Below are 144,179 nucleotides of genomic sequence, written 5' to 3'. Positions count from 1 at the left end.
GTAAACAAAAATGTATACTTTTTTTAAATTGCCATGGTAAAAAAAACACCCACTCAATTTTCTTGAGAGTCCTTTCTGCATCTTTCTGCGTTATTATGTGTATAACACAATTTATTTAAATTCGATACATCTTTCTAAAGACCTTGAAACGTCAAGAAATGTCAAAACTTTCAAATTGACAAATCGGACCGATTACAATAACTTAATATGGGAAGTTAAAAGCCTAAAAATGTTATCGATGCCGGTATCCACCGGGTGATACTGGCACAGGATACTTGTCAGGTGCTGTGAAGTATAGCCAAGTGAAATAGGGCAAACTTTCAATAATAATCCTTATATCACTATTGTGTCGTGTAATATAGAGCCAATTTTGAGAAGTTGGTCTTATTAAACTTATATCTACAAGGTGAACTTTGCACCTACCCGAATTCTATATTGGGCATATACTTTATTTTGCACCTAACCCGAATTCTTTAGTGTACAAAGCGATTTGATGCAGGGGGCAACATGCCTACCTTAAATACCTTACCGTAAAAATAAGTTTGTCATATTTCTCAAAACATTATTGCTTAATTTCACTTTGTCAAAGTGCAGTATGGCCATCTGCTGAAAATTGGTCTTATTCTTATTTTTAAAATATAGCTCCACTACTTTTTATGCTCAAATAAACTTCTTCGTTTTTGTTTATTTATATTATTTGGTTCTAAGAGTAAAAATTCTAGTTACCTTTCCATCAATTTCTTCAAAATAAATTTAAAAAAATATAAAAGCCTATTAGCAAGAACATAACAACCCCATTACCATCAAATAAAAGGAGTGTACATAATCTGCAAGCTGTATCTACTTATCAGCTACGAGAGATTCAGACTTTTAGGGTTGTTTATTTACAGTTATCTTTACCAAATAAGGGCAAAGGAAACCATATAGATAACATGAAAATGAGTAAACAAAGTTCTCAATGTGCAAAAAAAAGATAATACTGCTTAAACGATATGTATTCGAATTTTCGAAATATGGATGTGTTGTGTCTTAAGTGTTGCATGAATCGGAATCTTCCAGGCTCACCCATTGTCTAACAGAACACGAAACTATTTGTAAACGGTCCTCCCCTTTCTCCAGAGTCGTCGAGTGGTTTTGCGGGTCATTGCTATGTATAATGTATGTATATGCACTCGAAAGTATGATTCAGTGGCAATCAAAGTTGGTGTGAAAATTTGCCATACGTTGGAGCAATTCTCTTTATGTGGGCTCACATAATTATAAAAAAAAAAACATCAAGCAAACAAACGTAAGGAATAAGGAACCCCTCCGTCCTTGTAAAGACTACACGTAACACGGACTAAAAGGAACAAATGAATGAAATAAAGTTTTCCTATCTACAGAGAAGGGATGACGTCGTCCATAATTTCATAGCAGTGCCAAGCACCCGTGAATTGTACATCTGCTGGGGTGTAACGAATTTCCCACGGGGTGATTATTTTTGCCTACAGATATTCTTGTATGTTGTAGATTGATGAACAAGAGCACGCGGATGCATAAAATAACAACACAACATTTTGATATAGACAAGGAATTGTGCCGAATAGCCATTACATTTAGATTTTCTGTAAAATAACGTCAAATGTTATAAAATAAAATTGTATTTGCAATAATATTATTGGCTTGAATTTATGCCCATATAAATATGTTATAAGTTAGTTGTTCAATTAATATCTATTTGCTACGTTATTAGTATAATTTAATAGATTAGACATAAAATCTAAGTCGAATTCATGTCTTTATTTTACACTAACTCGACTTCTTGTAAACTGAAAGAAACTACATATTTTTTTATTGATTTTTACAGACATGGTAGTGGTTGGTGTATATGACTTCTTCTGAAATTAGCCATTCAGATTCGGCAAAAAAAAAACAGTAGGCCTTCGCCATGTTGCACATTACTCGAACACGGTTAAAAGTTGCGTGTTGTAGGTCACTAGGCTTTGGTTCTCTGCAAGCTGTATTTTTATTACATATCTAGAACGAATAAGGACATTAATTGACGAATTGCACTTTTCAGATCCTTTATTTTTGTAGATCAATACAATTAACGTAACATCGCAATTTACCTTCATCCCTTAATCCTTTAACATAATGAGAAAATTCAATTACTCATTGCAACAAAATGCCGAAAGCCAACAGTATCAATCCCTTTTCCTTAAAATTGTTTTTAGATGAGAAAACCGTAACTAAATTGCTTTTTATAGCATTTATATTCACTAGAAACTTATCCTCAATGTTCAGTCTATATTTTTGTGGTTAAGATCCTTTCAACTCAAATCAATAGATAACGGTTCTAAGACTTTCAAAGAAAGTGTGAAAATCTCAATTTGTTCCAGACAGCCGGGTGAATTTAATAGCTACTCGTATGTATTTTATTAGGGGAAAAATATGCGTGTTCAATGAACTTTTTCGTGTTTTCGAATTTGTTTTTAATAGAAGTAAACTAAACGGCAACTGACCCAATTTATTACAAGAAAGGGAATGAGGGTGACTATACGGACAATCATGCAAAAATTGATAAATTTGGATATGAAATATTATTCTTGATGAGGAATGAATGTTGAATAGTGGGTTTACTCTTTGTTTATCGCATGTAATTGATTGATTATTTTTGTCAGTTAAAATTGTTCTGCAATGAAACATTTAAACTGTACTGTCTTAAATTTGAACATGGAACAAAAGCATTTGAAACCATTTGTCTCTTCGTCTACTTTCGAACAATAGACTATACCACTGTGTTCTAAAATTCCCTTTGCAATTTATTTAACACATTTCAAGTGGCACTATAATTTTGTATACTCACTTCGATCTCTTAGAATAATTTTCTTCGGTATTTCCTTCTGGTAGTTCCTTTGGAGGCCACTCAATCCTGTCTCATTTCCATTTTTATCTTTTCGTACCATTTCCCCCAAGAAAGTTATATAGCTAATGGCCAACTTCAGTGTGTCCACTTTACTTAATCTTTTTTCATAAGGAAGTGTTGGAATATGTGACCTCAAACCTTCAAATGCTTCGTTAATGCTTTGCATTCGGCGTCGCTCTCGAAGGTTAGCAGCTTGCCTTTGCTGAGCTTGTTGAGATGCACATTTCAAGCGACGTGTTTTCATGTGACGACTTTGAAAAAAAGAAAAATAAACTGTCAAGTATTTTACAATCGATCTCATTTATAACTATACCTCTTTTCTTCATTGTTCTCTTGGTCACTATTAAATCCACTGTATACGTCGCTATCATCGGAACTGTTGTCATCGCCGAAGAAGAAATCCGAGCTAGAAGTCGAGCCATTAGTTGCATGCGATCCTTCGAAGAAATGTCGAGCCATGGTCGATTCCAAATCGAAGTTATCCATTGAAAACATATTACTGAAGTCTTAAATTTCGTTGGTTTAAAAATGGAGTGCTAAATTGTAGTTTCCGCTGTAATATTGTTTATTTTGTCATGTAAACATGTTATGTTTTTTTTCTTTCTTAATTTATTACTATTGCCCCCTTGTTTCTATTTGTTGACGGTTATTTACAAATCTTGGAAAATAACACGTTACACGATGACGTGTGTTCTGCACGTGTCAGGATCATAATTGTTGATAAGTCACCACAAATCCACTTGTTGAATTTATCTGCAAGCAATGTTATAATGTAAGTATTACATTTGCAAGGGTGGAATGTTATCTAAAAACGAAATTCAATAGATAAAGATAGTTAAACAAATATGTTGTCAAAATATTAACATATTTTTTTTGTGTTTTTGGTATGATACGGACATTTCAAAATGCAGTTATGTGTAATATATGAGTATAGTTGTTAATGGATAAAACCAAATGTAGACCATGGGTGGTTGTGTGTTAAGCCAACAGGTGTATTGTACGAAACTGAAGATTTTTACAATCCGTTAAACACAAAATTGCAATATCAATTAGCTTTATTTCCTTATGTTCAAAAGTTAAAATTAAGGTATTTGTATGACCGCTAATCACAAAAAATATATTAATTTACTTCCAATTCTGTGATGGAAGTTTCAGGTGTGAAATGAGGAACTTTTGTTCCAAGCTTTGGTTCTATGAGTCTACTGAAATATTTTAAATCAAAATAAAATATCCGCTACAATTTCAAAATCAACTTGTATGTATTCAACCGAAGGCGGAGATCACAAGTTTGAGCCTTTTGGAAATGAGAAATTTTATTCAGCAACAGACCTGAAGAAAACACGTGATGTGATTTGAGTTATGCAAAGAGATACATAATTAATGTTTCATTGTATGTTTTCGTTGTTATAAAGCCAACAAAACTGAGGAAAACGGAAAAAAGTTTAAACAATCTACAAAGGCAATATTCGATGGACATCATTTATTATTATGCCCGTCAAAATTAATTTATTCGTCCTCTTTCTCGATCATTGTTTATAACAATGCAATCGTTTGCCTTCTAGACAAATCTAATATCTTTTCTCTTTAATTATCAGCTCAAGAAATATCTCGAAGACTGAAGGCTTTTTGATTATCGGATTTATGGCTTTAACCAATATGTCCAGTGGTAATCACAACGAATTAGTGGAGGAAATCTTTACATCGCTTTGCAAAAAGTAAGATGGGCCCTCGATTAAGATTTATCCATACTTCTATATTATAAATTATAAATTACCTTTCGGACCGTTCAATACAAGTTGTATTTAATTAGAGGAAGTCTGAAAACCACAAAATGAAAGACACTCTTTCTCATTCTTATCAATGCTCACATGTCTGAAGTTATGTGAGTAAAAATCAATGCTGAGAAGTGTTAATTGATACTATTCACTAGTAACATTTCAATCAGAAAAATTGACATCTTTCCTTAAAACAATTCAACCGCAATACTCGCTTCTCATTATACCCTCGAGACCAGTGTTACCGCTATGCGACTTTAGTTGCATTTTGACCCTTTTTTGTGCCTCATGCGACCATGATACGACTTTTTAAAAAATTGTCTATTTTGACCCTTTAAAAAAAAAATGCGACTTTTTTGGCCCCATCTCTAGAAAAATACATTCAAAAGATAAGTTATTTTCTTAATTCATACAAAATTTCCAAACTCCCATTAAAATAAGAACATAACTAACACTGTCACACATAATTTCAATCTATAAAATGGAATCAAGTTGAAATTCTTTGGGTCGACTCAATCACGTTCGCTCAGAATCGAAATCTTGCTATTCTAGCATACAAATTAATTTCAACCTTTCGATTCTGCATATAAATGTAGTTAATAGTTAACAATTTTAAGTTTGTATGATTAAATTTGGTTATTTCACCACTCCGTTCCTCTTTAACAAAGTTTCCCAATTATTTCCATGTGTTTTCAATTTCAATGATAGGAAGTTTTCGGTTTTGAGGCACTTGGATCCTCAAGTAATCAAACTAGGCGAAGATCTCAAACTATAATGTATCAGATTATCAGATTATCAACACCTTATAATTCAACCTGAAAAAGTAATTGAAGAATACAAGCTTTTAGAATTCAAAATTCATGAAAAGAATTATGAAAGTTTTTTGGAACTGTCTAATTTGAAGTAGTTTGGCATAAGATCGGGGCAGTTAAAAACCGTCTCGGAGAATTTGTTTATGACTGGTATTTTAAAAATAATATAAATGTAAAAGTCAAATATTTATAAATAATATGAATTCCTAAAATGTACCTTAATTTTTGTTTTTCAAAAGAACTGAATAGAATATGAATGTATTTATTTTTTAGTTTAACTTTTAAACTTGAGTTAATATAACTTAAATCGACTGAATTGAATTGACTGTTATTGTTATTTACCTAATGTTATATACATATACACTTTAACGTATTTTTTAAGAAAAGGAACGTGTGTGATATATATATTATTATTTATAAGAATTTATAATAAAAAACTAAAAACAACTAATTTGTTGTTTTTTTTTTGCAAATTATACAGACTTCGTTTGATTTAGGTATGTATTAAAAAAAAATCTTAATGCGCCAATTTATTTTTTCATTTGACCCTTTTTTTTGCGACCTTCTCAAAAATCCCAGCGGTAACACTGCTCGAGACCATCTTCAGACGTATATTACAGATATTCGTTCTAATCCCGAACTAAGCAAATGTGAAATATCCTATTACACTCTGTCTTTCCCAGCCACTTCAAAATTAGAGTATTCAAAACCAATATGCACTGACACCTCCTTTTTGAACCTGAATTACAAAAATCCTTTCAGTGTGGGCTTATGATAGTTCAATGTTACAAAACGAATAAAGAGGCCTTGTAGAGAAATTAAAAATATGTTTGCTGAGATGTATGCAGTATAGGATACTTAGGGACCTTATGATTTATACGTTTCTTCTCTTTATTAATGTCTCAGAAGTAAACATTTATGCTTTCCGAAACAAACGAGATCTTTTGATTGATGAAAAACAATTTAATAGAAATATGTACTTTTTTTGTTATAAAGCTTGATCATATGTTTGACGTTTATTCATTACAACATTATTTTATTGAAATTCATTCAAAACTTGTATCATGCATTCCATTGCAAAATATTCAGACCAGTGTGATTTCAGTAGCAGCCAAGCTAATGAAAAGGAATATACCTGTTTTGTTTTTAAGGTCTATTGACTTCGTGCACTAAGGGAAAATTCTGTTCCTGGCTCACAAAGCTAGATTCATACATATAACAGTATTTTAAAAGACAGTTCATTTTAATATAGTCAAAATCATATATGTTTAAGTTAATAATTTTTGAACTTAGTATAATTGAAAGAACTCCTGTAAAACAAACTTACAATTTACCTGTCATTTCTAAAATTAAAAATTCAAATATTTTACCCAAAGTTTTAACGATTTTTCAAATAATTAAGACAAATCAAATACAAATATGTGCGGGAATTACAATTTTAACAGTTATTAACTTCCCATCGCAAGTTATTGTAATTGGTCCGATTTGTCGAATTGAAAATTTTTACATTTCTCGACGTTTCAAGGCATCTAGAGTCGAAATAAAAGATTTTTAGAGAGAAGTCTGTGCGTAAGTCTGTACGTTTTTTCTTCCTACATTATGACGTGATACCAAACTAGTATATTCTTGGAAAAAATTCCAACTAACGGTTTTTTTTACAAATCAAAAAAAAAAAACTTTAAAAAAATACTTGTCACCTATAAAAATTTTACGACCAAAAAATACAATACAATTTTTTGCAACGAAGAATAACGTTTTTAACATCTGGTAACATTTTTAGAAAAATCAGATATACAGTTTTTTTACAAAAAATTAAAAAACATAAAAAAAAATTAACAAAAGTTGGCAAACATTGATTTTTGACTCAAATATCTTTTTAAAACTTTGAGGTATTTGCTTTAAACTAATTTTATCTTTTAAAAAGTATTGTTGTCAAAATTCAGTGAAATTTTGAGAAAAATCTAATTGACATTTGTTTTGCAAAAAATTTAAAACCTAAAAAAAAAATGAACAAAAGTTGGTAAAAATTAATTTTGACTCAAATATCTCCAACTAATTTTAACTTAAGGAATCATATTGACAATATTTTTACAAAAAAAAAATAACAAAAGTTGGTAAAAATTGATTTTCGACTTGGCTTCAAACTAATTTTATCTTATAAGATATATTGTTTTCAACATTCAGTAAAGTTTTGAGAAAAATTGAATTGAAAGTTTTTTTTTTACAAAAAATAAAAACATAAAAAAAACAGTACTAAAGCTCAAATATCTTTTCAAATTGAATATATATTCTAACTTATCTTATCTCACAGAAAATAATGTTTTCGACATTCAGTAATCCAACAATCCGTTTTTTTTTTATAAAAAAAAAACTAAATCTACAAAAAATAGTACACAAATTTAGTAAAAATTTATTTATCTCTTGAATAATAGAAGATATTGATATTAAATTATTGTTCATCAAATTTGTATTTTTATATAATAAATAAAAAAATTTAAGAAATGCTATTAAAATTGGTAAAAATTAGTTTTTGACTAAAAATCTTGTTAGCAAAAATAGATTTCGAAATCAAACTATTTCATTACATGCAAAATATTGTTGGTTATTTTTTAATCTCTTGGAATAATTCAACTGACACCTTTTTTAACAAAACACGAAAACCTACAAACTTTTGAGCAAGACAAATCCAAAGACGGGATTGGAAGTTATCAGTGTGAGTCGCATCCCAGCCTCTTTTTTTATACTATGATTGTGGTCTGAATGGTCGGCGTAACACGTAAATTTGGTTTAGAAAAAAATAATGAATGTGAACCAAAAGAGTTCTAAATAATAAAATATTGATTGGAAGTAACTTAATTGTTGTTGTTAATTGTTTTTGAGTTTTTCTCCTTAAAAATAACGGGTTATCCACTTAGTAGTTTTAAAAGTATAGGGCCGCTGCAATTCGTTGGAAAGTTTGTAAACCCATATTTGTTTCTAACTATCGCACAACGGATACAAATCGTTAAAACCTACTACAAAAATGGTGATTCTGACACATCCACATATCGTACTTTAAAAAGATATTATGCTTTACATAATCGTCCAACTACGCAAGTAATTGGCAAAATTGTGAAGAAATTTGAAGAAATTGCATTGGTTATAGCTAATGTAAGGCCTATGCATCATCGTTTCGCTCGTACCACTGAAAACATCGCTGCTGTAAGTGAAAGTTTTACCCAAGACCCGAATGTGTCGATCGCTCGTCGTTCTCAGGAATTAGGACTGTCTTTTGACACCGGCGGCAGCTCGGCGGTTCCATGATTTTTCGAACAAAATTTTCTTCAGCGATGAAGAACATTTCTTATTTGGTGGTTATGTCAATAAACAAAATTGAAGAGGCCATTACATCCACAAAAAGTGGTCCGGAGGTTTGATTGGACCTTACTTTTTCGTCAAATCAGAGTGTTATTGTAATATGATAACCGACTTCTTTTCCCTGCTGTGGTTTCAACAAGACGCTGCCACATAACTCGAGCGAATAGAATATGGCTTTATTGCAAGAGAAATTTCCTTACGGCCTAATTTCTTGTGTTGTTGATCATGCGATTTGCCACAGCTGGACCTTTTTTTTGTGGAGCTATACGCGAAAGACCGTTTTGAGATAAACCTCTAACTCTTGAGCACTTAAAACTCATCATTTGTCAAGTTATGGCTGAGATATGTGTCAAAAAAAGGTCGACAATTACCTCAAAAGAATCGATGCTTGCAACAATTTGCGTGATGGTCATTATCCTACACACATTGAATGATTTAAATAGAAGTGACGCCAAGTTATTTATGTATTGAAGTCGTTAAACAAACTAAATTTAGAACTAAAGACTAATATTTCATATATTCTTCGATTTATAGATTTACAATTCTTTGAGCAATTTGCAAAAAAAACGCTAAACTGAGGTATTCAAAAAATTTACTTTAAATGTTTTATTTTTAAAATCATCGCTTACGGAATATACCAAAAAGTAATACTTGCTGTAAACTGAAATCAATTGGTTGAGGGGACTGTTTTTACCATAGTTCGATCTGCTTGATGTAGGACGTAAAGGAACTTGTCTTCTAATACTTGAAAGGCTACAAATAAAGTTTTATTTTTCCAAAATTGATGGTGATATGACTGACCCATTGATTAATTTTATAATAAAGCATAGCTGAATGTACTCTCTGTGTTTAGAAAGCGATGGAAGATTTGTGAGCGTGAACCTATGATTGTACGGTGGAAGTTCAAGCCGGAGGCAAAAGCGCACGAATCTTCTTTGTACTCCTTCTATTCTGTTTATATATGGTCTAAAAAGAAGGGAGCCCATATTATGCAGCCATACTCCAAAATTGGTCTTACAAATGATATATAAAGAATTTTAAGAACTTAAGAGTCCCGAAAATCATGTGAAAATCGTTTTATAAATCCGAGTGTCTTATTTTTTATTTTTTTTTAATAATATCGTCATAATGATTTGTAAAAGATAAAGTAGAGAGTTTAGTCAAATAAGAAGAGTCTAATTGATAATTGAAAGTCAAAACATTTTGTTTGCGTGTAAAACACATTGATTTACATTTGCCTATGTTTAGTAAGTGCTTATTTATAACACACCAGTCGCGAAAACTATTTAGATCATCTTGTCAAGTTGTCAAGTGAGTCAATACGTTTAAAAATTTTAATGTCATAAGCGTAAATAAAAACAGATAAGTGTTTTATAAAGAAGGTAAGTCGTTAACGTACATAATAAACAGTAAAGGTCCTAAGTGGCTACCTTGTGGTACGCCAGAGTTGGTATAAAAATATGATGATCGCTCATTCCTAAAAACTACGCTGTATGATCTATTATATAAGAACGACGAAACCCAACTAACAAATTTGTCGTTAAAGCCTTGAGATTTGAGTTTGGAAGTTAGTGTTTTATGGCAAAATTTTTCAAAGGCCTGACTGAAGTCTGTGAAGACACAGTCAACTTGTTTCCGTTTTTTAAACGAATCTAAACAAAAAGAACTGAAATAAAAGAGCTTAGTAACTGTTGACTTATTTTGAACAGAGCCATGTTGATTGTCACAAATTATGGACTTACATTTAAACGATATGACTTAACAAATAATGGACTCAAATAACTTATGGATAACGGATAGTTTTGCAATGGGACAATAATTTTTGTTATCAAACAACGTGTTGTACCTATGTACATATGTGCCTAGATCTATTGGGCAATTGGGAAATTAGAAAATATAAATTGGGATTATCGTGTGGAAAAACACTTTAGGAAAAAGCCAAATACTGAATATTCAATTAACACATGCCTTTAATACTCGTATAATATCTCTGTTATTAAAAAACTTATAATTACTTAACTTGACTTTTGATGGTGAGAATATATCACAAGTAAGATAAAAATGTTGAACTTTTGTATATAATTTTTGTTTGCACACAATCATTATTTTTTTAACTTTGAATGCAAATCTGTCTTTATGTTCAAAAAATCTCGTAATTATGGTATTACTTCAAGTTAAAAACAGTTCTTCAGTTGCGTTTACACAAAAATATATCTCATCTGTGCACTGCTATAGAATAAACATCCATGAATATACAATGTATTAAATATGCACCTACTATTAAGCGTGCACCAAATTAAATGTGAAACGTTGTTTTGGTGTTACAAAAAGATAGTAACTGTACAGGGTATCCCACAGTATTTCGCCATAGAATACATTATTTCAAATCTACTAAAAACACAACATTGATACTCCATACAAAAGCATATAACTTTTCTTAGAATTTTTCTATCTTATTGATTTTAATTTCATTAGATGTAAAAAGTGTCAAATGTTTCCAGGTACTGTATAAAAATAAATATTTCAGTATGATCTCACTTGAACCCTCTATAAATATGTGTGTGGACAAAAATGCAAAACGGACACTCAGAATTAAGTGATTGTGGATTCCAATTAAAAAATTTCATGAATTTATTATTTATCTGGTCCTTCCGATGGTGTTTTAGCTGTTAATCGGAACCTATTTGCACCTATGCATTAAGTGATTAGTCAGACACATTTTTAGTGTGTACATTTGTACAAGGTAAGTAAGGACTTAAAGAACCCACATATGCAGATACACTAAAGAAGTCTTTCATAAGGACTTATATCTATGTATGAAAAAACTCTATACAATTCAAACAAAAGCACATTTAAATAGTTATTTTAAATCACAATTTAGTCACGTGTCACCACACTATTCGATCCATCAACAAAATGCATTTCACACTATGTGTAAATTCACAACCAATTTCTGATTTTTAATCTATATATGTATGTATGTACCTATCTAGATAACTTTCATTCAGAGAAGTTTTGTGAAATTTATTAAATCGCGTCGGTACCTTGTTATTTGAGCAATCTAATTCGAAAAACGTGCGCTCAATTAAAACCACGCGTTTGTATTGTTCCGGTTATACTAATCACTCTATTCGTCCAGGAAGAATAGTGAACCTCATTTCAAGTAGTGAAAATCAACCCCCAAGGATGTCTAGTCTATCACAAGGGGGTAGCGTACCAATATAAGAGTTTGAGACTTTACCAACTGTTGTTTTAGAGGGTTGTTTTGTACATTTTGTGTTTTTTTTTTATTTCTTTCACAGCTTACCCTACCTTATATTGTGCTTTAAGAGGATGCATGTAGTCAGTTGTTAGGCGTGGTTTGGTCGAAAAAACCAACCAATGATGTACGGCTCCACTTATCCTGGGGATATGGGCTGCAAAAACAAAATTGGGGAGAGCTTTATTGAAGGAAGCCATTTTAGAAGAATAAAAGCTTTTGTATTTGCTTGTATCGAAATTTAAAAAATAAAATGCAACTTATTTCAAATGTTCTATATTTGATTGACAGCTCTTTGCATTTTGTTCTTTCTATTTCTAATTTTGTGATGCAGCTAGTCGAATTGTAAAAATGAGCTAGGTTCGATATTCAATTTCGATCGCCAACAGTGTTCGTAAGGAACCTTAAAATAAGTGTTTGTATTCCTCAGCCTTTTATTTTAGCCGCCATTTTTAATTTTACATCGCTTTGTTTTTATAAGATAAGTTTTTGTATTTATAGGCCTTTTCCTTCTACCGCCGTTTTTACTTTTACGTCGCTTTGTTTTTATTAGATAAGTTTTCGTATTCCTAGGCCTTTTCCTTTTGATTTTCAACTATTCTTGTGTGCGAGTAATATAAGGTTTGGCTTCTAGACTTATTGCAAAAAAGAGAATTTGGTTATTATTATTATAAAGTAAGCACAAGAATTCATCTAACCCAATTAAAATTGTATCGAAAAATTACGATGACCTGACTCGAAATTAACATCAGCTGTCAGGGAAAGCGTTTTTGTATATGTAAAACTATGGCATAGAATTATGTTATTGTTCTATTGTTAATATTCATGAAGCAGTATTGTACACGCAGGCGTATAAGCACTATTTTGTGTTATATTTGTGAATAATACCAGCTTCGCTGGTCGTTATTTCAATTCGCCTTTCAATGAAAAATTACACATTAAGTAAGTTGCAAAAGCACCACACTAGATATAGGAGTTAATTTCAAGCTTTGGACGTATATATAAGTCTTGTAGATAAGAGCCAGATCAGTGGGGAAGAAAAACTCCTTGCTTCGTTTAAGGAAGCCTAAACATCATGCATCATGCCATCCATGGATAATGTCAAGGGGTATATCTCTTATCTTACGATATAAGACAGCATTGGTTTTTTTTTTTATCATCATTGCACTTGCGAAATGTTAAGGTCGGATTTTAATGAGCGTATCATATTTTGTCGTTGTAGTACCACATCCGAAGAAAAAGGATGTGACATGTGAGTCTGAGGACAAAAATGTATAGCTCAGAGTACTATTGTCAGCGAAACCATGCATTGGATTAAAAATTGAAGAGTGGAGATTAATAAAAATGAGAAAGAGAGAAAAAACGGAGCCCTGAGGTCAGCTTTAAGACTTTAATCCATCCAATACTACTTCTGTTGAACGGTCCCAAAAGATAATTACTAATCCAATGAATTAGAGATTCATAAAAACCGGATGTAAGTATTTCCGATAAGAATGCCTGGCCCAAAACCCTGTTAAATGATTTTTAAATATGAACTGCAATAATCTTACTTTCTCCAAAACAAAACAATGGTTCATCTCACAATCCACTGTTCGGTGAGATAAACTATGACATCTCCAGCGGACCTATTGCTGCGAAAGCCTTACTGCCGGTCATTAAACACCTTCCGATTTTAGAGTTTTTTTTGAGCTGATAATAATTAACCAAAGTTTATGTGACCTTGAAAATTAGGACGTAAGTGCAATGGGTCGATAATTAGAGGGTGAGGAGGATTTGTCGTTTTTGATTTATAGAAAATTATAAAGAAAATTGCATGTTATTATAGACCGATAAAATCACTTAAAATACGGATGAAAATACCTTAAAATCAAAGGTTATACGAATACATCCTAGGGTTTGGAATCATTTAAGTAGAACACAGAATATGATGGAATTCGGTAGAACATTTTAATTTTTAATGCAAGAAAATGTCACCACGTAACGTAAACATATATGACTATTATGAAGATGGCGTCGTAAAATTACTCTAGACTAAATGTGGAGAAAATCAATTTTCGAGAATTGCTCGTGAATTTTCTTGGACAATTTCCGAAATGCTGCGAATCATCTTAATCAATTCAGCCTTTCTTGAGTTATAAGTATAGTAACCAGCATTCTCTCTTTTCAAATATAAGATAAAACGTATATAACTATCAACAAAGTTTATAAATGCGGAACGAACGTGTCAATGCAATAAATAGACGAATTCATTAAAATTGACATGTTGTACCTTATTCTAGGTCAAAGAAAAAGGAAAGTTTCTTTTGTAGGTACATACACTGCGTGTCACATTAATAGGGGCGAGTTATAAATGTACCTGTAAGCCCCTTTTAAGTAAAGAAAATAACAACAAATCTTATGGTTCAGGTCAATACATACTGGTTTTATTGAATGGATTTATGTAATTTTTATTGAATGTGCTGCCTCCTAATTTCTGAATTACTTCAAGACCCCTGTGGTGTATGGATAACTAGAGTGCTGTCAGATAATTAAGCGAAATTGGGGCCCAGGACCGTTCTATAGCTTCAATAATCTCTACTGTTTTTTGGTATTGCCATCCTCCTTCTTAGATAGGTTTTCCATGATGTTCAGGTCATGGTAATAGGTTCACATTTTGTCCTTGAATCCAGGCTTTTGTTATCCGTGCGTATATATAATTATTTTGTTTAATCGAAAAAGACGACGGTATGCCATCCTGGATTCCACCTGATGTAATTTGGTGCAAAATTAAGACTCTTGCGTGCAGGACGCAATGCTGTTTTTTTCTTAATTTTTTAGTGCCGCATATGGTCTGCTTCTTTATCACTGGCAACAGTTGATCCACTAGCATTTACCCCAGCTTCTGCCTGATGGAAAGCTTTAAAAACTCTCACTTGCCTGCCTTTTGTGAAATTATGTGTTTCATGACTATATTCTTTTGTGTTTTTTTTTTTCATACATCTTAGGGTCCTTGATGTAGTTCTATAAAACATTTGAACTTCTTCTAATTTGTCTGACAATAAAATGGATGGTTTTGCCGAGATCCCAGTAAGCTGGAATTTGGATCATTTCCTGTTTGGTTAGACCTTTTATCTGAATTAAAATACGCTTATAGGTAAGTTTAGATCTTGTCCCTGATATTTTTATTTTCCAACTTAAAACAAACATTTTTTTTTAAATATAAACCTAATGCCTCATTCATTCTATTTTTGAGTTCTTGCTAAAAACCTAAAAGTTTGAAAAATAAGGTCAAATAAAATACGAAAAAAGCGTGTCTCTTTTCATGTGACACAAAGTGTACACATATTTTTTAAAATGTCATCATCAATAATATAGAAATTCTTCTAAAGTTTTGAGTTTTTTGTTTAAATTAAATTGAATGGCTTCATAACTAAAGCCTCATGTTAAGAGCTTAAATGTAGTAACTGTAGAGTTTCGAGATATAAAGGTACAAATTATAATTTTGAAATACTTGAAAGTTTCATTTAACCAGAATAAATATTAGGTTTTAAAGCGGTTTTTTCAAATAAAAAATCGTATTAACTAAATGACTTTTCCTTAAATACAAATACACATAAAAACTATAATTTGCTAAAAAGTTGCCTATGAAGAGTTGAAATTATTAATTTTGCAAAATGTATCATATTCGTAAGTAAAAAACTTATACAATAAAGCCTTAGTTTAATGTTTAAAATAAACAATATTAAGTTTGTAATTTGCAACACAGATTACATAAATACAAAGAATAGAAACAAAATAAACATCATTACCCGTGTTTTGTTGGAAAATCTGTCATAAGTATAGTAGGATTTGACACGAATAACAAAAACAATATCCGCAGTATGAATACTACCGATGAAAGTTAAAGTAGAATCTTACTACGGATCGGTTTTTGACATTTATACGAGTCTCGAATAGTTCTTATGTGATTTTGTTTTCAAATGTTGGTACGATTGATATTGCATTTGTATCTCGAAGGCTGTGTTCGTGGAGTAGTTGTACATTTGGAATAATGTGTTTTCCATTGCTTAAAAAAATCAATATGTTACCGTTGATATCATTTAGTTTTGTTAATGGAAATGGACTAACTGGGCTTATTTTGCAAGAGAAAACAATAGAAAAGATAATTAAGTTTTGCTATGTTTCCACCAAAGGTTTATCTCAGTTTAGATTAAATTCATCTGTTTGGTGTTTGCACCACGCAAAAAGATTTAAAAATGTTTTTAATTTAAGTTTGACAGCACTTCCTAAAATGCAAATGAAGTTTCGATGTTTCTTATGAAGTGCAAGTGAAATCGATTGATTCGTGCTAAACAATAAAGAACTGAATAGTTCAGCACCATATAAGAATATCCTACCTGCTCCATGTGCATTTTTTTTTGTTAAAACAAAACTATTCTTTTTGTACACAAACATGCAACCAACTCCTCCACACATGTTTTTCTTGACAAAATTTTGACTCGATTCTAGTAGGGGAATCAAGCTCATTTCAACTCGATTCAACACCACATGTTAATGTAGTAGTCTACGAACAAACCCCCTTCTTGAAGTTTTTATTTTATATCAAATTGTTTGGTTAAAACTCTGAAATGTACTATCACCTTACACAGACGTATTTTCTTGATTTTGATAGTTAACTATCAAAAATCACCTTTCTGAATTTCTCTATTGTTTATGGAATTTTTTGATAAATTATTCTTGCAAATATTCAATTGTATCAACTTTCAAATATAAAAATTGGACTACTGCGGATCGTTTTTTGTCAATTTTTCACTGTACTATACACTCCGCTCCACTTGAATAGAAACAATCCTTTTTCTTACAATCAGAACGTGGAGAACTTTGGTAAATTTATAAATTCAACTCTTTGTTTTAGTTCCAATAAGAGAAATCTATTGCAAATTAAACTACATAGACATAAAATTTCAGGAAAATACCATTAGCTTATTTTAACCACTTTTCTAATTACTTCATTAAAAACACTGTTTTTTTTGCGCTACTTGAATAGAACCATTCGCATAAATAAGGAAACAAATTGAAAAAATGCAGTAAAGAGGTTATTTTTTTAATTTAAAATGATATTTTAATAATGTGTGCTACCACCTTTATTTAAAATAACTTCAAAAACTCCGTTGGGAAGTGAATCATACAGTTGTTTTAAGTAATTTAGTGAAATTGCACTTCATGCCTCTTTGATAGCATCAGTAAGTGATTCTTTGTCATCATACTGTCGTCCAGAGTCGTACACTCTACGAACCATCCATCCCCATACGTTTTCTATAATATTTAGGTCCGGGGAGTATTGTGGCTGTTGAAGTAAGGTAACAATTTTCTCGGCTATCCAACTTTTAATAATCCTTGCGTTGTGGATTGGCGCGTTGTCTTGTTGAAAAGTCCATGGTATTGGTCCAAATACATTGGTAACCTTAGGGAAAGCTTCTTGCAATATTCGCTTGTACGAGTAGGAGTTGGCCGTCATTTTCAACGTGGGAGACTCCAGATCAACTGTTCCAAACCAGGAAATTGCCCCTACACCATTAACCCGCCTTCTCATCTATGGTGACGCTCCAAAAACCTTGGTTCCTTTCTCCTGTCATGAAAATTTAAATTATACCCGTCCGGGCCATCTACATTATTTTTTTTTTTCGTCTGAAAATACCACTTTTGTCCACTCTTCCTTCCACGTCATATTCCTTCTGCAAAAATCTATTCTATTTTGTCGTCGTATTGGATTTTATGGTGGTTTTTTCTTCAATTTAGGGCGTTTCAAATGTTGTGACCTATACGAATGATACGTCAAATAGTGTTAAGACTAGCTGCAATACCATTTGGGGGCCAGCCTAATAATCTTTCTTCAGTCTGCTTCTGTTGTGGCTCTTGTTTGCCTGCCCTCATATTTGTTCCATAGCTGTCTTTATTTCTAAGGTACGACCAAACAGTTTTCACACTTCTTTCTATTTTGTTGGCAATTGTGCGTAGGGGAAGCTTGTTTTACGCGTATACTTCTGTTTTGGCCTTTACTGCAAGGTTTAATGGTTTTCAGCGGCCTATTTTTTCTTTAATCGAATAATTAATGCTTTAAATCTAAATTTCTATTACTACAATAAGAATTTTTGTCGTAACCGTAACCAATAGAAACAACACGCACACTGTTTCTATTCAAGTGGCGCAAAAAACAGTGTTTTTTAATGAAGCAATTAGAAACGTTTTAAAAAATAACCAAATGGTATTTTCCTGAAATATTCTGACCATGCAGTTCAATTTGCAATAGATTCCTCTAGGAACTAAAACAAAGAGGTCAACTTATTAATTTACCAAAGTGCTACACGTTCTGATAGTAAGAAAAAAGTTTGTTTCTATTCAAGTGGAGCGGAGTGTATATGGAATACCAAAAAAACACGGCTTGTGAACTGCCAAGACTGTAAACCAATGACTTAAGTAAAATAAGAATCTGGAACGCCAGATAATAGGAATGAAGAACTATTTGAATATATTATAGCAACAGTTAATATTTTGATATTTCAAAAAATTAGGAGTTATAGTAACAGCATACCTTTCACATAAATATGCTCTACATGCATATGCACATACAAAACCTCACATACATACAAGGCCTCTTCTTGATCATTAATTATAAACCTTTTCAGGATAATTGTACCTATACGACTACCGTAACCACGTGTAATTTTTGTAAAAGAAGGAGTAGAAAATAAAGTTCAATATGTAATATTTTTTACATTAATAACATTTCATCTACAATACATTTCTTTATTAGCTGGACACGCGATTTCTGTTTCATATTTTCTTTTCCAATGTCCTATCTATCTACTTATATACCACCATTCATCAAAATTGTTTTAGTTTTGAAGGCGTAACACACAGAAAAAATTGCTTTTTGAGACACCCTATTGTGTAATGTATGTAAATTAAAAGTAACCATTTTTGAAGATGATAATACATAGGTATTATAAATTTTATTGTTTATGAAGATACATGTACATTTGCATGTTATCGTGCCTGAAAGTTGTGTAACAAATATAAATTACCATGCAATAAAACTAACGGGTGTTTTTTAGACGTGTGGTTTTTATTCTGGCAATAATTTTATCGGAGTTATTGTTTTTGATAGCTGTCACTTGACTAATGCTGAGTTTCGGTTGTCATTTCATAATAAATAGACTTACACCTGCACAAAACATCAACTTATTTAAGAAAACTGGTGAGCACTTTATTTCGCGTTGTGCGCCTGTTGCGTGGCCCTTTAAATTGTAAGATTTAACACCCCTGTGTTATTTCTTGTCTATATCTATGCAGATAAGCCAAAAACAATTCACGCCTTGGAAGAGAACATTCGTTGCGTTACCGACCCAATTGCTGCAAAAAGTGGTCGAAAATTGGCTGTCGCGACTGGAATTTGTTCAAGCCAGCTGCGGCAACCACTTGTCCTCAATAATTTTTAAAACATAACATTTAGTAACATGCGTTCTATTACTTCTTGAAAACCACACGCCTATAAAACACCCTTGAAACAATATGTTATGTTTATTAATTAATTTATTTAGTCATAATCTTACTAATTACAATTTAATTTCACTCAAAATGACCTCCCTCATTGCGGTACGCAAATAATGTTATCTTAATATATAAAAAAAAACATTTTTGAAAGACAAAGACATAATTGTCAATAAATTCAAATACATAGTTGAATAAATTATGCTATACTTGGAATGGAAGAGGCTGTGTAAGTACATTTAATAATGTGAACATAATTTAATTTCTGAGAATCTCTTATGAGGCTAGACGATTGAAAAATGCATTCGATAACTTGGTGTCATCATAATACCTTTACCTGTATGAACTTCCTTTGTTAATTCACTGCAGTTAACTCTATTTTAAGTATATTTAAAAATTCTTTCACGCATGATCTTTATTTCTGACCACAAAGCAAGTGGTTTGGAAACAAGACAATTTCGCCGGAACTCAATACTTATTTATACAAGGCAAATTATAGCCCATATCTATCCTAATTAAAAGCTTTATTATTGCAATGTTTAATTTAATTTCATTAAATATGAAGTGGATGTAAGAGTAACAAATATCCATATTGCAATTCTGACAAACTTTGGCGTTTATGAGATTAAAAGATGTGATATAAACCAACATTTCGCAACATCATAATGTTATTAGGAATCTTAATATTCGATCAAACAACAAATGAGTACACGAAGTGATTATATCAGTATATTAGCATAATTTTTTAGTGTTTAAAACAAACGACATATTGAGCCTAGGTTTCGAAAAAATGTGATTCAAATAATCAAATATTGACAAACGGCTCCCTTTTCGTGCACGACCTCAAATGCATTTCAGATATTCCTCAAATAGTCTCTCTAAATCATGGACCACTATATTAGGCAGTCTTAATTGAACAAGGGTGTCAAAATATACATTTTTGAATGTTGAAGGGTAGAAGATTTACCCTCCTTTGTGTATTTTGTTTTGTTTTTGTTTTCATTGCTCATTTTTTTTTTGTATTGTATAGACCCAACGAAAGAAATAGAAACATGAGAGTGCATTAACGATGTTAACTTCACCCAAACATAAAGCTGCTGCTATACAGCTGTATAAACAAGAATTTAAAAATCTGCTGTACCAAAATGAAGATGTAATTTCTTTTAGATTAAAACGAATATTTAAAAAAATCCTTTATGCACAAAAATATAAGTGTTAACCCAATAAAATTTTACAAATAACGGCCAAATATTTTTAATATTTATGTTGTTAGTGAAATTTAGGGTAATCTAAGCTTTGCAACTGTCAAATACTTAGTACAAACCGCATTCGCAATTTATTCGAGGATATCAGTAATGTCTCTGAGTATATTTTACTTTATATAGATTTGTTAAGCTATTTAAAATGCAAGCATTTTTAAATGTGAGAATAATCAAAATAATATTTTGATCATATAGAAATCATATAATAATTAAGTTCAACAAAAGTTTTAGAAGTTTTAAATTAAACCAAAACCACCGCAAAACTATGAGTTGCAAAAGTCATTTTGCTTGCCAGTAAGTAAGCCTAAATTTTTTTTTAGAAATGAGTCGAACAAAATTTTCCAACAATTTTAGAAACATTTTTACCATTCAATTTTAAACGAACAAATTTTAGTTTACTTCGTTTCAGTAGATACAAATCACATGATAAGCATTTTGTATTTAGCTTAGGTATGTTTCATAATCATCGTTATTTCTTCATCCAAAGCGTGATACTTTTGTTCTGAACAAAGAGGGCCAAAGTAACTAAGGTAGTGTCTGAATAATAGGTTATTATTTTGTGAAATTTGTCAATATATGTTAAATTGTTTTCACAGAGAGTTATGACTTCTTCGGCGTCCAACATTTATTCACCATTGAAAATATTCTTTCCGTTGGGCATTAGTGCCTGGTAAACAAATGTTCTTTAGCAGGAAGAAATCCAGAATTGTTCTGTTGAAGAACTGGAAAAATCTAGCGATCGTTGGAGTAAATCGACAGCCACTGGCGAATAAAAGTGTAGTAAAGTACCAAGGCTTTTGCATTTGCATTTCGACAGACATATGAGTGCTGCTCTGGGCAGAGCTAGTGGAGCTTTTGCCCTGACAAAACGGTTGTTTTTTAGCAGCCGTCTTGACAGCATGGTGAAGGTGATTTCCAACATGGGCCTCATCTGGCTGATGATTGCCCATGGATGTCCGCTATGGTTCAACGTTGCCCCCTCTCAAATGGCAAAGATTCGGGCGTTTAAGAGGCAACGTCTTTGACGTTGCATTTTATTACACAGAACAACGGAGTCGAAGTACAAACATTATTATTATAATCAGGTTCTATACAACAGAGCAAATATAAACAGAATAGATAATTTTTGCTGAAGCTTGATCGAGGGCACGTTGCGTTGCAAGAACAATGTCGTCGACCAACAGCTTAATTTTTGCGCTTTTTTACCCCAATAACGAATAATACGAAAATGTGCGTTTAAGCGTTTAATCAAGGTCTGATACAGGATGGAGAGGCGGTTGCGCTAATCTTCCAAGTCAGCCGTAAAACTGTAAACTCCCTTACAGTCAAGACGTCCTCGCACCAGACCGAGTTGAACAACTTCTGTTAAGTATTAGTATCCAAAAGGAACCGGAGAAAGCAGGAGAGCTTGTTTTGGTGGCTGCAAACGGAAAACGTTATTTAAAGTGTGAGACAGAGAGAAAAATACTAAACGAGAGAACCAACTTCGACGGTTGCTCTCTTTTTGCCTACAAGCTGCGATTTGCACATAAACTTGCATATGTATTAACTCCATATAAAAAAAATGTGGGGAAGGAATACTTATGCAAGAAGATGTGCATACTCCCCACGTTAAAAAAAAATGGCGTCCACCTTCGAAAAATGGCGGATGCCATGCTGTTCAGAGGTGTTCAAAGAAAATTCAAAATTGTGGATGAACAATTTTTTGGTATTCTCATTGTGTTACTTTGGGAGTAATATCATTCGAATATGAAGTGAAATTAATTACTCTTGTTAGGTGCCAGAACAATGAAGATTTAACAACAATTGTAAATTACGCATTTAGAGACATTTTAGTTAGTTTTTGAAGCCAGTTTTAATTATTAAGTAAGTAAAATAAATAAGGTGGTGCAACGGTGCAATGAGATTAGTTTTTTCTCTCTGGTGTGAGAGGCGTAGTATCTTGGCCGACTTACATAGGTTTGAGCTTTAAGTTAGGGGCAGTAAGTGTGGCACCAACAAAAAAGGAGACAAAAATCGTACTGTGGCTGTTCTAGTTTTAAGTAATGTTAAGTAGCATAATTGATTTGGGTTAGTTTTGAGCAATATAATTGTTTTGGGTAGTTTTATTTAGTTTCAAATAAAATAAATAAAAATCAAGTCAAAGACTTACTTTACTTAAGGTGGCGCTACAGTCCGGGCGGACCTGGGCCTCAACCAACAAGCGTCTCCAGCCAGCTCGGTCCCTAGCTAGCTGTCTCCAGTTTCGCACGCCAAGTTGGTTGAGGTCCTCTCCCACCTGGGTGCGCCACCTGAGTCGCGGTCTTCCTCTACTGCGCCGTCCCTCGGGATTGGATTCGAAGACCTTCCGGGCTGGAGCGTTGATGTCCATCCGCTCTACATGACCTAGCCATCTAAGCCGTTGGACTTTGATTCTGCTAACTAGGTCAGTGTCGCTGTACAGCCCGTACAGCTCGTCGTTATATCTTCTCCTCCATTCTCCATCTATGCGTACGGGACCAAAAATCGCCCGAAGAATTTTTCTCTCGAAGCATCCTAAGACGCTCTCATCTTTCTTTGACAGAGTCCAGGCCTCAGCGCCATAAATGAGAACCGGGATGATGAGTGTCTTATAGATGGTGATTTTACATGCTCGATAGAGGACTTTACTTCTCAATTGCCTTCTAAGTCCAAAGAAGCAGCGATTTGCAAGAGTTATTCTTCGTTTGATTTCAGCACTGGTGTCGTTGTCTGCATTAATAGCGGTGCCTAGGTAGACAAAGTCCTTAACTACCTCAAAGTTATAGCTGTCCATGGTGACGTTTTGTCCAAGACGTCGTCGTTCAGTGTCCTTTTTTGATGACAGCATATACTTGGTCTTGCCCTCATTGACCACTAAACCCATCTTCTTCGCTTCCGTCGCAATGCTCAAAAACGCTCCACTGACATCACGCTTTGATCTTCCAATTATGTCAATATCATCTGCGTATCCGAGTAATTGGATGGATCTTTGGAAGATTGTGCCTCTAGTGTTGACGGTTGAGTTTTGCACAATTCTTTCCAGAACGATGTTGAAGAAGTCGCATGACAGTGCATCGCCTTGTCTAAAACCTTTTTTGACATCAAATGCATCGGTAAGATCTTTTCCGACCTTGATAGAGCAGCGTGCATTCTCCATCGTCATTCTGCACAAACGGATAAGTTTGACAGGGATGCCAAAACTAGACATTGCTCGGTAGAGCTCTTCCCTATAGATGCTGTCATACGTGGCTTTGAAATCGATAAAGAGATGGTGGGTATCGATTTGAAGCTCCTGAGTTTTTTCCAAGATCTGCCGTAGTGTGAATATTTGGTCGATAGTGGACTTTCCTGGTCTGAAGCCACACTGATAAGGACCAATCAGGTTGTTGACGAATGGCTTCAGACGTTCACATAATACGGCAGAGAAGATCTTATACGCAATGTTAAGGAGACTGATGCCTCTGTAGTTGGCGCAGTTTAGAGGGTCTCCTTTCTTATGTATCGGGCACACTATGCTGAGATTCCACTCATCGGGCATGCTTTCTTCCGACCAAATTTTGCAGATGAGTTGGTGCATGCTCCCTACCAAGTCATCGCCTGCTGCTTTGAATAGTTCGGCGGTGATGCCGTCAGCTCCAGCAGCTTTGTTTGACTTAAGTTTAGATATAGCTATCTTCACTTCGTCAAGGTCGGGTGGGCGGAATTGTTGATCTGCGTCGCCGAGGTTGAGTGGTTCTATCTCCCTTACAGCGGAATTCGGTTCGTCATCGCCGTTAAATAATTTGGAGAAGTGGTCTTTCCATATTCTCAGCATCGACTGTGGTTCTACTACGATGTTCCCTTGATCGTCTTTACAGGCTTCGGTTCGTGGCTGGTACCCTTGGGAGGTTTTTTTTACCTTTTGGTAAAATTTACGAACCTCATTCCTGTTGTGACATCCCTCTATCTCCTCGATCGCGCGCTTCTCATGCTCTCTTTTTTTCCGTCTAAGAAGCCGGTGTTCCTCTCTCCTCTTCTGCTCGTAGAGCTCGCGAGCAGCTCTCGTCCTTTTGTGCAGCGCCGTTTTGTATGCCTCTTGTTTCGCTGCGTGAGCTTGCCGGCATTCGTCGTCAAACCAGGGGTTTCGCTGTGGTGGCCGTGTGAAACCTAGCACTTCAGAGGCGGCATCTCTGATGGCTGCAAGGTAATGTTGCCACTGGTTTTCAATGCTTAATGCAGGAAGCATAGGACTCCTTAGGAGGTTATTAGAGACTCGATCGGAAAAGGACATGGCAGTCTCTTGCGATTGTAGCCGTCTAACGTCGAATCTTCTCACAGTACTTCCTTGTTTTGGCTTGGATCGGGATATCCGTAGCCGTACCTTGGCTACAACGAGGTTGTGGTCCGAGTCAATGTTGGCCTCTCGGAATGTTCGGATATCCTGGATACTGGAGAAGTGTCGTGCGTCGATCGCAATGTGGTCAATCTGGTTGACGGTTGATTGATCAGGAGATTTCCATGTCCCCTTGTGGATATTAAGATGCGTGAACTGCGTACTAGCTACCAGAACGTCTCGCCCCGCAGAGAAATCGACCAGCCTGAATCCGTTGTCGGAGGTAGTGTCGTGCAGGCTGTATCTCCCGATTATGCCACCAAAGATGTCTTCTCTTCCTAGCTTGGCATTAAAATCTCCTAAGACAATTTTAATGTCATAGCCAGGGCACTGCTCATATGTCTTGTCCAAGAGCTCGAAGAACATATCTTTGGTGTCTTCATCTTTCTCCTCTGTTGGGGCATGCGCGCATATTAGGCTTATGTTGGCGAATTTAGCCTTGATGCGGATTGTCGTGATGCGCTCTCTTACACTGTTGAAACTCAAGACTTTTTGCCTGAGCCTAGTTCCAACAACAAATCCACACCCAAATAGACGCTGTCTTTGTTCTCGGTAGCAGTCGCCGTAGTAGATATCGCAGTCTTTTAGTTTGCGTTTACCCGGTCCATCCCATCGCACTTCTTGGATGGCTGTAATATCTGCATTGCAGCAGTTTAGGGCTTCCGCTAATTGTTCGGCTGCACGTGGTCTGTTAAGGGACCTAACATTCCACGTACATATCCGAAGTTCGTTGTCCTTATTTCGTTTGCGTGGGTTGTCAACAGTGAATCCGTCCGTATCCGAGGCTTGTTGTTGCTTCGAAACTATTATGTTTTTACGTGGCCAGGAAGTCACCCCGACGGCACAACCCCCAACCTGGAGGGCCAGATCCTTAGTATAACTCCAAGGAAGGGGAGCCGGATGAACCGCTCCTTATAGGCCTGGGCTCCGAATATGTCCAAGAAGCCCTATAAGGTGTTCACTAAGTAGTTCGACCTTACTGGAACTGTAGACGCCACCGTTGATTCTATCTCGAGAATTCGTCCGCTGCCGCCTGGATAAGGAGAGGTGCCTTAGTGGAAACACCTCTCCCCCCCTCTCTCGTTTGCTGCCCCCAACAACTTTCCACTGGGGTTGGAACCCAATCTCCAGTTGAGGTACTAGGCACCCGATGTTCACCGCGGGAAGGTGAGAGTAGGAGTTGATAGACAGAGGTGGGTTTTGAGAAAAACCTGTGGACGCTTGTGTCCTCTTGAATGCACATGTCTACCATTTGAACATCAGTCAAAGTCAAAGTTTTTATTTAAAGACGCCAAGTTTTTATTTAAATTGTCTTGCTTTTAGAATTAGTTATTTTTAGTAAGTATTAAGATTGTTGTTAAGCTTAAAGGCATTAGTTATAAGATAATGGATAAACATAAGGCCAGTATTTTTTTTTGATAATATCCTAGTTTAAGAATTTTTGTCTAGCTTTAATATAGATACAAGAACAAAGAATTCAAAAAGGGTATACTTTTTGCATTTTAATCAGCTGATATTTATTTATCTTTCCATCATCATTCGTAAATAAATTTTTTGGGACAGTATGGGACATCTCTTCGGATCGTTGGACATTTGTGGGACAATTTCCAGTGTGGGACAGTTCATGTAGATGTGGCAAGTAGTTTGGGACTTATAGACACTTTAATTTTAATATAGTAATAGAAGTACGAACAGAGCGCTTTGCTTACTGTCTTAACTGACTTTTAAATTTGGGATCAATCCAAAGCTATACAGATAAGTTTGAGTTATTGTAAACTCAAAAATGTTCGGGATACTCGGCCCTTTAATTTGAGAAACAATTTCAGTATGTATATGTTCTGTTCATATTTAAAGTAAAATTTATAAAACTGAAGATTCGAAAAGACATGTGTAGTAGATAATCTATTCGGCGACTTTTTGTGTTTTTACCGTTTTGTTTCTTAACCGGTTCTGATTGGTCACAAACATATTTGGTACTAAAGTATCTCAGATAACCTAGTGGATATCCAAACGAATACCAATTTTCAATACATTTTCAGGGGAGTTTTCTGAAGCTTCGTTTTTCTCTCGAATTAAAATGTTCATGAAAATACAGGTCGCAAGACCTTGATTTTAGTGTTCGAATTTGTCCGCTATAGTGACCCTCGCACGATAAAAATATTGATTTAAGCAAGCAGGCACGTAGCCAAAAAGAGAGGGGCTTGGAGGCTAACTTATAAATATTATCTCAGAATAATAAAACCGCAGCACTTTTGACACCTCCAGCGGTTAAAAACAGTGTTATCCTAGTAAGCATCATTGTATGCAAAAAGCTGTTCAACAGTGCCCGTATTGGTTTTCTTACAGAGCAAATCTATACTTTTCGAGCCTAAATTAATTGAAGAATTGAAATTAATTGAAGAAAGTTAAAGTTAATTAACAATTCCAAGAATTTTATTGAAAAAAAAAACGCATTCCAATCCAGAAAAGTTTTTTTACTGAATACACAATCTTTCGGACAGATTCAACGAAGGCGTTAACTATGGTTTCAAATCTTCTCAGAACTCTTACTGCTGTTGAGAGAGAAAAGTTAGCTATCAACTATGAAAAGTATTAAAACAGTGTCCCGAACCGTAATGGGGAACGCACCATTACGCTCACTTGATGTGATATCATTCGGACATTAATTTTGATCCAGATAATGAGATTTATCTCATGTCAAAAAGAAAAGTAAGATGTCTTCTGATTGGAAAAAATGTGAGTATAAAAAATAATTTTCGTACACCTTTGTTTGAGTATGTATACACATATGTTAAAATAATACAAATAAAAAATCCGCAAAACTTAATCCTGACTACGGCACAAATTCTAAAGCATCAATCCTCTCGCGTTTATCTGCGTAGACAAATGACTTCACCAAAAATAGTTTAGCGGTGTTAAATCGCACGATCTTGGAGGCCACAACCAGACCCACGAAGTGAGATAATGCGCTCACCAAAATGTTTCTTCTATAAATATAACGTCGTCTTGTTGGAACTAACATTGAATTAACTTATTATAAAATGGCAAACCAAACTAAGCGTAAATCAAGCGACAGCTGTCAAAAAGGCGGACTCCAAAAAAATATTGCTATTGTCAGACGTCTAAAAAAGACATATGAGACATAGTTATACAGGGTCCGGCAAAAAGATCTCCCATATTTAAAAAGTGAACAGCCGTGAAGTGTGTGCTGTGGCTTCATCTTGTTAGAACCAGATTTCTTTGTGGTTCCTAGTTAACTGCTTTAAGTTTGGTTGGAGGAAGGTCTCAATCATCTGACACTAAAGATCCGCATTAACTGTAACATTTGCCCATTTTCTTCGAAAAAATACGGAAATGCGGATATATTCCTCTACGACAAATGTGGGATGCTCACCGTGCCACGCCATTATGATTACTAAAAACGGCAGGTAGACCTCTTTCTATATATACCCGGAATAAATAAAATAAAATTTAAATAACTTTAAATATAAACGTCTAAAAATACGGGAGGTTTTTTTGCCGAACCCTGTATAAACTCTCACTTGGGCAATTGGAACCCAGTACACAATTTCTTTGATAAAATCTCTTAACAGCCCATAAACAAATTAAATAAAATGGCGCAAAAGCTTGAAGAGAAACAGGACCTACTGACGTACAAGTCAAAACCATTACTGTGTGCGAGCAATTTCAAAGATGTAGGCGACTTACAATTTGTGTACCAAATCCGAACATCTTATAAAGGGATAAAGGGTTTTTCAATAAGGACTCGACAACTTTACTACTATTTCGTAAAGGCAGTACCAGGTTTGCTAAGGAATCGTCTTTAAAAGCTAATCAGTGATTTAAAAACCTATGTAAAGAAAAAAAGCAAATGGTACTAAATATATTATTGACATCAGCTTAAGCCCGAAAGTTTTGCAGAACTATTTTCAGCAACTTTTAAACCCAACATCAAACGAGATATCCAAATACCACTACGCCCCACATAACTTTCAAGAGCCTATTTTATATTCACCTATTAATATGCAAGAGGTTTCTTCTATCGTCAATGGACTCAAGGATGGCAAAGCAGCTGGATCGGATAGGATACTTGTAGAATTTTACAAGTACTGATCGAATAATCTCATTCATACGCTAACCGGCCTAATGAACAGCGTTATGGAATATGGTGTAATACGTAAACAGTTTAAGGAAGCTTTAGTGTTTCCTATTTACAAATCTCTTAAGTGAATTTCAGGCCGGCTTCAGATCGGGCTACTTTATTATTGATCACATTTTCGTGTTCAAAAGTATTGCTGACTCATACCTTGCTAGAAGTAAAAAGTTGTATGTCATCTTTGTGGATTTTAGAGCAGCGTTCAACATGGTCGACCGGGATGCCCTAATGTACAAGCTTTACGGGCTTGGAATGTCCTTAAAATTTGGTCAACTCATTGAAAATATATATCGAGATACGAAATCGTCATTTTGGAATGGTGCTAATAGATCAGAGTGGTTTGCAACCAAAACAGGAGTCAGACAAGGCTGTCCTCTTATCCCTGATCTATTTGCACTTTTTATAAACGACTTGATCTATTGTCTACCTGGTGGCATACAATTTGCGGGACTGCAAATTAAATCCCTTCTTTTTGCAGATGATGTAGTGGTGATGGCAAACTTACCTGAAACTCTACAGTCAATGTTAAATAAGCTCCAAAAATTCTGTAAGTTGTGGAATCTTATGGTTAATCCGGATAAGTCCAAAGTTATGTTAATTCGAAAGGGAGGAGACAGAACTAGCGCAAACGAGAAATGGTTTTACGAAGGGAATGATGTTGAGGTTGTAAAAGAATTCAAATATCTTGGTGTACTATTGAAAATGGATAAGCATTTAAAGGATAAATTATCTAAGGCGAAAACTGCAATAAACGCTACTTGGAAAAATTGCTTCAACAACAAATTCATAAGGCACAGTAGTAAATATCGGGTCTTTGAAACTGTAGCTGAATCAATCATCTTTTATGCTGCACAGGTATGGGGAGGTTCAGAATATGAATCGGTTGATTGAGACTGGATTGCCTCCGTTACTAATTAAAACACTCAAACTACAAGTTGACTATGTTCTCGGTGTCATGCAATTACCTGATCACCGCCATTCAAGTGGTGCGAAGCAAAAGAGGATTTTTTAACGAATGGGTATGTTTAGCTGAAGAATGTGGATTTGTACTTGATATAAATATAGATGATCCAAGTACTGCGAGACCCTTATTGTACGATATTATAAAAAAAGTAGACCTTAGATATAGGGAAAAACACGAGGAAGACACAGCAGGATCTCTTCACCGAACTATATATAATCGCCTGGATTACACTTTCAACGAAAACAACTACTTCAAAGATGTAAATAATACAAGCACAATTTCAATGATGTTCCGATTACGAGGCGAATTGCTGCAACTCAATTACATACCACATAGAAGTGAATTACCGATTTTATGCGATTTCCGCAACCGACGCGACGAGAACGTGAAGACATCATTCATTTCTTGGGAATGTGTCCAGTTTTGCGTGAAATAAGAAGAAACTTATTTGGAAATGATACCTTAACCGAAGAACATTGTATTTTCTTATTAAATCAAATGAATGTTGATTTATTGTATGATTTCCTAAAAACTGCTCTTAAATATAGGAACAGAATTAAAAACGGTGATTTTTGAAATTAGAACTTACCTACAGTTAAAAAAAAAAAAAAAATATGCAAATCTTAATCCTTAATTAAAATAAAGACTGAACTATTAAATTAAAAATGTAATTTTATTAAACACATATACATATGGAGTTTATATTGTATTGTCAATCTGGCAGACGGCAAATGCCATGCTCAAACGATTTTATGTATCTTAAATATTGTATTCAATCTCTAAAATGAAAAAATATATACCAATAAAAATATAATCTAATCTAGATAATCTAAATCTAATCTAAATCCTCTTTCTTTAGTGGAGGATCTATAACGCGGAAAAAGAACTTATCTAATTCATCACCTTAGGTTTTGAAATTTAATTGAAAAAGTATACAACGAATATTGTTGCTTTTCAGTGATTTTTATTTAATGAGTGAGATATTTTTTTCATACGCATTCAGCTTTTGCTTAAAATCCTCATGTTTTCTAAAGTTGTAAAATAAAATTAAGGTTACTGGCCCTTACAACAACCAAAAGTCGAAACTACTTCACGTGTTGCTATAAACCAAAGTTAAGGCAAATCTTGATTGTTGGCATGAAAATTAGTTGTTGAGAAAAAAAATACAAACGTATCTTTCATCATTTCAAGCCAAACAGACAAAACTAATTAATTTCGGTTTACCCTCATCCCTCGTAATCAATATTTCGAGTTTATTAATTTAATTTATTTATTACTTTTAGTAGTAAAACATCAAACTATAACATTATTCAATTATTTTCTTACAATTTTAAAATGAAGACAGACAACAAACCCATTCTGATTGACATATGTCTATGGGGAAAAATAAAAAGAATACGCGTATATAACTTCTCAAATCATACGCGTATTTATATTATAATATGTCAATCAAAATAGGTTTCTTTTTAATTCTCGCTTCATTTTTAAATTGAAAAAAAAATTAAAGAGGATCAAGCCCGAATTGTGTCCTTTCCTAATAACAAAAGGAATTAACTCAATACTCTTTGCGCAGTTGCTCTTGATGTCCTTGTTATTTTTTCACAGTATGGATTTATACGCTCAAAAAGACAACTTTAAACCAACTATGGTTCAATTTTGGTCAGAGATTAAAAATTTTGCAGTTTTTGTAAACCAGAAATTCACCCTCTTAGCCTCGTGCATAGTAATAGATCATTGCATCGTCATTCAAATTGTTAAGTGCCTTTATGATCAGTAAGGGATATCTTATATCTATTGCTATTCTTATCTGCGTATGCGGATCTATGGGGTGTTATAAGTCTCCTGTGTTGTAATTGCAAGCCGTGTATTGAGATTGAATTTGGTTTATTAATCAGCTTGCAATGAAAATTCACGTTGTTGTTTATTGTTAATTTCTTATAGGTATAGCGTTAAGACCTTGAGGGTTGTTTTTTGTTAGGCTTTGTTTGATTATTTTTTTAATAGATATATAAATGCTCTCTGTACCGAATAAATGAAGGGGCAGTTCATTTATAATAGACTTTTTAATGGTAAATTGTCAGAACCATGATGATTGTGATTTAAAACTATGCAGCCGCAATCGTACGAGTAGCATTGAGTGTTTTGATGAGACCAAGATAAAAATGCATAATATTTATTTCTTTTTCAATTTGGGGCCAGAAAAAAAAAGAAAAACAAGTGAGTTTACTCTGTGTTTCATTTATTATTAATTAGTTGCTAAAATTAAAATAAACAGCGTATAAACACTCAAAAGCAATATTTTAAATATATTATATCTTAAAACAAATTTATTATGATGAATATTAGTGTTGTACGTTTCGAAACAAAAATAAAAAAATACTAAGCATCAGCTTCCGTCAAAATTATATGTGTTGCAATCATTGTTAATATCATTTATTCACTTAAAGTCTCTTTATAGCAAATGTTGTGCAGTTATGTATGGGATCCAATTTGTCGGAAAATTTGTAGCCATTATATTCTATATCTGTATATGGACGTGTAACAACTGTCTCGAAACCAAGTTTCTTACCAATGATCTGAGTAAATTTAGTTGAAAAAATCGAACAAACAGCTTTCGGTCTTTTTCCCTGGATGTGCTCTGGGAAATCTTCGTCGGAGAAAAGGCCATTTCCGAAATCTTTAAAAAACTCTATGGAATATTGGGTTAATGCACTAGCAATTCCTTTTCTTTCAAATTCTGGTCTTGTTGAAAGAAATACTACTTCCACGCTACAATCAATATTAAGTTCTTTGTAAATATCAAAAGAATTTTCCATTTCTTCCAAACAATTTCCAATAAAAATCATTTCGGGTGTTGTAAAAGTCAAAAAGATGTCATCTAAGCTCAAATTAGATTTTGGTGCCTGTAAATAAAAATTAATAAGTTTTATCAGATAAACGTAATTTTCTCACGCACCAAAAGTTTATTAGCACAAATAGCTGCTAGAGTACCGTTTTTAATATGTTTGGCCCCAAAAGATATGCCGTCCCTTAGAACTTCACGGAAGAGAATTTCGATTTCTCTAATGGCGTTTGGATTGGCTGGAAGATTTGTAGCTATGCTAAAATTTTCGTTCTTAGGAAAATTTTCCATGAACAGCTGAGAAAAAAAATTAAAATATTATAAACATATTATATGATAAACATCTCGAATAACGAAAATTTCGAACAAAATGTTAGCTTCGAGATTTTGTTCCTACAAATTGTTAATACTGAAGAGATCCATATATTCAGGTAGTTAAATAATTTATATTCTCAGTTATTGAAAGCAAGACTACATGACGCTTATGTTCTGATTTTGCAAAATACTTCACCGATCCTTAGAAAAAATATTAATTAATTTGTAGGGAGACATTGTGTGATCTTTTTACTAACCTAAAGCCACGAATTAACTTTGATTTTTGTTCTAGGCAAATCCTTTTCAATTTGATCAACCCAAAACCAAAACGACGGAAAACCTAGATTTTATGGACCAATGTGTATTTGTCAATCAATTTTACAATGGACCGGTGTGTAGGGTTAGTTATGCCATACCCTGAAAAAAATAATTCTCAAAATTGATACAAAAATTCAAGACTTAACACAGATTTTAAAAGGTGAGGGGAACTAAAATAAACAAAACATATTCTTCACTTCGCAATAACAAAAATATAAAAATAAAAAATATTAGCAGCACATGTTTTTTTTATAATTAACGGGCACTCAAGGGGATATTAATACCCTTTACATGCTTTCGTGGTGATCGTGGTTTGAAGCTTGCTATAAGCTAACTACTTTCTGAAATTCTGAAGTGTTAAAAAAAAAAAGTTTAAATACAGTGCGAGCTTCAGGAAAATAGGTAACTATTTAAGAAGAGATACCGATGCACTTTGGTCAATATCAAAATGATAGGGAAAAACAGAGTTGGGTAAAGCACATTATCGATGTGCTGTTACAAAAATCTTCATACTTGACAGTACTGCCGAAGTTGAGTTCAAAGTTAAACTGATAGTTATTTCTAGAAGTACTAGTATTACAGCTGAATTGTTTGAGGGGGAATGTAACTTGCTAATTTGACAGAATACTGTTCATAAAAATATCGGTAGAACAACGAAAGCCATGCAACATTTCGGCGATGTTCTAGTGACATAATTGTTTAGATTATAGTTCTATCGCCTATCATTTCCAAAGCTCTTTCTTGGATCCTGTCCAAAATACTTACATTTTGACAACATTGAGTTTTTGAAAATAAATTCTACACTGTTCTTAATTTCCCGTTGTATAATGCTTTCGAAATCAGAATTTAATGAGCTTATCATATGATGCCGTCTTTTTTTTAAATTTACATGTACCCAAGGTACTCTTTATATGTTTATATTTAAACACAGTGTGAGCATAAGGAAATATTGAAGGATTTAAGAGGTGATACCGGTGCACATTGGTCTCAAAATTATAAACATCGAAATTGCAGGGTAAAACAGAGTTGGCCAAAGCATTCCACTTTCTCGATGTTTGTAAAAATATCGATAAAACAACAAAAGACATGAAAAGTACTATTCACATGAGCACGACCTACGACCAACGAATGAACGAATATTCGTCGATTTTGACGTTTCTTTCACATGAGAGTTTTTAATTCGTCGCGAATAAAGCCACAGCCGAACACCATTCACCACAGAAACCAAAACAAGAATGATTTTTTAGGTTAAGTACTCGTGATTATTTTATTCGTTGCGAGTGTGGATAATGTGGAACGCGAATAAAGTTTGACAGTTCGTATCAACCATAATTTTTTTCGCGACGAATAAATTTGTTTTCTTAAATTTATTAATATATTATAATGAAAAGTAAAAGTATGTATCATAAATCAAATGGAAACTATATTGCTATCGTTTTGTTAAAAATTTGTGTGGAAATATGTCTTCAAACGTATATAAACTCACATTTTGTAATTCATTCGTCGTTCGTTGGTCGCGCTCATGTGAATACTACTAAACATTGCTGCGGTGTTCTAGCGATGTAAGTGTTTCGACTATAGTCATATCGCCTATCATTTTTAAAGCCCTTTTTTAAATTGGGCTTTTTGGGGGCACCTGCTTGAATTATATTCAAGCTTTAGACTAATAAGGGCTTTGTAAATTACAGCCGGATCACAAGAGGTGCACAGTCGGAGAAAGCTTAAGCACCTGGCAGCATTTTTGGCAATATCAAATATCATTCCATAAAAGGTGATCTGTAATACACATACCGAGTAATCACAGCAGATTCATTTTCTGGATGCAAGTGCCACTCATAGATAGTGGCATGGGGAGTGTGTTACTCTTTAACAACAGGAGCATTAAGTTTTCGAAGCATTGAGAATAGTTTCTGACTATACGCTGCCGTTGAAGTTCCACATCCGAAGGACAAGGATGTGAATCTAGAAACAAATATGAAAAGCTGGGGGTACTATCGTTAGCGAAACAGTTTGATGGATTAGAAGTGACAGACATAAGATCATTTATGAATATAGGAAGAGAGTCGAAGACAAAACGGTTCCCTGGGGGATACCAGCATTTATTTTATGAATTTCAGACTTTCTCCAAAACGATGTTAAGATTCGTTAAACTGTTCGGTGAGATGAACCATGAGATCACCAGTGGACCTATTACTATGAAAGCCGTATTGTCGGTCATTAAGAAGCTTTCGTTCTTTAAAATATTTCTTAATCTGAAAATATGACGTTGGAAAGAAGGGATAAGATCATTTGCGTTAATACAACGAAGTGAAACCCTGCCTTATGCTTTTATTTGTGTTCCAAATATAAGTTTTACTATTTCAAAAAAAATATTTGACAAAATACATACATGTATGTATGTATGCAGGTATCAATTTTCCCTGAAAAAGAATAAACAAATTATTGTTGAACAACTATTTTAACTCCGCTTTAAATATAAAAGAAAAATATCTATCAATAATTGGATCATTGTGATAATTTAACACGCTATTATTGCAAATAGTTCAAATACCAAAAAATTACAAAATTTTACTTTTGAAAAGACAAAAACTCTCGGACACTAAAGTCATATATCAAAAACGTCAACCAATTGAAAGCTCGGATCTGGAGTCTAGCGAAGTAAATAAGATTTTTAGGAGGAGAAATGATCAAACCGATCTACCATTTCTTGAACGTTTGAGAGAATAGAGAGAATAGGAAAATAGTGCCCTATGATATAAATGTTCAATAGTAAAAAGTTTATATCAAAAATGGGAATGTAACTTCTACTACGCTTTTTTAAATTAAAATTTGGTCTTTAATAAAAAGCGATCATGTTTCCAATCTGTGCTTGTATTTCGACAGACATATGTATATACCTAAGTGATGTTCTGATAAGTTAAAGGGAATCTTTTGCTTTGCGGGACAATTATTTGATCGTAGCCTGCTGGCCTGCTGCCGATCTGCCATCTACAGATCGATGATTACTTATACTAATGGGTGCCCGCCTGATATGGTTAAACGCTGTCCTATGTATATGAAACAGAAAAATTTTGTTACTTAAGAGATCATGCCTTAGATACTTCTTTGGATTGCACAAATCCGAGCAGAACATAAACAGCACATCCAACGTAAGCAGAATAGGTAATAGAACATGAATTTTGACGATTGTTGCCACAAACGCTTAGCAACTTACTTCAGATTTATCTATAGAAATTTCAAATGCTTTTTGTCTTGGAAACTGTAATTTATTAAAGTCGAATAGTTTGAAATCATAGGATTCCGTTTAATTAAAACGCTTTAATAACGTAACATGCCTTTAGAAAGACTTTAGGTTTTCATATTTTCATTATAGTTACTGCATACCCGTTTCCAATTAAAGAATGCAAAGTAGGAGTTCGCATTCTAGAAAATCTCAGCAATTTTTAGAATTCAGTTGGATAGTTGACAATATCATCTTAGTTAATGACAGAATCAATTTATATTAGGATGTCATCTTTGGTTCGCTCAACCAACCATGATGACTATTTCTTCGTCCCAAAACTATTAAGTTGCTTTGTTTGTACAAGGCTGACAGTTTTTTCAATGCCAACTAAAAAATATTTTGAGGTGGATGAACCTTATAACTTTGGTGAATAAAAAACCAACCTTATATCTATGGTGAATACAAAAATATCATATTCAGACCATTGTGTATGAAAACCGTAGTACTCCCATGTGCAGACACTTTTAGAGCCACTACATTCCGCATTATTGGCGTTGGTGTCGCGAAGTGAAGAGATTCACGGAAGCCAAAGGAAAATATCAATTTTATTTGTATAAGCAGCCCGCAGAGTAAGAGAGATAATTAATTTACTAGCCAAAATGACACCAACAATTTTCTATCGTCTATTTGATTCCGTTTTTCTTTATGTTTTCATATACAGATCTTATGGGCCGGTTATAGATATCGGTTAAATTCATCAGGAACATTTGAAACAAGAGGAATCTGAAATTTTTAGTGATGAGCTTTTATAGCAACCAGTAAATTTACGTCATTAAATTAAATGTCACTTTGAAGTTTCTATTTGAAGAGTTTGTTTTTTACTGTTGATTTCATCAGTAAAATTTTTAATGATGTGATCGGAACAGTAAAAAATTGGAACACCAACAGTAAAACCCAATGGATTTTTCTTTTACTTTTGGCAGTCAGCTGTTCAGTAAAATGAAATTTCACCATTAAAAAAAATAAAACTGATTTGTAAATTAAATAAAACGTTAAATGCATTATTTCCTTTTGGAAAAAGTACTTGAATATAGGATTTATCTTATTACATCAACCTTTTGCTAGAAATAAATCTGTAACATGTTCAAAAACTGAAAACAATAATTTTACTGATGGATTTTACTGATAGCTATAACCGGCCCTTTACGGTCGATGAATTTTGTTTTTGTTTTTTATATAAATCCACTTTTATATGAAAAAACTAATATTAATACACTAAAGAAGTTTTAATTTTCTTTTATTAAAAATTAACTAAAACATGCATAATCAAACAAAATATTATTTATTACATTTCAGGTGAGTTTTTATAGAACGAAAGGCATAAGATTTTAGTTGTATAGTTAGTTAATGTTTGACAATGAATAGTTCCCTTCCTACTCATAAATATAAATTGTTATTATTGTTTGTAAATAATTTTGTCAATGTTTTTGCTTATTTAAATTTGGCAATTTTTACAAAGTAATCATGTACTACGATACCAATCTTAACAAATAATTCATTACCTCAGCAACGAAAATATTTATTTTTATTTTAGTTGATATTAGGTATCAGGTTTGTTTTTAATAATAAGTTAGCGCTCATACCTGCCTATAGATTATTGTTTTTAAATCCAAACAAAATTTGTTTTAATAGTGGTTTAGGTAAATGGTTTCCTGTGAATTTGAATTTGAAAGGAAATATACAGTGATAAAAAATATAAATATAAATATGTACTATATACAATGGTATTCACGTACGTACTACATTGTAGATAAGATACATTAGATAACAAATCAAAGAATTTTTCTAATCAAGTGCCCAATAGTTGCTATTAATAAATTTCTATTAATAAACACCTGCAGACTATGACAGTAGTGTGTTGCATTAAACTTACCATTCCTACTAAAATTAAATTAATTAGGTGGCGCAACAGTCCTTTGAAAACTAGAGCCTATAGTGACTTACAACTCTCAACCATTCCTGTGTGTGAATAATGTTGTCAGGGGTGGAAGGGACCTACAGTTTTAAGACGAATCTGAACGGCTAATTTTAAAAAGCACTTCTTATGACAAGAATTACTCTTGGAGAATTTGTCAATTCCTCGCATGAGGTAGTACCCGTGAAAAAAAAACCTTCGACGTCACAGGCAGAGATTGAACCCAAGACCTCTGGCAAGACAGTCCAACGCACCAACAATCACTCCAAGGGTACTATCAGACGGATAGATGTGTTAATTATCAAAAACTAACTTGTGTAATGTGAACTAATTGTAATTAGCCAGTAGCGTCCCGAGATGACGCAATGACACCATTGAGACAAATGAAGCTTATTAAAAGTCACATAACATTTACAGAAGGTACTATTGTAAAACATTTTGCAAAACAATTAAGCATGAAGAATATTCATGCATACAAATAGTGTAGTAGGGCTACGTTCTTTTTTTAGTTTTGTTCGTTTTTGCTTGAAGTTATATTTTATATAAACAGTATCCATCACTCGATGTTTCTGTTGATGAATACATTTTAATTTAGTCCAAAATTAAAACTTCTCACGAATGCTGTAAGGTATGCACTCCCTGTTGAAATTATCCAGTCTTTTCAAACAATGTTTGAAATTGATTGATTTTCAAATAAGAAGTATGTCGAAGACTTTTACCCTAAAGTTGCTAAATAACTGACCCAATTTTATATAAAAAATGAATTAGGTAGCGCAACAGTAAATGAAGAACCAGGGCCTAGTGACTTACAATTCTCAACCATTCCTGTGTACGAGTTGTCAGAGATGGAAGGGACCTACAATTTATATGCCGAATCCGAACGGCTAATTTGAGAAAGCACTAGGTGGCATATGCAGGGATTGAACCCAAGACCCCTTGCATGACAGTTCAACGCACTAACCATAACGCAACGGGTACTACACAATTTTAAGCTTGACTAAACAATTTTAACTAGAAGAGTGATCCTTAAAATTTAAAATTTTCTGCATTTGGTCTAGTCTAATCAAAATGCACTGTTTTTATTGAACTTGCAACTGAATTTTAATTAATTATTGATTAAAAAATTGTATTTCGAATAACAAACCTTCACAGCATCTTCTTGATATTCCTTAGTTAACTTCACAATTTCAATTTCTCCTGCAAAATTAAGAATTTTAGAAATTAACTATCTACTATTTATTGAAAAAAAAACATGCACCATTATTACCATCACAAATATATTTTGGAGACGCTTTGTTTAAAGTGTTCATTTTAAAAATATATTTTTAATCTATTATATTTAATTAATTATAATCAAATAGGTATAACTCCTTATGAAACACTCTTTCGAACGTCAGTTCAGAGAGTATGATTGGTTTTCTCCAACGACAAATTCGGTACTGTCTGCTCTGATCAATTTATTCACAATTCACACTATCGTCACTGTGTCACAATTAAGTACACGAACACAATGTTGATATTTTATTTAAGTTGGTTAACAAATATATATTATTATGATTCTAGGTTGTGCTTGTTTGTGAATTTAATTCAATTGAAAAAATTTGATATGATACTTTGTTTTATTGAAGCTATCTATCATCAAATGGTATATATGTATGTACATACATATGTAAATAGAATATTATGAAATGAATTATTTTAGGATAGTTCACCAATTGATATATTTCAATTTATTGTACTTCAGTTTCAACTTTAAATCAATATTTAATCTGTTTGCATTAAAATATTTTTACTTGTGACAAATATTAACTATATGAAAGGTTTTGCATTCGTAAGAAATTTCAAACTAGAGATTTAAATCAAGCATGACATTAAGGTTAGAGAAGTTGAAAATCGGGTCAATTGGTTCGATTGACTATGGGGTACTATCGGTTATTTTTATTTTTTAAAAAGCTAATCAACCGATTTCAAAAATTTATTTTCTGAACAAGCTCTTAGGTTAAGTTAGGTTAGGTTATAGTGGCTGTCCAAGATGGAAACGGACACACTTAGGCCAGTTTAAAGGCACATTGTGATACCACATGAATCTTGAGGCTTCCTCCTAAGCTCAATGGAACCAGCTTGAGTCCCTTACAAAACGTGAGAGGCTGATTATACAGATATGATTTAGATCGTTTAGATCGTTAAAGAAGAATTCTCCTAGGTAATTCTTGGGTTTTCGAGCTAGAGCAGGGCATGTGCAGAGAAGATGAAGAACCGGGGTCATGACGAAATCTAGAATGCCAAAAATCTCGAATGCCGAAAATCTCGAAAATAAAAAAAAATTATCTAGAACGCAAAAATCTCGAATCCACAAAAATCCAGAATTAACAAAAATCTCGAAAGACTCTATCTAGAAAAAAATCTCGAAAAAAAAAATTAAAATTCGAGATTTCTTTTTTTCTTATTTTTAACAGCCAAAACTCAATAAAACATAAATACATCAGTTTACCCAATATTTTATTTTCTGAGCAAGAAAAATAGTGGCATGAGTAGCAATGTGCAATTGTATGATTGATAACTTTACTTGTCAGCTTTAAGATTGTTAAGGAGAAGTAAGTTATCCAGAATGTATGTTTGAATTTTTGAGACAATTTTTAAAATTCGCGCGAATTTTAAACATTGTCTCAAAAATTCAAACATACATTCTGGATTTTTGCATTCGAGATTTTTTTTTTTCTAGATTTTGGCATTTCGAGATTTTATTTTCTATATTTTTGTTTTCGAGATTTTCATATTCGAGATTTTTACTTTCTAGATAATTTAATTCTAGATATCGTGGTAGACCCAGATCAACCTCCACCACGGTTTTGTTCTGATCCTCTCAGTCTGAGGATGAACCCAAGAGTTCGTCCTCGCTCAGAAGGTTCATGTTAAGGTCGTCCTCAGTCTCCATTAAGTTCACCAACCGCTAGTTCACCTTCAGTAGTTTTTGGAGGCCCGCTTTCTGCGTTAACCTCATCTTTTTTATATATTCGAATTTTAATGGTTTCGAAACCATAGTTTATGGAGCCCTCGTTTAGGGCTAGAGGAGCCAAGGATTCTTTATTGAGTACCACAATGGCGCTCCTATAAAGACCCTTCACTTCATCTAGCTTGGCTATTTTCCAGTTATGGAAGGGACGGGATGCACACTTTGACCATTTCGAGAATGTCCTCGATACCAGCAGGTTCGATCGGTATCCAGATGCGAGCTCTAGGTCTGCTAGGAATGTCTTCGCACATGGCCAAACTTCGCCAACCCCCATCGCTTATGGAAGGAAATGGTCCTGGAAGCTCTCTCAAAATGCTCAAAAAGCCACCCGAGAACTTAACCTTGACCAACTGCCAACGATCAGCCGATATTGTGCCATCATCATCGCTCCTGTCAATGACCGCAACCACGACTTTGCCCTTCGCGACGTCACTGAAACTGGATTGTTTCTGACAATGTTTATTGGATCTTGTTGTAGCAAGTATACTTTTGGCCCATTCGACGCTAGCGGTTTGCTGCGGCGCGGCGTCTTTTCAGCCCCCGATGATGCACCAGAGGCCTTCAAGATTTTCGCCGCTTGCTGCCTTTGTCTATAAAGGTCTTTTGAGAGTTTTCCATTTCTGGAAGTATTCTCACTAGTAGTGGTAGGGCCATTTTTCACAACCCTGCCACTACTGAAATTAGGTATCGCTACCTTTTTATTCTCGTTGCTACCAACAGCAGAGGAGGGTCCATGGTTAGCCACTACTCCCTTCTCTGTGTTGGCCGCAAGAGATACGACACCAATCTGCCGCCCGGTCCTGAAGAGATACCGGTCTCACATGTGTTATTGTTTTTGTTTTTGTTGTTTGTTTTGTTCATATTTGGTCCCACGAGATGCGAAGAAAAAAGGTCCATCTGCACAGAGATTCGCATGTACAGATAATCCGGATAATCCGGAGGTCGCCAGGTATCCGGATACTCCGTTAGAGACTGGGCTATTTTTGAATTGGGCCCCCAGCCAGGCTGATCATCGGCACGGGTCGTTTAACACCTTAGATCCAGCCCAATAATGATGAGAGGTGGTTGGGGAGGAAGAGAAAGGGTGAGGAGTCAGTTGACGTTAATTCATCATTCTGACTTGTAAGGAAAAGATTGGGATTCGGTAACAGCAATTCAGCAAGGTTACCTAAAATGAAAAGGAGTATAGGAGGTAGGACCGTTGCTATCTTTTTCTCCATTACAAACGTGGGAGGTGGGAAGGGAGTTGGTGACATAAATGTAGGCTGGTATGCCTTGTTTATGTGGGAGTGGATGATGATTTTGGGAAGGTAGAGGGACAAGAACGTCCTTTAGTTTCAGGACTCATCTGGAGAAAATTCTCGAGAATCATTGACCTTACTCAGCTTCTACAACTCGACAAGTTCGACGTTCAGAGTAGAAGCGGGACCTCCACCAACTATTATTAGTACAGGATCAGATTAGTAAAAAAAAATAATCATCTGGAATTTATGCTAAAAAGTGTATATTCCACTAATCTGACATTTTTTGACTGACGATAAGAAGTAATTGGGTTACAAACTTGTACATTACATTACATTACTTGTAAAAAAAACGTCATCTTGACTTTCTCGAGCGTAGCTACATTTTTTTTTATTTTGAAGTCAATAATTCAACATTCACGAATAATATATAATCTGACGATTTCCGTAAGCCGAAGAAAGGAGAAATAAAAATAACGGCTGAAATTATTTTGCGATTTTGATGTTTATTATGTGAATTAAAATTTAAAAAAAAAGTTACTATAAGTGACATTGATGTAAAGTAATGTGTTTTGTGCTAATTTACGAAAAACTATCAAATTTACGTTAAATACATTACAAAAATGTATTAATGTAAATGAATGAAATCGATCCAGAAGAGGAAGATGCTGCTACCGACAAGGATGATGATTGAATAAATAATTCTCGACAAAATTTATATTTTCTATACTTATTTTCTCATAAATAAAAGTTTTGTACTTCAGAGAATATAGGTATAATGTTTTCTCTACATGTTTTTTGTTTCTCCAATTTGTTAAGTTAAAAGATTTTCCATTGTCAGATTAGGCGAATCCCTTCAGATAATCGTCAGATTACGAGACAGCACGTTTAGGGTATATAAACGAACCATATATATCTTAATCTGACGCGCTTGCAAATTCTAATAATGTCCGCGAGTTTTTGTCAAATCCAAATCGTCAGATTATTACATAAGAGCCTTCTTTTAGGTTCACTTAACATCCCCTTTGAAAATCTGACGTGTTCGATACAATTTTTTTTTCTTCCGTTTTCAACCCTTACGTACGACCACCCCCATCATGGAAACAATCAGATTAACATACGTATATTTTCAAAAATACGTAGGACATGGGTGCTATTATTATCTGACGAGCTCGAGTATGTCCGCATACAACTGCTTTTTTTACATTTTTGAAAATGTCGTTAACCAATTTTTACCAATTTTCATAGCATTTCTTAAAAGTTTTTATTTCTTATATAAACAAATACAAATTGGATGACTTAAATTAATTTAAGTCAATACCTTGTACACGTGATATCAAGAACCGAACATCATTTTTACCAAATATCCGTACTGTTTTTTGTAGATTTTATTACTACATATATATGAAAAAACATGCTGCTGGATTTTTGTCATAAATTCACTGAATGTCGAAAATATATGTATGTGTATCTATATTTTCAATTTTTAAGACATTTGAGTCGAAGATCAATTTTTACAAACTTTTAGAAATGCTTGTTTTAGGTTTTTATTTTTTTTTTAACTTTCAATTCGATTTTTTTTTAAATTTGTATGGAGTGCTTAAAACATATTTTTCGTAAGATTAAATTAGATTTAAGCCTAAATCTCAAAGTTTTGAAAAGATATTTAAGTCAAAAATCAACCTACTTTTGTTAATTATTTTTTAGGTTTTTAATTTTTTTTGTAAAAAAACTGTCTATTCGATTTTTCTCAAAATCTAACCAAATGTTAAGAAAGCTACTTTTCGTTCCACACACATTTTTTGGAGATAAAATCATTTTATATTCGTAAGATTTTCGACGTGACGAATTTTGTTTTCATTTTCTTTTATTTAAAAAACCCGTTAATTGTTTCTTTTTTTTTTTAAATATATTTGTTTTGTATCACGTTACAATATATTACACAAAATTTAATTCAAGTCTCTAGCGTTTTTGGTTCGTGAGATATTTAGGGTTAACCAACATTTTCACCTTTTTTTTAAACTGCTGGCAAAAAAACAGATCACCCAATATTTTTGAGAGCCTTTTTCGCATCTTTCTGTATTATAATCTGTTTAACAAAATTTATTTAAAGTCGATTTCTCTTCTGGTTCTTGAGATATGGACCACGAAAAAAACGTCGCGAAGGTACGAACGTTCTTTTATTTCAACTCTAGGGACCTTGAAACGTCGAGAAATGTCAAAATTTTCAATTTGACAATCGGACCCATTACAATAACTTGCTTTAGAAACTCAAAAACACAACAATGTAAGTAAATGGTTGATGTAGAGGGATACTTACGAAAGATTCCAGGCGTCATATGGAATTACTTTGGTTGGGAATAGGTCGAAGCATAGTTCTATTGACATTTAGATGAAAATGTTTTATCATTTGGTTTCATTCTAAAAATTTGAAGTTCCAAAGCATTACATCTATACTCGAATGCTTCTAGTTGTGTGTGGAGTTGAATATTATTTTTCTGGAGCGTGTGAAGTTTTGCATTTAACCGCTCTAAATCTTTCTTATAGTAGGAAGATATTTTAGTTTGTTATCAAGTACTGGTGACATTGCACTTTGAATGATCATTTCAAGATCAGCAACACTCATATTTCCTATTTTTATCCTTTGAGTTTTTATTATTGTTTTACTTTTTAACTTTTAGGTACAATTTCTAAGAGCTTGTATTTATTTCGTGTTCTGTAGGTGTTCTTAAAGTTTTTTTTTCCTTAATTTATTTATTTGTGTAGTTGCATAAAGAATTTAAGTACTTTTAGTAGTTTTTGATTTTTATCCCTTTATTTTCATATTCACAAATAAATAAGTTAGCATACAAATAGATGAAATACAAAAAATAAGTAAATGTATCAACAAATCATTAAAAATAATTTTATAAATAAAAATAAATAAATATCAAACAAATAAATGTATAAATTACAACTCCTCAAACAGCTTAGTTTTTCGAACTTCCTTCTGAAACTTTTTCGAAGTTTGTTATACTATGTAAAGTTTTTTTTTTATTAAGTATGATTTCATATCAAAAAGTAATTATAAAATTATCATTCCGTAATTTTAGTTTTTTTCTTTTTTTACGTCAGTTAAATTCCTTAATGGGAAATGTGCGGAACATTGAAATTTACAAGGAACAAATTTACTCGTCAACAAAAATTCAGTGCATCGTTGGTTTCTTTTCTCTCTGTCATTATAGATCTTGTTACTTCACTTGACTTTTCACTATTTTTATAATTTCTTCCGATTTTATTCATCATCATTAATTTATTTATAGTTCTATCTCATTACTGTTTTTATGACAGTTGGTTTTTTCATTATTATTTTTTTTTATTTTTGTTCAAGCAAAATTATAAATTGTTCACGATTTAAATATAAATTATAATTTATATTATGAAATTGTGCTATAAATAAACTGAATTATATTGCATTGGTAAATTAGATAACATCAAACAATCATATAAGAACTTAAATAACATTTAATATTATAATAACTATAAATGTGTATGTTAACAAAAATACTTATTAAAAAATTTATAAAGTCAACATTTTTGCTAATTTTTTACGACCTACAAAACGGTATAATCATTTTAAGAAAAAACACATGAAATGAATAAGCTTTTTAGCATTACAAATAAAGACAAAAGCTTCATTTAGAAACTGATAAAACAAATTGTTTTGTAAAGAATCATAAAATATAATAATATAGTATCATTTATGAAAACAATGTAAAATATATGCTTTAAAATTGTGTAAATACAGAATTGTATAGAATTTTGACTTATAGTATTTTGTAATGTTAACATTTTTAAAAATCAATATGAATGTGTACATTGGAGATCAGTGTATATACAAATTTGAATTAGTTGTGCGAAGCCTTAAACATATTTTGAATAAAAAGGTAGTTTAACAAATGGGACACAAAAAAAACTATACCTTCAACTTCAAGGAATATGTTTCATTAATAAAATTTCACTTAATATTTGAACATACACAAATTAGGGTAAACGGAAATATTTGTTCACACTTCAGAATTTTCAGAAAGTGATTTGCTTAATAAATTCGGAAGGTTCGAATCCCAAAATATCAATACTTTACAATATTTAATGTTTTTAGGTATTTGTTATTGCTTTTAAGATTGTTAAATTTTTAATGCCAAATACTCATTTTTTATGCAAACAAACACCCATAACTGGTATCAAGTTAGTTAGTGATTTTATTAAAAAATTAAAAAATAAGAATACTTACTGAATTTCTTTGAATGACAATTTATCTTTCAAAACAAAATATAATTTGCATAAGGACACTGAAGAAAAGTGTGGGTCCCAGCCCAGCCAAGGAATCGGGGACTTACAATTCTTATGCCAAATCCAAATATGGCTAATTTAAGAAATACCTTTTCATTCGATTCTGTATTAGTACAACTCAGTAGTTTTGAAAGTTACTCAGTTAATTTAAAAAAAAATTAAAAGTTGAATAGCCCAATTACCACTCAAAATGAAAATCAGTATTGCGGAAAGAAAGTTTAAATTTTACAGTTTTTCTACTCCGGAACACTCTTAATATATGTAAGTCAGTGTCCAATAAGAGGAACTTAATATGTGAAAAAGAACTGTTAAACAGAATTTCTACACATATTAGGTAACAAAATACATTTCAAAGTAAAAAAGCTCTTCTGAAAATCTCTTGAACTAATAAAAGTCTATAAAATAATTTCTTGCATTTAGAATATTATAATAATTAATTATCCAAAATTAATATTATTGAAATAATTAAAAATAAACATTATTTTTAAAGACACTATACCCAAACTTAAATATATCTAAATACGCACAAAATATTATAATTTTAAATATAATATGGTTTTAAGGAAAAGTTTAAAGTTGTATTGCTACTTGTGCACTATCAGGATGCATTGGTCCAATTCGTTCACTAAATGGTTTTCCTTTATAAATAAATCTTTTATGTGGAACACGATTGAGAACTTTGAAGTTATTGACTTTGCCACATTTTTGTGAAAAATTTGACGTAAATAAAGCTGTTACAGCCTTTGGCCTCTTGTCTTGCAGATGTTTAGGTATTTTCTCCACACCAATCCCTTGACTTAGCTCTCGACCTAGCTCTATAGAGTATTTCACAAGGGCATTTCCTAACCCCTTTTTTCCATACTCTGGCAGAACAGCCAGAAACATCAGCTCCAAAAGACAATCGATTTTAAACAGTTGAAATGGGTCAATTTCTTCATCCATTTCAATCATGTATGACATAAGAGCCTTGGCATTTTCTGAAGTGCATCTTTTGTCACGAAATTCAACAAAGAATGGTACTTCCTTTGTCTCGTCAATGTACTAAAAAATAAACAAATGAAAACTATGTATATTAAATAACTAATTTAAGATCTTAATATTTTTAACTTGTAGTTTGTTAAAGGAGACCCCTACAATTGCTTTTGTAGGCACGTATCGGACGGCCAATGATACATGATCTTCATTTACGATTTTGCATAGCTCTGTAAGTTCTTTTCGTGCTTGAGAGCTCTCTGGTAGGTTTATTTCCGTGCCAATGCAAATGCATTCGTAGGAGAAGAAAGCTCCAAGAACCTAAAACAAATAAGTGGCAAAAAAAACGTCAAAACTCCAAATTTCTAACTAATAGCTATAAGTAATTATATATCAACAAAGGGATTACATACATACATACATATAGTTCCTAATTACCTTCTTAACCGGGGGTTGAATCGGATAAGGTGACAATTGTCATTTTGTTGATAGTCAAATATCATTTTCATTTCGTCTGTGTATTCAAATCAATTCAATTCGATTGAACAATTTCAGATTCAAATTGTCAAAATTCATTATTGCCTTGGTGAAATTTTAAATTGATTCTTATAAAATATCTAAATAAAAGTATCAAATTGTTTAAATAAAATAATAAAAATATAGGAATATGTTTTTTTTTTACGAAAAAAAGCTAACTACGAAAATTTTACAGTCGTTTGTGTAAGCGACTGGTAGCTCTAGTCGGAATAATCTTATTTGGTTGAAAATGACTATCACAGTTTTGTTGTGACAGCTTTTAAGGTATTAATATGACTATCACCTTACGTAGATCGAATTCGATCATTTTGATTGCCAGCTTTTTAGGTATCAACTTGACTTTCACCTTACGTAGATCAAATTCGATAATTTGTATTGTCATTTATCAACTATCACCTTCGCCGATTTCAGCCCTGGTTAACATCTCTAAGAACAGAGCACTAAAAGAAATAAATGATACAAATGAAATAGTTTCTTAAATACCGCATTACAAAATGCATGGCAAATATTTTAAAGTAAGTCGAGAGTTAATTATTAAAAAAAATAAACATAGGAAAAATAATAACTTTTTTAGAGTCACAAATTCATTCTTATATTATTTTGTAAAATAAGTGTGCTTATGTGTCCATTCTCCATTATTTGATTAAAATTGTGTTATTCAAAAGAAAAAATATATATGTATATACTTTTCTATCAAATCTAATCATATTTTCTATTGTTTGGGAAAATTGAAAACAACGATATCTATGTATATATTTTGAGCGTCAAAAAGTTGTGTACTTTAAAAGGCCGAGTTAATAAATTAAAATTTTGAATTTTTTACTACTACTTGAAATCATTAAATACATCTCTTCAAAGGTGTTAATCAATTCTGACTTAAGGTAAACAGTATTTTTATATGCCCGGAGTTAACTTTAATGGCTGAAACACAAACACGCTTTAGCTTCGGCTTCGTCTCACGTTTACGTGTTCAGCCATATTAATTTAATGCATGCTATTACAATGAAGCTTTGACCTCACGTTTCATTTGACAATCGTAAGGAAAAGAACGTAATGTTACGTAATGGGACTCCAAATTAAAGCTCTAGTTAAAATTTGCCGAACATTTGCTTTGTCTGACAGCTAAACAGATGTAAAAAAATTAACAAACAAAATACATTTGCTTTTGGAAGAATTCCCATTGGTTATTATAGGCTGTGTAAGCTACTTCCGCGATAAATTATTTTTTTTTTTTCGATTTCAAAACTCATGTTTTTCTTATTTTGAGATAAAATAACAGTTTCTAATGACAGAAGTGCCATTTTTAAAATGTCATATTGAAATTGTCATTCAAAGCAACCTCGAAGCAGGCCCAACGTAACGCAGACGAAGCAAGCTGAAGCGTGTTTGTGTTTCGGCCATTAATTAAATACAATTTCTTGTCGATTACGATAATTTGGCGGTAAAAATCACTTTATATTGTTATGACGGATACTAAAAATGATTCTGCAGTTACGATAGAAGTTTTATGAAGGAGATTTAATTTGATTTATTAAATTTTTGTATAACTTTCACACTTTGATGGCCGGCGCGATGGTTACATGATGAAACAAGGTACACAAAACATTTTGTCTTGTGTCCCAGCAATGAGAAATTTATATTATAAAATATTAATTAATTTATACCATAAATATTAAATAATTCGGGTAAGAAAAGGTCTTAGTAGTTGTACACATTTATGCTTTATGTTTGTATTTATCCTTTCGCCAAACAAATTTATCCTTTGACCAAATGTTAAAATTCTTTTATATTTCCCAACACAGATATGTAAATACATATTTGAAGGCATGTAATAAATTGTTTGATCAAACGTAAATTATAAGATTAAATCTCAATATCAACTTTGTTTTAGGTATACATGTTCTACAAAGATAAAAAACAGTGTTTCGATACATTTTTTGGCAACACAATTAGGTTTATTAAACTTAAACTGTACTTACTTGCAATGCCTCTTCTAAAACATCATCCTCTAAGGTTATAATCTCAAATTCACCTAAGATTTCTCGAAATAAATATAAATTAAATGTTCAAAAATAAAACAATTGCTAAAAAAGCATCTCACCGTTGTTCAAAGTTCCCCAAACCCTTGTTTTACTTGCCATGTTAAAATCCTCTTTTAAATAAAGAATTTAAATCAGCTTATCTGGATTCAACAGTATTTTTCGCGTGCTGGTTATTCGTTATCGGGCGAAATGTTAACAACTGATATTAATTTCAGTATTGAACTAAACCACAATGTGGTGAATAGTAACGTATATTTATACAAATACAAAATATCTATGTATGTCATGCAACAACTCACAAGCGACCAGGCTTGCCAGGTTATCGGAAATTTGGCTATCTTTGTCCATAAATGTCATAACAACAATTTTCATATGGCAGTACACAAATTAGCCAAAATCACAAATCATATAAGCAAAACACACAGTAAGTTACTGTCAGTAACGTCTTTTGTTAAACAGCTTTTAATTTTTCCTTCCAGCAACGCTATGGTAGTCAAAGCATTTTTTAATTATTTTTGAAACCTATTACATCTGTTAATTCTTTGTACCTGTACCAATTAATGTACCAATTGCATTCCAGTGACAACGAGGATGACGATTACGAAAATTCTATTCTAAATGTTACATCATTATTTTTGTATACAATAAATGCATTTAAGTTTTATTTTTGTTTTAAAGAAAATCAAAAACTCTTATTCAAGTGATACTAATTAAATAATTGGTAGGTATTGTGCTATTTACTTTTTCGTTTTCCATTATTTTTAAATTCTGTTATCAAATCAGTTCAAGCGATGGTAACCCTGTAGACGACTTACAAGATCAAAAGTAATCAAGTTTATTAGTCTCGCGTGTCTACTTTTAAAATGAAAACAATCAGTAAAGATAATGTGATTTGTGATTGTGTGTGATTATGAAAATACTAGCTAGAAACGTTTGTTTCATTTACATTTCATGCACATTTGACCAATTTAAATTATCTAAACAATATGAGCTGCATTATTAAGACCTACCTTATTTTGCGCACATTTTTATTGTCACCCATAAATAAGGCTAATTAAAGACAGAGTATACCTATATACATATATGCAAGTGAGATCTTTTGAAATATTGACGTTTTTGAATTCTCGCTTATCAATTTATTTTTATATCGAAATAAATCCAAGTGATATCGGATTCGTAAAAAATTTCGAATTCGAGATTTTAATCAAACATGATATTACGATGGTAGAGAATTCGAAAAAGTGGGTCCCGCAATTCCGTCCTGTCTGTCAACGCGTCTACAGCCTAAACCATTGGGTCGATTGAGTTCAAACTTGGAAGTTAAGGTTTTGAGCAGATTCGCGTTAGGCATTTTTTTAATTTGTTTTAAGATCAAAACTAACAGTGCCCCCATACAATTGTTTTGGTTTAAAAACGATAACTCGAATTTTCTCAAAAACAAACAGATACAATTTTTTTTTAATTTTCTCTAAAATTTTATTTTTTACCGCTCAAAGAACCGTTATTTTGTTTTTTTTTTTTTATTTTCTCAGCAACTTATCAACTGATTTCAATATTTCTTTGAATATGATCTTATATTGCTTAACAATATTTAATTATCAAAAATTCATTTGTTTCTTGTTTGGATTTAAAAAAAAAATATTGAATTTTTTTTGAAAATTCTATATCTCAAAACAGGTCAACAGTTTTTTACGAAATTCAAATGTAGAGCGTTTTTTTTTAAACTTTAACGAATAAAATAAACTGAACTTAATAATTACATGTTTGCACTGAAAACTTGTAGGAAAGAAGGAATGTAATTGGATTAGTAAGTAACTTCTACCTAACAATAACATTCCTTCATTATCATCATAAACATGTCATTATCTATCTATCTGCAGAAAGCTGAGCACGCCAAGTGAACTATTCTATGTTTGTTTTAGACACCTACCTAACTACACAACCAATAGGCGATCGTTTACTGGAGACAGAGTTTTGAGATACGTTTTCCATGCATTATTTCTTTTGTTACGCAGTAAACGCAATTCTTTCGTGTACCAAGGATGATTTAAGTTTGTATTTCTTGATTTCTTCATCAGTACTTTTTTTTCAAAACAATAATTAAGGATCCTATAAAAAGTTGAAACTGCTTCGTCAATGTTAGAAAACGCTAGTGCATCAGCAATTCCAGAAATGGTAAATCTTTAGACAACTGCTGGAAATTGGTTCTTCGAAATCAAAATTATATAAGCAATCAAAGGAATTACTGTGATTAGTAAGGTGATTACTTAAGTCAAAAAAAATGTGCAAAGGGGAGTGATATTTGTCAATATAAGTTATTCCTGATCTAGATTCTAGAACAATAGTACTAATAGCGGCACAAGAAAAGACTAAATCGAGAATTCGATTCTTTGAGTAATACAGCTTGTTTGCTGTAAGTCAGTAAGAAGGACTTTATCGAGAAGAGATAGTTCCATTTGTGAAGAAGAAGGAGAGGTTTCAAGGTAAGGTGTAGTAAATTAAAATCACCTAGAAGTCAAATATTGGTGTCAGAGCTGGACAAATTTATAAGATAGTCTAATCCTAAGGAGCGATCGTTATAAACAGACTCCAAACTTTTTGGAATGTAAACGTTTAAAATGAAAAAAGTCTTAGTCTGTACCATTATCTTTACACATACAAGTCCAATTGATAATACAAATGGAAAAGATACAGATGAAGATGAGAACACCTCCACCTAAATCTTTTGCATTACCAACATGACGATCGTTTTTGTAAACTTCGAATTCCTGACTGAAAAGTTCTGTGTCGGAAAAGTTTGAATTAAGCCACGTTTCTGTCAAAACGAAAGCGTCGTGTGAAATTAATTGGGAGTTAAGAAAAATGTCAGCAGTCTTGCTACGAAGTCCCCTTACGTTTTGGTAGAAGAGCGCAAGCCTGTTAAGTTTGTTGATTTGTTTTTCAAAGAAACACACTGTTTTTGACTTTGAGTAAATTCTTTGACTAAAGTCTCTGCGGGCCATATATTGCAAATAGAATCAAATTAAGTTGGATTCGTTATTAATTTAAAAGAGGAAACAAAGCTTTTAGGTTTACTGATCTTAGTACACCTGATGAATGAGCTGGAAGGTAATTGGTAGATACTAATTGGGAAGTTATATCTTCTGGCGTAGTAACTGGGTCCAGACGAGATATAAAAATTATTTTTTGTTTCGAGACAGCTTTGATAGGGATGACGTTGTTTATTACAGTTCCTGTAACGGTGTCACTATTGGAAGCTAAAGTTCCGGTGGGATCTGTAGGTATTGGGGTGATGTTGACATTTGTTCAGTTTCTGAAGCACCACCAGCCCAGAGATGGGAGTCATGCTCAAGTTTAAGACGAAATTCTTGCATCGGAATCCGCGTGATTATAAAAGCCTAACAAAATATCAGTATTAGAATACACGTGAGTTTATTCTCTTATTTCCCGAGTACACGGATAATTAATAGATACACAAGTTCTATGTAAGTTGATGTATTTTGAAAACGATATTTCGAGATCCAACTCAAACAAAAAAATTGGTATAAAAAATAAAACTTAATTGGAGAAGCATTTCATAGACCAATAAAAACTGTATCTCCTGCACTATAATTGATCTGATTTAAAGCATTTAAAACAATTTTTAATATCATTGATCAATTTATATGTGTACGATAAAAGATATATACACTTAAAATCCATTATATTATTAAGTCATTAATAAGTTATGACGAGCAATTTATTTTTAAACGAATAAGTGGACATGTAAATAGTCTTAAAAATTACTTTTCATGATTCGTGACAACACAATTGATAAATATCGGATTGGATTCTGAAATTATACTAACTACAAATCATACAAGGGCAAATCTAAAATATTCAAATAAACTTATCATTTTGTATAACTATAAGAGTTACATAAGAAAAAATTAATAATATTAAGCATAAAATTGCAAAACATAAATATTTAAAAACAATAACAAAAGGTTTTGTGCTTGGACGAAAACCCCCTGAAACAAATATGCAATAGAATCTTATTCTATAAAACGTTCGTGTGAAAATTCTGAATCTGGTTATTATTAGATGTTATTTATTGAAAACACATCAGCTCGTGTACTCTTTACTGTCACGTTTAACTTTATTTTTATTTATTTATTAGATGAGCTTAGCAAACTAACTTAGATAGAAAGATATACATATCCAAAAAAGTATTTTCAAAAAGATTTTACAAAACTTATTAGGTAACTGCATCACATTGATATATACATATGTATTTATGAATTTTCAGTATCATCAAGGTTACAGGTTTCTCATCCGGAAGATCAGATTCGAGGTCATTCAAAAAATAAATAATTAAAAACATTAGAGCTACACTGTTAGTTATAACATCATTAGCAGGACATGTAGGAATCCCTGATTTCCGCAAAGCAGGCACTCATGCACGCTAAGCAATCATGATTACTGTCATAGAGGAAATATATTAACGCTATAATAATATAATAATAATAGAATTCCTCTATGATTACTGTTAAATACATAATTCCACCATTTTCGCATAGATTCAGCTTATTAGACTTATTCAGGAAGAAATAGATAGATAAATTTGTTGCATTTCAGAAAAAACTACAAATTTGTTATACTACAGACAAGTTCAATTGCGTAGAATTAATTTAAGGAAGAAATCAAATGCTTTCGAACTTCCTAACCCAATGTAGGTACCTACAAGACTTGGATATTTAATTTATTGTATATTTTCGACAAAACTAAAATTCGTTTATTAACGAATTTAATTACAGATTTGGGTGTTATATTTGATTCGAAATTGAAGTTCAATTGACATCCAAAGCAAATTCCTTACTTGGATTCATCAAAGCAAAATCATTAATCTAATCTAAGAACTTCGATTACAACTCAGCTTTCTATTTTTGAATATGACTGTGCTGTTTGGAGCTTTACAACTGATTTTAATAAAAAGAGGATTGAAAATCTTCAAAACAAATTTCTCAGATATTCCCTGATTTTGAAAAAGAATGCTGATTGATATCATCACTCTGTTATTATAGGTTTATTCATTATATATTGATGTACTTGTTGAAAGTGAAAGCTTGCTTAACTACTTGCATCTGTATGCTCCATCAATTTCTTTAAGAGCTTCACCACTATTTGCTTTTGATCCCCCTCATACGCTATATGGATAGCGTGAAAAGATTCCTGCAAGTTGTGATTTATTAAATATGTTTTATTCTAATTTGGATATATATAAATGTCCAGAAACTTATTTAAAATTAATAACTTTAATAAATAAATATTTTTAATGTTGGAATTTTATAAATAGTTAATTTGTATTTATAAATTCAATTTTATTAAAAACTTACTTTACAATTCGAAGTAATTTTTGTATAGCAGTTCTATAAATAAATTAATTTTATATATAATTAATTTGTATTTATAAATTCATTATTATTAGATACTTACTTTAAATTCTGTTGAATGTAAGTTTTTAGATTGATTTCTCAAATAAACAAATTAATTTAGTTTAAAGTAATGTTTGTATCTGAGTTCTATTAATAAATTAATTGTTTTAAATTCCAGGGTACATTTAACTAAATAAATTTACTTTTTAGTGAAATTAACAAAAAAAAATATTTTGAATTATTTATGCGTTTTACTAATTGGTTGAACATATTTAATAACACATTACAACATAACAAAAGAGTAATTTAAGCAACTTGTGTCTTCAAAAATTAAAGGAAATTCATAAAATATACTCAAAAGACAACAGCTGAAATATATGCAAACTCCGTTCTTTAATATTTTAAATGATGTTATATAAATTATAAGAAATATTGTGTTACACTGTTGTCCATTTAAAATGATAATAAAACAGTTTCATCGAACATGGTTTTCGCTAATAATGTAAATAAACAAAAAAGGCACTCAAAAGCCATTTAATTTGTATTTGTTCAACTTTACTTCATTCAATTTACAATTAAAAAGTTTTATTTTGATTGAAAATGAAAAGCTTTACAAAATCTTTCAATTTATGCCATGTCAGGACTTGAAATTATGTTCGTAAGGATTGCTTTGTTTTTGAACGGCGCCCATAAAACTTTAAAAATGAAGCGATTTGATACGTCTGACGACTAAATGCAAAATTAGGTTTGGTTTTTGCATCGTTTTGCACACGCTTTAACCAAAGCTGCACGCAAACTGAATTATCAGTCTAAGTTTCCCATCTTGGTAAAAACTTCGTTCGGAACTAAAACAAGCACACCTATAAACATAAGTATGAACATGCCCAATCCTCCATACCGCGAACACACCAAAACATCAAATTAGATGACAATTCAAACGTCACTTCAATTTCAAAGTTTGTTTACATATTTACATGTACTTAAACTAAAAACTGGATTCATACAATTTAAGTTTAATCAAAAGTTAGAATACTAATTCACATAGATACAAGGAAAAATTATTAACATACATATTCCTACAGGAAGAATCTATAAGTAATTTTGTAAACAATCATGGAAGAACCACAATTAACACATTAACATAACACCTTGGACTGCGACTGCTGGCGTGCTGTTTCCATGGCACTGAAAAAAATATACAATATAATTTGTTTTGTTTTTTTAAATTATATTCATTCAACTCGAGAAGCCTTTTGTTCAGCTATGTTCTTGTTAAATAAAATACTGCCGATCCTACATTTAATTCTGCGGCCCTGTATCAAATGGTTCTTGCACACATTTACACGGCTTTGTGAACTTCAGCGAATTTGCTATGGTGCTAGAGCTGGCGCCAATCGCTCTAAACAAGTTGAGCGATCGTTGACGATGTCGCGCAACGTAAGAATACAAGAACTCATCAAGGAACTTAATGAGCAAGTTGACCATTGTAACGATTATGAATTTAACGAATTCTCAAGTCGAGCAGTTCCGATTGTGATGCGTGAAAAAAGCATCAAGCCACATTGTCATCCAGACTTTCCAGCACTCTTCGGACAATGTGTAACTCAGATATGGGGTTATAAGAGATTAATGATTGCTGTGGAAAGATTGCGTTCCGAGCAGTATGATGCAGAAAATCCTGACCACGAGGCAAAGCTTCTAAATCTATGGGACGAATTAATGCCTGATACACCTCTGGAGGCAAGAATAACCAAGCAGTGGCAGGAAATTGGATTTCAGGTTTGTTTCTTTGGATATAATCTCGGTAAAATATTCTTCATGGGCTAAAAACAATTATTTAAATATCCATTTTTTGTTTTGAATGTTGTAAAGTTGTTTTTTTTTTTAGGGTGACGACCCGAAAACTGATTTTCGTGGCATGGGTATGCTTGGCCTTGAGAATCTGTTATATTTCGTTAAAGAATATAAAGACGCGGCACGACATGTACTTTCACACTCTATGCATCCTAGATTCGGTTACACATTCGCAATTGTTGGCATCAATATCACCTCGATGGCTTTTCGAATGCTCAAGGAAGGCAGTGCGAAGACACAGTTCTTCAATGTTTGCAAAACAGCTCCCAACATAAATCACTTCCACATGTTTTACTGCTACTTGTTCTTTCAGTTTGATAGTTTTTGGATGGAGTCCGAGCCAAGAAACATAATGGACTTTTCGACGATTTATCAAAATTTTGAAGGATGGGTCTTGCATGCTCTAAAAAATGATGATACGGTTTTTAACTCAAATTCGCTCATTGAAATTATTTAATGGTACTTAAAGCATAAAAAAGAAACATTAACACTTTTGTGTTTGCTAATAATAAAATTCATTGCATAGATAAGTTTTTTTTTGTCACATCAACAATTGATTAGCGGAAATTGTGCTCGAGGTGTTAATGTTATATATTATGAAAAATATACACAGACCCAAAACATAAACCTGTGTTTTCTATTTCCAAAACATTAACTTTATTACGTTTTTATTTATAACATGTCGAATAAATTATTCAACCATTAGATAAGATTTTATAAATAATCTATCAAACCTATATAGGCATTTCCACAGAATCTTTCATTTTCAACAATTGAAATATTTTTTTTTTATTTTGAGGCACATATATAAACAAACATTTTCTTGGTTGTTTATCATCTAAATAACAAGAAAATACTTGCGTGATTCATTTTGAAACATCGTTAATAAATATCTTCAGTTCTGTGCAGTGCAGTTGAGTTGTGTGCATTCAATGAAAAACCCTCATTTCATACAAAAATATGATTTTGTACTGTCGTACAAACTTTGAAACTTAAAAATTTCGATCAACGGCTTTTTCTTACTATTGATTATTCGCAAAATTATCATTCACAATCATTTATTTTTCTGTAAGATCTTATCGATAGGTGTGCCGCTAAATAAATCACATATTCTATACGAATCACGTTTTCGATTTTAAAATTTAAAATGACATTATTTATTTTTAAATAGAGGCACATGATCCAATTAAATTTTAATTGATTTATTGATTGATAGAGAATAATTTAAGCCTATAAAATACTTCCAGAATCGATCGTTGAGAAAGTTATATAGAGAAAAAGATCAGATTTTAATATTTGTAAAAACGGAGGTACTCTAATTTAATTGCTTTGTACTATTTTTTAAATGGTAGCACACCTTTCTTTCGAGGTTTTTCTATCAGTGTATATTATACATAATTATAAATTAATGATGTTAAGTTGGGTCAAAGGTCGTTGAAATGTTTTTTATTTATAAAACTTAATAAATTTGCATCTGGTACGCTTGAAATTTGCAATATTTAAGCCTATTTTTTATTAATTTTAATTAAAAATTTTAATCCAATCAAGTCAAAAGTAGGTTATATAATTGAAATAAGTCATGATACGAAAATTTATCCACTTAGAAAGTGCCAATTTCATTTCTAAGGCTTAATATACTGTGGTAACATGAAAGTTAAAAATACTGTGGAAATGCCCATATATCGTCGGCTAAAGATGCAAACCTCGTATGTCCATTTTTGTTTTTTGTTTTTTATACCGTTTTATTATTTTGTTCTGTTCTTTAGACTGATTGTAGTAAAGTTTTGAGAATTTGACTACTTACTATTCTTTAGGTACTTACGAGGATCTCGTCCTCAAAAACCGAAAGATATGAAGGATTTAAGAGGTTTTCTTTTAAGTAAATGTTACACAATATTCTTTATTGGTTTTAATTTAGATGTTAAGGTAAGTAAAAGAAGAAGTAAAATACGTTAATTAAAAGGAATTTTCCGACATAAGTTAATAAGTTATAAACAAATTACACATTGTAGTAGGTATTTAGGTATGAAAATATTAGTCGAAAAAAAATGTTTATAATTGTTTTTATTCTTGCTTTTCTTGAGAAGGAAATTGTTATTTTTATTATAGGTACTAACAAAATATAAGTTTTTAAACCTTTAATGTGGCAGAGAGTCATAAAAAGTATGATAATCTTGCTTGAGAGATTTCTTCAGCTCTTGAAGATGTTTGTATTTGTCTTCGGATATTTTAGGTTGAGTCTCATATAACTTTGGAATATTGTCAATTTAAATTGGAATGTCAGAAAAATTCAATTTTTATTTAATGGAGCCTTCATCGTTGTACTTTAAAGCGTGGATCTGGTTCACTGTTGGATCTCCACTTTTTTTCCCTGGTCTTATTGAAGATATAAATTTAAGTGAAGAATACTTTTTAAAATATTCAAAATTCAAATAGTTCACATTGTAAGGAAAGGGGTGGACACGAGCTTTTTCACAGATACCAAGATAGCCAAGCTAGAGGAAGTGAAGAGTCTTTATAGGAGCGCCATTGTGGTACTAAATAAAGAATCCTTGGCTCCTCTAGCCCTAAACGAGGGCTCCATAAACTATGGTTTCGAAACCATTAAAATTCGAATATGTAAAAAAGATGAGGTTAACGCGGAAAGCGGGCCTCCAAAAACTACCGAAGGTGAACTAGCGGTTGGTGAACCTGGGACGTCGTCTTCTCTCCTAACAGAGGGTGACGATGCACCCTTGTCCTCTCCAATCGCGAATGCACCCTCTACAAAAGTCGTGGACAGTCCATCCTTAATGGAAACTGAGGACGACCTTAACATGATCCTTCTGAGCGAGGACGAACTCTTGGGTTCATCCTCAGACACAGAGGATCAAAACAAAACCGTGGTGCCTAATTGTAGCCAAAATGCTGCAGTTAGTACAGATTAATCTCCAACACTCCATAAAGGCCTCGGACTCACTTCTTCTCCGTCTGGCGACTAACGGGGAAGATATTGTCCTGATCCAAGAGGATTGCAGGATCCGTTGTTCGAGGACTCAGGACTCCTGGATACTACACACTTTGTGTGACAGATAATGGTGAACCTAGATCTTGCATACTAGTGAAACGTAGCATTAATGTATTTTTACTCCATCGTTTCAGTGACAAAGATACCACCGTAGCTAGGCTGGAAACAACCAAAGGAAGTTTCTGGCTGGTATCGGCGTATCTTGGGCATGACCACCTTGGCACTCTCCCTGGAAAAACCCTGGAGAAAGTCGTCGCTGAAGCGGAAAGGCAAAGGATCCGCCTAATTATTGGGAGCGATGCTAACGCTCATCATACTGTATGGGGCAGTACGAATATCAACGACAGAGGTGAGTCTCTTTTTGATTATATTCTTGGTACTAACCTCTTAGTAAGTAATGTTGGTAATGAACCAACCTTCATAACTAAAACTCGACAAGAAGTCTTAGACATAACTCTTGTCTCAGATAGTATACACCATATGATCTTGGACTGGAAAGTATCCAAAGAACACTCGTTCTCTAATCATAGATATATCCAGTTCAATATAAATGTGGATGATAACCCGAGTCCAATGACTTTTCGAAACTATCGGAAAACTGACTGGGCTTTATACAGGAACTCATTACAGAGTTTACTAGAACCTGGACTATCTAGTCCTTCCTCTAACGCTAACGAACTTGACAACAAAGTCGATGACCTTACCTCAGCTATGAACAGATCGCTAGAAATTGCTTGTCCACTTATACACATAAGAGGAAAGAGGAAACCACAATGGTGGGCCTCAGAGCTTGACTCGCTCAGGAAGGAATGCAGGAAACTTTTCAACCGGCCCAAAGCTGCAAGACTAGCCTCTCATTGGGACTCCTACAAAGAATCCCTAAGAATCTACAAGAAGGCACTAAAGAAATCCAAGCGATCTTCTTGGCGATCCTTCTGTGGCATGATAGAAGAAACTTCTGAAGCCTCTAGGTTACGGAAAATTCTTTCAACTAATCCTTGAAAAATGCAGACGGCTCCTGGACTAATTCAAGTAATGAATCGCTGAACCTACTATTGGACACTCACTTTCCTGGTAGTTCTCTTACCGAAACTTGCAACAGCTTTACACGTTCAAGTGCAAATACAACATATCCACAAGGTCTGATCACAAAGGATAAGCTACAATGGGCTCTCAACAGCTTCAAACCATTTAAAGCTGCAGGACCAGATGGAATAATACCAGCAGAATTACAAAAAGCTTCTGATATAATTGCACCAATCCTTGAGGCAATTTTTACCAGCTGTCTTTACCTGGTCCATGTTCCCTCGGCATGGAGAGAAGTTAAAGTTGTTTTTGTAGCTAAAGCAGGTAAATGCTCCCAAGTCAATCCTAAAGATTTACGACCTATAAGTCTATCATCATTCCTTCTTAAGACCCTGGAAAGATTGATTGATATCCATTTAAGGGCACGTATCGATACAAGACTTCTGTCTTCGTCTCAACATGCCTACTGTAAGGGTAAATCGGTGGAAACAGCGTTACACACTTTAGTACGCACCATCGAATATTCCCTCCATCATAAAGAGTTCACTATGGTTGCTTTCCTTGATATCGAAGGTGCCTTTAACAACGTGGACACATCTGCAATCACTTCTGCACTGACATCTCTAAATGTAGAGAGTTCGCTTCGGGAGTTAATTCATTTAATGCTTACTAGCAGAATAATTAACTCAAAACTGGGTAACTCTTCTAGCAGACGATTCGTTAGTAGAGGGACACCGCAAGGTGGTGTTCTATCTCCTCTCCTCTGGAACCTAGTGGTGAAAGAAATCCTAACTAGTCTGGATGCGGAGGGTTTCAGAGTGATAGCCTATGCGGACGACCGACGTTGCTATAGCAGTTTCAGGAAAGCATCTTCATATCCTAAAAGAACTCTTACAAAATGCCTTGAACAGGCTAATACTCTGGGCTGATCGCGTGTGGACTGGGTGTTAACCCACACAAAACCGATCTGGTCTTATTTTCGAGGAGATACAAAATTCCATTTGTCAACCCTCCTTACATTAAAGGAATCCAATTCTCAGACGAGGCCAAATACCTAGGTCTTGTCTTAGACAAAAAACTAAATTGGAAACGCATCGTACAGGAAAGAGTCAAAAAAGCTACTGTAGCTCTCTTTTCTTGCAAAAAAGCTATTGGTAATAAATGGGGTTTACAACCCAGAATCACGCATTGGCTATACACATCGGTAATCAGACCGATTTTAACGTACGGTGTAGCAGTATGGTGGACTGCTTTAGAGAAAGGTATAAACAGGGATAAGTTAAATAAAGTTCAACGTTCAGCCTGTCCCGTCTACGGCACTGGACACCTTGCTCTACCTTACACCTCTTGACATATTTAGTAAACAAATAGCTGCAAGTTCTGCTATTCGCCTCAATGCTTCATCGCAGTGGACTAACAACAACATTGGCCACTCCGTAATTCTAAGGTACTTAGGATCAATTCCAAAGCACACAGACTACACCATCCCCCAACTGCTATTCGACAGAAATTTCCAGATTTCTATACCTACCATATCTTTTTGGGAGGATAGGACATTCTTAGAGGATGAGTCAATCCACTTTTACACAGATGGCTCAAATACCAAAGAAGGGGTTGGTGGTGGTGTGTACTCTGAACGACTGAAATTAAGTCTCTCATTCCGCCATCCCAATCATTGTAGCGTGTTCCAGGCGGAACTTTTGGCGATTAAGGAAGTCTTGTCTTGGCTCAAAGAAAACGTGATATCAACATCTGATATCCGTATTTTCTCCGACAGCCAGGCCGCTATCAAATCTCTGGACTCAGTCTCTACAAACTCTATAACAGTCCATAACTGTCGATCATCTCTAATGGAGATGGCGCAACAGTTTAATATTCACCTTTGCTGGGTGCCGGGCCATAGGGACATTCCAGGTAACTGTAAGGCAGATGAACTCGCCAGGAACGGTATAGTACAACCCATCCTACCACGTTTGGCAAGTACTGGCATACCAATCGCTACTTGTAAACTGCTATACTAATGCAAGACGCTGTGAGGAGGGCAGGCATCAGGTGGACCAACATCACCACGTGTCAAGCCACAAAAAAACATCTGGCCAACACTGGATTTAAAACGTTCAAGGTGCTTGCTCTCTCTAAGTAGATCGCATATAAGCTCGATAATAGGTGTCATTGTCTAATAGGAAAGCACGCCATGAGACTAGGCGTATTCTCAAATGACTTTTGCAGAAGCTTTATGGACGAGGAAGAGGAAGAAACGGTTCTTCATCTTCTCTGCACATGCCCTGCTCTAGCTCGAAAACGCAAGAATTACCTAGGAGAAATCTTCTTTAACGATCTAAATCATATCGGGATAATCAGCCTCTCACGTTTCGTAAGGGACTCTAACTGGTTCCATTGAGCTTAGGAGGAAGCCTCAAGATTCATTTGGTATCACAATGGGGCATTAAACTGGCCTAAGTGTGTCCGTTCCATCTTGGACAGCCACTATAACCTAACCTAACCTAACCAACATAATCTGCTGGGACGTTTATGTTTCGGTTACGCAGCTTTTTTTCAGTTGCTGAGTGCATTGAATCCACTTCCATCTGGGTGTGTCCTTTCACAAGTATTTTTTGAAATACTTTTATTTTGTGTAAGGCTGTTAGATTGAGAAGTGCATTTGCTAAGATGACATTTCTATTTTGAGCAGCGCACCCGTCGCTGTAAATAACAATGTCCTTACGATTGTTGGTGGGTATAACTTCCATTTTTGGTAGGGCTAGTAGAAAATCTTTTAGGCAGTCCTTTTGAAGATTAAATTTTGGCGGTTATTTGAATAGGGATTTACTGTTGGTAAAGATAAATCTGAAGAATCAATTGATGAACTTTCAGTTTACAAACTTTTTTCCTTTAGGTTAGTTACAGCCCACTCACCAATACTTAAGGTATTCAAGTACATCACCTTGCAAACGCGCTTCGTTTCATTTTTGTATTTAAGAAAATAATAAATTGAACTATTTCGTTTTCTTGATTGTTGGACCCGCCGTCTTTTAATTTCTTCAATTTTATTTGTGCATTCAACGTAAACCTTTTTTTCATTCCAAGATTTCTTCCAAAACTCATTAAAAATATTATTTCTTTCCTCATCATTAAACTCGTGGCATCGTATCAATTTGGTGGTTTTTCCTTTGCAGTTGCATCTTTTTTTAATACTTTTGGGCCTTTTTTCAACCTTGTATTCCCATTCCAAGCCTGATTTTTTTCCAAAATATGACTGCCCTTTTTCCCTTGCAAGTTTTTGTTTATTATCAAACCATTTTTTTGTCTACTTTATTTTTGTGATTTTTTTTCGTGGGGGAATTGTATCAAAACTTTCAGTATTCACACATTCTTGAGTTTTAAGATCACTTTGATTTAGGGTTTCTGAATTATGAAAAACTACTGTTGTGTCATCAGTTGGAATAGGTTTAACTTCAACCAAACTTTTAAGTTCAATATGCTTGCTCAAGATTGAATTGCTCTTAATATTCTCATAAAAATCGGTTAAGATTAATTCGTGCGAATCTTCTGGCATATCGATTATACTATTCTCTGCTTCGAAAATTCTGTTTTGAAACTCAATGACATTATTTGGAAGTTCTTCGGATAGTATAATGTCATTTTTCAAGGCAAGCTTAAGCATTTTCAATCCACGTGACATCATTATTCTTGACTTAAAAGTTGTAAAAAGAAGGAGTTAAAAAATAATAAAAATACATATTACTTAATAGTCCGGTCAAATTAGAAATGTCTAAGTTTTGGAAAGACCTTTCTTTCTTTCTTTCTTTTGCATTCAAAGAAAATGTGCAGACATCTAGCCTTGAACCCGCCCCAAATACTATAGTTAGGCTAAGCAGGGAGTTGCAAGGAGGTTGCATGTCCCCCATACTAACTAAATTGTTTATATGGCGTTATTCTGAGTCTTAGAATTTTATAGCTAAACACCAAAAAAAACAAGTATACGCCTTGGTGTACAATATTATTACCGTACTTACTTTCTCGCGCTCTTCTCCTAAGACAGTTTATTTACACACAGCTGGTTGTGAATTTTTGAAACCTCAGATGTCTATTTTGACTGGGCTAAAAGCCTAAATTAAAGTATTATTTATTTATTTATTTATTTCATCAATCAGAGCATATTGTAATCTTATAGACTAAGATACATAATTAAAAATTTAGTTACATATTTGTAGGTGGGTATATACAATTCAAATTACATTTAATTGATTTACATAGTTAATCTATTATTAAATAATAAAAAATGTTATACATGTGTAGTAAATAACAATATTTAAATTTTGTTTAAAACTATTGATTTAAAAGTTTCTCTGGTGCAATCCATATAAAAGTTTATCCCAGAGCAAATTAAATTGCTTTCTCTGATGCAACGAGAAATGGGTTCATTGCGTCCATAGTTTGTGCGGTGAAACTGCTCATAAATTAAAAACCGTTCTCGTGTAATTCTTAGAGAAGCATTACTCTCATGGACTAGATCTGCTAGAGGTGGACAATTAACATGATTTGTAATGATATCCCGAACAAACATAATTGAAAAGTATTTACGACGAGCTTCTGGCGTTTTTATTCCAAACAACAGGCATCTGGTTTCATAAGAAGGTGTTACTATTCTCCAATTTAACTTGAAAAAAGCATAACGTGTAAAATTTCTTTGAATTTTTTCAATTCTTTCTGATATATTTGCATAGTAAGGATTCCAAACTGTACAGCAATACTCAAGTACTGATCTTACCAGAGAGTTATAAAGAGATAATAAAGTGAATGAATCAGTAAATTCTCTGGTATTTCTTTTTATAAAACCCAGCATCTGATTCGCTTTATTGATCAAGTAATCATAATGAGGAAGGAACGACAGATTAACATCTAGGATTACTCCCAAGTCTTTTTTTTGATTTACCCTTGTTAGAATTATGTTATCGATATTGAAATCAAAGACAATTGGATTAAGATTCCTGAAACACGATAGTATTTGACATTTTTCTACGTTCAAATTAAGGTTATTTATCCTGCACCAATCTACCAATCTCACCAGGTCTTCTAGCAGAAGGCTACAATCCGATATGCAGATAATCCTACGGTAGATCTTGAGATCATCGGCAAAAAGGAGACAGTCAGAATTTTTAAAAATTGTTGGAATATCATTTACAAAAATTAGAAAAAGTAAAGGTCCTAAATGGCTACCTTGTGGAACGCCTGATGGGACATAAATATCATCAGAATAAATGTTTTTAATTTTAACAATTTGTACTCTTCCAGTCAAGTAAGACTCGAACCAGAACTTATACCAAAGGAAAGTAATTTGTGGAGTAGAATTTTGTGATTGACTCTATCAAATGCTTTGGCAAAGTCGGTAAAAATTATATCGGTTTGAAACCCTTTTTCCATATTATTTATGATTGCATTCACCATAATAGTTAAGTTGGTTGCAGTAGATTTACCTACTACAAAACCGTGTTGGAACACTGATATCTTTTCTTGGATTAAAGACGAAATTTTGTTATACACCACTTTTTCAAATAATTTTGGTATAGCAGATAGCTTGCAGATTGGTCTATAGTTTGTGACCTCTTGCTTTGATCCCAATTTAAAAATAGGGCATAAAAATGAGATTTTCCAAGTTTTCAAAAATTGGCCTGTAGCTACAGAAATATTAAAAATGTTTGTTAGTGGCTGAGCTAACGCAATTGCACATTTTCTTAGTAGAAAAGGTGGAATTTTGTCCGGGCCTTCACTTTTATTTAAATCTAAATTCAATAGAGCCTCCTCTATTTCATTCTGACATAAAACAAGTGAACCAATGTCAACGCATTTGCTTAAGCCTGATGGAAGATCGTAATTTGTAACAGTTTCTGAAGAATAAACAGATTGAAAATATCTCGCAAATAAGTTGCAAATTTCAGAAACTTCACTGGTAGTTGAAGGCGATGACAGCAGTAACACTCTCACAGTAACACTGCAATTTGATTTGTGTTGGAATCGTTTAGCGTTGAACAGGTGGGGAGGCGGGGATTTCGACTATTGGTACGGCGATTTTGTTAACGATGGTATCGTTTGGCGGTAGTTTTGCGGTAGGGGAGGAGGGGATTTTGTCTATTGGTTCGTCGGTTAGGTTTATGTAGGCTTCCACTGCTGAGGTTGTGGCAACAGCACTCACAAACTCAGGGGTTTTATCATAATGATCTACATTTTTAGGTATTTGCGTTGATGGCCGAACGGATGGGGAGAGAGGGATTTTTTGTGATGATTTATTTAAACGATTATTTTTGCTCTGTACCACAAATGGAGAGCTTTTGTTGGTGCTTAATGGGAGTTTTTGTCGTTGAAGGGCGTAAATTACGATTTATATTAGATATATTTGGTTCCTTATTTATTGGATCAATGTTGAGATTTAACATAAGATGAGAAAATTCATTTTTAATATCAGAGAAATCGTTGTCAAGCACTTTCATAATGTCGTTTAATTTGTTTAAACAGATTGAAATGGGCTTTGATTTGCACTGATCACATTTATAGAATATGTTTTTATATGATTTTATAATAAGTAGATAGGATTCTTTTATGTTAGCACAATTAATGTGAGTAAGAGCATTGCAAATATCACATTTAACTGAGGCTTCCAAAGATACTGCGATTTTGCACTTTACACAATTGATCATAGTGAGATAATTTAAAGAGCGACTAACACTGTTGAAAGTTGAACTTCGAATGTGATTTGATATTACGAGGTACATACATATGATAATATAAATCATTAAATAGTACACAAAGATTTCAAATTTTAAACTCATTTTAAGTCTCCTACTCTAGCCTAGCCAACATCAGCTATCCTGATAACAAACATTATTCTATTTGTTTTCATATACCATGGTAGTTGAAGTATAAAAACATTAGAACTGTTAAAAGATTGTTCGTTAGAGAAAATAAGAAAAACCTGGAAATCCTTGTAGGAATTATTTACTCTAAGAATAATCTTTGTTATCAGAAATTTTAATGATTTCAAATAATTTCACATACCTTTTTCAATTAAAACATCCAAATTCAAATAGAAACTTTTGTTTTCACAAATAAAATGCAATTTCATTAACACACTTCTTACTCACGACACTTGTTCTGCTGTAACTGTGGATTTACGTGGTTTTCCCATTGTAAAATGGCAACGTGGATGTTCGTAGTTTTCTTCTTTCTATTTTTTCTGCATTTACAACAACAATAATAACCTTTTTTTAATCCAGACATAGATTGCAATGCCTTTAAAAATCTCAATTTTGGAAAAAAGTAGATTTACGAGGTTTGCATCTTTAGCCGACGATATATATGTATATTTTAGTAATCAGTATAAATATACGTCTGCTACATAAATGAGGTAGTTAATGTAATTAAATGTAGTTAACGTAGTTAAATGTAGCAGACGTAGCGGTAGACGTCAAAACGTAGTTTGAAATGTCCATTCAACCACCAAATTGACAAATTGCATCTAAAAGATAACTGTGTAAGTGTGAAAAACTAACTCTCCTCATCGGATACACTATACTCTTAAAATAAACGACAAAAATAAAACAGATGATTATTTAATTTGCATTTTTCTTTCATGAAACTTCGAATTACTGGATTTAGTTCATTTACGCAAGATATTTGGTTGTTATGTATAGTTCAGTGTTTTTCACTCGTTAGTCGTTCCTTATTCACTCGTTTTTTTAAATTCTTTTTGAAATTTAACGTTTTTTGTGAAGGTAGCACACGTAACAAATGTAGGGTAGTAAATGAAACAAATCAAACGTGTAGTTTATCCAATTAACTACACGTAGCTTACCGAGTAGATTACCTAACGTAATCTACTCTGCCATCTCTAGTCACGACCTAATTCATTTGACATTTCAATGTGATCCATTGATTTCGAGCAAAACTATAAGATTTCGCGACTTCAAACGAGTAAATACGAGCCAATTAGAAGATGATTTAAAACGAATTGAATGGTTTCGAGTTTATGAAATGCCTTTTGTCGACGATCAAGTTTTTTTCATTCAAGAGAATATAAGAAAGTTATTTGAAACACACATTCCACTGATCACAAAAACGGTAGTAACAAAAAATTCTTCGTGGTTTAACACGCACATTAAAAATCTTATATATGAACGCGACCTGGCCTATAAACGTTGGAAACGTTTTCGACTAAATATTTTGTATATTGAATTTAAACGATTGAGAAACAAAGTTACAGCTGAGATACGAAATGCAAAACAAAAATATTTCGCACCAAAGTTAGATCCTTCACAAGTGGGTAGAAACCTTTGGAAAAACTTACGTGAAATTGGCATTGGCAAACAAAAAAAGATGAGCTATGATGATGTTGACTGTGATGAGCTCAATAAAAAGTTTTTGTCGCTTCCAAACTCTGAATTAAATGAAGAAACATCTTTTGCTTCATTTGAGAATGCGTCTTTTTCATTTCCTTGTTTTAGTTTCTCGCAGGTAACTGAAGCTGACGTCTTAGAGAGTTGCATTAATATAAAATCAAACTCTATTGGAATAGATGAAATTCATCCAGTCTTTGTTAAAGCGATACTACCCTACATTCTAAGATACTTAACACATCTTTACAATACAATATTAATGTCGAATGTTTTTCTATCAGCTTGGAAACAAGCAAAAATTATTCCAATTCCAAAAAACGAACGTGAGTTTCGACCAATTGCGATTTTACCTTTTCTTTCCAAGGTTTTAGAGAGAATTATGAATGGTCAGATAAGGAATTACCTAACTGAGAACAATCTGCTTTGTGTTAACCAATCTGGCTTTCGTCCTAAGCACAGCTGCACCACAACTCTCATTAACGTTGTAGAAAACATCAGACAAGCTGTTGACAGCGACAATGTCACCTTTTTAGTTCTACTTGATTTTTCAAAGGCATTTGATACGGTCAATCATAAAATACTGTTTAGTAAACTAACAAATCAATTTAATTTTTCTACTTCTTCAGCAAGTCTAGTGCATTCGTATCTGCATTTACGATCTCAGGCAGTTATTGCAAACTCTTCTGCTTCAGAACTTCTTATGGTTAAAAGAGGGGTTCCGCAGGGTTCAATATTAGGACCACTATTCTTCTCTATGTACATCAATGATTTACCCTTATGCATGCAGAACTCTAAATTGGATATGTATGCTGACGATGTTCAAATAAGTAAAAGTTTTCCTTTAGGTTTGGTTGAAAATGCTGCCGTTGAAGTCAACGAAGACCTTGCCAGTATTTTTTCTTGGTCAGAGAAAAATGGACTTTGTCTCAATCCAGTAAATTCAAAATGTTTGGTAATTTCAAGAAAAGTCATAGACACGTCTTATTTTCCCGTGATAATTTTAAATAATAAACAAATTGAGTTTGTCGATTCAGCCAAAAACTTAGGTTTAATGTTTACAAAAACGCTTTCTTGGAATTACCACATAAGATTGACAATAGGTCGTGTTTACGGAGGCCTTCGTCTACTTTGAACAAATCATAAAATAACACCACTCAAAACTCGTATGATACTGGCTAAAACATTACTCGTGCCTATAATGCTCTACAGCTGTGAAATCTTTCATAATTGTGATTATGAGCATAAGCGCAAACTTAATGTTGCTAACAACAGTATTGCCAGATACATTTTTGGATTAAAAAGATACGATCGAGTTTCTAATTTCTCAAGGTCTATCTATGGCCTTACTCTTGAAAACCTTTTCAAGTTTAGATCACTTGTAATGCTAAATAACGTTATACAAACGCGCCAACCACCTTACCTTTATGATAGGATACGTTACTCACATTCTACTAGAACATTAAATATTGTACCCATACGTTACACGTTCTTAGTATCAGAACGCCAATTTTTCATAGCTGCGATTCGTCTGTGGAACTGTCTTCCTCGATCTTTAAGAATGATAAACTGTACTAAGCTCTTTCGAATTAAAATTGAGGAATATTTGCAAACCTTAAGGTAGTGATGATTTGAGTACTTTTTTTTTCTGTTAGTTATAAAGTATTATTTTTTGATTTTTATTTTATTTTGTATTAATTTATATTAAACTTTTTTTTAAACTTTTCACATACATACATGCAATTTAATTTAATTTTCATTTTGAAAATTCACAAACAAATTTACACAACACATAATATAATAATTAAGTTTATACTATTTTAAAAGATAATGTATCTTACAGTATAACCTGTTCAATAAAATATATGAATATGAATATGAATATGAATATAGATTGCAGTGAGCTCTGATATGTTAGCAAAATTTTTGAGATGATCTTTTATCAATACGAAGAACATTTTATATTACTCAAACAATTAATATTATTTTGACTGATTTTATTTCGTTATTTATTGAATTTCTTATTTTCTCTCTTGTAAATCTTAATCAGGTACGTATTACACTTACACAATTGATTACAAAATCGGTCCTATCGGAAACTCCATCGTAATGCAAAATTGTATGAGATTTTCCACTGCGAACGTATTGGCTATATTTTTTTTGGGGGGGTTCGTAAACGTTTCCGATTACGATGGAATTCGTTATAGGTTTGAATATTGCTGGGTTTATTCTCAAAAAGTTGTTGATAATGTGACAAAGGCTATCGGGGAAAAATAACTGCACGACATCACCTCTGATAACGAATTCGGATTGTCGACCAGACCATATCGCAATAAACGCTTTCAACACAATGGATGTCCGAACGTTCCTGGGAGCTAATATCGATTTGGAATACTGATTGTGTAATGGTAAGGTAGCACTTCGGCTTGACTTACCTAAGGCTAAACATCGTCAAACGGCTACAATTGCAAGAGATCGTTTAATCACTCTGCAACCGGGTTGCAAGTAACCTTTTATGTTTTCTGCAGCCAATGCAAAGTATCGAGAACCACATTGAGAGATATCATCAGAGAAGCCACCTCTAATGTGCTGAGTTTGAAACAGTCATTAACAAGAAGCCCCTGATTTGATGAAGGATGTTGGCAAGCAAATGTAACTATTTCAAATCTGCGCTGCGAAGAAGAACGTGAAAAGCAGAGAGGAACACCGACTTCTCAGAAGAAAAAATGAGAAGTGTGCTGCCGAGGATGTTGAGAGTAGAAGAATGCTGATGATAAGTAAGGACAGCTTCTGCAGTATGTTTAACAACTAGCCGACGACGAAAGCCCGGCTTTCCGCCTTAGACAAAGGAAAGATTGCCATAACTAAGCTTTCAAAGCCGATATGGAGTTGATTTGGTTAGAAACATACACCAATTTATTTGTAATAAAATGTTCTGATGTAAGCATTCTTCATGAATGAAACCTCAGTTTTTCTTGGCCGATAACGACGAAACCATCTATTAGGGAATCAGTCTCCTAAATATCGCCTACAAAATCCTCTTCGCCGTAATATAGGAACCTCCTGTCAACAACCTGAAAGGCCCTTATTAGTGTGGCCTTAGAACGGGAAAGTCCGAAGTATACCAAGAACATCAAATCAAAACTCATCACATTTTCATCAATCTCAAAGCCGCACGTGACAGAATCTAAAAAGGATATAGTTCTGGCAGGATAATAATTTTCCACATTAAATTCCTAAATCTCAGACATTTTATTATTTTCAGGGCCATAAACAAAATTTCTCATACAAATCTCTTACATTTGTTGTCAGAAATCTGAGAATAAGATTTGTGGGATTCCATTTTCTAATATTTCACTATCGCACCTCTCAAAAAGGAAGAAAATAAATAAATAAATTGGGTTGCGCAACAGTCCGTTGAGAACTGAGGCCTAGTGACTTACAACTCTCAACCATTCCTGGGTGCGAGTACTGTTGTCAGGGATGGAGGGGACCTACAGTTTTACGCATGTCGCAGATCCGCAAACCCAAATGAATTAATAGTGAGTAAACATGCTACGACGAGCTGTGCGGGCTCCACATCGTTTAAGAGGGTTATGTAGAGCGTATGAAAACTATGTTGTATGTTCGGAAAAGCTTTCTAATCCACCCCCACAAGACAGCGCATTGTACACATTGTGTTCCAAACAATTGGGAAGTCACCTCTACAAACTTGGAGTACTTAATTGGAGTTTGTTAGTTAAGGCCCTAGTTTACCCCGGACCATAGCACCAACTGATGTTAGTAATTTTAAATGGTGCATTACTGTTTTCTTTGTCTAACGCACCTATTCAGAGCCAGATCAGAAACTATAATTAATATATCCCAAATCATCGTTTTAAATTATTTTAAAAATAAACAACACAAACATATAATTTTTGAAATTTTATTATAGTACTTTAAATATGTATGTATATAATATGTATTTGAGTTATGGCGTTTATTATGTTGGGTTAATTTACCGTCGAAATTTAATAATTTATGATAGAAAAAAATTGTTCGTTTCGTAAGTTTTATTAAGCATTTAGAAAAAACATCAATTGATAGCTGTTAAATATTGAAACTCAGCCTTTTAAAACGTTATTCATTATTAAGATATTTAACTTTTGATTGACTATATTTTTGTACAGTCTGGAACGTTTTCAATTATCAAAAATCTTATCAATGGGCTGATTAAATTGTTCAACTTTTTTATTTATCAACTGTCAATTTATTTTTATCTTTTTTTTGGTTTCTCAATAATTTGCGTGAAACAATTTTTGTATAGTTTATTTTTTGTGCAGTTAATTTTTTTTTTAAATAAGCATTTTATGTTATTTTAAATACTACTTTACTTTATTATACTATTGACGAAAATTAAAAAAAGTATTTCAAATACTTTTTTGTTTGGAATGTAAACCTGATTTATTGTTTTTTGTTTTATTACAATACAATGCAAATTAAAGCACTTTTTGTATTCTAAAATAAATAATAACATTGAACATAACACATATGCGGCAGTTTATTTAAGATACATTATAATAAATAGAATAAAAATTCGTACAAAATCACAATAAATTATCAAAAAATTAAATTAATATACAAAAACTTTCAAGAACTTTGTGGACAATTAACCCTTTGATGACCTTTATTTACATGGAAAAACCACGTATGCCAAATATTTTGAATGGTGTCCTAATAATACAAAAAATTAATTTAATTACTTTATACGAGATTTAATTAATATTTCGGACAACAAAGGGTTAAAGGACATTTATATAAGTTTAAAACCATTTTGATGGATTATAAAATACTGAACAGTTTAAAAATATAGTCTTATTTTAATTTTGTAAAAAATATATAGAAAAATAGGTAATCCACAAAATATTTGAACACAAAATCAACTTAAAGCTAATTGAGTTTAAGATCATTCGAAATAAGACATAATTAAAGTTCTACTTTTTATTTAATTACAAATCAAACCGTTTAAGAATTATATATAGAATTAAATATATATTTATATTTGTTTATGGTTCATTACACATCGTCAGTATAAAAATCTTTATTTGATTTAGTTTATTTAACGGTAGAATTTCACCTCAGCTTCGACACAGTCCTTCATCAGTTCATCTAACTCAGCGGTTGGAGTAGGATTTTCATTTAAATAAGCATTTACTTCCTCAACACATGATGCTTCCAGATTCTTTAGATCAAGCACGGCTTCTGGCTTACGTTGAGCGTGTAGTTTTTGCAACAATGTGACGCTCTCTCCATCAAGTACTTTAGTCAGAGGAGATATTTTAGGGTTTGGAGCAAAAACAAATGGTTTGAACACCGATTCTTTAGGATTTGGTGTTGCCGTAAACCAGTGACATGAAATACCAGTTGGGGAGAGTACCGAGACACTGCTTGATCTATTCGTTTCAGTAGCAGCTGATCTTAATGTTTCAAACATACTTGTTAATATGTAAGAACCGTCTCCAGTCGGTTCTTCACCTGGCCAGTTTTCAGTAGTGGCTGGACACGAGAAGCAATTTGAAAAATTTACTTCACCCTATAAGAGTTTAGATTAGATATTGGTATCATGTTTTTTAAAAACTATATTAAAAAAAAATGTATCCTATAACTTTAACTTTAACCTATAATATTATATTTAGTGTCGGTACTTTTATAATGAGGTTGCATGAAACAATTTCACACAATTCGGAAATCAACAAGAAAGACAACTAAAAGACCCCGAGGTCAATCTACATATATAAACAAAAGAGCCTGTCAGTAAGAACCAAAAAGGACCAAAACGCTTAGATGTACAAAATTTGATTCCCTTTATAATAATAATACTTGTCAATTTTTTTCAACCTTTGTACCTTGTTGTGTTACAAGCCATTTTGCATAATGGTTTAATTGAAAATGTATTCTATTTTCACTTAAAACTACAAATCTCAGCTTTAATGCCAGCCCTAAAACTTTCCGGCCAATGACATATTTTGACTCTGCTTCAGTAAACTCTGTCTTTAGTATTTAAATATTTCTGGGAGAGATCTTCAATTCTGACCACAAACAATTATTTTAGGTATTTAAATATGCAGTCCCCGAGAGACAATCTTAAGGTTCTCTAAGACCTTCGATGTTGACCTTAAGGCACTTTTTGTTAACTTGACTTTGACTTGCCGAAATTATGTATAAGAATCCACCTTTCTTCCCTGTGTTGTTATTGCAAGTTCGTTTGTTTTATTTCAGTTTTATTTCTGTTGTTTAATTTATAAAAAAATGTATGTAAACTTCTTCTCAAGGCTTTCTATGGCACATGATACAGTAAAATATGTTAACGTCGATAAAAAGCCATTTAAAAGACTGAATGATCTGACGCGTGGTTGTGGTTTAGCCATTACAGAAGCGTGATGATGGTTACGTTTGACTCTTAGAACAACAGTTTAGGTTTGATAGGTTAGGTTAGGTTATAGTGATTGTCCAAGATGGAAACGGACACCCTTAGGCTAATTTAACGACCCATTGTGATACCTCATGAATCTTGAGGCTTCCTCCTAAGCTCAATGGAACCAGTTTGGTCCCTTACGAAACGTGAGAGGCTGATTATAACGATTATGATTTAGATCGTTAAAGAAGAATTCTCCTAGGTAATTCTTGCGATTCGAGCCAGAGCAGGGCATGCGCAGAGAAGATGAAGAACTGTTTCTTCCTCGTCCATACAAGATTGCAGAAGATCTTCAAAAGTATTTTGAGAATACGCCTAATCTCGTGGGGTGCTTTCCTATTAGACAGTGTTCGGTTATGACACCTATTATCGAGCTTATATGCGATCTGTTTAGAGAGAACAAGCACCTTGAACGTTTTAAATCCAGTGTTGGCCAGATGTTTTTTGTGACTTGACACGTGGTGATGTTGTCCCACCTGGTGCCTGCCCTCCTCACAGCGTCTTGCATTAGCAACCGTTTACAAGTAGCGATTGGTATGCCAGTACGTCCCAACCGTGGTAGGATGGGATGTATTGTACCGTTCCTGGCGAGTTTATCTGCCTTACAGTTACCTGGAATGTCTCTATGGCCCGGCACTCAGCAAATGTGAATATTAAAATGTTGTGCCATCTCCATAGAGATTATCCACAGTTATTGACTGTTATAGAGTTTGTAGACAGAGTCTAGAGAATTGATAGCAGCCTAGCTATCTAAGAAGATAGCTATAGATAGATGTTGATATCACGTTTTCTTTAAGCCAGGACAAGACTTCCTTTATCGCCCAAAGTTTCGCCTGGAACACGCTACAATGATTGGGAAGGCGGAATGAGAGACTTCATTTCAGTTCAGAGTACACACCTCCACCAACCCCTTCTTTTGTTTTTGACCCATCTGTGTAAAAATGGATTGACTCATCCTACAAGAATGTCCTATCCTCCCAAAGAGATCTGGGAGGTATAGAAATCTGGAATTTTCTGTCGAATTGCAGTTGGGGGATGGTGTAATCTGTGTGCTTTGGAATTGATTCTAAATACCTAAGAATTACGGAGTGGCCAATGTTGTTGTTAGTCCACTGCGACAAAGCTTTGAGGCGAAAAGCAGAGCTTGCAGATATTGGTTTGCTAAATATGTCAAGAGGTGTTAGGTAGAGTAAAGTGTCCAGTGCCGCAGATAGGGTCGTGCGAAGCGATTCGCTTATATATAGGCAAGTTGAACGTTGGACTTTATTTAACTTATCCCTGTTTATATCTTTCTCTAAAGCAGTCCACCATACTGCCACACCGTACATTAAAATTGGTCTGATTACCGATGTGTATACCCAATGCGTGATTCTGGGTTGTAAGACCCATTCATTACCAATAGCTTTTTTGCAAGAAAAGAGAGCTACAGTAGCTTTTTTGACTCTTTCCTGTACGTTGCGTTTCCAATTTAGTTTTTATCTAAGACAAGACCCAGGTATTTAGCCCCGTCTAAGAATTTTAATTGGATTCCTTTAATATAGGGAGGGTTGACAAATGGAATTTTGTATCTTTTCGAAACTAAGACCAAATCGGTTTTGTTTGGGTTAACACCCAGTCCACACCGTTCAGCCCAAAGTATTAGTCTGTCTTAGGCATTTTGTAAGATTTCTTTTAGGGCTTTAAGATGCTTTCCTGAAACTGCTATAGCAACGTCGTCTGCATAGGTTATCACCTTGAAACCTTCCGCATCCAGACTAGTTAGGATTTCATTCACCACTAGGTTCCAGAGAAGAGGGGATAAAACACCACCTTGCGGTGTCCCTCTACTAACGAATCGTCTGCCAGAAAAGTTGCCCAGTTTTGAGTTAATTATTCTGCTAGTAAGCATTAAATTAATTAGCCCCGGAAGCGAACTCTCTACATTAAGAGATGTTAGTGCAGATGTGCCCACGTTGTAAAAGGCACCTTCGATGTCAAGAAAAGCAACCAGAGTAAACTCTTTATGATGGAGGGAATATTCGACGGTGCGTACTAATGTGTGTAACGCTGTTTCCACCGATTTACCTTTACAGTAGGCATGTTGAGACGAAGACAGAAGTCTTGTATCGATACGTGCCCTTAAATCGATATCAATCAATCTTTCCAGGGTCTTAAGAAGGAATGATGATAGACTTATAGGTCGTAGATCTTTAGGATTAACTTGGGAGCATTTACCTGCTTTAGGTATAAAAACAACTTTAACTTCTCTCCATGCCGAGGGAACATGGACCAGGTAAAGACAGCTGGTAAAAATTGCCTCAAGGATTGGTGCAATTATGTCAGAAGTCTTTTGTAGCTGGGCTGGTATTATTCCATATGGTCCTGCAGATTTAAATGGTTTGAAGCTGTTGAGAGCCCATTATAGCTTAAGTTTGATAGAATGATGCCAAATAAATTGTCTCATTTTTATTAAACAAAAAAATAATTGTTTCATGTAAAATTCTCTCGTGTCACATTAAAAGTTGTTTGCCCCTTTCCAAAATAACTTTTTACATTCGAGGGATTTACAAGTAGATCTTTCTTTCAAAGGTGTTATGGGGTATTCGTTCGCGTACTGCTTTCATAAGCATACAACTGTGGACAGCGCAAGGACGACTACTTTTTGGGCTGTCATCTATTCAGAAATAGCAAACTGGTGGAAAATCAGGTTCCGAACAAATTGGCATCTATTAATGTAAATTTTAAAAACAAAATAAGATGACCATTTTATATCGAATGCATGTCTTGAGCAACAAGGCCATGAAGTTAAATTTAAATTGACAATGTTCAAACGCTATGAAATCGCCGTTACTTTGATGTTAAGTTCATGACATTACCGTCACCTAATATTACAATTAATATTGTCAAATATTGTTTAAACATAAATTGTTTTGTTGAACTTCAACTCAATTTCTTTAAACTGCAGTGTTGCACCACAAATTTTGTCTAATGTGAAATTAAAATTGACGACAATGTCGGTAAGATACATACAGTGACTCCAACGTATAATCGAACAATAGTTTCATTTATATAAAATGGGTTGTAACTTAAGAAAATAAAACAGCTACAGTGAGTGTCATTAATATTCGAGTTTTACTCTTAAACATACTTTTGTTGTTTTTTTCGTATTAAAAGTTGATTTTAGGTTTATTATTTGGTTATTTTATAAATTAGTATATTATTCCCTAAATATTTCATTAAAAAAATGTTTGCAATCACTTAACTGCATTAAGATATACGATAAACAACGCAAAAAGAACACATGTAAACGCTTCATTAATATTCGGTTTTTTGTTTTCTTTGCTGAGTTTGACATTTTCTCCGATTAACAGTATGTATGTCTATTCAGGAGTCCCGTAAAATAAAATGTTGACTAAACGTTTGCATACATTTTTAAAACGATTTAGTGCAAGATCGTTTGGTTTTATTTAAAAAGTTAATCATAGGACGCAAAGGAAAAAATGCAAGCCTTGAAAAAAGAAACCATGTTATACAAACATACATACCAACAAAATTGCTGATATTTTAGACATAAAAGAAACGGAAGGATCGAACCAAAGAAGCAGATGGGTCAACCAAAAAAGTTAAAAATGAAAAAACTTATAGTAAGAAAAATTAAAGCAAATCCTCGTTTAAGTGCACCAAAAACTGTGCAACAAGTGTTAATGGAATGCAAAAAAGAAAATATCTGTATCAACAGTACGCCAAACCATAAAGACAATGATCGTGTTGGATCGGATGGAGGAGTTATGGTGTGGCGCAAGCCAAATGAAGAGCTTAAAGCAGGAACACAAAGCAAACAGTAAAGCATGGAGGCGGGCACATCATGGTTTGGGGGTGCATTTCAGCAAGAGGCTTGGGAAGTTTAGTATTTATCGACGGTATATTGAAAAAGGAATACTATTTGAAGATCGTTAAAGAAAATTTAAGTAAAATGCTGAGAAAATGGGCATTTTAAGGAATTTCAAATTTTACCTGGACAACGACCCGAAGCACAAGGTGTATGTTGTAAGGGAATGGCTTCTGTATAACTCTCCAAAAGTTATCCAAACATTTCCACAATCAACAGACCTTAACTCAATGGAAAATTTGTGGGATGATTTCGACCACCGAGTTCGCGAAACCACTTTCTCTTCAATAAGTGCACTAAAGCAACGGCTTCAAGAAGAATGAAGCAAAATAGACATTGAATAACTTCAAACAATTATAAAAAATATGCCGAAGCGTTTGGACGCAGTTTTATCCAATCGAGGGTATCCAACAAAATATTAAAATCAAAGTTAAGAACGATTAATTAAAAAGTTAATATAAGTATGTAAAAAAACCGAATATTAATGAAGTGTTATTTTTTGAGTTCTCGTATTCTTAATTTATTTTATTTTGTTAATTTGCTATTTTATTTAAAAAATGTATATACATATATTGAAATTATTCAATACAAATTATTTTAAAGAAAAGCTGGTTTTTAACTTTTCTAAAGTTTAAAGTAAAATGTAAAGTGTTTTTTTGGAAAGAAACAAAAAAAACCGAATATTAATGGCACTCACTGTATATGTATATTTTGTTTGCTCTTATTTAAAGTAGTACATTTACTTATCCAAAAAACAACAAAAAAAAATAAATATTTTCAAATTTTAACGGTAAATTCAGAGAAAAAAACAAAATAAAACCAGTTTTTTAAACTTCAACAACTGTGCTGGTGTGTCAATGAGTTTGGGGCAATTATGGATTAACCACATCTTTGCATCACCGGACGTGTGCTTGGGATCTTTGTCCTGATAGAATGCAAATTTATTCGCGATTCCCAATTTTTCCGCACTCTGCTTCACATTTTGCTTCAAAATATTGAGGTAGGCAAATTTGTCTATTTTACCTTCTATAAAATGCAAATTGCCTACCCCAGCACTTGACATGCAGCCTAAAACCATGACAGAGCCCCCTCCGTGTTTTATTGTGGCTTTGGTGTTTTGTTGCTGGAACTCAGTATTTGGCTTACGCCACACATACATCTTTCCATCCGAGCCATGCAAAATAAATTTGCTCTCATCAGTAAACAAGACCTTAAAGCATCGAAAACTGCAAATTACAATATATTTTTTTTAGAAATATGAACACATTACCGTATTCCAAAAATCTTCCTGTTTCAATAAATTATCTTTTGCATAATTTAACCTTTTATTTTTGTTTTTTAGGCTAATAAATGTTTTTTTTTTCTGGTAACTCTTCCATAGTATTCGTATCTATGGAGTGTTTTACGGACAGTGTTGAGGCAAACGTCCTTTCCAACACGATTTTTTAAGGAAACTTGAAGATCTTTTGCTGTTTTGAAAGGATTTTTTTCATTTCTTTTAATATTGACCGCTCTTCTCTTTCACTTAAAAGTTTGCCTTGAAAGATTGATCAGAACAAAAAAAAAGGTGCTTGGAGTGAAAATTTTTAAGTAACGGTATTTTTCATTTACTCTCTTTGCTTTGTCCGATTATTTGTTAAACTTTAAAAACTGTATTATTTTTAGTTCTACTCTTTGAATTAACCGTTAATATTTGAAAGGTTTAGTTTTTTGGATAAGTAAGTGTACAACTTTAAATAAGAGCGAAACAAATATATAGCGGTTCTTTCTAAGTTTATTGCACATTTTGTAGAAATGAAACCACTGTACGATTATGCGTTGGAGCAACTGTACATATTCAAAATCTTGGAGTACCTTTTTGAGCATTATTTTATTTATAAAATTTTAATATTTGCTCTGAAAATTAAATTTTGTATACACATCACCCGATGAGTTAATCACATACTTTTGTATCCTGGGCTAGGTTCATACAATTTAATCAAATATACCTATAAAAGGTATGATCTTATGTAATTTGTAGGACTTTTGAAAGCAAAACTACTCTATTACTTACATCAAAGTAAGAATATACCAATAGTCATGATAGTTTACTTATACTTCCAAAAACATTAATAATAAATTGTTTTTTTTTTTCTAATTAATATTCCCAAGATAAATGTGTTTTACTTACATCACCACTCCATAGGCCGAGTGTTTTTAATGAGTCACCCAAGTCCTCGCTGGACTTGTCGATAGATGTGCTAACTCCGAGTCCGGCAGTAGGCAAACTTTGGAAACCGCTTTCAATTTTCTGCGCCGCCCAAAGCTTCCCACCTACACTCAAAAGCCAAACTTCTGTTGGGTCACAAATCACAAAACTAAATCTGGCACTATCACAGCCGTTGCTGCTGACCAGCGAGCCAATCTTATCCACCGCATCGGAAGAGGACGAAGATCTTTCTAGTGCCAATCTAAAATTAATTTTAAATTCATAATAATTAACATAAGTATATAGACAAATGCATGCGTGTACAAAATCAAAAATGAAAAATCAATAAAGTTCTACGAGATGTCGAACACACCTCACAAGGTCCGTGGAACGCAATGATTGACTCTCGGGCTCTGGCTCACCATCGGACCATATAATTCCAATGGAAACATTTTTTTCGTTGTTTCCAAACTCGCCACCCCAAATTGAGCCACCGCTTTGTTGCGATTTCTGCAGAATTAGTCCAAATGACGGACCATTATCGATTTCTGCTCCCCCATCACACTACAACGACGGTTTCATATTACTTTAATTTACTTTCTAATTTAATGTAGAAGTCTCATTTGTGTATTTTTCATTACCTTAACTTTATCCTCAGCTTCAGATGAGGGATAGAATAGAACTTCTTGTACTTCACTATCTGCTGGTGATGAATTCCTTCCGAAAATCACAGATTTCTCTCGGGAATTCGGGGGGAGAACAATGAAGCATGCACCGGTAACAGCGGATGACATTTTCTTAGTAGTCTAGTATATATTGAACAGTTTTATGATTGTATGTATTTAAATAAGTTTATTATGAAAGTAGTAATCTCAAATGTTTTTTCTTAAACAAATTTTAAAAGAAAAGTGTTCACGATTAGAAAAGAAAAACAGATCAAAACTGCAGATCCAGATGAGTTGTGACAAACTTTTCTGAACAACTTTCTGTTTCTAGCTGAATTATATATTAATTCAGCTTTCAGCAGGAGCAAAACTGGATAATAGAGGTTTACATGGGCCTGTTCAGCCATCATGTTTGACAACATGGCTTAACGTTGACAATTATGAAACTATGGTGTATTTACATGCATCTCCATTTCGAAGTGAGTAGACAAAGCGGATGCAAAATAGTAAAATTATGCTGGTTGGATCAAGATCAAAAAGCCGAAGTCTTCAAAAATGCAAATTATAGGAAATTGTAGTGAAAAGGAACATGTTTATCTCTAAGCATCATCGTCTACCTCTGCATTAGTGTTGCCACAATGATACAAATGTAACAAAAGCCTTGCATCATCATGTTATTTACTTTTTTTTCCCATTAGTGCAAACAATTATTTATTCTGAGGTCTATTCACTTTATCGAATTCTGCGATATGAATTGCACATCATTGCAATTAATCCTTGCTTTAATTGCAATCATAAATGGCATACACTGATTAAACCACAGGAAAAAATGATGTACTAGTACTCGTAACTAAAGCTAAGCCTTTCAACGAAAGGCATTGTGTTCAATAGAGAGACAAAGGGAAATTTAGAGTACATAAGGCGTTTCTTTTATGAACTGAAAAAAGTTATATACAAGCCATTATAGTCTCTGTTAGGCTAGGCGCGCACATGCAACTTTTAGTTTCGAAACTGTTTGGTTTGGTTTCTAATCTGAGCACTATAGACTTATACGAGAGTCCGCGCACATGCAGAAACCATTCGGTCGCCCATTCGAGCAACTTTTAAGTTTATGTTTTGACACAAACTAAACGATCACCTCAAACCAATTTCTTAGTTTGTGTCACAAGGAATTATAGGTAAATGCGCGCAAATTCAACTAAATCGTTGAATAATTTTCTTTAAGTGCAAGAGAGAAAAAAAATTAGTAATGTTTTCCTTTCACAAAAAGTTCTGAGGGAAGAGTACCACCTTACATCACAATTTTTACTTTCATACATTGATTGCGAAAATTAATTAGTTGATTAAACCCATACAAAATGTCTGTATCCTACTATGTTTGTATAAGTGCATTTCAGTCGAATGATTCTTTAAAGTGTGAAGAGGTTAGTAGGATACTTCCAGGCGAGCAGAATAATATATCCTTCTCGTAAGTTTGTTTTCATAATTCAATTTGTTACTTATTAAACGTCAAATGTATTTATGCAGTGAAAGGCGGTGGTTATTATTATTTGTAACTCAAAACAAAACATATTTTTTATTTTCAGATTCTTATGTACTTCAATCATATCGAAGTGCGTCATCGTTTAAAAAATAGAATAAAGCGTAATCCCTCTTCAAACGGCACAATTATTTCAAATGGAATTTTGCCTCTCAAAAATTGGAATGTTAAGAGTAAAACAACGCTGTCACCTTCGAATGATATTAACTAGACTAGACATAAACAACACTGCAACGGGAAAGCAGCCAGAGGACCAGCAGTATCAGGAAGAGGAGGATGCTATGATGATCCTAATTGGAGCAAATCTTTATTCGAAGAGGTTCCTCTACACACAGCCTGCCTAACATATCTTGGATTTTACCTGCTCATGATATTGGGCTACATCAATCAATTGTGTGTGTGACCCAAAAGTCGCGAAAGAAAATAATCGAGAGGTAAGATGACGATTTGAATCGATTTGAAATCCACGAACTGACTGAGTCTGAAACTAGATTTGTTTTCAGGGTTATGTTACGCTTTACGATGCCTTCGAGAGCATCTAATCACGCTATATCTATATCTAGCTCGAGATTGCTGAAACCCACCGATTTGCAGTGTTCCTGAGGCGGAGGTAACCCTCAAAGTTCTCATAATCAAGGACTACGATTGGACATTGTTCACTGGAACAGAAACACGATGTCTGAACTTGAAGTAGAACTACTTGGGAAAAGAATCATGCATCGATTATACTTGGCATTCGATTGTCAGGAGCCACAACAAAAGCATTCAGACACAATAACATGAAAGATCTGGACAGTGTTCTGCGACAATGTATAATTAATGGTGAGCCAAAAACAGGCAAACCATGGAAAAAAAATGTTGATTATTGTCGAAGGTGTTTTTGTTTGATTTAAGAACAATTAAAGTGGTGATTCTCATCGGCTTTGTTGATCTTTTTGATGATTAAATGAAAACCGTTTTCATCTGATTTTTCCCAACGTTTCGAATCATTGAAGGTGTTTTCAGTATGGAGGGTTTGATTGTCTGTGTTGTGTATGCCAAAAGCAAAAAAAAAGAAAAAGACACCCGTATAATATCAATATGTGAACTTTATTCGATGGCTGCTAAAACAAGAGAGGGCCTTTTACAGATTCCATAGTTTACAGATTGTCTACGCCACCTGTTTAACAAGTGACAGCTATATAAGCTGTGTTCATATTCTTGATAGCGGTGGGTATCCAACAGTCTGATTGCCTGAGGTAAATGCATTAATGAAGAAATACAAAGCTTATTTGAATTTGGATGCGGTGCATAGTGTGCACCGGTTAAATTGATGAAATAAGTGATTCAACCATGAGATCCTAATTTGATTACTTATTAAATTAAAAGGAATAAGGTCATTTTATAATTCGTTAAATAAGAATTTCATTTATTTGAGGTATGAAAAGGTATAAGCATAAAGTTAGTTACTGAAGACATATTATATTTAGCATCCATCAAAAATGGCAGTGTTAAAAAAGGAAACCAAAAAAAGGAAAATCGCAGTCGTCTAGTAGCCACAATTTTGTTGTGGGCATTTTGTTTTGAGCCAATTTGTAAAAATCCATTTCCAGAAATTTGTATTGACTTATGATATTAAAAAACAAAAAAAATATATTTTATATAGTTTTGTATTCCAACAATATATCTACTCTTTTCTTTCATAAGCAAAAGAATAGGACAGATTTGAAACAATTTCGTTTCGTGTATATGAGATAGAAAAAGTGAATAAATGTTTCCTGTGTATTGGTTTATTTCGTTGAATACCTTTGGAGTTGCTTATTTGCGCGATGTTTGGGCAACTAACAATCGAACTATTTGGTTTCGAAAAAGTTGCATCAAGAACGTAACATTTAACTCATAAAACATTAGGTTTTTGCGAGCAGTATAACTTTTTAAAAGAAATACTCATTTTATTTCCCATTTTATTTTATTATTTTATTTACATAATATGAGTTGTAAGAAAACTTTGGGCTGTTAGTTTTTTCTTTTAAGCCTTACGTTTAGTTTATACAGTTTTCAAGCACATCCTTGATACAATTTTAAGAATTGAAATCTAGAATTTGAGAAATTCAATGTTGATTGTTGTTAACTATTGAACTCATAGAAAATTAATTATTCGTGGCTTGTATTTATAACTAAAGTATAAACTGCTTATAAGGACAACAAAACTGCGGTTTATAATAGATGCTATCAGCTGAAAAAAAAGATAAAAATAAAAACTGGAAAAACAAGGATGACAAATTGACCTGTCAATGTTTTCCCGCTGCTTTGTCAAATGCCACTAGCCGAATGTATTGTACTTACAAATTTTCTACTTATTCATAGACGTCATGTCAAAATTACAAATACATCCATAAAGAAATTAGTTTTAGAGATTTAATAGTACAAAACTTGTTTTATCTTATAATTGATTATTTCTAATAATAACTGTGCTTATTTTTCTCATTCAATTTTCTAATTTACAAAGAAAACTCCGCTCTGGGCAAACTGAAAGCTTTTTATTTTCATCCATTTTATTATTTTACTGTCATCTCCATCGCTTATGTTATCATCGCAATTTTATCATTTTGCGCCAGAATGTGAATTTGCTGCGGACAGAAAGTAATGGACGCGCGTCGCTTGTGTTCAGCAACTAAGAACTTGTGATAAAATATTTCCTTGCAAAGATAGTTGTTTCTATTATTTCCCAAAACAGTAACTATATTTATCACTTTTCTTCAAGCACAAAACTGAACAAGTTTTATAGCTTCAAATGTCTCAGTCTAACATGACCGAAGGGTAAGATAATGTAGACAAAATGGTTGTTAATTGGGAATTTTTTTTATGTATGTTGCACTGTTTTTCTTTTTCGATAATTCCTTCTCCATTTTCCTATTATTCCTCATTCTCATATCTTTCTTATTACTTGAGTGTAGTATTGTAGAATGTGGAAGTTTGTATGTACACAGTGTGTATTGTAGATTGTAGAACATCTTTTTCGGCTATTCGTTCGAGTTTTTCGGATACAAATATTAAACAAAAATGAAAATTTGAAAACGAAACCCATTTTTCTGGTAAATTGACCCAAATTAAAAAAAAGTAAAGTGAATAGTTTTGAATTTTTGTTATAATTTCTACTTAAGAAGTGTATCTTTGGAAAAAATCTTACGTCTCCCATCTTTGAGTTTTGTGAAGAAAATAAGTATCCCTATTGACTCTCTCTAAATCTTATTAGAAAACCATTGGTATGAAAAGAATAAATATATGTAGCTGTAGCATAAAAGAAAATATGGACGTTCGGAAAAATTCTGAATTTGTTCTAAGTTTTGTTATTTTTATTTTAATGGTTTAATAAAACAGATATTTTCCATGTTTAAGTTAAAATATGTAAAGTGAGTTAAAATAAACCTTCAAATTTCTAATGAATTCGTTTCTAAAAACAATGAGATCGCAAAATCGATATTTTTTATGGGGATTTTCATGATTGGTGGTGTTCTGTTAATATATTTTTATTGATTAAAACAAATGTTTCGCCAATAAAATGGTAAAACCTAATTTAATAAAGGAATTTGTATACTACACCGTTTCCTAGCAAGATTTTTCTCTGAGAATTGTAACTTATTTTTTTTTAATATTCCGTTAAAGAAGGCTTATATTTATGTTGTTAGAGTTGTTTGGGAGCGGGTTTGGGCGAAATCCTGCATTGCGATCGCGGATGTTCATATGTGCATTTTCCATATGTATTAATGTAGGAGTAAGAACCTTGAGGGCTAAGTAATATTTTTGTTAGTATGTACCTCATACAAATTGCGCGCGAGTTTGAGAATACTAGTTAAAAGTTTATTAATCAGCCTTCAAAAAGTAGTGTTATTAATTGTGCAATTGTTTGTTTGTTTGTTTGTTTGTTTTTGAATTTCAATATTAAGAATTGCAAAAAAAAAAATTCGCTTAGTACCTTAGTTGTATCTTCCTTTGAGTTTGGATAAATATTGTATTTTTACGTTAGTTCTAAATCAACAAACTGTTTTAATTTTGCATATCGTATGTCTAATATAAGCCATTCATAACTAAGGATTTTACCAAATTAAATTAACATGTTCTACTAGGTGATACTAAAGTCTTGAAGTAAGTTACAAGTACAAGTCACTGTTTTTGATTAATTTTACAAACAATACCTATACTTTGAATACATTTAACATTGAGAAAAAAATCATTATTATTTAATTTACAAATAAGCCGCATTATTAAGAAATAAGATTTGGATTTTACTCTCACCCGAACGTTTCGAATCAAAAAACATGCAACCTTAAAAGCCTTAAGAGAAACAAATTATCATAAACAAAATTTGTTCCCAAAGTTTTACATTGTTTATAGAAGTAAATGTGGACGATTTTACATTAAAAGTAAACGCTTAGAGTTTGGATTTGTTTGTACATTGAGCTAAGCTTTAAAATTTACAATGAGGAAACACAATTCATAGATAAATATTTTCCTTTTCGATTTTAACACACATTTTTTTGTAAATTGTCCTTTAACTGTACAGGCCTACAATAAACTTTTTAAAGGAAGTACGAATAGAGAGGTCCGTAAGAGGGTATACCCTTACACAAAAAGAGGCTGGGTTGCAACCCACACTGATAACTTCCCATCCCGTCTGTTGATTTGTCTTGCTTAAAAGTTTATATTTATACTCGTATAAATTTTTACCAAATTTGCATACTATTTTATGAAAAAAACGGACTGTTGGATTTTTAAATAAAAATAACTGAATATCGAAAAGAATATTTTCTGTGAAATAAAATAAGTTTCAAGAAAATATTTGTAATTTTTGAAAAGCTATTTGAGTCGAAAGTAAATTTTTACCAAGTTTTAGAATTTTTTTTTTAGAGTTTTATTTTTTTGTAAAAAAAACTATCAATTCGATTTTTTTCAAAATTTTATCGAATGTTAAAAACAATTTTTCTTATAAGATAAAATTAGTTTGAAGCCAATATTTCAAATTTTTGAAAAGATATTTTTACCAATTTTTGTGAATTTTTTTTTGGGTTTTTAATTTTTTTTTACAAAAACTGTCAATTCTATTTTTTTCAAAATTTTACTGAATGTTAACAACAACATTTTTTAAAAGATAAAAGTAATCTATAGCCAATATCTACAATTTTTGAAAAGATATTTGATTCGAAAATCAATTTTTACCAACTTTTATAAATTTTTGTTTAGGTTTTTATTTTTTGCAAAAAAACTGTCAATTCGATTTTTCTCAAAATTTGTCCTAATGTTGAAAACAATATTTCTTATAAGTAAAAATTAGTTAGAAGCTATTATCACAAAATTTTGAAAAGATATTTGAGTCAAAAATCAATTTTAACCAACTTTTATTCGATTTTTATCAGATGTCAAAAACATTATTCTTCGTTGCAAAAAATTGTTTAGGAGATGAAATCATATTTTAGTCGTACAATTTTGGAGGTGAAATTTTTTTTTTCAGTTTTTTTGATTTATAAAAAAAAAGAAGTTAAATATATTTTTTCAAAAAATATAATTCTTTGATACCTATCTCTTCTGGTTCTTGAGCTGTGGACAACGAAAAAAACGTCGCGAACGTACAGCTGTCAACAAAATAATAGCAGCGCTACTTTTTTCTCATTTCTTTTTATCATATCTTCTTTGTTATTGCTTTTTTCTCTCTAACTTTAGCTTTTTCTGAAACACATATTCTACGCTTTCATTATCACCATCAATCATATCAATATGCATTATATCAATAAAATAACGGCACTTTTTTTCAAAAATTCTCAATTTTGGACACACAAAATAATAGCAGCGTTAATGCATAAAATAGTTAAAATCAATAAAATAAAGTATAATTCAACTAAAAAAGTTAACAAACAGTGAGTATTTTCTGCAAATATCATTTTCTGTTATTTTGCGAGTTTTTTTGTTAAATTTATTAGACAGTGTGACGAGAAAAACATTGCAGTCAAGAGCTACGCCAAATCATACGCCAAATGAGGAGCGCCGGACAATCGTACAGGCAAATCGAAAAAATTTGAACGTTTCTGTAAAGCTGATCCATAATGCCATCAATTTTGTGGAAAAAGTGGAAACCAGAGGTCGAAAACGCAAATTGGAGGACGTGGACCATAGGCAAATAGTCAAAATGTTAAAGAAAGGCCCCTTTAAATCAGCTGTGGAGATAAACCAAGAGCTCGAACTCAATGTGAGCGATAAGACAGTGCGTCGCACTCTTCGCACAGCTAATTTGAAGGCATGCCACCCAAGAAGAAAGCCACTTCTCTCCAAACGTCCTCTGGTTCAACGCCTTGCTTTTGCAAAAAAGTATGGTGGTTGGACACGAGAGAAGTGGCGGAACGTCTTGTTTTCAGACGAAAGCAAAATCGTTCTTTTTGGTGGCATTGGGTCTAGAAATTTTGTTTGGCGTCCACCGAACACAGAGTTCCAACCAAAATACACCATGAAAACAGTCAAGCATGGAGGCAGCAAAATTATGGTTTGGGGTTGTTTTTCGTACGATGGTGTTGGGCCCATAAAAAAATTGATGGCATAATGGATCAACAAGCGTATGTCCAAATTTTGGAGAAAGTGTACTGTTTTACGCTTAAGAAGACATGCCTCTCAGATGGGTCTTCCAGCAAGACAATGACCTAAAGCACACAAGCCGTAGTGCGAAAGAGTGGTTCCCGCGTAAGGATATACAGCTCTTAGATTGGCCAGCGCAATCTCCAGACCTGAATCCCATTGAGCATTTGTGGGGGATGTTAAACGTGGCGTTGGCAAGCACAACCCCAAAAATCAGGCAGAATTGTGGACTGTTCAAAGTGTGTGGAGGCGAATACCCATAGAGCGGTGCAATAAACTGGTGACTTCAATACCATGAAGATGTGGTGATGTTATGAAAGTGAAGGGTTATTGTACAAAATATTAATATGTTAAATAAATTATATTAATTATAAAATTTGGTGAAATTATTGAATAAATGTTAATTTTTTGAATATTTATAAAACTGCTGCTATTATTTTGTGTGTCCAAAATTGAGAATTTTTTAAACAAAGGGCCGTTATTTTATTGATATAATGCATATTGATATGATTGATGGTGATAATGAAAGCGTAGAATAAGAGTTTCAGAAAAAGCTAAAGTTAGAGAAAAAAAAGCAATAACAAAGAAGATATGATAAAAAGAAATGAGAAAAAAGTAGCGCTGCTATTATTTTGTTGACAGCTGTACGTACACACGCACGCACAGACATCTTTCTAAAAATCTTTTATTTCGACTCTAGGGACCTTGAAACGTCGAGAAATGTCAAAATTTTCAATTTGACAAATCGGACCCATTACAATAACTTCCTATGGAATTTTATAAAGGATTTGGGGCGGGTGCGAGGTTGGTTATACCAATGCAAGGATTCTTTTGCATTTGAAGATTCAAATCATTAATAATTTTTGTTTTTACAAAATATTTATTATCTAGTATTTATAATGCAAAACAAAATTTATAACAAAAACCCCCACAAAAATCAAGTATGACATCACTAAAACAAACAAATTGCGAATAAATTTCAAAGTAAACTATTTTTGCGTGTGTGAAGTGAATCTTTAAAAATTAATTTAAAAAAAAAAAAAAACAAATAAAAGTATCCTCACATTAAAATTACGATATTTATTTATTAGTTTTAGTCACAAATCTACCCGTGACCCCGTGTTAAAATTCCTTCGCCTTTAAAGGCAAGTTAAGCTAAAAAAGTCGGTATAGTTTAAATGCATCAATAGCTGAATGTCGAAAAAATGAATGGCTCAACTTTCCATTACCGCAGAACGAATTTGGACTCGCGATTTTTTTATTTGATAGGTATGTTCAAAAAAATAATAACTACATTACATCAATTTTTTCAAAGTTCACTTTTTTACATATAAATCACGCACAAATTGTTGTTTTGACATTTATTCCCTGTTTTTCGTTCAATGTTGCTTTTTTTTGGTGGGATTTCTTTGATTTTGGTGCTCAAATGCAAAAAGTACTTTGCATATAATCAAACTTGTACCCACCCCAAATCTTATAGTGATCCCAAGCAGGGGGTTGCTTACATTCCTAGTTGTTAGTACGCAGTGCTATCAATTAAAAAAAACTTGTGTCAGACTAAAAAAATGCAATACAAAAAAGTGGGGTTAAGTCCGAAAAAGAAAATATTTTTTTATATGACTTCAAGTTTTTTCCTCGCCTTAATAATATTAAAAACATGTTCTATTGAGACCCCTACTTAACTGTAAAACAAAAATCAGAAGGAAATTCGTGTTGCGGTAATGGAAAGTCGCCCCAAAAAAAAGAAATTTTTCACTAAAGCAGAAAACAAAAATAGGATTAGTTTTAAGAATGTTGACAATTTATTATATAATGACTTAACTTGTAGCAGAAACTTAATGTTTATTACTGAAGTTTTGGTCTTATATTATTTAAATTATTTTAACTGGTATTGGTTAACACAGTCAACGACATAAATCTAGCGTGCTAAGTTTAAATAATGTTTTATTTTGTTTTGTTATGAAATTAATTTTGGCAATGGATTATCTAGCACTAAGAAACTTGTGACCTATATAAGTTTTCATTTAAAATAAATTAAGACATAAAAGATTCTGCAGGAGCTTACAGTTCTACAATTGTCATTATTAAATACAGATTCTGCTTTGTATACTTCCCTTTATAATTTAGCGAATCAATTTCAGTTCATATTTTATTTTTAACAAAATTATGAATACAAGTGCGATCTTTGTTGGTTCTTACTCTTTTCCACCATGTACTACAATTAATGGGACTGGTATCATTGCATATAATGAAAGCTTTTTTCATATTGAATTTAAAAATGAGGGGATCCTTAAGAACACCCTGAAACGTGGTAATACCTAGCTTTCTAACTTTTTTTACTCTCCTCTTTGTTCCGCCTGTTACTAAAAAAGGTGAATTCTACTACCCCTCTAACGTGTGATTGCACTCACTTTCCCTCTTTCCAAGGTCATGAAAACGATGATTATAAGCTTAAGAAATGTCTCTAACAATGGAAGCTTCCTTATAACCGGCAGTATTGCTTAGTAGCGATAGGTGCACTGGTTATCTCATCGTTTATCTCACTGAACAGTCGAGCAAATCTTTATATCGTTTCGGAGGAAGTAAGATTATTGCAATTGATATTTCAAAAGCAATTGATAGAGTTTGGCACCAAGCTCTCTTATCGGAAATGCGTGCTTTTGGTATTGATGAATCTCTTCTTCGATAAATTAAAACTACCTTTCTTACCGCTCAATAAAAGTTTTGTTGGATCGTTTCAAATCTGAGACTCAAACAATGCTGGTGTCCCACAGGGCTTCGTTTTGTCTCCGACTCTCTTCCTCATATTCATAAACGACCTCTTGTCTACCACTTCTAATAAAGATGATAGTACCCTCAGCTTTTCATATTCGTTTTTAGATTCACATCCTTTTCCTTCGGATGTGGAACTTCAACGGCAGCGTATGATAAGCGCAATAAAATCTGATCTTGGCAGCATTGTCCAATGGGGAATCAAAAACCGTGTAGAATTTAATGCTTCGAAAACTCAATGCTGTCTCCTATCTATGAGTAGAACTTGCATCAAGGAAACTTTCAGTACTCAGTATGTGTAACACAGATCACCTTTTATAGAATGATCACATGTTTGATATTGCCAAAAAGCTGTTAAGTGCTTAAGATTTCTCCGATGGTGCAAGAAATTGTTCACCCCTTCTGACCTGCACATCGAGAATGCGGAATGCTTTTGTCAACTCTGTTTTTCCCTCTCATTTTAAAGTTTTCAACTTTAAAGCCAATGTGTCCCAATATCTTCTCTGACATCCTTCCTTATTTTTCTGAAGCTCGCAAAATGTACAGGCACTCAAGGGGTTATTACCTTTTGCGTGTTGTTTTGCCCGTCATTGTATTTACATACATTTACTTTACAATTTAAAGTGTACTGGGAACACCTTTATCGGCTTCACCCATATCTGGGAATATGTGGAATACCATTCATTTTTTGTTTACTTTTAACCGTGTTTTTGGCTATGTAGTTTTTTTTAAGTTTACGCCACAGGTAGCTGCACCAATTTATCCAATTTGAAAATTTGATAAAATGGAGACAAATTTAATTGTATAGGTGATTTTTATCAGATTGTATGGAACGTAAAGAAACGTGAAATTTCATATTTTTATAATATTAAACAAATTTGACATTGATTCTGAATTTGGTGGAGACCGTTTAAGTCATTTTTGTCTCTGTTCAATTCTTAAAGAGCATTTACTGGGATAAATGTGTTTGAATTAGAATAGAGGGATGGGTTCATTCATAATTTACAAAATTAATTTTGCATTTGATACTTATTTTACCTTTGATCGTGAAGGTCCATGAAACCCGAATTTAATTATCAAGTGTTATGCATTTTAACCTAGTTTAGTGCACTCACTGAAAAATTAAGTACGTCTCTCAATATATATTAATCTTTGTTTTTACTAAACTTCCGCATGAAATTAAATAATGTGGACCGTCTTCACAATGCTTCCTACTTCACGTTCATCATATTTATTTAAACTAGGCTATTCTTCTCGCTTCCAATCTGACTCTAAAATTCTTTGATTTTTTTTTTAACTTCATAAGTATTAAATTATTTTAGGTTTATGAATTCAAAAAGTCGTGATAAAAACGAAAATAAAGTTCTTAACAATTACTTCTTTCTATTCAATTATATTTTCGTTAAAAATGTATGTATTTTGTGACTTGTAATACCAATTAAGAACATATAAATACAAACAAAATGTTGTGCAGCAGTTCATTGCACTATTCCCAAGTGTAATTATTATGCTTATAGTAATGTACTTCCATCAGTACAGACCCAGTACGACGGTATAAAAAGTAAAAGATATTTAACACATAGACAAAATTTCGTTCACATTCACTTACATAAGAAACGAACACTTTTTCTGTTTCCTCTTCATTTCCATTTCTCTTGACCTCATTCTATTTAATCACATGGTATTTGTCGTTACTGTAGCTCTTCATCTTCATCCATTACCATTGCAATCAAGCCTTCTTCTCGGAGACATGTTCTATTTCAGTTTCAGCACACATCATCCATGTACTCCATATTTATTCTCGCGGAATATTTCAAACTCTGAAGTTGCCCTTTTTAATGTTGTGTTGTTGTATCACTTATTGTTTTATGTATACGAGATTGGAAAGGTACACACGTGCTTACAAAATGTATTTATAAAGGTCAACGGCCTTGTTGCCGTACTGACAACAAAGATTTTTTCTTCCATTTAATTTGTATCAAGCAGTAATGTTGTTGTCTATATATATAGTTTTTGTTTGATCAGGTATTTATTTTTGAAGAATATCATCAACCGCTCCAATGTGTTGTGTCTAAAAAATCAGTATAACGATCTGAATTTTGTTGAAAGAAAACACCATGATTTGGTTTTGATTTTGGTATGTACAGTGTCGATCATAAGTCAAGGTACTCAAAGTGCTCTTATTACAAAATTTGAAAGAAAAGAAAACTTAAGCATCAAGTTATTTATAATGAGAAAACCTAATTATTTGTTTTACAAATCAATCAAAAAAAATAATGAAAAAATTAGTGCAAAAGTCTAGATAGTTCTGCACTTTACGAGTTTTAACTGTTAAAATTTATAACTGTCCTGTGGCTTTGTTTTTTTTTTCGTTTTGCATGCATTTTCTCCGTGTACAATTGCAAGATCGCTCCAGAGATCTGGGTTTAAGTCGTGCACACCTGGTAAAAAGCCGTTCGTTAGTAAAATAAATAAAGAAAAAAGAGTGAACCTGTACGTATACAAATAAATTTTAGGACAAAGTAATATATTTAACGAGTTGAAGTTTAACATTTTGGCTAAAAAAAGAATTAAAACTGTAAAACACTGGCGGTGGTGTAATGGTATGGTAGTGTCATCCTGTGATGTCGGGAATTTGAAAATTAATGAAGAAATTATAAATAAAGAGGTATATTTAAACATTTCAAAGGAAAAGAAAAACAAAGTGCAGAGAAACTTGGGACCGTAGACACATTTAACTTTCAAAAGGATAACGGTCCCAAGCATAAGGCTATAGATGTTAAGTTGTGGGTCACCTACAACACGCCCCATATGCTTGTTACACCCCCAAAAGTCGAGATCTTAATCTAATCAAACGTTTATAGGATGTCTTATTATTATTATTATTATTCCAAGCTTTATTCACTCATTAATACTTTAAAATGTACAATAATTTTATAATAATCATTTGATTAAATATATTTACATTACATTTAAACAAGTATGTGTACGTAAAATTAATTAAATTACAAGAAACAAATAATTCAATAAAGGTTTAAAACTAATTTAAATATATACATCATTTGAAAAGAGAGGTATAATTTTAGGTTATCTGAGCATAAGCCTCCCCCAGACTTCTCCATCTTCTTCTATCTAGTGCTTCTCTCCAATAAAGTGGGCATATTTTTCGGATGTCATCCTTCCAGCGTTTATGTTGTCCACATACGCTTCTTTTGCTTTCTAAGGGTATCCATTCGGTTACTAATTTTGTCCATAGATTATCAGGTGTACGTATTACATGTCCTGCCCATTCCCATTTGAGTTTCTTAAGCCTGTGTCTAACGTCTTCAAAATAAGTTTGACTTCTTATATTTTGATGGTTAATTTGCTGGGCAATATGAACGTTCAAAATAGCTCTCTCCATTGCTCTCTGACATGATTGGAGTTTCATTTCAGTGTTTTTCGTGACTTGCCAAGTATGGCACCCATAGGTGAGGACTGGAAGAACTGTTGAGTCAAACACATATTTCCTTGTTTTATTCTATGCTTGACGTTCCAGAACTGCCTCCAAGCGTTCGTCATTCGCTGCTCTATATCCTTTTTTTGTTTGTCTTTGAATGAGATAACCTGACCAAGATATATGTAGTCTTCAACGTATTCTAATATATTGTTATTAACACTAACTGGATCATAAGCACCATTTGTCATAATTTTAGTTTTCTGTTGATTTGTTGACAACCCAATATTTCCGCATTCCGAGCACAGTTCGTTCAGCATCGTTTGAAGTTCTTCACTGCTGTTTGCGATAATTATAATGTCATCGGCAAATCGGAGGTTTGAGAGACATTTGCCATTTATGTTCAATCCTTTGTCTTCCCAGTCTAGCTTTCTAAAACGATGTCTTAGAGAAACGGGAATTCATAGGGCCTATATGACAAATCGTTACAAAGAGGTTATTAAGTTCAAATGTTTTCCCACAAAATATTAGGTAATCATATTCTTAACATAAGACATTTGAAACGGAATTAAACTCTCTTCCTACCAAGACTTTTTCACTTTTGTTTTTATGAACTAATATTTTTATTTAAACTTTTTTAAGATCCTTGAAGGATATTTTTGTTTTTCTTGTATTAATTCGTTTAGTAAACTTAAACTTGAATATATAAAAACATAAATTGAAAATTTTGTCTTAATATCATTTATACAACTCATTTATTAAGAAAAACCACACTGGTACCATAACTTTTGCTCGGCACTGTATGTTCTTTTTATTCGTAGTTTAATGGCCTTAGAATTATTATAGCGAAATATTTAAATACAAATTATAAAATGCATAGTAAATCAATACATTGAATCTGTTATTGAAATGATTGCTCTGCGTTCTTAATATAAAACCTTAATAGTGGATAGTTTCATAGATCAGGTATAATATACAATTAAAAATAAGAAAAAACTGCCTACAAAATGTATTCAATTAATGCTTAAAACTTGTAGAACATACATTTTATGAAGAAAAAATTTATACAGGCAATCATAGAAAGCACTAAATTCTGACAAAGCCAAAATTTGAAATTTTTTTAATACCTAACAGGATCTAAAGGTCATAATTCGAAGCAAAAAATGTAGGTATAGGAGGTGTATCGTATTGTCTCCATACAAATTGTATATTTTAAAAAAATCAATTATTTTTACAACATAAGGAGTATGTGGTAGTACCCGTAGCGTGGTGGTTAGTGCGTTGGACTGTCATACAAGGGGTCTTGGGTTCAATCCCTGCCAGTGCTTTCTCAAATTAGCCGTTCGAATTCGGCATATAAACTGTAGGTTCCTTCCATATCTGACAACATTACTCGCACACAGGAATGGTTGAGAGTTGTAAGTCACTAGGCCCCGGTTCTTTATGGACTGTTGCGCCACCTAATATAAGGATCATTTTTAAAATTATTCGGTGAACTACCAAAATTAATTTATTTTTTGGAATTGGAATTTTTCATATAATTTTCCTGAGTAAGCAGTATTTCAGTATGCAATTACCCACGAAATATAGCGCTTTTTCAAATGGCGGTTATAAAACCATAATATTATATAATTTTAAAAGTTAAATATTGAGTATAAATATAATACTTAATCAATTAATCAGATAAAAATAAAATTCAATAATTTGCTTTAGAATTATTGAGGATAAGAGTTACGATTTCCATGTATTATTTTGATTATAGCAAAAAAACAAAATTTCAATAGACATTCGGTCAATGTGGTGGTGGAGTGTGTTGGGTTTTTGGACTGCATGGACATCTTGATGTAGCTCGTAAAATTCACGATTAAATCTTCCCTTTATTTTTTTACTCAATATTTATCAGTGTCAATTCACATTTTTAATTTATCGTCTACTTGTTAGGGCACTTTTTCTTTTGACGAAGGAGGTTTGAAACTATTTGTTTAGCTAAATCGATGTAGCTAGCGGTTCGCTAGGTTTTGTCGGATTTCCACTTAAATATCGTTCTTGAAATTCAGGTTTGTTCTAAGGTAGATGATCTCCTTGACTACCTTGAAATTACTGCTACCATCAGCGACGTGTTGTCATATGCGGGGGACAGATGAGGCTTTGTTAATTTTCATTCACTTCAAGACCTTTTTTGGCTTATTTAATGCTTTTTGAACAGCTCTATTGGAGAGTACAATGTAAATGTTAATGTTAATGTTAATGTTAATGTTAATGTTAATGTTAATGTTAATGTTAATGTTAATGTTAATGTTAATGTTAATGTTAATGTTAATGTTAATGTTAATGTTAATGTTAATGTTAATGTTAATGTTAATGTTAATGTTAATGTTAATGTTAATGTTAATGTTAATGTTAATGTTAATGTTAATGTTAATGTTAATGTTAATGTTAATGTTAATGTTAATGTTAATGTTAATGTTAATGTTAATGTTAATGTTAATGTTAATGTTAATGTTAATGTTAATGTTAATGTTAATGTTAATGTTAATGTTAATGTTAATGTTAATGTTAATGTGAAAACTACGCCTATAGAATTTGATTAATGATTATCATTCGAGATTATTCTATTTTCAAGAACATTGACTAGCAATAGCGCGAAAACAACTGCTTTGGAATTCAATTAATCATGTTGTTATGTTTTCACAAAACCAGCTTCCACTTTTGAGATTTTACGAATGTTTTTAATTCTTTGCTTACATTCTTAATAACTTTTTTCAATAATTTGGAGGTAAAAGTGTTTGGAAAATAAAGCGGATCCCTTTTATCAGCATGTCATAATAAATGCACTAGTTTACAACAGTCAAAGTAAAAAGAAAAAAAAAACAGTTTTAAAACCAGATAGATTTGAAAGCACTAGGGAGAAAATGCAGAAAATGATCGAAAGTTAGTCGGTAGTTGCGTGGAATAAATACTTTAGTAAATATTGCTTAAGAATAACTACAAAATTTCGTAGAGACTTCAGTTGATTGTTATATTTAAACTACAGTTGATTATCAATTGTGAAAAACATATGTATACATTCTCCCTTTTCTTTCTACTTCAGATAAATCACCTTTAAGAAAACAATACATCCCGTGAAGAAATTTATCTTCCAAACGCCATCCGATAAGACAAATCATATTTTGGAAAGAGAAGACAATAAGCCTTTCTGCTTATACTTATCTTTATTTATTTTTTGTTTTTACATACATTTGGGGAAGGCACACAATTTATTATACAATAACGTTTACGGATCCGTTTGTTATGAAGCGAGCAAGATAAACATCTGAAGAATAGGCCAGAATGAAGGAGATGGTCGGTGGATGTTGTGTTTGTTCAGACGAGCGGGGATGGCCAGAGAACCCACTTGTATATTGCGATGGCCAAAATTGTACAGTAGCTGTACATCAAGCTTGCTATGGAATTGTGACGGTTCCAACCGGACCTTGGTTTTGCCGAAAATGTGAAAGTCAAGAACGCCCGGCTCGTGTGCGTTGTGAATTGTGTCCGTCCCGCGATGGAGCTCTTAAACGCACTGATAACCAGGGCTGGGCACATGTTGTATGCGCTTTATACATACCAGAGGTACGATTTGGAAATGTCACAACAATGGAGCCGATCATTTTGCAATTAATCCCATCAGAGAGATATGCAAAAAGTAATTGTAAATTTTCTATCGTGTTTCCAAAAATTAAATTTGATATTCATATCTTTTCAGCTTGTTATATCTGCCAAGAGATTGGAAAGCCGAATAGAGCTAATGTTGGAGCATGCATGCAATGTAATAAATTCAATTGCAAACAACAATTTCATGTTACCTGCGCTCAGAGTTTAGGTCTCTTGTGTGAAGAGGCTGGGAATTATTTGGACAACGTCAAGTACTGTGGATACTGCCAGCATCATTATAGTAAATTGGTAAGATTGAACCCTACGAACTGTAAACAGAACAGAAATATTATACTTTAATAATAATACAAAAATTATACTTGTATGCATGATACTTAATATAGTATGTTAATTCCAAACGGTATGTCGATTCCCTTGTCGAAGAGGATTAATCGTTACCTTAAATTTAAGGCTTGGGGTTGCATTCATTTTTCAGTCCTATGCCCTAACCTCCATTCTACAGGCTTTAAGTCTTTTGTCCAATAAATACAAATTTAATGATAAGACTCATTTTTTAAAAATGCTCAACCCAATCAAAATATAATGATAATATAATCAATATTTTGTATGATATTGTATAGTCATAATGCTATGTTTCCTAAGTTCTGTTTTTTTGAAGCAATGTGTTTAGACTACTGTATCAAACAAATCCTATACGTCATAACACCGTTTTTCAAAATATAAGGATAACGAAAAAACATGTTTATTAAGAATATTACCAAAGGGTGTCCGGCAGAATATTTTCAACTGTGAAATTCTAATTAACAAAACTAAATAATTTGTATTTATTTTTATATCCATTAAATGAAGAGTATAATAAATTACAAAAAAATGAATAATAATACATATTTTTTGAAAATGACATGCTCTAAATGATGACAGTTTTTTTTAAATGCACAAAGATTGCAGTCGGATTCTTATATTTGCGATTTCGAGACGGCAACGCGCTTAAAGAATTCTCCGAATTTTTTGATCCGTATTATCCGAGGATTGCTATTGTAAACCTTTGATTTAAGGTATCCCGATCAAAAGTAATAGCATACTGAGGCCTGTCCACTGATGTCGCCATGGTATGTCTCTGTATCTACCGATCAGTTTATTCGGCAAAACTGTTTTTAGCTTTTCCATCGATAGCCTTTAGGCATTATTTGGAAGTAGGGGTCGGGTGTTTTGCCCTAAATAGTAATTGCGAAGGATTCTCGCAAACGATAGTCACTTTCGTTGCAGTATTGGGTGTAGCTTGGGTCTATTTTGCAAAATAACACACACTGATGATTTTATTTATTCCTGAGGTGGCCGCAATCTTCCTTATCGATTTACGTAGATTTCAAATAATTTAGTTTCGAAATTGAGACATGTTCTAGCGTTGTTTCCGACGATGATGGCCCAGAAATTATATTTTAAACATTGTGCCTTCTTGCCTACGACAAGAAAATATTCAGTTTTGCTAATGTAAACAAGTTTTTTTGTAAAAGAATTTTGAAATGAATAATTGTATCCTTATATTTTGTTCATACAGTATGTTGACATATAGTATTATATTATATACATATATTTATTTCGAACCCAACCCATATATTTGTATTTATTCTATTGTGCTTGCCTTTAAAGCAATTCGGTGGTTAATAATAATAATATTATAAAATTATATATCTAAGTTTAAAACAGAATATTTGATTTCGGAAAAATACTATAATCTTTCTTGATTAGAAATTACAATAATACAATATACGCTTCAAGTTACTCGACATTAAATTCTTAAAGCAAATAGCACTTTTATTACTCAATCTCAATAGGTTAAAACACTTGATGTAAAACACGAATTTAATAAATGTTTTCAGAAAAAAGGTGGCAATGTAAAAACTATCCCACCCTATAAACCTATAACTCATGATTCTTCCGGTTCAGATTCTGGTTCGTCACCAGAAAAAGAAATTGACTCGACTGTTAGTGCAACAGCATCCTCAACATCAGCAACAAGCATCAAAATAACAAATGCAGTTGGAAGTTCTTCTGCCTCTACCAGTGGTATTGTTGGACTGTCTTCGGCAAAGCAAAGGAAGTCTTCAACAGCTTCCAAACAATCAAATCTGTTATCTTCTTCGGGTGCTTCAAGTGGTGCCGGATCAAATGTAAGTGCAACTAATAATACTGTGTCGGGTAACAGTGGACCAAGCTCTCTAGTTGGTGCATCAAGCACTAATGAAACTCCATCGATAAGTGGGAGCGCTGGAATCAGTGTTAACTTAAACGCTAATACTTCAAAGTCCAATAACAACACTGGAGGTTCGAAAGAAAAGGAAAAGCATAACAAAAATTTGAACAAAATAAGTTCAAGCAAAGATAAAGATAAAGAGTTGTTATCTTCTTCTACGTCATCTTCTTCACGAGAGAAGGGAAATAAGACTAAAAATAAAGACTTTGGGGAGCTGGGCAGTGGTGGAACTGCAATGTTGGCTGGAAATGTAGGAGGAACACCGGGATTCGGTCAAAATTCAACCAACGTTGCCAATCGTAAGGAAATAGGAAGTCAGTATTATATTAATTCTAAGCATTTATCTTTACTAACTCATGGTTATTTGTTTTCAGTGGAAACTTCGTCTAGCTCTACAGATAATACCTTCACAGGTAGTGATTCCATTTCAAATGCATCGTCTTTGACAGTCTCAATGAAGAATTCTGGTGGTTCTGTTGGTAAAAAACGGAAGGCAGATTCCAAAGCTGGAATATTTGGAGATGCAAACGATATAAATCAGTAAGAAAAAAAACTCCTACTCGAAAATTGATTATGAAATGTTATCTTTTCAGTTCATTTCGTGATATCATTAAAGATGTTTCGGTTACATTAACGCCACTTCCTCTGGATAAAACTTCTGATCAAGGTGAAGGTGAAAAGCTATCTAAGAAGGTGAGTAGAAGATTTTGAGGGGATACTAACCACTATTCTATCGAGGATAACATTAATGAATATTTTTTTATCATTAAAATATTATAAATCAAACAATTTTAATATGCACTTCGGTCTAATCATTTGCTGTAGAAAAATTGAGTTTACTGTTCCTACCACTAAAACGATTTATAGAATCAGCGTTTCAAAAATTAAACCAAGATAATTAAACAGATAACGGACAAATCCATACTACAGGCATACAAAAGTGTATTGTGTGTTTCAACCCAGATAGGAAAAATGTAGAATTTTTGTAATGTTCACTTTTATGAATCTTAAAGAAAATGGACAGGAATGTTAAACTGCAAATTTATTATTATTTACAAAATTATTGTGCTTCTTGAATGTGTTTTCGGAGTGTATATTAAAATTTGTATTAAATATCGATTTAGTATTATTTGAAGTACGCAGTGATGATCGCTGAAATTTACAAATCTTTATTAATTATCAGGCATTTTTAAGAATTCAACCCAGCCGTTTGTTGCTCTATTTATGTATCATGTTTAAATGTAAGCAATTAATAACAAGGCTGCTTTATAGCATTGATTGATCATAACATTAATATGTTTTTTATTAGTCATTCATAGGATTTCATTGATTTGTATAGTAGGATGCTTGCTATCTCTAAGCAGATCGCATATAAGCTCGATAATAGGTGTCATGACTGGACACTGTCTAATAGGAAAGCACGCCAAACGACTAGGCGTATTCTCAAATAACTTTTGCAGAAGCTGTATGCACGAGGAAGAGAAGGAAACAATTCTTCATCTTTTCTGTACATGCCCTGCTCTAGCTCAAAAACGCAAGAATTACCTAGGAGAATTCTTCTTTAACGATCTAAACGATCTAGATCATATCAGCATAATCAGCCTCTCTGGTTTTGTAAGGGACTCAAATTGGTTTCATTGAGCTTAGGAGAAAGCCTCAAGATTCATGTGGTATCACAATGGGCCATTAAACTGGCCTAACCTAACCATAGTACGATTAATTCATTACGTATATTGATCTACTCGAATGAGATTCGAATGAATTAATTCTCTTCTCCAGGTTAAAAAAAACATTTATTTTAGTCATTTAGTGGTTTAATTGTAATCCTTGTGGTAATCCAGTTTTGACTCGAAAAATGTGTAAATTACAGTTCACAGTTTTGAGTAGATGAATTATTAAAAATGTCAGTATTATTGTCTTCTACCTATTATAAATTAGTTGGCGCATCAACTCCTAAAGTACATCTATTTATGGACCTAATCCCTGAAACAATAAAAGAAAACAACCATTCTTTTTAGGAGCAATTGCTTAGTTTTATATAATTGTAGTAATCGTTTCAAGTGTGTTACCTTGTATACGATATATGTTTTTAAAGAAGACAAAACGGCCCTTTGGAAGTTCGTGCAATTAGTCAAATGTATAGATAAGATAAAATAACATAAGGAAATATTAATTATCCGAATAATCTTTTTAAGGCATAAGCTTTACCTACATCAATTGTAGGAACTTTGGAATTTCAATGATTCCAGTTTTCATGAATTCATAAATTTCAGCTGATGCCTCTTGTGAACACGTAAATAGTAAATAGAATAATTTAAAATATAACAACAATCTCTAAAGAAAAAAACAATACCATAAACACAATTAATAATAATAAATAATTGATTCATAGAAATGTAGCTATTTTAATTTTGTTTGTAAAATCTCAATAATTGAAATCAGAATTGGTGTAAAGGATGCTACAAAAAAAAGACAAGTTAGACTTCAGTTTAATCAAGATAAAATTGTAGGTACAACGAGAATTACTAATTAATTAATTTATTTTCAAACTTTTTCAATAATTGAATGAAGAATATCTGAACAAATGAACCTCTCTTTCTGTGTGGTCTTCTAAAAATTAGCCTTCTAGCAATACCTATATTTATGATACTAATACATTTCGGGAGAATTTTGTTTTTGATTTTTTTTGGGCACATTAAAACATTTTTTAATATCATTGTAATTTAAATTATATTTTTAGATTACCAATATTTAATACTATAGTGCTAAGTAATATAGCGATTTTCTGGGAGAGAATTCAAAGGAGAAAGTTAGGTGTCCATTGTCTAACGGAAAAACGTACATTTTGATTAATTATATAAAGTTTTTCAATAAGGGCGGGTAGATGTTGTATGTAGATGTCGTGGCCTTGCTGTGTGGCACGTAGCACCGCCGCGCCCTGCTCAAACCACATGTCGTCTAGGTCCATATGGTTCAATTTGGGCCACAAGAAATTAGTTATCATCGTTATGTAGCGCTCGCTGCTGACGATGACAACTCACTAACATAGTTTTTAAAAAAGTACGGATCAATTACGCCGCTGGCCGGCCCAAAATCCAAACCAAACGGTAACTTTTTGAGGATACATTATCACCTAGAGAACCTCGCGTCGTCCCATGTACGTCAATTTTGCTTGTTAACACAGCCATTAATCCAAAAATTCGCCTCTTCACTAAATATGATTTTTCGACCAAAATTGGTGGTCTCTTCCAAACGATTCGAAGCCCAGTCAGCGACAAATGGCGCTGTCTTTCGTCACACATTTGGAGCTCCTGGGTCAGTTGGATCTTGTACGGGTGTAACCCCGACGCGAAATTCGGCAAGTTGAAGTCTGCGAAGGGCCGAGTTCTTGTGCACGGCGCGGAATAGACTGCCTAGGGTTCTGCCAATCACTTTTACGGACCGCGCGATGTTCTCGATGTTAAATGGGCACAATGGGTGCAACGCACAGTGTGCAATTTTGCCAATCTAGCGGAACTTTATTCATTGTGCGTTTAATTTTTTTTTTATTTTTATAAAATCGATTATATATGCAATAATATGTTATTTCGAAAATATTTTGCTAACCTGAGCTTAAAAAAAGTGTAACTTTACATTTAGAACGAATAATAAACTTGGTAAAGTTAGTACACTCTATTCGTATTAAGTTTTTAAAAGTCATAATTTAAACAATTAAAGTGATTTTTTAAATTTGATTGCATTCGTTTTGAAACCTAGTAATAGGTTAGGTTAGGTTAGGTTAAAGTGGCTGTCCATGATGGACACACTTAGTAATATAAATGTACAGTTTATTCAATCCTTCTTCTTTTTTTATTTTATGGACAGCATCTAATGAACAAAAAGAATTTAAAAAAAACTCTAAAACATGATATGTATGAAAGTTTCGTAATTTAATAATTTTTAATTTTATGTAAATACATTTATAAAACTATTCATCTGAAGGTTAGTAATGTTTTCTTTCATTTCCTGCTCCTCAGTGTTTATTAAATTAGTGTTTTCTTTTTTAAAAACAAATTTTATTAATCGGCAATACCTTGTTGAATTTGGCGTTAGGTTTCGCTACAAAATTTTCTTAGAGAAATCGTCAACTAACAAAAGTTACCGAAAAGAGATTTTCGTCATTATATTCTGCATCGTTCATATTCATTTTATATCTGCTTTGAGCAGAACTCTGATCACAGCCTCACTTTGATATAAGTCGCAGATATAAAATATGCGCATTAAAGGATTTTAAATGCTCAGCAAGATCATTTTTAGATTTAATGATCTGCTTCACTGTTAAATCCAGTAATGCTTGTAATTGAATTTGCGCAAAAACATCAGTGACAGTGAATGCTTCTTCTTCAGGGTGACACTTTTTTTTTGCTTCTTGCACTAAGTAATAAGATGGATAAGCATTAGAATTAAGCTCTTTTAGTTGCTGTCGCATGGCTTTGTATTGAAATGTGCTCATTATTGTGTTCACAATAAGCACAAGTGCTTCTCCAGCTGTAATTATTTTGTTTTTATTTTCTTGACTTAATCTAGCATTTTTGATGTTTGTCGCTCTTTGAAGTGAACCATTTAAAAGTTCTTTTAATAAGTTAGCCGTATCCCTTTTACCAGCTGACCTTATACTGATTTTTGCCGCAAGTGCGATTTCACTTGGAGTTTTTGAGCTAAACAATTCTTAGACCTTACGTTTTTGTTCTTTTAAAGTGCATTCTTCAAATGATTTTTCAGGTCTTCCTTTTTTTTCAATTAATCTGGTTGAAGGAACATTTTCAACGAATCTTTCTGGTAGTTTTGCTTCCTTATTCAACCATACCTCATTTGCATTTGTAAATTTTTCAATATTACGCCCACTTCGATTCCACCTTTGCAGTATTTTACTACTTAATGAGCTTACATACGTTTGTAGCACTCTAGGGACATTGTCTGTGTCCGCCAGACCGAATTCTTGCATAATGTACACACAAATTTTTCGATTGCGATCCTCTTTTGTAGAGGCTCTCCATATATCAAATATTGCCGAATTCTTCATTTTGCTACATACATAAGTTAATGAAAAATTTGTATGGGGTCAGTAAGCTGAAGCAAGAAAAGTGAACGATTTCTAACACAGAATATACCAACGGACATTTTAAGCACAATAACTCGAAGGATACATGAGGATACAATTTTAAAACCCTTCCCAAAGTTAAGGAACACAAAAAAAAATCACTTTAAAGGCTATTTCTTACACGATTTTTTATTTTTTTTTATTTATTAGTGTACAACAAAATTTCTTAACCAGAAAATGTGTAATAATATCTACAAAAATAAATTAAATAATTTAAAAAAGCACAACTAATAATTTGCTTCAACACGCTGTTATCAACTTGACACAAAAAAAAACAATGAGCTTTAATTTTTTTTTCGCTTGCACCAACCTGATGTTTGTGATGCTGTAAAACGGTAAATACCGTTGTTTCTATATTTTTTAAAGTTAAAGTTGGAGATTTTAACTTTCATATGATACCAATTTTGTTGCATTCGCAAGACTTTTATTTTTCATTAAAGTTCCGCTAGATTGGCAAAATTGCACACTGTGCAACGTTTGTGTTAACTAACACTCATTTTGACAATAAAGTTTAATCATTTGAACGTGCTCTTCAATAGTGTAATTTGTTATGATGATTTGACATAAACAACTGAATAATAAATGAAAGATTTGCCATGTATCATCAAAACAAAATGGCCGCACGGGGCGCTAAAATCTACCGGTGCCAATTTAAAAACCCTACAGCTTAATTTTACAACTATTTAACTAATAGAACCTGTTAAAGTTTAGAAATACCTACTTTTATTTTATTGTTATTTGAGTAACAAAAATGCTCTAATGAAATAGCCAGTTGCACTCCTCCTCTCAAACAATTCAACCGTAATACCCGTACTTCTAGAAATGCTCATCAGTTCCATACCCTTTTACTAATTGCTTGTACTGTGTATAATCATTAAAAGGATAAATATGCATTATAAAATTATATTTTTTTGTAATAACAATTACCTCGCTTTTATTGTACAAATCGCACCACTCAATATAATCAGTACAAAAACTATCGAAATGTGGAAATTTTTACTAATTATTTTGATTAAAATAAAATAAAATCAAAATTTACAATTTCGGAAAGATAGATAGAAATTTATAGAGGCTTGCAAAAACACATTTTAGGATTCCACGAAAAAATATAAATGTATTTGCAAATTCAAATACAAATTGTCAAGGTAAAAATGTATACTTGTTCGTTGGCACACTATTTAGTACCTTATGATTCTCATAATGTCCTATGTATTTTTGCCTATTGTTCCTTGTACAATTTATTTTATTTATAGGATTTTTCTTTAAGAGCCAAAAATAGTCACAGTTTAGCAACATTAATTTAAGATACCTCTTTGGTTGTTAATTGTTCACAAAAATGTTGAGAGCTTTAGCAACTATAGACATCTGTCTTAACATTGTGTTTTTTTATATGCCGAAAAAGAGTATGCATCAACCGTAGTCCACTAAAACAATCAGAGAGATAAGAAATAGTTCCCGATGAATTGCCATTTTTAATTGGCCCTACAAGTTTTATTTGATTGTATTAGAAAGAACATCTCACGACCCCCAATGAAACAAAATAATAAAATAAATTACCTTTATACCTCATGGTATTTTTGTTAGAATTCACAATCTTTTCTGAATTTATACCCAACTTGTAGATTCCTATGTAATATTAAATTTGCATATATACAAATTTAAAAAAACCGGATTTACCCTTGTGAAGAATGCCATCCTTACAGTGAGTTATTTTATTTAACTAATTTTCCGATCAACATGGGTTCTGTGACATAATAGCCCACTCATGAATGACATTGAAAACTATACTATGTACTCTGTACTCCTGTTCGCATTGCGAGTATTTTGTTCGCATTGCCTAATGTTCTAACAGCAGCTTACTCTAGCAAAAAGTAAGGGTTGAATATTAAACATTTATTTTTCCTCTGGCCCAACTACCATTTGTATTAAAACAATATTTCACAACTCGCGAATAAAACAATTTTTGCCCCTTAAATTTCACAAGTCATTAGGATCTGATTTAACACGTTTTCTGCGAACATACAATATTCCTTTATGTTTTTCTAGGAAAAGGACTTTATGTATTATCTATTTACCTGATGTCCATAAAACAATTAAGTCCTCACTTTCAAGCAGATGGTAAATCTAAATATCTATGAGCTTCTTCAGGCGGAGACGAAATATTTTAAAATATAATTTTAGTTTAATAATTGAAGTTATAAACTTTTTCATAGGTATCAGTTAATGTCTTTACTGCTTTTGGTACTTATTTTATGTTATGCATGTAACAATGTATTAATACTCAAATTCTTAGAATTGATTTCCTCGTTATATATTCTGCCTACCTATGTGATATTGCTTTTTATTTTCACATTTTTTTCTGAGAGCTCAAAAATCTATCTTTATATGTGTATGATAACATTTCCGCTATTTTTAACTCAATTTTACATTCAAAAACAGCTATGCTAAATTCGTTTTTCAAGAAAATTAGATAAAAAAATAAGATAAATAGTATCTTAAACTTAGTATCAATCAATTAAGATATATATATAGCGTCTAACTTAGTTAACGAATAGAATACATTCATTTGAAGAAATAAGTTAATTAATGCACAATAATGGTATGCAGTTATGTAGTTCTGATAACATTACATTTCACACTACTCTGCACATAAATGTAGAGAACACATCACCTTGAGCAACTAGACTATGTAAGGTGATAACAACACAAGACATTAATAAAAGACAGAAGGACAGACGAGAAAGAACAACAGAAAGAAAGAAACACATGACAACAGCACGCGGTAGGTTTCGAGACGGTCCCCATCTTTCTACTAACCACGCTCACTGATGCTTGATTTCGGTGATCGATGGGAACCGAAGCTTTATCAGTGACTAGGCCGTAGTTCTGATAAATATTCCGTTTACAATTGAAATTTGCTTAAAAATGTTGACCTTTTTTTAATATATTAAGCTTTCAAAAAATAATAAATATTTTTTTAAAATCCAACCAAAAAATTATCAATTTTGATCATCAAATATTAAAATCTGAACTCAGTCGGTAGACCTACGGGATCGCCGGACCAACTTTTTCCGACTTCTTTTACCATCGTTATATCATGTTTAGTATAAATCTCGAGTTAAAAATATTTAACTAATGCAATACTTGCCTAGTTCCCAGGTATATGTCGCAAGTAAAAATAAATACCTATAAAAAAGTGTGCAAGACATGGGACCCATTTTTTACATTTCTGATAGAACTCACATATTTTTGGATAGGAACTAATGAATGTAGATAAGCGGAATTGACTGTTTCTCAAATCACTCAATGAGTTGAATTTAATTTTCGCCCAGGTGTTATATCAAATTGATGCATACAATAATACAAAAAAAAGGAACACCTTGTAAAGCATAGAAGATGCCGCATTAAACAAAATTATAATGTTACGCATATTTCGTTCATCAAAATGTGTTGATTTTTTTACGCCGAGCATCTCACCTTTGTTACATCGATTCGATTTAATCCTTACTCAACATCAACATCACACCAGCAAAACATTAAATTATTCGCTGTCGCTCAGCTCAACACACAATTTCTTAAATAACTCCGTTCAATGGCTTTGGCCGCTTGCCCCTTGTCCCGTTCCGTTGCTTTGTAACTTGCCTCCTGCTTACTCTTCTTCTCTTCTCACTATTTTATTTACCCTTTTAGTTAAAGTTGTCTGAGAGGAAATTGAGTTGCTGTTACTGTTGCTGTTTGCTGAACTCAATGAAAAGTTTTTGTCTACTCGATTTGGCGGGTTTTCTTTATAAGACTGCAAAATTCATTGCTTATCCTTAATTTCTATGTATGTTTTTTATTTCATTACCAAGTTGATACAAAAACTGAATTCAATGATTTTCCGTGTTCATCCCTTATTATAAATTGAAAAAGGTGTAATTTAAATGTGTTTGCGTGTATCAGACTCCACTACTACTCTGCTATATATGGTGCATTTCGAGTCGAGAGTCGAGACCCTTTTGAAATTTTAATAGAATAATATGAAATATTGTTTGTGTTAGTGTGTGTTTTCTGCATGTGTGTGTTATGCTGCTGCTATGCATGCCGATTCCAGAAGCAAATGTCCTTTTGGTAAAACGTTTATGCATATTACACTTGGTTCCAGTCGCACTCGCAAGACAAAGACAACGAATAGATTGCCTTGTGAAGTACGTGACAGCGTTGCCATTGAAATGAATAGTTTATCAATGTTTTAAAAAGAAATTTGTTCGTTAATAAGATTTAAATGTATATATTTTCTTAACGTTAAGCAAATACATAAAATGATGATTTTGTTTGTTTACGAATTTGCATTATCTTTAATATTTTAATGGCATATTAATATTTAAATTTAGTAAATTAACTAAAATTAGACTGTAGTGTACCTAATTAATATGCTCTAAATTTAAATTTGAATGTTCACATGTTCACAAAGTTTTCACGGGTACTGTATCTTGTAATTCTTGTTACGAAAGAGTTCTTTCTCAAAAGAGCCGTTCGGATTGGGCATATAAACTGTAGGTCCCCTCCATCCCTGCAATTACTCGCACATAGGAATGGTTGAGAGGCGTAAGTCACTAGGCCCTGGTCCTATTTATAATTTATTTTCACATATCGCAATTACTCGTATTTGCAATTTGCGTCCACTTAATTGCATTTATATTAAGTGTAGTACATATATACTTAATCCTTCAAGGACAATTGTGTTAAATTAATTTGTTTATCAAAAGATTAATTACATGACAAAAAGAAAGAACACATTCAAAGAGCCAACTATTAAAACAGATACATAACTAGATAGTTTAAATAATTTGTATCTACTCAAATATGTACATACAAATAAGTGCCCATCAAGTTTATCAATTACTTATCTGAGTAATTTTTAGTCCATAATTTGATAATTTGATCGTGTACACAAAAATAAAAGTCTTACATTTCTATACTAATACAGCACGATGGCAACGCAAAGTTTCCATTTGTGTATGAGGTTTTACTGTAGCTTGTTGATTTCTCGCTTTCCTTATGTGCTGTACTTCTTTAAATCTAGATTCCGGACCTCCGGCAGAACATTAGTTGTCCATGTCCTATACACATAATTTTAGTTTTCTACAATCGTCGTTGCTGATGCACGGAGTCGCTTCATCGTTTCACTCATAATATTGTTTTAAATTATTTTTGTTTTTTTTTTACTTTTTCTACTATTCTTGTATATTTTTCTTTTGTCGTCGGCTTTATTTTATGTTGAACTTTGGTTTCATCTTATCATACATATTCGGAGTGTGACGTTGTGTTTTTATTTTATGTTGCAATGAATTTCCTCTACGTTGATGAGGATACACAAAATAATAAAATGGACGAGCGTTTGAAAATTTTTATTCGTGTTATTCTGGGTTGTTTTTAAGTTTGAGTCTTAACTCTTAAGAAAGAAATTAAAACAAAAATAAAACAAGAAAGTGAAGTGGAGTGGAGTAGAAGAAAATAAGCAAGTAAATAAAGTTGTTGTCTTATGTGTGCGTCTGTTTATAACTACTGTGATAGAAAGAGAAAAATCTAAGTTTGTTTTATATAAATTATTCTTGCATCGTTTTGCGTTTTGCGTTCTCGTTGTCGTTTCTTTAAAACAAAATTAAGCGTAAATCCTCCCCCACAATGGATAGTGACAGTAACATGGAGCCACCTGAGCGTAATAATAATATTGAAGTACTAGAATACAAAGAACATAGAAAAAATAAAAAGAAAAAGCGCGAAAAACGCGAAAAAGATAAGGAAAAGAAATCACACCATCATTATCATCATCATGGTTCATCAGTTGCTGCTACTGCAGAAGTTGTAACTACTTCATTGGTAACCACAACAACAGCTACTACGGCAACATCATTTCCGCATAATTTGAAAATACGATTTCTATTGTCCGGGGTAAAGTTTTAGTTTTAGTTTTAGTTTTACAAAATATAATTTATATATTTACAATCGGAATTAATTTTGTTTATTCAACAACTGGATTATTTACACAAATGGTTAAAATGTTTGCTATAAAAAGGTTCATCAGGATGATTATGATTTTAAAAACATGCCTCTTTAATGCAAATTTTGCGTTACTTTTAAAAGATATTACTTGTGAATTGAACATTTCCTTATATTCATTATCGAATATCATTCAAAAGTAAATTTAAACATACCAGTGTTTTGCTGGTTTTGAGATAGGCGTTACTTCAATATTTTATTTTGTATTAAACTTTCTACTAAAAATGTTTAAATGTCATTAACTTCAATTTATAAGTTACAAGCATTACTGTTTAAGTGATTTCTGGATCCATTGTTGCATTTGAATTTGGGACTTTGAGAAGTTGAGAATTGACTCATTTTCAAATGTTGTATTCAATAGTCTGTAGCCTTGCTATTCTTCCGTTTGAATCTTATTGAACAACTATTTATTTCAATTTGGTTTCCGTTATCCTTTCAAAACGCGCCAAATGCAAAATTCAAATTCAGTTCTTTGCAAATGAAGTGCTTAGTGTAAATAATTGTATCAATATAAGAAGGGTTCATTTCATTGTGTGCCTCTTTTTGCTATAGTTTTGATTGACATATTTTCAAGTTTGAAAAACTAATTTTGTAGTTATACCTAGTTGCTTAAAAATTTTAATTTTTTTTGTCAAAGCTTTTTTTTTTTATGGAAAGAAACCAAGACCTATAATAAATGATTATAATATTTATTTATAAGATATTTTTTAAAGGCAGTTGATGAACTAGAAATGTTATGTTTTGATAACCCGACCAAATTTAGTTTTATATTTGAACGTTGAAATATGTTCTTATGTGTGTATTTCACCCCAAATAAGTATTTTACCTTTATCCAACCATTTAATCAATTTTTCTGAACACTATTTTTGGCGAAGACCTACATAGTTCTTTTTGAATCTCAGGTTTTGAGTTTTTCATAAAAAGCATGTTTGAGTAGTTTTTAATTTATGTTTCGAGTTTTAAGTTTCAAACAAGTTTGGCAGATTTTAATCAAATTAAATTGGCTAGTTTATACATATTTCAAAAATCTATGAGATACTATTCTTAGAAATATAAGCAACATTTCTCATACAAAAAAAAACTTCTAACTTTTTTGTCAGAAATTGTTTACACCATTTTTATGTTTTATGAAATGCAAAGCCTACATGTTTTTATATTTTGTTTTCTTACTCTGTCAATCCGTCTGATACAATTCTCAGAAATCTTTGAAATATAACATACTACCTATGTATATACTATATAATAATAATTTTATTGACTCTAAATCAAATTTTTGAAAAAATCTTATACCCCGAACCCAGAAGCCAATAAGTGAGCTAGCTGTCATTTGACTTTTAGAGAATTCACTGAGTTCCAATATAAGTGAATTTAAAAAAATAAAGCAAGTAAGACTGCGTTAAATCAAAAGTTGTATTCTATTGTGCATTAAATGTTTAAAGGATTTCAATGGCAAATTATTCAATGTTGAATGTTAATCGTAAATGTTTGTTTCATGTTTTTAGTTCTAAATTTAAATGTAAACAATGGTTTATAAATCAAAACTGTAATTGTCTAAAAGAAAAGGATAAATATTTGTAAAGCTATACCTGCATTAGAATCTTCCTGACATTTATAATAAACTAGGATTTATGTAGACAAATTCTATTTAATGTACTAAAAACAAATATTTAATGACATGCATACTGCTTATAAATTGTCTTAAGTTGGTATTTTCTTTTACTGGCATATGAACTTTTTGGGTTAGTAAAGTGCTCTACAAATCCAGACAGTGACAGTAGTTCGTAGATGTATGAATATGTTTTTAAATAACTCAGCTCACCCAAATTCGAGTTTATGGCATCTATGATTACTTTTGATGTTTGAGTGGCCAGATGCCTTGACAAAGGGTCTCTCTTACGCAGATAGATTTCTTAAATGTAATGCAATTATTAAGTAAGCGTAAGGTAATCGCAAATGGCATAATATGCAACATCATTCGAATATTAACCAAAAGGTGAAAAAATAAATCTTACTCTTCCAATTACAAATTAATACTCTTAAGAAGAGAAACCAATTTTGTCAATTGGTGTCAAATAAAGCTATAATTTAAAAATATTTTATCAAATGACTACAAGAAATTCTTGTATGTATTTTTTTAAAATATTTAAACAAACGAGCAAAACATGAAATGTCAACCACATAAGAATCGGCACACAGATGTACTGATCCCTTTCTCATGTCCCATACCCTTAATTGTTTTCCATAGGGGTAGTTGAGGTATAATCGTATCTGGAATAAAAAAGAATAAACCAACAAACAGCTGTACATAAAAAAAGCTGTATAAAAAGACAGATGCGTATTGAAGAAGAGAATACAAATATGAAATGCTAACATTCACAAGATTTGTGTAAGAAAAAATATACTTTTGATGCAGTTTTTTGCTAAATCCTTTTTTTTACTGAATGGTTATTTCGGGAAACTATCATAATGTAAACAAAAACAATGCCTAGCATATTCTCAATGTGTAAAATTTTATTTAAATTCTATAATAAAACTTTTAACAATAGGTAACATTTTATCTTTTAAAGTTTGGTATCGCTTTCCATCTATTTCAATAAAAACAGTATTTCCACATTACCATTTTTCTTTATCTTGATATTAATTATTTTGTATTATGAAAAATTCAAAGGTTTAACAAAACATTATTTGTAAAATTAAAATTAATAAGTTTGAACATAGGTAATACAATCATCATTGAACAAAATGATCGTAGGGCAACTCCGCTCTAAACGTTTTATTTTATTAATGTTTATGTTCTTTTTTTTATTAATAAAGAAATAAATTTTGTTTATGATTTCAATTGTATTTTCTATCCACCATACCAACCAAAAAGCATTTAACTGTCATATGAATTTGAATCTCGCCTCATAATTTCTTCATTCCATTAGGTTTTTGAAAAATATAGGGTTGTCCATTTTGCGACTTCAAAACTAAACATAAATAAAATATTTTTTTCATGATATTTCTTTTTTTATTATGTATTAAGTTTGAAAATTGACATTAAATGACCACCACGCAAGTTGATATTTTAAGGTAATTTTGGACCACTTTTTGACACATATTGGTAATTTGACTGATGTTGGTTTATTTACATAAACGCTTTCTTTCACGTAACACCACAAAATAAAGTCCAGCGGTGTCAAATCGCATGATCTTGGTAGCCAGTATCGCCACGACGAGAAATTACGCTACCAGGAAATGTCCTTTGCAATAAAGCCATATTCGCTCGAGTTGTGTGGCATGTGGCACCGTCGTTTATAAAAAGACCATAACGTTCCGAATTGACAGTGACAGTCGTACCATCATCGCTTTCCAAGAAGTAAGGTCCAATTACACCTCCGAACACCAAACAGTTACTTTTTGTGGATGTAATGGTCTCTTATCCATTACTTATAGATCCTCAGCACCCCAAATACAACATTTTTGTTTATTAACATACCCGACGAGTTCGAAAAATCGACGTCCACCACCTGTTGTTCAAGCACCCATTCGACGTATCTACGACGTTGTGAATGGTTTGCTGCCTTCAGTTATGTTAGCTGGCCTTTATTTGGATTTAGGTGTAGATCCATATGTAAAATACGCCATTATTTGCTGTAAGGCAGATTCGACACATTCGGGTCTTGGGGCAACACTTTCACTAACAGCAGCGATATTTTCAGTGTTACGTGCGAAACGATGATGCACAGGCTTTACAATATCTGTAACTAATGCAGTCTTTTTAAATTTCTTAACAATTTTGCCAATTGCTTGCGTAGTTAAACGTTTATGTAAAGCATAATCTCCTCTTAAAGGACGACATGTGGCTAAATAACCATTTGTATGCGTTGAGCGGTAGTTAAGCGATCCACTGAACTTTTAACAACTTAATTTGACATGTGTCGAATTCTAGCCCTATACTTTTGAAACCGCAAAATGGATAAGGGGTTGTAATATACTCTTAAAAAAAAGTATTTTCCGGAAAATTTCATTAATTATGGAATAATTTACTTTTCTTGGTCTTCATTTTTATTCTATATATGTATGTATGTATGTACACTGAATCGATAGGAGACCTTGAATAAAAGGTGAAAACCTTTGAAACTTCTATAAGTAAAGCTTTTAGAGTCTCTTGCCCAGTTAAATATAGCCGTAAAACTCTTCCTTCTTGGTGGAATGAAGAATTGTCCAGTCTTAGGAAAATGACGAGGACAATTTTCAATATCTACCACAAACATAAGTTTAACCAACCGTATAAAGACTCTCTTAAAATTTACAGGCAAGCCCTGTCATCAGCTAAAAGACAAGGCTTTAGAGAATACTGTCAATCAATCGAAGACATAAAGGACTCCGCAAGGCTCAGCAAAGTTTTATCGAAGGAACATTGCAATCCTTCATTTCTAAAAAAGCCTGATGGAACCTGGATAGCCTCTCCAGCCGAATCTCTTGAGCTACTGATGAAGACGCACTTTCCGGGTTGCGAGAGTGATAACCCCGAATCGCTTGAAACCGGAGAGGTCACGAATCCGCGAAGGATTTCAGACCGATAAGCTTAACATTTTTTGTGCTTCTTGACTACCATATTAGAGAAATCCTAGTTGGACGACCTCTCGAAAGCTCTCAGCATGCTTATCTTAAGTGCAAATCTACGGAGACTGCCCTCCATGAGGTAGTGCGTACTGTAGAACAAACAATCCATTGTAAAGAATTAACTCTTGCCACCTTCCTAGGCATAGAAGGTGCTTTTAACAACGTCCTTACAGAATCCATAGAAGAATCGCTCGTTAAGTTCGGTGTAGAAGACTTCTTTCGAGAATGGATTATTTCCATGCTCAGTTGTAGGAAGATTCGAGCCACTCTAGGCAATACAATCGCAACATGGTCATGGATACAATTCTCGTTAAATTAGAGAAATGTGGAGTGAAGGCGGTAGCCTACGCGGATGATTTGATGCTATTGGTGTCAGGAAAGTACACCTCTGTGATTAGTGAAATCACGGAGTCAGTTTTGAACAAAGTTAGCATGTGGGCCACGAGTTGTGGACTAGGAGTTAACCAAAGTAAAACTGAACTGTTGCTCTTTACCATTGTTCGATTGTGTGGTGGCCTGCTCTTATTAAAGCCTATAATATTAATAAGCTAAAGAAAGTTCAGAGAACAGCTTGCGTGGGCACCACAGGGGCCATGCGTACTTACCCAACGGACGCCTTAAACGTTGTTTTTGATCTTCTACCAATCGACCTTTTTATTAAATACATAGTTTCCTGCAGCGCTATTAGGCTGAGGCAATCAAATAGCTGGTTGTCAAAACCTTACGGTCACAGTAACACTACGAAATTAATTCCCTCAGATATTATCTCGGTAGACACTGACTACTGCACTCCTACTTTGAACCTTAGTAAGGGTTTTAAGGTTATTTTCCCATCGAGAGAAGATTGGGAGGATGACATCGTGTCGAAAGGTTTCGACACAACCATCTTTACTGACGGCTCAAAGATGGAGTGCGGAGTTGGTTCTGGGATCTTTTTTGAGTCCCTAAATGTAGCCAAATCCTTTAGGCTTCCTGACTTTGCTAGCGTTCTTCAGGCTGAACTGCTGGCAATAAGGGAGGCATGTAAGATACTTAAACAAAACCCAAACCAAAACTGAAATGCGGCTATCTTTACAGACAGTCAGGCAGCTGTCAAAGCCATTAACTCGGCCATATCCTCATCTAAATTGGTCCGGCAATGTCGCGATGAGCTTGCGAGCCTGAATATTAACCTCGGTGTCACCCTGATCTTAGTTCCGGGCCATAGTGGTATCGTGGGAAATGGACGGGCTGACGAGCTAGCCAGGCAAGGATCGGCCCTTCATAGCTCACTTGCGGAAATGTTTAACATTCCTCTTAGTGCTATGAATGGTAAAATCTTTTCTATCTACCAAACTGAATCAAACCGAAGGTGGAGCAATTATATCTAGGAAGATATGGCCCACCTATAACAAAACCCGTACAAACGATCTTCTATGCAGGCCAAGGCAAGACATAGCCAGGATTGTTGCGGTTTGTACCAGACATTGGCCTATAGGAGTTCATGCAGAGAAGTTGGGTATCTCTTACAACACCTTTTGCCGTAGCTGTAGTGTCCAAAGAGAAAGTGAAACGATAATCCATTTCCTCTGCAAATGTCCTGCTTTGGCAAACACTAGAATGAAATACTTTGGAAAAGCATTCTTTCAAGAACTTGATGAGCTATCTGAGACAAAGATTAGATACATAATCTTTTTTCTCAAGGCTCTAACATAATCGCTATGAAGCTTCTCTATAAATCTATCCCTTTCAATCAAAGGTCAAACGAGTTTTTGGTATCAAAACGGCGCACTACAGCGCTAATTGGATCTCAGACGAGGTTGCCATTTCTACCTACCTACCCATGTACATAATATGTAGTTTTGAGAAACTCTTAATCATATATGTGTGTATATTTAAGGTTTTGAAAGATACGTTTGAGAACAAATTGTTAGTGCTGATAACGAATCTTAAATTCGATTTCAGTTATCTGCTCGAGCTTTGCAAAATGCATGTTTCCAACCTTATTTTGATATTATATTTATTTAAAAAAAATTGATTCACTAAACTCAGGTTCAAAAAGATTACATAAGATTTTTTTCCGTTTTTTAATTTCCCATAGGAAGTTGTTGTAATCGATCCGATCTGTAGAATTGAATTTTTTTTACATTTCTCGACTTTTCAGGTCACTAGAATATAAATCAAAGATTTTTAGAGAGATATCTAAGTGTACGCGCAAACTGCACACATACATGCGTACGGGAAGATTTTTTCGTCACCCATTTCTCAAGAACCATTGACATTTTTTTAAACAAACAACCAAAACAAAAATTAATAAAAGCTGGTAAAAATTGGTTTCAAATATCTTTTCAAAAATATAAGATATTGACTTCAAACTTGTTGTCTTGACAATTTAATTTTTACAAATTACGATAACATAAATATTGTCTTCAAATTGTGTACCTCACACAAAATATTGTTATGAAAATTTATTTAATGTTTTGAACAAATCGACAGACGAGATGGAAAATTATGAGAGCGATTCAATTTAGTTTTAAATATTTTAACGTGAAGTAAGAGTTCTTAAACCAATTGATTCTTAAGCCTGTAATAATTTAGTTAGTACTTATTATTAATTGTTGTTAGGTTATTATTGTTCAAATTAACAATGTATGATTTAAAATATGTATGTAATTAATAAATTTATATTCATCATTTTCTTTTAGCAAAAAACGGAATTAAGTCCACCAACACACCAATCCATAGAGTCTTCTTTTCCAAATGTAAGTCCTAAGCACTTATCATTAACGAGGAATAACTCACTTCCTGCCACTTCCACAATTCAAACACAGAATGTTTCACCTGTTGAATCTTCAATAACCTCCTCAACAACACCATCATCGTCATCTGTTCAACACCATAAACCTGCTAAAGAACGAGACGAACGATTGCGTTCCTTATCACCATACACATCAACGGTAAGCAGTGTTGGAGGAGTCTCCGTTTCAGCTGGAAGCGCGACAACTACTTCGGCACCTAGTTTATATGTTTCAGTGCCACTTTCTACAGCAAATGTACCTGGACTTAATTTACCCACAACAACCACAGCAGGTAAAATTTAAACAGGACATTATCATTGGTGGAATATTGTAAATTAACTTTCTTCAACAGATCACCCCACTCCGTCGCAATCGACACGTGCTGCTACACAACAACAACAATCTGCAGTAATAGAACGTCAATCACCACGAATACATCATCAGGTAACGTCCTCACCAGCAGTTTCGGAACATGGAAGTTTTTCATCCTCTTTGCCATCGCCGGCAAATGCTGTACTTCAGCAAAGTGGGAAGTCGCCTTCGCCTAGTATTACAGTTGGAAGTCTAACAGCTACGACGACAGAAAGCGGGAATTTGAAAATCAGCTATGAAAAGCAAAACTCAAGGGTTGCGCAGCTGCAAGAGCAAGAATCAGCACCAGTACGAAGATCAAGGTTAGTTAAAGAAATACAATTAAAAAAAATATAGATCATTTTGTGCATGCTGCTGGATTGTTGCTTATTTACATCTAATTTCATTTTGAAGAATTTGTATCCTTTTATTTCTGTGGTATTTTTTAGTTCTATTTCTTATTGCGCATTATTATGTTGTTATTGATGTTGTTGTGGAAACCCCTTTTTTTTTGTCCAAGGCATTGTTTTTCTTTCTCACTCTTGAGATATCCTTTTATCAAATATACTATTTCAATCGGTTATTTCAGCTGAATCCCAATTTTATTTAATATGTACAATGTACAAATATATTTATTTATGTATATGTATATATACATTAATAATTGTGTATTAGATTGGCCAACAATTAACTAATGACAATTTAAAAAAAATTGTTGAAGATGATTTTAATTTTATTATATATCTATACCAATGGTCGAATAACAGTAGAAATTAATACAAAAATAAACTGATAACTTTTTTGACGCTACAATTTAAAAAAATGTTTGTGCACTTGCAAAAATTATTTAATTTCATATCTTACTTGGCTTAAAAATCATCGAAAAAGCAAAAAGATACATTTAACTTTTGAACCTTAAAATTTATGAGCAAATGCTGAATTCAAGAAATATTTTGTGCTTTTACAATTTTGGATAAATAATTTTTATTTCTTATAATATTCGCTATCAGCCGAGTCGATTTCATCCGAAACACATAACACTTTAAATTGTATTTAAGTCGGTCAAATTCACAACCTTTATTATAAAGGACATAATTGGATAACTAAATCAAGAAACGCTTTAAAAAAGCAGAATATTTCTTTTAAAGTAAAATGCCATGAATGTTTTGATTGAAAACTTTATTTATTTATATTTAAATTACTTGATTAAATTAAATTCATTAAAATAATATCTGTTGCCATGTCAAACATATTTCTTTTTTTCTGGTTAAATTTAATTACATGCTTACCGCCGTATAAACCTAACGTACATACAAAAATAACTATTTTGTATTAAAATCAAAAATATTTGCACTTTTAAACATTAATAATGTGAAGATCGCGGTCTGGAGAGCATAGCAATATTACGCAAACAAAACCACGTTTTGGGAAAAAACGTTCAGCAGTCGCTTCTAGTACACAATTGGCAAAGTCATCATCGAATGCATCTGGCTCACCGGAACAGCCACAACAGCTTCAAAAATCAACACCTTCAGCACAACTTACAAGTCATATGCAGGATGTTTTGTCTGAGAATTCACAAAAATCACAACCACCTTCACCTGCGTCAACTCTAGCTGCACCACCGCCACCTACAGCTTCATCATCTCCTAAAATCATCGATAATGATAGAGGAAACAACTCTTCTCTAAATAACAATGTTAACAACAACAGCAATAATAATAATAATAATCAAAATAATAATGATAATAATACTAATAATATTAATATTGATAATATAAATACCATTAATAATAATACCAATAATAATAATAATAATACCAATAATAATAGTAATAATAATAATAATAATAATAGCAATAATAATAATTCTAATAATAATAATAATAATAATAATAGTAATAGTAATAATAACAATAATAATAATAATAGTAATAATAACAATATTAATAATAGTAGTAATAATAATAATATTAATAATAATAATAGTAGTAATAATAATAATAATAATAATAATAATAATAATAATAATAATAATAATAGTAATAATAATAATAGTAATAATAATGATAATGTTAATAATAATAAAAATAACAAAAGTAACAATAATAATAATAATAATAACGGTAACAATAGCGCAATAAATGTATCCTCTTCCGATCCATCTACTCCCACACCATCTCCAATCCCACCCACTCCAACAACTACAACAACTTCTTCTCTGTCTACTTCCTCATCTTCTATATCTGAGTCCAATTCCACAAATACATCATCTTGCTCACCCTTGACCACTGTTGCCCCTGTTAAAAGTAATAGTAGCAAAAATAGTAGTAGTGATAATGTAAACTGCACAATGACAGAACTTGTCATTAATAGTCGTAGAAACAGTTGTAGTCCTATAACACCATCACCGCCAGCACCATCGACTCCAACTCCTATAACCACTGCTCCAGCTGCAGTAGTTTCAAATATGGCCGTGTCTAAAACACTAAATAAAAAGCTTCTGCGAGCTCAGCAATCTCATTATCTGCAACAGCAACAAATGGCAGCTGTTCAGCAGCAGCAACAGGCCGTGACTGTTGTTAAAACTGCCGATGCGTCAGTCACAGCAGTGCCTCCCTCTTCTCTTCCCATTGATGATTTAAATTCTAACACCAACCCTCCTCCAACCATTTCTAGAACACCAGACAGCGGAATCTTCACTTCGTCATTTAACATAAGTGGAAGCTCACAGAGTTCACTGTCGGGAGCAACTTCGTCTGTGAATGGTGGCTTAAAATTCAGTTATGAGGCCCAACCGGGAGTTGCTTCAACTGCGACACCACCGAGTATTGATACAAACCTTAGCAACAATGCTGGTTTTAAAGATTCTCCACCAAGTTCACCTGGTTCTGAGACGGGGTCGGCACGGAAACGTGGAAGAAAATCAAACGAGATGAAAGATGTTAAGTTATTTCAAAATGGTGGATGTGCAGTTTCAACACCAGTCAATACTCCAACACCTGCCTCAACTTCTAATGGACCAATACAAGCCACTCATATGCTGGGCAATCAATTAAATCCCACTAGTAATGTAGCACAAAAGCTAACTGATCAGTTACACTTAGAGATGCAGGATCATAGTGTGTATACTGAAACGCAACAACCGCAGTTTGTCGGAGTGCCATTTCCATCTAAGCCAGTAAATAATGTAAGTGTCATAGATTCTAAAATTATTTCAATAATTAAATTTAAATTAATCCTAAATGTTGCAGGTTCGAAACCCAACAAGTATGCCAAGTAGTGCGAATTCATTGGCATCAATGTTCGGTGGAAATGGAGGTGGTTATGCACCCCAATCGTTGGAGCAGTTGTTAGAAAGGCAATGGGAGCAGGGCTCACAGTTTTTGATGGAACAAGCACAACATTTTGATAGTAAGTTTTTATATTTTTATAATTTATATACTTTATGGTACCAAATCATAATATTGAATATCGATTAAAGGAAAGTTGAAAAAAAGAAGGTACTTTCCTAAAAATGCACATTGTTTTATTTTAATATAAATACAAATTTGTTGTCTAGTCGATATAATGTTATATTTGAAGCTTTCCAAAGATGTTGAGATACAAAGCAGCATATTCAAAAACATAATCTTACATCTTACTTTTCTATAAGCATTTGATGAGCTGATATTCCATATTTCCTATTGAATTCTTTGATTGTACAACTTTTGTTTGAGTAAAATATTTTGAAAATATTTAACAATTCTGTTTCCCTCTTATATTAATCGGTAAACTCATGTTTTACAAGTAATGTAATAATTCTTCGAATTTCGAATCTCCCCAATTCACATAAAATCCAGAGTGAAAATAAAACACGTATAGTAAAAAATTTCATGTGATTTGTTATACAACCAAAGAGCGATACGAAAAACAATATTTTTCGCAGGCGACGATTTTACAACAAGCTCACAAGCAATGTAAACAACTTATAAAAACAAGGCATCTCGATATTAATCGGAAAGACTTTCATTTTTCATATGAAAAACCAATCGAATAGGGAATTGAATCCCCTTGAAGTGGAATGAAAGGTCTGTTGGAATAATCTTTTTATACGTTGTTTAAGTTTGGTTTCGTCCTTGCATGTCACCTAAAATCCAAAAGAACTTATGGTCTTGAAATAGTTATGGTATTTGTTGCCCAACAAGGATGCCTTCTCTAAGTTAAGTTTTACTTAGCTTTTTAAATACCGTGTGTTTCTTATATTAAAATGTTGCAATTTCAACATGAAGTTTGTTTAAATAGTGTTTTGAAAATGCCGATTTGAAATGGAGTAGAGGCAGGATCACATTTTTAGCTCTTATTAATAGAATGCTGAAAACGCTTTTTGTACCAATTTGGTAGTATGTTGATGGATATTTTTTTCTGGTATTCTTATAATCCCGTTAAACATGATTTTTATGTGTGCGCCTTTTGCGTCCCTAGCTATTTTATGAATTGAAATTAACTAAATCCCTCCTTAAAAAGCCATGTTTTATAAAAGTCCCTTAATTTCATTCTTTTTTCATTTGTACCTTACATTAATTCGTTCTTCAGGTAGAGGTAATTGTTTTCATAAACAACAATGCTATAACTTAATAAAAAAACTCCTATTTTTATGATAGAGAAATTTAAAAATGTTTAACAATTACATTTTCAAATTGTTTTTAAACCTTTGGGCCTGACTGCCGAATCAATGTTACGTCCTTAAAGAAAGGAGTTTCACAAGGAACATAACTTGATATTTTGAAGAGGTACTGTTATGCTGAGGACAAAATGCCACTAAGATATTATTTTTAGGAAGATAATGATCCCAAGCAGTGTTAAAAGTTGCTGAATCTCTGTGGTATCCTTTGTCATCTCAGTCCCCCAATCTTAACCAGACTGAGAACTTGTTTGCAGGCAACAACTAACACTAACTATATTACATACACATATATAATGAGTGTAATCTTTTATTTGTATCAATGTACATAGAAAGTTGAGAAAGAAAAAAAATATTCGAATTTATCAGGGCTTTCACGAATTCCATTGTGATCGGAAAATTTTACGAATTCCGATAAACCGAAACACGAAATTCGTTGGAATATAAGTTTGTATGAGATTTTCCACTATGAACTGAACGTTTTTGGTTTTTTTTTTTTACTTGACAGTACGCCCGAAATTGAGCTCAAGGGTAAATTGATGAGCATTCCTAGAAGTGCGAGTATTACGGCTGAATTGTTTAAGGGGTGGAATGCAACTGGCTAATTCGAAAGAACATTGTTTTTAAAAATATCTGTAAAATAACGAAAGCATGAAACATTGCGACGGTGTTCTAGCGATATAAATGTTTCGATTATAGTTCTGTCGCCTATTATTTTTAAAGCCCTTTTTTGAATTCTATCCAAGAGATTTAAACTTGTTTTGGCACCTGCCCAGATATGTGAATTATATTCAAGCTTTGGACGGATAAAAGCTTTGTAGATTATAGCCAGATCAGAAGGGGTGACTAATTTCTTGCATCTTCGGAGAAATCCTAAGCATCTGGCAGCATTTTTGGCGATATCGAATATGTGATCATTCTATAAGAGGTGATCTGTGATATTCATACCAAGAACTGAAAATAGATTAGTTTCCTTGATGCAAGTGCCGCTCATGGATAGCGGAATCGGGGGTGGGTTACGCTTTAACGACAGGAGACAGCATTGAGTTTTCGAAGCATTAAATTCTACACGGTTTTTGATTCCCCATTGGACGGACAATGCTGTAAAGATCCGAATTTAATGAGCTTATCACACGCTGCCGTTTAAATTCTAGAAACGAATATGAAAAGCTGAGGGTACTGTCGTCGGCGAAACAGTTTAATGGATTAGAAGTGACAGACAAAAGATCGTTTATGAATATAAGGAAGAGAGTCGGAGACAAAACGGAGCCCTGGGGTACACCAGCATTTATTTTATGAATTTCAGACCTGAAACCATCCAATACAACTTGTATTGAACGGTTAGAAAGGTAATTTCTAATCCAACGAAGAAGAGATTCATCAATACCAAAAGCACGCATTTTCGATAAGAGAGCTTGGTGCCAAACTCTATCAAATGCTTTTGAAATATCAAGTGCAATAATCTTACTTTCTCCAAAACAATGTAAAGATTTGTTCCACTGTTCGGTGAGATGGACCATGAGATCACCAGTGGACCTATTGCTGTCGGTCATTAAGAAGCTTCCGTTCTTCAAGATATTTCTTAAGCTGAAAATTAATCAGTTTGGTAATAATTTTTGGAATTCGTGATGACGCTAATTATTTTTAGTATGCTTATTAATTGAGTATTCTTTAATCATTTTTCTATCGAATTGTTTTGTTGTTTTTAAAACTCGTACTAAACTAATTGATGTTTTTGAAAACTTTCAATTTATACAGTCTAGGAGTAGTACCCGTTGCGTGATGTTTAGTGAGTAGGACTGTCACGCCAAAGGTCTTGGGTTCAATACCTGGCTGTGGCTCTTGGCATGAAAAGTCCTTTCTCAAATTAGCCTTTTGGATTTGGCATATAAACTGTAAGTTGCCTATATCTATGATATAAATCGCACACAGTAATGGTTGAAAATTGTAGGCCTCTAGGCCTTGGTTCTCTATGGACCGTCTGGGTTCATCGGAACCCAATTTATAGCGCTTTTCTTTTACTTTGCATGTATTGTATATATTCCTAATTCATGTATGTTTTTGAAATAGAAAACAAAAATCATTTACACATCATGCTTAGTATTGTGAACAATTTGGTGTTTCTATTGGGCTTAGATTTGATTAAGCTGGTCACCAATGTGCAGCGGTACCTTCTTTCATACCCTCTTCTTCGTTTTGTTCTTGGTATAATACGAGTAACATAATTCTCTTGAGTGTGTAAACAAATATTAAAAATGTTTTAATATTTTTATATAATTACATAATTAATTAATATTTTTATATAAAAAGAAAAAACACATTTATTTTGCAATATACAGTCTCTAGCCATATTATTAGACGCTCTTTAGATTTTATGCAAAATCCTAATTTGCAGCTACATATATTAATCGGGTTTTCGAATATTGTAATGCATTTAAATTATTTTGTATGCAGAATATAAACTACTTCCTATAAATAAAGCAACAGATTTAAAGATATTTTTTTTAAATTAATATTTTCAGTTTTTTTTGTTGTTATTTTTGTAATTTTTTTTCAATATTTTGTTGAACCTGCTTTTGCTTTAATAAGGTCCTCAATTCTGTGCGGCAAACTGTCAATGCATGATTTGACTGTTTCCTGCATTTGTGGGTGGTGACTCCACACGTGAATCACTCTTTCAATGAGTGACCGCATCCTTAGCTACTTCCCTCTTCATCAGCTCACACACGTTTTCAATTGGGCTGTTTCCCGGCCAGTCAAACAGGGATGTTTTCTACCCTCAAATTCGTTTTTGTAAACCGGTCTGTGTGGCATAGAGCTCCATCTTGCATAGAAATGTAACCAAACATAATGTAATATAAATATATAATATGTATAATGTAATAATTATAAAAATTGTGCAGTGCGTCTAATAATATGGCCAGGGACTGTATATAAAAGAAGAAATACATTTATTTTTGTTGAATCTGGTTCAACATATAAATTATTTATAGTTTTTGACTTACTTCAATGTGTTTTATGCAGTCAAGCCATTTGGTTTTTTTTGTTTACTGTCCTAATTTGATTTCATGTTTTCAAAAAGTCCGAATTTGCTACAGACGATATTTTAGTGATGTACCATTCAACTCCATTAAGATTAAGATAAGAAAACAAAACTGGCTTGTTATGAAATGATATTTTAACATCTTAACAAATAAATATTATTTTTATTTTCCAGTTGCATCACTACTCTCCTGTCTACATCAACTTCAAACGGAAAATGTTCGTCTCGAGGAACATGTCAACAGTTTAATTGCCAGACGTGATCATTTGCTTGCTGTAAATGCCCGTTTGGCCATACCATTAAACGCCAACGTTCCACAGAGTCAAGGTAAGTGAATATGCAGGTTAACAATAAGAAACAATCATGCACGTGTCCACCATCTTATATCATCCACACTTTTACATCCAACAAAATGCGTAAAAAAATATCATACACTAAAATATTTTATAATTTTCTTTTAAGACTTTGTATTATATATTTGATGATTTCTATTTAAGAATGCAAGATATTTGTATTATTTGTTATTATTCTAATTTCGTCCGTATTAACTTTAAAACAAATTAACAATCTTACCTACTTCAAACAATTTTAAATTGACTAAAAAAATAAAATATGAATCTTTTTAAGTATATGAATTTACATAAGTATAAGTTACCTAAAATATATTAAATAAAAAATATTATATATTATAATTTTGTACTTATTTTTGATTAATTGGTGTTTGCTTGTTTATTTTTCTTAAACTTTGCTTGTATAATTTAATTATTCAAAATTATTTATAATAGGCCTACAATATAAATACTGCACTGATTTGATAGTTTAATCACTTAAAACTGTACAAAACAAACCTGAAATTAAATTAAAATAAAAACATTTGGAATTTCATAGCAAGGTTAAAACCCCAAACAAAATATTTTGTTTATTATTTCAAAAAATTATTCGGTGGTTGTTGGTCGTTTTTCTTTTGGCTCTGTTTCTTGTTGTTGGTGAAAGATTTTTTCTATGAAGTGTTTTTGTTTTTCGGTGTTGGAATTTTCGTCCGGATAACTACAAAGCTAAACAAAATTACATTAAATTTTGTTTGGCATTGTTGGAACAAATACTCGTAAAATAATATAAAAAAAATGAAGATTTTAAATCGACAGGCTTCCAACATTATCATTTTTAACTAAAGACGATTAATTATTCAAAAATTATTACATTTTGAAGTGACTTAAATAAAACAGTGTTTTACTAAAACAAAATAGCGAATTAAAATGTGAAATAAACGGTGTTTGAAATTTACAAATTGTTTATTTCAGATAACCTTAAAAATTAACACACCTGTTTGCACTTTGAACCGTGTAAAAATTAGAGGCTGACTATTAAATGGATTTAAATAACTATTATTTATGATTAAAATTATTTCTTTAAACATATTCTGCATCTATTCTTAACAAACATTTCTAATAAAAGTAATCAAATAGAGAATCAAAAAATGTTCTCTATCTTTGATAATAATAATACGAGGGTGTAGTTACTAGAGATAAATTATAAGTTTAATAAAATATAAATAAATACTTCCAACATAGAAACAAAGAAAGTAAAGTTAATTGTGTTTTGAAATAAATTGGTTGTTTCTTTTAATTTGACTTATTTTTTGTTTGATAGAAAATAACCATTTAACGCTAATTGGTTTTGGTGATATATTAGTTGTATTAGAATATTTATATTTTTATTGAAAATCGGCTAAGATGACGGTTTATTTTGAAAACTCATATAAAAGAATTCAAAAATAAAGAAATGAAACGTAAAAAGTTGTAAATTTCCATACAAATAATCATAATTTTTGGTCTTAATGTTTCGTAATATCTTTGTTCCAATATATGTTTATATAGTTTATAATGCCACGCAAACGAAATAGAAGTACCATATTTGTGCTTGAATTTTAGGGCTTGTTGTTTGTTTTTTATTTGCAGCACTAAAGAATTAGAGTGTTTTCATAAACGTCTGCCTAACTTAGACCTGCGTTAGACATGTTCATAAAGTCAGAATTGCGATCGAACAACCGCAGACGAATTACAAAAAATATGTTCATAAAAGTCAAAAATAACATTAAGATAATGCATGCAAGATAATGCAATAAATTTCTAGTTTTCTATTAAATGTATCTTATATTTCAATTTGTGAATTATTTGCTGCCGCCTATGAAGTTTTAAGTTACTACGAAATTGTGCTTAGACCTGATTACAACCGCAGAATTGGTGTGTTGATTAATTTTGCAAGCATAAAGTCGACTGTACTAACGCAGACTGGCGACGGGTATGAAACCACCTGTAATTGAAACAACAGAAAATGCTTGCTCAAAAACAAATCTATTCAATTTTGTATCGAATAAAGATTTGTAAGCAAACTAATTGTATCTAATTAGTAAAAAGCATAACACTGCCTTTGTTTTAATAAGATTTTATTAAATCTGACTATTTATTTGTATTTCAAAAACATTAAAAGATATTTTTTTTTATATTCGATATTAAAACAAAATTTCACCAAGACGAATAGCGGAATATGAATTAATTACAGTATTTGCTATTATTTTAATTTTGAATTTCTTGTTTAAATTATAATTTCCATTACAGACATTAAATTTCAGCCATACCCATTGATTTTTAATCCATTTTACTCTGTGTCTTACGCAAAAGAAAAACAAAAAACATGTATTTAAATTCCAGTTAACCTTAACAATATCCACCTAAATGGACCAACACAGCCTGAAGTGGCCGCTACACAGGCTACACCAGCCGCACCACCTTCAGCATCTGTGACACCCACAAGCAGTTCTAACCTAACAACACCAAACCCCACGCCTAGTAGTCGAGCTCCACGATCAAGTGCATCATCGTCATCGCAGCTACCCACACTCGAAAATGGCATTGATTTCCGACATTCCTCACATCAGCAACCAAGTACAGTTTCAGCTGCTGTAGTGACTCCTACACCAACATTAGCACAATCAACCAGCAGCAACAGTTTAAGGTAAGTTAGGCTCTTGAAATAATTTATAATTTCCTTGAATGCTGCAAATGGATTTTGTAAATGTATGTTTTTTGTATGTTTTTCCTGTTCCTCAAAAAATCCCGGAATTTATTTAGACATTCATCTTCTGTTCATCAAAATTTTTCAACTATAACCCCGACATCATCTACTTCTCACCAAAGTAATCATCATCATCACCAGCATCAGCCACATCAACATCATCACCAGCAGCAACAACAGCCATCTTTGGCACAACACAGCTCAATGCCTTCTTCCGCCAGCAATGTTAATTCTGTGATGACATCTTCAACTCGGCAAACACAATTGCAAGCACCACCTCCGCCGCATCATCATCCTCCACAAACGCAGCACCCGCATCAACAAGCTCACCACCCACAGCACCATAGTCACCATACTCAGCAACAACATCAACAGCAATCGCAGCAACAGCACCCACAAATGCCGCAACAACAACAGCAGCAACAGTCACTTCATTCGCATCATCAACATAATCAACACCAGTCTCATCCGCTAGTGCAACAACATTCTCACAACCATCACCACCCGTCATCCACTGGACCCTCTGCACCCCACCACATGCAACAGCAACCCACCTCACATCACCAAATGACAATGTCAAATGAAGGTTCAATGCGCACGACCGCAGGAGGTTGCAACAGTGGTTCGGGGCGAGTCGGTAACAGTAACACTTCTCAAATGTTACCCGGAAGATCGGGTCATAGTGACAACTCGAACTATCACCCAGTCTATAGTCATCAGGTATAAGTAGTTCAATGCCTTTTTGCTTGTCTCTCTTCTCCCCATTTTTTTTTTGAAAATTTTAATACCAAATATACAGCCTCTCTCTCGATCTCTTTTCAGTCACAATTAAGGCGAGATGAGAGTCAAGGAAAGGCCAGCTGAAAATCATTTCGGGAAAAGAATCAAATTTTAAAACCTCCCCTCCTAACATCATCGGCAGGTCATTATGCACATTCAAAATCCAATAACATCAAAAATAACAAAAACAACAGCAAGAACCTGGCAAATAAACATAAAAACTCTCAATTTGCAATAAATTCTGACAACTCTATCTACTATGGCGATGATAACGATGATCAATCTTCATCACTGCTATCATCAGAATCGCATATTTCAGATGATGACTCATTACAAGGGGGTGAGAACTTGGTCTCATCGTCTGCCCCAACGATGTTCCCATCTGACAGTGGCGATAATAACCTTTTGCAAGTGCAAAATTTCTTAAATTGTTTCGATGAAACAGGCAAAAAACAGAATCAATACATTAATGTTGAATTAATAAATTTAACAAATAAAAATAACCATAGTGGTAGTTCAAAAAATAAAACCGATAGTCACAATAACAATAGTGTTAGTAATAGTGTAAATCAAGCAAATGATATTCGACGTGGTTCTGCTATTGCAAGAGATGACATTTGTATTGGAAAGTCACTTACATTTGGAGGTCGTCCGCAAAAATTCACGATTTCTACGAAATTTTTACGGAAATCCCGAAATAAATCACGGACTATAAGCAATTGCAGTCAAAGTAGCGAATTATCATCCACGGTGTCAAATGAAATGACGATTAAGTTATCAAATGGTATTGAATCAAACATACCGTTGGCAGCTGCAATAAATATTAGTTTGAGTGACGATTGTAATGCGAAATTCAAAGATTTTTCCATAGACTCACTCTTGAACAAATGAAGATATCTTTTTAAACGTTTATTGCCAATACAATGGCTGCATGTGTTGTGCAGACGAGGTGTAGGATTTAAATTAATTTCATTAACAATACTTTGTTTAAGTTTGTATAAGTGGTGCTTGGTGCGTTGTGATAAAAGCTAAGGGTTTGTCATGACAGGGTTCTAGGCTTAAGTTCTGTAATAAGAACTTTTCCACTGTTTTCAAACCTAGGACTGTTTTATAATAGAAACGAGTTAAACAATTTTTTTAAATTAGCTGTATTGTAAGCCTTGATTATAATAACAATTAATATGGTTTACAGCAGTTGAATGTTTTTTTTTACCTGTATCTGATAAGCCCATCTGTTGCATATGGGCGAAGAGTAGGCATAACAAAAATACCGCTTGGAAAGGTTCATTCAAATTAACATGAAAAGACTTTTTCTGATTTCATCCTTAAATTTCTTATAAATAAGTATTATTCATTATTTTATATTTAACAGAAAGTTGTGGTTTTCAAAGTTACTCACATTTTCAAATTGCTTAACAAAAGTTATAGGTCAGATTCAATTTTCGTTTTGAGGCTTGTAGTCTCCTTTTAAAGTTAAATATTTGCTTATAATTCGAAAAATAAGTATCACTTGATACATGTAGGCAGTAGGTATTTGTATTATTCTGAGTACAAAATTAAGGAAAATATATATTTAATATAAATTATATATAATTGATATGTGTTTTATGTTTAATTAATAAGTTCAGTAACAAAAAATATGTGTTGAATTCATTATTTCCAAACAGAAAATTTACATTGCGTTCCCAATTTAAAATTAAACGCAAATTATTGAGTAGTCTTGATTGTAATTCAAAAATAAAATGTTAGTTGGTACTAAGCAGTTAAGAAAAATTTTAATTTAAAACTGAGTCCGATAAACTTGTAAGGAATAATTCTTTTCAGTTGTTTTTTTTCGTATTAATCTGTCCTATCACAAATTCCATCGGAAACTTTTACGATTCCCGAAAGAAACTATTACGTTCGTAGTGGAAAATCTCATACAATTTTGCATTACGAACTAATTTCGTTATACGGTTCTTTTTAAATCCTTTCCGATGATAGGCCTGAAAATGAAAGTTATGATTTAAATGATTGTATTTGTATGACATCAAAAAACCGAAACATACAGTATCCTTTTATTAAATGTCAACGAACTTTTTCAACTTGATTAACAGATTTGTGATTCCAAAGTTAGCAGCCATAAAGTTACTTATAACCCCTCCTTTTAAACATTTTAAGTATATGTATATACGTGCATACATATTAAATATTTGTGGGAGGTACTTAGAGCTGTAGTAAAGTGCATAAGGTGATTCGATTTTTAAGCAAATACATGTACTTGTATATCCATGCTTATGTAATGTAGGCATGTACATATATGTTTAGAAAGACGTTTGACAAGGTTCAAAAGAAATAAAACAGCGATTAAAAAAAAACGAAGTTCGTGAAGAATGGATAAAATGTCAGATCTGTGTGACTATATTAATAGTAAATAACACTTATTTGTGAAGAAGGTATGTTCACGTGCTAAGGAAAGGCTAGTATCGCTTGGTTAAGTTAGCTACTTAAGAAATTGAATGATAGCAGCAGTCGTTTTTTGAGTGTTTTAAGAGATGAGCCAAGTCCGTGCTCAACGCACTTCCAAAAAAATATATGTCTTGCTCTAAACCATAACCGGTCACGCCAAAAGAAGATACAAATCATGTCTCTCAAGCATGTGCTAGTATCATCAGTTAACAAATATAAAGAATAACCTAATCTTAAGTTCATTATCTATTTCAGTTTTACTTGTCACTCTTACACTAAATCCTCGAGGTCAGAAAGCACTCTGTGTGCTTTCCTTTGAACGTTAAAATAATTTATATTATGTATTAACACATGTTACTTTTTCTGGTTATCGACATTAATTGATCCAATTTGCTGAATTGATAACATTAAACTCTCTACACTCCGAAATAAAAAAAATCGCATTTCGTACATTTTTGGAATCTCTTTCTGCTCAAAATAGATTAAATTTATATTTTCTTAAGTTTAGTGTCTTAACAAGTTAATCGAATGTTGGATGTAAATTAAAGTATTACAAATTTTATAATTTTAAAGGCCATCAAATTTGCAAAAAAAAAAAAACGTCAACTCAACTCAGGTATATCGTGAAGAAATTTTAACGTACAAAATCAAAAATATTAAACTTTTAAATCAATAAGAGATTTGTTTGATGTTTTTTTCATAAGATTGGCTTTAAATGTAAATTTCTCACGATTTTTCAATGCATCTTATAGATAAATGTAATTCTAACCCACTTTTTATTTTCATTATGAATTATTTAATAATAAATCACTCTTTAAAACAAATTAATTGAACAATGTATTACAATCGAAATTCGATTCTTATTGCTACAACTAACAAAAAAATGAATTACAATAAAATTTGTTTTTATCTGCCTACAATGGAAAATATGCACAAAATTAAAAAAAAATATTCAGTCATTTGAAATAACTCATTGAATAAAAGAATATTATATATCTAAGAAAAAAAATATTATAATATTTATAAATATGTATGTATACTTACGGTAAAAACAAATTATTAAAAGAATATTTATTGAAATAGTTTATTGTGGAGTGTTTTATTCAATTGCCTTCAAAAACAAACTGATCTGCTAAACAAAAATTTTTACATAATAAATTTTTAATTAATTGCATAATAAAATAAATACCTTAAGGAGTATTGGTAAATTTGTATGGGATTTCATATTCAAGTTTATGTCAAGACTTGTTTTACGGCAAAACTGGACTAAGAGGCATTCAAGTTCCTAGTTTTGAAGATTAATATGTCATTAAAATTAAAATAATGTTTTAATAATAATTATTTTATTGACATTAAATCATATTTCTGAAAAACTTAAAACTCGAAACCTTTCTCAAACTAATCTTGCTTGTGCCCTTTCATAGAAACCAAATAATATGGGTGGTATGGTAACATAATTAAAATTGGCTGTGAAAGCTTGAATGAATGAACGAAAGTTTAAGAAAATGAACTGTGACCTACATATGTTTGAGGTTCTCTGTTTTGGATTCTTCCCTTAAAGAGAAGAGATTGTCATGTTGTCAGATAGCCACCTGGTAATGTCGCAATTGTTTCATTCTTTGGATTAAGAGCATCGCATTTTCCTACTCATAATTGTTCGAAAACTTACTTTAACATCCAGAAGATAAAGGTGTATATTTAATTTACAGTGATCAGATACTAGAAACTCACCTAACTTTCAAATCCATTATGTCGTCTGAACCTGCAGAATGTATTATAATTAACTGACAGATGACTAGAAAACTCAAAATTGTGTTTTTATTTACAAAACATAAGTAAATTAATATTGAATTATGTATAAATCTATACTTGTATAAAAAAAATTTAAAACATTTTATGTTATTTGTATAAGAGATACATACACAAATACGTAGATTATATTTTGATTTTTTTGTTTTGAGTTTGCAACTATTTCAGTTTTAAATTATTTTGGCCATTTTCAAATAATTTGATAGTTTTTATCTTCAATCTTGGAAAAGAAAAACATTTTTTATTACTTAGTGTTATTATTATTATTATTTATATATTTTTTAAAATTGAATCTCCTGGGAAATTTATTTCTCTATCTCTACGGATATTAGTTTCACTCGACCAAAAATTCCATGAAATTATAGCTCAATTTACCTGGAATTTTTGTTCTGATACCAACTAATTCTGAAGGAAACTTTATTTACGTTCCCAATGTTCCCGAGTTTTTTCTTTATAATAAGCACATACTCAAGGGGATATTACTACCCTTTTTTATCATGCAAACACAGTGTGAGCACTTGGAAAAGGAGAAAGGGTTTGCAAGGAGATGTCGGTGCACATTGGTTATGAATTCCTGAATATTGCAATGACTAGGAAAAACAGAGTGTGGTAAGGTATTCCACATTCGCGTAGTACAGCTAAAGAACAACTCTCCGTATTTGGCAGTACGGCCGAAGTTGGGCTCGAGGGTATACTGATGAGCATTCCTAGAAGCACGAGTATTACGATTCAACTGTTCAAGGGGATGAATGCAGCTGGCTATTTCACTAGACCATAAACCGTTAAAATAACGGTAAAAAAGGGTGAGACAAGAAACCTTACGACGATGTTCAAGCGAAGTAAAATGAACTATTGATTATTTTATCATCTATCAATTTAAATGCTCTACGTTCAATTATTATTATTTATTATTTCTGCAGCGAAACAAATTCAGCTGACGACTGTCTGAACGGTAGGTACTGTAGTTCGACTAGGTTAGTGCCATCAGGTAACTTGATTCATTCAAAGATTGTCGATCAACTCGAATCAAATTATTTTTGACAGCACGTAATTTAAGACGAGTTCCGTTGTGACTCTTACTTAAAAAAGTCATTGTGAAATGTCAAATGAGTTTTCTTTGAATTTCAATTCAAAATGTTTTTCTTTGATTCGCAGTGAAGGCGAAGAAGTGTCCTGTGCTAAAAGAAGATACATATTTGAGAGATAATAGCAACCCATTCGAATTGAGTGAAATTGAGTTAACATTAAAAAAAAAGAGAAAGATCATGTATAACATTTGTAAAACAATTTTTGTTTAACTTTGTGCAGCCGTTTATAGTCAGCAAGGAATGTTTTCACAAGATACTCAGTTCGTTAGATCTTCCCGAAGACAGAAGAAGAACATTTGTTTCGCCAGTTCTACAGCTTTGTGCAACATTAAATCTCCTAGCCAGTGGGTGTTACCAAACCAATGTTGGAAGAATGTGCGGCATGCCGCGGCACAGGCAACAGTTTCCAAGTTCTATCGCTGAACGTTGAGTCTCCTGGAAAATAAGTTTTGTCCGCAATGGATTAAATTTGGAAACAGCAAGGTGTATTATTACAGGAAATTTAAGCTACCGGGAATAGTGGGCTGCGTTGATGGTACTCAAATTTTTCCTCCCTTGGGCAGTTTTAAGAACTCTCCTCGCTAAATCAACGTGAGAACTCATAAAATTAGTCAAAATCTCAGTCTGTTTTTTATTTATTATTGACATATTATTATATTTTTCCATTTTTCTAACACAAAAATCACTCTCGACGATAAATATTTTCTGTCGAGTGAAAACTTTTGTTTCAAATCAAACGTCGATTTGAAGTTTGTGTGTTGCCAAATCTGGCGAAACAATCGAGGACACTCGATGAAACCAAAATGTGTGCAGCCAATGCTCAATTGCAACGACTAAACTCGGTTGCAGATAACGCAGTTCTTAGTTAGGCTGACGTTTATGAATACACCCATACTCAAGCCTTGGACGTCTTGTAGATAACAGCCAGATCAGAAGGGGTGAAATATTTTTTGCACCACCTAATACCTAAGGAAACCCAAAAACCTTTCGTCATTTTTGGCGACATCGCGTATACATCGTTCCACAAGAGGTGGTTGGTGACACACATACCGAGAATATCGAGGTGTTCAGTCCCATTGATGCAAGTGCCGTCCACGCATAATGACAAAGGGGGTATATCTCACTTTAACGATACAAGACAGCATTGGGTTATCGAAGCATTAAATTCCACGCGTTTTTTATCCCCATTGAACAATACTGTTTAGGTCCGAATTTAATAAGCTTATAATATTATGTCCGTTGCAGTTGCACATCCGAAGAAGAGAAATGTGAGTCTGAAAACGAATATGAAAAGCTAAGAGTACTATCGTCAGCGAAACAATGTATTGGATTAGATGTTAGATGATTAGATTAGACAGCAGATCATTAATACAAATGAGAAAGAGTGTTGGAGATAGAACAGAGCCCTGGGGCACACTAGCATTTAATTTATGGTTTTCAGACTTGAATCCATCCAATAATACTTGAACTGAACAATCCGAAAGGCAATTACTAATCTAATGAAGCAGGGATTCATGAAAGCCGAAAGCACGCATTTTCGATAAGAGTGCAATAATCTTACTTTTTCCAAAGCGATGTAGGATTTTCTCCTCTCTTCGGTGAGATTAACCATGAGATCACCTATGAACCTATTGCTTCGAAAGCCGTACTGACGGTCATTAAGATCTGTAAGATATTTCTTGAGCTGATAATCAGCGTTTCCATGACCTTTGAAAGAGAGACGTAAGTGCACTCGGTCCAATTACTTTGAGTTTTAAATAGTTAAAAAAGAAAACCCTAAAATTAAAAAATTATATACATATACAGATACGTACATGTATATGTACATATAAATACCTTCATAAATAGACTTACGAGACCCAAGTGTGCAGGGGTGAGTATTATCTGATATACAAAAAATGTTGTGTATAAATCAAACTTTGCGAATTCGCCAACTTAAAGAAATTTATTTTAAAAAATACGATTATTTTAATAGTTTCTTTAACGTTTAATATCAATAAAGCTAGTGAAACAGTGGGACGAGGCCAGAATCGTATATTATTATAAATGAATCTTTGGATTCTACTTCGAACAAAACCGCTAATTTGTACAGAATCCGTCTGTGATTATTAATAGTTTAATAAATACACATTATATGATTTGTTTATTATTTGAAAGCCATTAGCAAAGATTATTATCTGAACAAAGCCAGGCAAAGAAATAGAAACCAATGAATCTTGTTAAGGGTGGTGTGGCCGTCCGTGTAGAGGTGGATTTTCGCTGGATGATTAAATTTAATTTATGATAATGAGGGATTAGGAAATAGTTTTTGTAGACATGGAAAATTTCCATCTCTTAGATATTGTTTGATTTTTAGGAAGGTATTTTTTTTTAAATACCAAACAAATAACAAAGGGTGTCTCAGCAGAAGCGCATATTCTAGGAATTCAATAGCTCAGCAAAAAACCGTTGAAATTTCAAAACAAATATTTATTGTAAACGTTAAATGATAAAAAATTATATCGAATAAATGTCCACAGCGGTCCTTGAAATTTGTGATCATTCACTCATTTCTCTCTGTCGATTCCGTCAATCTTCTGTTATTTTGTCTGTTGGTTTCCATTCTTGTACGACTGTGAAGTGAATATTATAGATGTATGAAGCCCGTTGCAATGAAAAGATTTTCTTGACAAACCTGCAAATTGCTGTAAATGAAGGCAAACACACTCAGCCGGACGCACTTGATCGCTGTCTTGCACTATGTCGGAGGTTGGAGGTCGAATTTTCAATTGATGGATGGCTTTCATGTCCAGAATTGAGCCAATTTTCCCGAATGTTTCTAATAAACGGATAACAATAGCTCGCAAGATTGCATTGTTTCGTCCGAATATCGCCCGAAGCTTCCACAATATTTCAACGAAACACTTTTCACACTTGTAGGTGCGTTTACATTATTGTTACACGTTGTTCGACTGCAAAAAAGATGAATGCTAAAAACTGATTTAAGATGACCACAGGGAGATGAAAGACTGCTGCATACCCGAAACCAAAAAATCACGAACATCCTATATTACTCTTTTATGTATGTATTAGTAATATTTATTTAGGTATTTAGTTGTGTTGAGTTCCTTGATACATTTGCCCACATCATTAGTTTGGAGATTATTTGGCTGTAAATATGGACTTAACCTGCCACCGAATAGTGGGTTGTTCAACCTTAAAACAGGGCATCCATTTATTTTTAATTGTAATTTAATTTTAGTTGGGGCTTAACCCCCATTTATTACGCTTGTTTCAAGCTATGTGTATAATTTTAAAACTAACTTAAATGTAAACTTATAACTATATATAAGTGGGAGTGGTTCAAAGAGAATTTGAGGATATAGGTGGTAATGTTAAAATCATATGAATTTGGATTGGAATTGATCAACCGAAGCATACGGGTCAGAGGTTCGTTAAGGCCGTACACTGAAAAAAAAGTTGTCATATTAACAATCGTCGATAGTCAACCTGAAATTTGGCAAAATTGGCGCATTGACTACCAAAATAGTCAATATAACAACCTTATTTTTAAAAATTGACTACTGGATAGTCAATAGAACAATTTTCGATTGTCAATTTTGAGTAGTCAATATGACAACTGACTACTGCAGTTGTCATATTGACAACCGCTGTTGTCATATTGACAACCGCAGTTGTCATATTGGCAACCGCAGTTATCATATTGACTACCACAGTTGTTGTATTGACTACCACAGTTGTCGTATTGACTACCACAGTTGTCGTATTGACTACCGCAGCTGTCGTATTGGCTACTGGAGTTGTCATATTGACTTCCACAGTTGTAGTATTGACTATCGCAGTTGCTGTATTGGCTACTGCAGTTATCGTATAGACTACCGCAGTTGTCATATTGACTTCCACAGTTGTCATATTGACTACCACAGTTGTCATATTGACTTCCACAGTTGTCGTATTGACTACCGCAGGTGTCCTATTGAGAACCGCAATTGTCGTATTGACTACCGCAGTTGTCATATTGACTACCGCAGTTG

The 144,179-nt window shown here is 32.8% G+C and overlaps 6 protein-coding genes and 1 long non-coding RNA gene across 18 annotated transcripts in view; 2 read left to right on the top strand and 5 right to left on the bottom strand.

The window, feature by feature from the left end:
- Nucleotides 1–11,997, bottom strand: part of LOC129941984 (pancreas transcription factor 1 subunit alpha) — a 13,864-nt gene extending 1,867 nt beyond the window's left edge. Inside the window, exons 1-4 of one of the 5 annotated variants that reach the window (XM_056050778.1) lie at nt 11,835–11,974; nt 3,522–3,658; nt 3,219–3,458; nt 2,846–3,156 (exon numbers count right to left, since the gene is read on the bottom strand). In XM_056050778.1, the coding sequence (XP_055906753.1) occupies nt 2,846–3,156; nt 3,219–3,400 (493 nt within the window). In that variant the 5' untranslated portion in view covers nt 3,401–3,458; nt 3,522–3,658; nt 11,835–11,974. Of the gene's footprint in view, nt 1–2,845; nt 3,157–3,218; nt 3,711–11,834 lie in introns of all 5 variants that reach the window. The other 4 variants (XM_056050776.1, XM_056050777.1, XM_056050775.1 and 1 more) reach the window with 4 other exon arrangements.
- Nucleotides 11,998–32,610: 20,613 nt separating this feature from the next.
- LOC129942185 (uncharacterized) lies at nt 32,611–40,577 on the bottom strand. Its single transcript, XM_056051029.1, has 4 exons — nt 40,333–40,577; nt 40,210–40,262; nt 33,349–33,531; nt 32,611–33,295 (listed from the first exon to the last, which is right to left on the bottom strand). The coding sequence occupies exons 1-4, from the start codon at nt 40,373–40,375 to the stop codon at nt 32,834–32,836; spliced, it is 741 nt and encodes a 246-aa protein (XP_055907004.1). The 5' UTR covers nt 40,376–40,577; the 3' UTR covers nt 32,611–32,833.
- A 7,477-nt stretch (nt 40,578–48,054) lies between these two features.
- LOC129954241 (uncharacterized) lies at nt 48,055–51,434 on the bottom strand. Of its 2 annotated transcripts, none has more exons than XM_056068021.1 (4): nt 51,262–51,434; nt 51,140–51,201; nt 48,759–48,944; nt 48,055–48,692 (listed from the first exon to the last, which is right to left on the bottom strand). In XM_056068021.1, exons 1-4 carry the CDS (start codon nt 51,299–51,301, stop codon nt 48,222–48,224), a joined length of 759 nt encoding a protein of 252 aa, XP_055923996.1. In that variant the 5' UTR covers nt 51,302–51,434; the 3' UTR covers nt 48,055–48,221. The 2 variants fall into 2 exon arrangements, with proteins under 2 accessions (XP_055923996.1, XP_055923997.1); XM_056068022.1 differs by having other exon boundaries at nt 51,140–51,192.
- Nucleotides 51,435–57,547: 6,113 nt separating this feature from the next.
- LOC129954240 (ELMO domain-containing protein 2) lies at nt 57,548–59,097 on the top strand. The gene is made up of 3 exons (XM_056068020.1): nt 57,548–57,639; nt 57,699–58,395; nt 58,505–59,097. Exons 2-3 carry the CDS (start codon nt 57,796–57,798, stop codon nt 58,925–58,927), a joined length of 1,023 nt encoding a protein of 340 aa, XP_055923995.1. The 5' UTR covers nt 57,548–57,639; nt 57,699–57,795; the 3' UTR covers nt 58,928–59,097.
- A 15,704-nt stretch (nt 59,098–74,801) lies between these two features.
- On the bottom strand, nt 74,802–84,381 carry LOC129940492 (secernin-1). Its single transcript, XM_056048846.1, has 4 exons — nt 84,042–84,381; nt 83,774–83,964; nt 83,383–83,662; nt 74,802–76,462 (listed from the first exon to the last, which is right to left on the bottom strand). Exons 1-4 carry the CDS (start codon nt 84,192–84,194, stop codon nt 75,989–75,991), a joined length of 1,098 nt encoding a protein of 365 aa, XP_055904821.1. The 5' UTR covers nt 84,195–84,381; the 3' UTR covers nt 74,802–75,988.
- On the bottom strand, nt 82,306–83,386 carry LOC129940493 (uncharacterized). Its single transcript, XR_008780690.1, has 2 exons — nt 83,266–83,386; nt 82,306–83,200 (listed from the first exon to the last, which is right to left on the bottom strand). It is a non-coding gene; the product is annotated as an uncharacterized LOC129940493 (long non-coding RNA).
- A 4,155-nt stretch (nt 84,382–88,536) lies between the features above and the next one.
- LOC129943443 (protein AF-10) lies at nt 88,537–135,303 on the top strand. Of its 7 annotated transcripts, XM_056052897.1 has the most exons (15): nt 88,537–88,679; nt 101,505–102,098; nt 102,159–102,355; nt 103,948–104,635; nt 104,696–104,861; nt 104,915–105,014; nt 122,796–122,852; nt 122,922–123,180; nt 123,241–123,562; nt 125,919–126,429; nt 126,494–126,653; nt 131,120–131,272; nt 133,657–133,960; nt 134,077–134,740; nt 134,843–135,303. In XM_056052897.1, exons 2-15 carry the CDS (start codon nt 101,744–101,746, stop codon nt 134,882–134,884), a joined length of 3,978 nt encoding a protein of 1,325 aa, XP_055908872.1. In that variant the 5' UTR covers nt 88,537–88,679; nt 101,505–101,743; the 3' UTR covers nt 134,885–135,303. The 7 variants fall into 7 exon arrangements, with proteins under 7 accessions (XP_055908872.1, XP_055908867.1, XP_055908871.1 ...); XM_056052892.1 differs by having other exon boundaries at nt 122,796–123,180; XM_056052896.1 differs by having other exon boundaries at nt 122,796–123,180; nt 134,820–135,303.
- The last annotated feature ends 8,876 nt before the right edge of the window (nt 135,304–144,179 follow it).

Source organism: Eupeodes corollae, chromosome 1 (assembly GCF_945859685.1).
Source record: "Eupeodes corollae chromosome 1, idEupCoro1.1, whole genome shotgun sequence".
In the NCBI taxonomy this organism is placed as follows: domain Eukaryota; kingdom Metazoa; phylum Arthropoda; class Insecta; order Diptera; family Syrphidae; genus Eupeodes; species Eupeodes corollae.
The sequence above is the reverse complement of the archived record's forward strand: the minus strand, read 5'-3'. Positions and strand labels throughout refer to the sequence as shown.

Excerpts from the sequence above, each read along its gene's own strand:
- LOC129942185 (XM_056051029.1), bottom strand. The coding sequence starts at position 40,375 with ATGAACACTTTAAACAAAGCGTCTCCAAAATATATTTGTGATG. Across the intron at positions 40,263-40,332 it reads TCCAAAATATATTTGTGATG|GAGAAATTGAAATTGTGAAG; the intron begins GTAATAATGGTG and ends TTAATTTTGCAG. Across the intron at positions 33,296-33,348 it reads TTTGTGCTAATAAACTTTTG|GCACCAAAATCTAATTTGAG; the intron begins GTGCGTGAGAAA and ends TTTTATTTACAG.
- LOC129954241 (XM_056068021.1), bottom strand. The coding sequence starts at position 51,301 with ATGGCAAGTAAAACAAGGGTTTGGGGAACTTTGAACAACG. Across the intron at positions 48,945-51,139 it reads TTTTAGAAGAGGCATTGCAA|GTTCTTGGAGCTTTCTTCTC; the intron begins GTAAGTACAGTT and ends TATTTGTTTTAG. Across the intron at positions 48,693-48,758 it reads TCTCCTTTAACAAACTACAA|TACATTGACGAGACAAAGGA; the intron begins GTTAAAAATATT and ends TTTATTTTTTAG.
- LOC129954240 (XM_056068020.1), top strand. The coding sequence starts at position 57,796 with ATGGCACTGAAAAAAATATACAATATAATTTGTTTTGTTTTTTTAAAT. Across the intron at positions 58,396-58,504 it reads GGCAGGAAATTGGATTTCAG|GGTGACGACCCGAAAACTGA; the intron begins GTTTGTTTCTTT and ends TTTTTTTTTTAG.
- LOC129940492 (XM_056048846.1), bottom strand. The coding sequence starts at position 84,194 with ATGTCATCCGCTGTTACCGGTGCATGCTTCATTGTTCTCCCCCCGAAT. Across the intron at positions 83,663-83,773 it reads CGTTCCACGGACCTTGTGAG|ATTGGCACTAGAAAGATCTT; the intron begins GTGTGTTCGACA and ends AATTAATTTTAG. Across the intron at positions 76,463-83,382 it reads TCGGCCTATGGAGTGGTGAT|GGTGAAGTAAATTTTTCAAA; the intron begins GTAAGTAAAACA and ends AAACTCTTATAG.
- LOC129943443 (XM_056052892.1), top strand. The coding sequence starts at position 101,744 with ATGAAGGAGATGGTCGGTGGATGTTGTGTTTGTTCAGACGAGCGGGGA. Across the intron at positions 102,099-102,158 it reads ATCAGAGAGATATGCAAAAA|CTTGTTATATCTGCCAAGAG; the intron begins GTAATTGTAAAT and ends ATATCTTTTCAG. Across the intron at positions 131,273-133,656 it reads CAACGTTCCACAGAGTCAAG|TTAACCTTAACAATATCCAC; the intron begins GTAAGTGAATAT and ends TTTAAATTCCAG.